Source organism: Gorilla gorilla, chromosome 4 (assembly GCF_029281585.2).
Source record: "Gorilla gorilla gorilla isolate KB3781 chromosome 4, NHGRI_mGorGor1-v2.1_pri, whole genome shotgun sequence".
In the NCBI taxonomy this organism is placed as follows: Eukaryota; Metazoa; Chordata; class Mammalia; order Primates; family Hominidae; genus Gorilla; species Gorilla gorilla.
In genome coordinates this window covers 13,710,252-13,832,147 of record NC_073228.2, presented here as the reverse complement: position 1 = coordinate 13,832,147, position 121,896 = coordinate 13,710,252, and the positions used below count along the sequence as shown (strand labels likewise).

The 121,896-nt window shown below is 54.2% G+C and overlaps 7 protein-coding genes across 23 annotated transcripts; 6 read left to right on the top strand and 1 right to left on the bottom strand.

Annotated features, from left to right (window-relative positions):
- The first annotated feature begins 1,375 nt into the window (after nucleotides 1–1,375).
- C4H17orf99 (chromosome 4 C17orf99 homolog) lies at nucleotides 1,376–20,162 on the top strand. The gene is made up of 6 exons (XM_063705729.1): nucleotides 1,376–1,424; nucleotides 1,547–1,729; nucleotides 2,165–2,197; nucleotides 14,825–15,124; nucleotides 17,973–18,242; nucleotides 19,761–20,162. The coding sequence occupies exons 1-6, from the start codon at nucleotides 1,376–1,378 to the stop codon at nucleotides 19,916–19,918; spliced, it is 993 nt and encodes a 330-aa protein (XP_063561799.1). The 3' UTR covers nucleotides 19,919–20,162.
- LOC109026716 (eukaryotic translation initiation factor 5A-1-like) lies at nucleotides 11,698–12,150 on the top strand (the record flags this gene model as incomplete). Its single annotated transcript, XM_063705718.1, has 1 exon — nucleotides 11,698–12,150. A coding segment is annotated over one exon (453 nt), but the record flags the coding sequence as incomplete, so codon positions are not given.
- A 2,516-nt stretch (nucleotides 20,163–22,678) lies between the features above and the next one.
- SYNGR2 (synaptogyrin 2) lies at nucleotides 22,679–26,857 on the top strand. Of its 4 annotated transcripts, none has more exons than XM_031011362.3 (4): nucleotides 22,679–22,850; nucleotides 24,955–25,192; nucleotides 25,648–25,787; nucleotides 25,877–26,857. In XM_031011362.3, exons 1-4 carry the CDS (start codon nucleotides 22,752–22,754, stop codon nucleotides 26,072–26,074), a joined length of 675 nt encoding a protein of 224 aa, XP_030867222.1. In that variant the 5' UTR covers nucleotides 22,679–22,751; the 3' UTR covers nucleotides 26,075–26,857. The 4 variants fall into 4 exon arrangements, with proteins under 4 accessions (XP_030867222.1, XP_030867224.1, XP_030867221.2 ...); XM_031011363.3 differs by lacking the exon at nucleotides 22,679–22,850 and adding an exon at nucleotides 22,906–23,361; XM_031011364.3 differs by lacking the exon at nucleotides 25,648–25,787 and having other exon boundaries at nucleotides 22,682–22,850.
- Nucleotides 26,858–28,240: 1,383 nt separating this feature from the next.
- On the bottom strand, nucleotides 28,241–41,345 carry TK1 (thymidine kinase 1). Of its 2 annotated transcripts, XM_031011360.3 has the most exons (7): nucleotides 41,032–41,345; nucleotides 40,890–40,921; nucleotides 39,201–39,311; nucleotides 36,741–36,834; nucleotides 29,688–29,777; nucleotides 29,209–29,328; nucleotides 28,241–29,100 (listed from the first exon to the last, which is right to left on the bottom strand). In XM_031011360.3, the coding sequence occupies exons 1-7, from the start codon at nucleotides 41,221–41,223 to the stop codon at nucleotides 28,909–28,911; spliced, it is 831 nt and encodes a 276-aa protein (XP_030867220.1). In that variant the 5' UTR covers nucleotides 41,224–41,345; the 3' UTR covers nucleotides 28,241–28,908. The 2 variants fall into 2 exon arrangements, with proteins under 2 accessions (XP_030867220.1, XP_030867219.1); XM_031011359.3 differs by having other exon boundaries at nucleotides 28,241–29,328; nucleotides 41,032–41,307.
- Nucleotides 41,346–41,453: 108 nt separating this feature from the next.
- AFMID (arylformamidase) lies at nucleotides 41,454–59,572 on the top strand. 10 transcript variants are annotated; one of them, XM_019028398.4, is made up of 11 exons: nucleotides 41,454–41,536; nucleotides 45,074–45,164; nucleotides 54,387–54,494; nucleotides 54,591–54,639; nucleotides 56,518–56,603; nucleotides 56,690–56,762; nucleotides 56,955–57,052; nucleotides 57,302–57,380; nucleotides 57,465–57,600; nucleotides 57,808–57,912; nucleotides 58,769–59,140. In XM_019028398.4, the coding sequence occupies exons 1-11, from the start codon at nucleotides 41,474–41,476 to the stop codon at nucleotides 58,793–58,795; spliced, it is 915 nt and encodes a 304-aa protein (XP_018883943.4). In that variant the 5' UTR covers nucleotides 41,454–41,473; the 3' UTR covers nucleotides 58,796–59,140. The 10 variants fall into 10 exon arrangements, with proteins under 10 accessions (XP_018883943.4, XP_018883942.4, XP_018883944.4 ...); XM_019028397.4 differs by having other exon boundaries at nucleotides 57,465–57,615; XM_019028399.4 differs by lacking the exon at nucleotides 54,387–54,494 and having other exon boundaries at nucleotides 57,465–57,615.
- A 6,462-nt stretch (nucleotides 59,573–66,034) lies between these two features.
- Nucleotides 66,035–77,284, top strand: BIRC5 (baculoviral IAP repeat containing 5). 2 transcript variants are annotated; one of them, XM_019028170.4, is made up of 4 exons: nucleotides 66,035–66,326; nucleotides 66,579–66,688; nucleotides 68,561–68,678; nucleotides 75,392–76,634. In XM_019028170.4, the coding sequence occupies exons 1-4, from the start codon at nucleotides 66,216–66,218 to the stop codon at nucleotides 75,479–75,481; spliced, it is 429 nt and encodes a 142-aa protein (XP_018883715.1). In that variant the 5' UTR covers nucleotides 66,035–66,215; the 3' UTR covers nucleotides 75,482–76,634. The 2 variants fall into 2 exon arrangements, with proteins under 2 accessions (XP_018883715.1, XP_018883717.1); XM_019028172.4 differs by lacking the exon at nucleotides 68,561–68,678 and having other exon boundaries at nucleotides 66,135–66,326; nucleotides 75,392–77,284.
- Nucleotides 77,285–83,330: 6,046 nt separating this feature from the next.
- On the top strand, nucleotides 83,331–91,940 carry TMEM235 (transmembrane protein 235). 3 transcript variants are annotated; one of them, XM_063706053.1, is made up of 7 exons: nucleotides 83,331–84,179; nucleotides 85,862–85,942; nucleotides 86,029–86,112; nucleotides 86,562–86,699; nucleotides 88,358–88,483; nucleotides 88,825–88,911; nucleotides 90,989–91,940. In XM_063706053.1, the coding sequence occupies exons 1-7, from the start codon at nucleotides 83,990–83,992 to the stop codon at nucleotides 91,240–91,242; spliced, it is 960 nt and encodes a 319-aa protein (XP_063562123.1). In that variant the 5' UTR covers nucleotides 83,331–83,989; the 3' UTR covers nucleotides 91,243–91,940. The 3 variants fall into 3 exon arrangements, with proteins under 3 accessions (XP_063562123.1, XP_063562124.1, XP_063562122.1); XM_063706054.1 differs by lacking the exon at nucleotides 88,825–88,911 and having other exon boundaries at nucleotides 88,409–88,483; XM_063706052.1 differs by lacking the exons at nucleotides 86,029–86,112; nucleotides 88,358–88,483; nucleotides 88,825–88,911.
- The last annotated feature ends 29,956 nt before the right edge of the window (nucleotides 91,941–121,896 follow it).

Below are 121,896 nucleotides of genomic sequence, written 5' to 3'. Positions count from 1 at the left end.
ATGCCAGCTGGGAGAGGGGACCACCGAGGGGTCAACAGAGCCAGTCTGCAATGACCTCCAGGACACCTGCACCTGCCTCCCCACCATCCTTTTGGCCACTCCCTGGTCAGCAGGGCCACTCCCTCAGACCAGCTTCCCAACACACCCAGGCCTCCGGTGCAGCAAGTGCCTGGGAAAGGCTGAGAGGAGAGCTGGGCAGGGGCTGTGAGTGGCCTCCCTTGGTCAGGTGTTCACTCCTGGACGGTGCCCAGGGGCAGAGAGTGTGATTGACCAGTCAGGAGCCACAGGTGGCAGCAGCTCCCACAGGAGGCAATGGTCACCTGGTGGCAGGGGACACATTCCTGAAGGAGGCAGCCAGAAAAGGCATTCCCCACACAAAGTGTGGGAAACTGAGCTGGGCCAGAAAGTGACAGGCTGGTCCAGCAGCCCCAGGCTGAGCTTGGGCACAAAGCCGGGTGCAGTGGCCCACAGCGGAGCTGGCAGGGTCCCAGCCTCAATCCCTTGTGCCCTTACATCTCTCTGTGTTCCGGGGAATGCCTGGCCCCGGCCCTGGCCTCAGGGCTCTGGGAGGCCCTGCTCACCCCCACCCTCCTTGCATGTGCAGGAGGCTCTGTGGCTGAACTCTGCACACACACTGGCTGCGATGCAGCTGGGTCTGCTGCTGGCCAAGGCCAGCACTGGGGCCAGTTCCCTGGGGAATGACCATCCATGTGACCTCCCACCACCCTCAGTGGGGCCTGAGGAACTTCTGAAGGGCGGTGCTTGGGCACACCACGCTCCAGGACCCAGGACTCCAGGACCCATCACACTCCAGGACCAGGGGCCTCATCGGTCTGGGGTTTCATTCTGGGGCTGGGTGCAGCCTTGGCCTCCCGGCTGTGAACCATCATGGGTGGGGCTGCCTCTTCTCAGCTCAGCAGGTCCCCAGCTGCTTGGAAAGGCCCCAGTGATTACATGAGGGTCACCTGGGTCATGTAGGACAGGCTCCTCCTCTCAAAATGAGAAGATTCACAGCCTTCATTCCCCTTGCCGCGTAACATGGCGCTCACGGGCTCCAGAAGTTACAGTGTGGACATCTTTTTTTTTTTTGAGATGGAGTCTCACTCTGTTGCCCAGGCTGGAGTGCAGTAGCGTGATCTCGGCTCACTGCAACCTCCGCCTCCTGGGTTCAAGCAATTCTCCTGCCTCAGTCTCCCAAGTAGCTGGGATTACAGGCGCACGCCACCACGCCCGGCTAATTTTTGTATTTTTAGTAGAGATGGAGTTTCGCCATGTTGGCCAGGCTGGTCTCGAACTCCTGACCTCAGGTGATCCGCCCATCCAGGCCTCCCAAAGTGCTGGGATTACAGGCGTGAGCCACTGTGCCCCGCGGAGCATGGACACCTTCTGCCCACCACGTGAGCCCAGGATCCTGCGGCTCAGAGGTGACTGCCGAGTCTAAGCCCTGGTCTGGCTTCAAGGTCCAAACTCCTTCCACTTCTCTGGGGATTGAGGGGGAGTTTGCTGTACTGGGCCTGCCGGGGCTCTCTGGGCCCCACCCTGGTAGCTGAGGCCCTGGGGTGCTGCGGCCTCCAGGTTATCTCCCCACTGCAGGCACCCACCCAAGGAGCATCCCAGGGGCCTCAGGGTGGGAGAGGCCAGGAACTAGGAGGTTCTCACTGCCCGAGCAGAGGCCCCACACCCACCGAGGCATGGGGCTTCCCTGGGCTGTTCTGCTTGGCCGTGCTGGGTGAGTCCACCGGGGACGTGATGGTGGGGCTGCTGCTGGGGCCTTGAGGTCTTGGGCTCAGGTGGGGGTACTCGGAGCACAGGAGAGATGAGGCCTGAAGGCAAGGGCACCTCTGGAAACATGGACAGAGAGGGAAAGATCTGGGCTTGAGTCTCGGACCAGCCCCTAAACTTGCTGTATATGTGGTCCAGGGATTTCTTCACCATTCTGGGCTCACTACTTACCCATCTGCGAAATGGGCTGATGATAGGAGCTGTTGTGGGGGGAGGGGTGCAAAAGAGCTTTTGTGAGTGATGGTGCCAGCTGAGTCCTGGGGCCTCACTACCAGGAATCAGCCTGCTCCTCCCTCCTGGCTTCAGCAGGTGGGTCTCGAGGCTGTCTCTGGTCTCCCCTCCACACCAGGCCCTCTCCTCATCGCCCTTACCTCTCTTACAGCCGCCAGCAGCTTCTCCAAGGCGCGGGAGGAAGGTAAGTGGCATAGCCTGCTGCTGGGAGAAGTCCCCCAGCTGGGACCCTGGTGTCAGAACCCCCATGGTGGAGGGCGCCTCGGCTGGGAAGGAAGTTACTAGTGGGGAGGTGTGTGCTGGAGGATGGCTGGACAGTTCTGGTACACTCTCTCCACGCTGCAGGGCCCTAGGAGTGATGGAGATGGGCAGGCCAAGCAGGCCAGTGTGGGGACCTCCGGGTCACACAGGCAGGAAAGTTGCTCAGCTTCCAGCCTTTGGCTGGGCTGTTTGGAGGGAAGATTCCCTGGGCAGGTGCATCCTCATCACTTTGCCCCAGGTCCCTGATCGGGAGCAGAAGCCCCCCGAGACCCTCACAGCTCTGCCCGGTGGGCGAGGCCCCGTGGAGGGCTGGGGAATTCTGGTGGGGCCTGGGAGGTTGGGATTCTCTGACCAGGAGGAGGGCCGTGAGAGGATGGTGAAGTTAAGGCTCCCCCAGGGGCCTGACATACACGAGGCTGCCTTCCTTATAGAGGCAGGTGGGGAGTGGAGAGTGTCTGGGACCCAGCTGGGTACAGGACCAGGGAGGAGGGGACGCTGGGGAAGGTCCCTGACAGCCCCTAGCCTGGCCTGCTTCCTCATCTTTGCCTGCTCCATCCTTCTGCCTGCACTTTCTTGCCCCATCCTTCCCTCCCCTCCCCTCATGTCCATTAAGGTGAGGATGGACAGTCACCTCCCTGTATTGTCCCAGCCAACCCTTGTCCCTTGTTGCTAGGCCATCAGGTTACAGAGCAGGGCCTTCCCCCTCTATTTTGCTAAAGGGCAGGTACAGGGTAATGATGACGCCATTCTCACTTGAATGAGGCCCAGGTTGAACCATTATTTCCTCATTTGCTTTAAAAACGGATGCATTGTTGGTGTGGCTGCTAAAAAGAGAGCAGGCAGCTGGGGCTCCGGGAAGTACCTGTGCAGGGCAGTTCCGCCTCCCCCTCTTGGCTGGCTCCCGACTTCTCCGATTCTTGCCAACCAAGTCCTGCTAACTAAACTCCTAAGAGACTGACTGATAAATAATTTATTCATTCAACAAATACTTGAGCACCTGTTTGGTTGCAGGCACCATTCCAGGCCCTGAGAATGTGGCAAGGCACTGAAACAAACCCCTCCCGTATCTTACATTCTAGTGGGGGTTGGGGGGACAGATGATAATAAAAATAAGAACATTCAGTGGCTTATGCCTGTTATCCCGCACTTTGGGAGGCTGTAGCCAAAGGATCAGTTGAGCCCAGGAGTTCAAGACCAGCCTGGGCGACACAGTGAGACCCCCATCTCTAAAAAAAAAAAAAAAAAATTTTTTTTTTTTTTTGAGATGGGGGGTCTCACTCTGTCGCCCAGGCTGGAGTGCAATGGCTCGATCTCAGCTTACTGCAACCTCTGCCTCCTGGGGTCAAGGGATTCTTCCACCCAGCCTCCTGAGTAGCTGAGATTACAAATATGCACCACCATGCCCAGCTGATTTTTTTGTATAAAGAAAATATTTTTTTAAATTAGCTGGGCATGGTGGGCGGTGCACCTGTTGTCCCAGCTACTCGGGAGGCTGAGGTGGGAGGATTGCTTGTCCGGGAAGTGAGGCTGCAGTGAACCGTAATCATTAACAGTGCACTTCAGCCTGGGTGGCAGAGCAAAAAAAGCACATTCTAAGGTATGTTAGAATGTTCTAGAGAAAAGCAAGCAGGGTAGAAGGAAAGGGAACACAGGGTAGGTAGGGGAAGGAGGGCAGCATTTGCAGGGGAGGGTGGAGTTTGGGAAGGGGCAGTGCAGCAAGGACCCAAAGGAGCCGACCGAGCAGGAAGTACCTGGGCAGGGACCCTGTGTGGCCAGAACACAGGAAGCAAGGGGCAAAGGGTATTGAATGAGGTCAGAGGCATGGTGTGGGGTTGGCCGGGGAGGGCCCTGTGGGGCGCAGCCACAGGAGGTTTGGAGGGGAAAACGCAATCTGATTTACCCTTGATGAGGTCATTTGGACACTGTGTGGGATGGAGATCAAAGGCAAAATCCAGGAGAGCCATTAGGCTACTCTGGGGATCCAGAGGAGAGACTGGGCAATGCGGGAGAGGCAGGGAGATGGGGTGGACATACATTCTGGAGGCCAATAGCAGCTGCTGGCAGATGGCATGGGATGGGATGGGATGAGGACAGCCATGAAAGATGGTGCCAAGCCGGACGCAGCTGCTCACGCCTGGAATCCCAGCACTTTGGGAGGCCGAGGCAGGCAGATCACCTGAGGTCAGGAGTTTGAGACCAGCCTGACCAATATGGTGAAACCCAGTCTCTAATGAAAATACAAAAATTAGCCGGGCGTGGTGGCGCACGTCTGTAATCCCAGCTACTCGGGAGGCTGAGGTGGGAGAATCCCTTGAACCCGGCAGGCGGAGGTTGCAGTGAACCAAGATCGCACCACTGCACTCCAGCCTGGGCAACAGAGAGAGACTCTGCCTCAAAAAAAAAAAACAAAAAACAAACAAACAAAAAAAGGCGCCAGTCCTTGGCCCATCTGGAAGGACTGGCTAAATAAAGTGCAGCCTGGAGATGACATATTATGCAGCTGAAACAGCTTCAGTGGAAGTGGAAAGCTGGGTACACGTGAAGGACCTGAGGGATCAGGATATTCGAAAGATGATCTCTGCGTAGGTTGGCTTTTTGTTTTGTTCCATTTTGCTTTTAGACACAGGGCCTCGTTCTGTCACCAAGGCTAAAGTGCAGTGGCACAATCACCGCTCACTGCAGCCTTAACCGCCAGGGCTTAATCAATCCTCCTGCCCCAGCCTCCCAAGTACCTGGGACTACAGGCACACGCCATCACACCCAGCTAATATTTAATTTAATTTTTTTTTTTTTTTTGAGACGGGGTCTCGCTTTGTCGCCCAGGCTGGAGTGCACTGGTGCAATCTCGGCTCACTGCAACCTCCACCTCCCAGGTTCAAGGGATTCTCCTGCCTCAGCCTCTTCAGTAGCTGGGACTACAGGCACATGCCACCATGCCCAGCTAATTTTTTGTACTTTTACTAGAGATGGGGTTTCACCATGTTAGCCAGGATGGTGTTGATCTCCTGACCTCGTGATCTGCCCACCTTGGCCTCCCAAAGTGCTGGGATTACAGGCGTGAACCACCACACCCGGAAGCTAATTTTTTTTTTTGAGACAGGGTCTTGCTATGTTGCCCAGGTTGGAATGCAGTGGCACAAACTCAGCTCACTGCAACCTCCATCTCCCCGGCTCAAGCCATCATCCTGCCTCAGCCTCCAGAGTAACTGGGACTATAGGCATGCACCACCATGCCCAGCTAATTTTTGCATTTTTTGTAGACACAGGGTTTTGCTGTGTTGGCCAGACTCGTCTCAGACTCAAGCTCAAGTGATCTGCCCGCCTCAGCCTCCCAAAGTGCTGGGATTACAGGCATGAGCCACCCTGCCTGACCTAATATTTCAAATTTTTTTGTAGCAATTGGGTCTTCCTATTTTGCCCAGCTGGTCTTGAACTCCTGGCCTCAAGCAATCCTCCCTCTTTAGCCTCCCAAAGTGCGGGGGTTACAGGTATGAGCCACTGTGCCTGTGTGTTTTGAAATCCCCAAGAATTCTGGCAAGTATAGCATTAAGCATGGTAGGAACCACGGACAGGCATCTTCAAGGAGGGATAGGTGTTGGTAGATAATTGTAACCCAGAAGACAGTATGGAATGTATCTGAAGACATAACTGCTGTTTAGCAAGGAGAGGGGAGAAAAGTTTAGGGAAGGGGAAATGTCAAGAAGGTGTTGTCCCCCTTTGTCCTAGCCCCATGACATGAAGGCTGCCGGGATCCACATCGCTTGGGACACCTGAAGGGGTAGACAGGGCTCTGGGAAGGAGGGATCTGGTTTCCATTAGATGTAGAGGATGGAGGGTGTTGGTTGGAAGGTTGAGGATACAGGGGATTTTGATTCTGGCTGAGCCTACACTCCAAACGGCACAGAGGAGGCCGGACACAGTGGCTCATGTCTGTAATCCCAGCACTTTGGGAGGCCTAGGCAGGCGGATCACTTGAGGTCAGGAGTTCAAGACCAGCCTGGCCAACATGGTGAAACCCCATTTCTATTAAAAATACAAACATTAGCCAGGCTTGGTGGCAGTCGCCTGTAATCCCAGCTACTCAGGAGGCTGAGGCAGGAGAATCGCTTGAACCCAGGAGGCAGAGGTTGCAGTGAGCCTGGATAGCGCCATTGCACTGCAGCCTGGGCGACGGAGCGAGACTCTGTCTCACAAAAACAAAAACAAACAAGGCCAGGCACAATGGCTCAGGCCCATAATCCCAGCACTTTGTGAGGCCGAGGTGGGTGGATCACCTAAGGTCAGGCGTTCCAGACCAGCCTGGCCAACATGCGGAAACCCTGTCTCTACTAAAAATGCAAAAATCAGCCAGGTATGGTGGCGCGTGCCTGTAATCCCAGCTACTTAGGAGGCTGAAGCACAAGAATGGCTTGAACCCAGAGGCGGAGGTTGCAGTGAGCCGAGATCGTGCCACTGCACTCCAGCCTGAGTGACAGAGCAAGACTCTGTCTCAAAAAAAAAAAAAAAGCAAAAGACAAAAGACAACCAAAAAACAACAGCAACAAGGAAGGAAACACATTCTCTGACAGTGCTGGAAGCTGCATTCCAAGACTCAGAGTCTGCAGGGCTGGGTCCTCCCAAGGCCCCGCGGGAGCACCTGCTCCTGGCTCCTGTCCTGGTTTCTGGGGGTTGCCTCCCTCATGCCATTCTCCCTGTGTGTGTCTGAGTCTCCTTTCCTCTTCTCATCAGGCCCCACCCTAATCCAGCATGAATTACTGGAGTTAATATTTAACTTGAGAGAGGGGGAGCCATCTGTAAAAACCTGATTTCCAAATATGTTCCCATGGGCAGGTCCTGGGAGTCACCATTGGAACCTATCTTTTTGGAGGGCATAATTCAACCCTTAACGGACGGCGGCTTATTCAAAGTCAGATCTCAGAGCCCCTCCCTAGGTCCAATGAGTTGCAACCTCCAGGGTTGGGACTGGAATTTCTAAGCTTCCTGTTGTCACAGAGACCAGTCTGGAGAGGGGTAGCACAATCTGGAAGGGCCTTGGAGTCACTCAGGGCACCAGCACCATGTCCGGGCCTGGACATGAGCCCTCCACAGTTTCCCTGCAGTGACCCCGTGCCCAGCCTGGGCTTGGCTTAGCTTCCTGTCCCGAGGGCAGCCCTGTCGTCACTTTATCAGATTTTGAGTGTGCCATCCCATTATTTAAATGCTCTTGCAGAGCAGATGAATTTTATTTATTTATTTACTTACTTACTTATTTTGAGACAGGGTCTTGCTCTGTCACCTAGGCTGGAGTGCAGTGGCGCGATTACAGCTCACTAAAGCCTCAACCTCCTGGGCTCAAACATCCTCCCATGTCAGCCTCCTGAGTAGCTGGTGCATACCACCATGCCCGCTTAATTTTTTTTTTGAGACAGGGTCTCACTTTGTCACCCAGGCTGGAGTGCAGTGGTGCAATCTTGGCTCGCTGCAGCCTCCACCTTCCAGGTTGAAGAGATCCTCCCACCTCAACCTGCTGAGTAGCTGGGACTACAGGCACATGCCACCATGCCCAGCTAATTTTTGTATTTTTAGTAGAGATGGGGTTTTGCCATGTTGGCCAGGCTGGTCTCGAACTTCTGAGTTCAAGTGATTCACCCACCTCGGCCTCCCAAAGTGTTAGGATTATAGGCATGAGCCACTGCACCCAGCCAATTCTTTTTTTTTTTTCTTAGAGACAGGATCTTGCTTTTTTGCCCAGGCTGGTCTCAAACTCCTGGGCTCAAGGGATCCCCCTGCCTAGGCCTCCAAAAGCTCTGGGATTATAGGTGTGAGCCACCACGCCCAGACAAGCAGAAGAATTTTTAATTAAATGATAGGCCAGGCGGGTGGCTCACGCCTATAATCCCAGCACTTTGGAAGGCTGAGGTGGGTGGATCACTTGAGGTCAGGAGTTGTAGACCAGCCTGGCCAACATGGTGAAACCCCATCTCTATTAAAAATACAAAAATTAGCCAAGCATGGTGGCATGCACCTGTAATACCAGCTACTCAGGAGGGTGAGGCGGAGAATCACTTGAAACAGGGAGGCAGAGGCTGCAGTGAATTGAGATCGCGCCGCTGCACTCAGGCCTGGGAGACAAAGCAAGACCCTGTCTCAAAGAAAAAAAATAAATTAAAAAAAAATGATAGACCATCCTTTATTGGCAGGCTGATCCATAAACTAAATAATCAAAAGGAAAAAACCACACAAGTCTTGTGAGGATATAAAGTGAGTGTGCGGCCGGAGACGGTGGCTCACCCTGTAATCTGGGCACTCTGAGAGGCCAATGGGGGTAGATCTCCTGAGCTCAGGTGTTCAAGACCAGCCTGGCCAACATGGAGAAACCCCAGCTCTACTAAAAACACAAAAAATTAGCCGGGCGTGGTGGTGCATGCCTGTAATCCCAGCTACTTGGGAGGCTGAGGCAGGAGAATCGCTTGAACCCAGGAGGCGGAGGTTGCAGTGAACCAAGATCGTGTCACTGCAGTCCAGCCTGGGCGACAGAGCAAGACTCCGTCTCAAAAAAAGAAAAAAAAAAAAGTGAATGTCCCTGGTACAGTGTACTTTAAAAATGGTTCCTGTCTGTGAATTTATGCAAATCAAGCTTCTATTAATGAAGACTGAAATGGAAATGAAGAGAGAGAAGTTTTTCTTTCCATTTTTGTAAGTCAAGATCGTTTTCCTTCGCAAAGAGAACAAAAAGAAAGGGTGATCGCGTGTCAGCCCTGGACTCCCACTTCCCCACGTGAGGCAGGCTTCTGGCCCCTGCGATAGTTTCTGGACCATGAAGAGAAGGCCTCTTGGCCATGAGGGTCAAATTGACTAAAGAATCAGCAGAGGCATCTGCAAGAGGATGCCCCAGAGGGTGCCTTCACCTCCAGATACACCTTCACTTTCTTCAAATCGAAGATTTTTCCATGAAAGCCTGTTTGGGGGAAAAAAAAAGTATTCCTTCTTTTTTTTTTTTTGAGACACAGTCTCACTCTGTCACCCAGGCTGGAGTGCAGCAGCACAATCTCGGCTCACTGCAGCCTCCACCTCTCAGGTTCAAGTGATTCTCATGCCTCAGCCTCCCAAGTAGCTGGGACTACAGGCTCGAGCCACCACACTGGGCTAATTTGTGTATTTTTAATAGAGACAGGGTTTCACCATGTTGCCCAGGCTGGCTTTGAACTCCTGGCCTCAAACGATTCACCCTCCTCAGCCTCCCAAAGTGCTGGAATTACAGGCGTGAGCCACTGTGCCAGGCCTGAAAAAAAAAAGTATTCTTCCCCATCTAAAAAGGAGAGTCTGGCTGGGTGCAGTGGCTCATGCCTGTAATCCCAGCACTTTGGGAGGCCGAGGTGGGTGGATCACCTGAGGTCAGGAGTTCGAGACCAGTCTGGCCAACATGGTAAAACCCCATCTCTACCAAAAATACAAAATTAGACAGGCGTGGTGGCATGTGTCTGTAATCCCAGCTTCTCGGGCAGCTGAGGCAGGAGAACTGCTTGAACCCGGGAGGCAGAGGTTGCAGCGAGCCAAGATTACACCACTGCCCTGAGGCCTGGGCGACAGGGTAAGACTTCGTCTCAAAAAAATAAATAGGCGGGGCGCAGTGGCTCACACCTGTAATCCCAGCACTTTGGGGGTCTGAGGCAGGTGGATCACCTGAGGTTGGGCGTTTGAGACCAGCCTAACCAACATGGAGAAACCCTGTCTCTACTAAAAATACAAAATTAGCCAGGCATGGTGACGCATGCCTGTAATCCCAGCTACTCGGGAGGCTAAGGCAGAAGAATTTCTTGAACCTGGGAAGCGGAGGTTGTGGTGAGACGAGATCACGACATTGCACTCCAGCCTGGGTAACAGAGTGAGACTCCATCTCAAAAATAAATAAATAAATAAATAAATAAATAAATAAATAAATAATAAATATAAAAAGGAGAGTTATCATGAAATTTTCAAAGGCGCACAGATGAGAAAATAATTGTTGGTGTCTGTGCAGCCCTGGGCAGGGGAAGACATCCTGATTCTAGAAGGCTGCTGCCGGTTGTCTAGACCAGAGTTGTCAACCTCAGCACTCCTGACATTTGAGGCCAGACCATTCTTCGCGGTGGGGGCTGACTGTGCACTGTAGGATGCTTTGCGACATCCTTGGCCTCTACCCACTAAATGTCAGCAGCAACCCCTATTTTTTTTTTTTTTTTTTTTTTTTTGGTGGAGATAGGGTCTTGCTGTGTTGCCCAAGCTAGTCCACCTCCCAATATTGACAACCAAAAATGTCCCCAGACCCAAAGTTCCCCTGGAGGCAAAATTGCTCCTGGTTGAGAGTTACTGGCCTAGAGTGAAGCATGCTTAGTGGTCACACACTCTGGTTTGTTCCAGTTGCTCAATCAGCAGTTTCCTCATTGCAGGGTGGTTTCCAGAGCAGACATGCCCAGCCGAGCAAAGGCGATTCATGACGTCGATGATATTCAGATTTCATAGACCCTTCTTTCTACCCCTCCCCCAAGCACTGCCCCACCACACAGTATTCTTTTTTTCTTTTTAAATTTTTCTTTTGATTAAATAGAAGTGGGGTCTCACTATGTTGCCTAGGCTGGTCTGGAACCCCTGGGCTTAAGCAATCCTCCCGCCTTGGCCTCCCAAAGTGCTGGTATTATGGGCCTGAGCTACTGTGCCCACCTGATACACACTATTCTTTTTCTTTTTCTTTTTTTTTTTTTGAGACGGAGTCTTGCTCTGTCACCCATGCTAGAGTACAATGGCAGGATATTGGCTCACTGTAACCTCTGTCTCCTGGGTTCAAGTGATTCTCTGGCCTCAGTCTTCTGAGTAGCTGGGATTACAGCATGTACCACCATGCCCAGATAATTTTTGTATTTTTAGTAGAGACGGGATTTCTCCATGTTGTCCAGACTGGTCTTGAACTCCTGACCTCAGGTGATCCACCCGCCTCGGCCTCACAGTGCTGGGAATACAGATGTGAGCCACTATGCCCGGCCTACACACTATTCTTGAAATGCAAACAGGTCCCCGCCATTGGTATAATACAACCCTCTCCCTCAAACCCCTATTCCAGAAACATTTTTGTTTAATCCCAATTGCTGTCTTAAAGAATCAGTAATGGCCAGGCACAGTGGCTCACACTCGTAATCCCAGCACTTTGGGAGGCCGAGGCAGGCGGATCACAAGGTCAGGAGATCGAAACCATCCTGGCTAAAATGATGAAACCCTGTCTCTACTAAAAATACAAAAATTAGCCGGGCGTGGTGGCGGGCGCCTGTAGTCCCAGCTACTCTGGAGGCTGAGGCAGGAGAATGGCGTGAACCCGGGAGGCAGAGCTTGCGGTGAGCCGAGATTGTGCCACTGCACTCCAGCCTGGGCGACAGAGCATGACTCCGTCTCGGAAAAATAAAAAAAAAAAAGAATGGCTTTGTGGTACTCAAAGGCCAGCCACGTAAGATCGTCGAGATGTCTACTTCGATGACTGGCAAGCATGGCCATGCCAAGGTCCACCTGGTTGGTACTGACATCTTTACTGGGAAGAAATATGGAGATATCTGCCTGTCAACTCGTAACATGGATGTCCCCAGCATCAAAAGGAATGACTTCCAGCTGATTGGCATCCAGGATGGGCACCTATCACTGCTCCAGGACAGCATGGAGGTGCGAGAGGACCTTCATCTGCATGAGGGAGACCTTGTCAAAGAGACTGAGCAGAAGTACAGCTGTGGAGAAGAGATCCTGATCATGGTGCTGTCTGCCATGACTGAGGAGGCAGCTGCTGCTATCAAGGCTCCCAGGGTGGCAGTGGTGGCAGCAGTGATCCTCCCAAGAGGCCCCCTCCCCCAGCCTGGCTTGGCTCTGGCCTGGTCCTAGGCTGCTGGACTCCTCCTACACAATTTTTTTTTTTTGAGACGGATTCTCGCCCTGTCGCCCAGGCTGGAGTGCAGTGGCACGATCTCGGCTCACTACAAGCTCCACCTCCCGGGCTCATGCCATTCTCCTGCCTCGGCCTCCCGAGTAGCTGGGACTACAGGCACCCGCCGCCACGCCCGGCTAATTTTTTGTATTTTTTAGTACACATGGGGTTTCACCGTGTTAGCCAGGATGGTCTCGATCTCCTGACCTCGTGATCCACCCGCCTCGGCCTCCCAAAGTGCTAGGATTACAGGCGTGAGCCACCGCACCCGGCCTCCTCCTACACAATTTATTTGATGTTTTATTTTGGTTTTTCGCATCCCCTCAATCTGCTGGGGAGCCCCTGCCCTTCACCTAGCTCCCTTGGCCAGGAGCAAGCGAAGCCGTGGCTTTGGGGAAGCTGCCCTCCTCTTCCCCCTCACACTACAGCCCTGCTCGGGGAGAAGGGGGTGGGTTGCTGCTTGTGGTTTAGTTTTTGTTTGTTTGTTTTTGTTTTTTAATTCAATCTGGAATCAGAAAGCAGTGGATTCTGGCAAATGGTCCTTGTGCCCTCCCCACTCATCCCTGGTTTGGTCCCCTGTTACCCATAGCCCTGAGCACCACCCCAAAAGACTGGGGACCAGCCCCCTCCCCTGCCTGTGTCTCTCCCCAAACCCCTTCAGATGGGGAGGGAAGAGGAGGAGAGGGGAGGGGACCTGCCCCCTCCTCAGGCATCTGGGAGAGCCCTGCCCCCACGGGCTTTACCCTTCCCTGGAGGCTCTCTCCCCGACACATTTGTTAAAATCAAACCTGAATAAAACTACAAGTTTAATATGATTAAAAAAAAAGGAAAAGAAAAAACCCCGTCTCTACTAAAAACACAAAAATTAGCTGGGCATGGTGGTGCATGCCTGGAGTCCCCACTACATGGTAGGCTGAGACAGGAGAATCGCTTGAACCCAGGAGGTGGAGGTTGCAGTGAGCTGAGATCGTGCTACTGCACTCCAGTCTGGACGACAGAGCAAGACTCTGTCTTTAAATAAATAAATAAAAGTGGGCCGGGCGCAGTGGCTCACACCTGTAATCCCAGCACTTTGGGAGGCTGAGGCGGTCAGACCACCTGAGGTCTCGACTTCAAGACCAGTCTGGCCAACATGATGAAACCCCATGTCTACTAAAAATACAAAAATTAGCCAGGCGTAGTGGTGGGTGCCTGTAATCCCAGCTACTCTGGAGGCTGAGGCACGAGAATCTCTTGAACACGGGAGGCGACTGTGCAAGACTCTGTCTCAAAAAAAAAAAAAGTGATAATTCAGCAGCATTTAGTGCATCCACGGTGCTCAACCACCACCGCTATCTAGTTCCGAGAGATTTTCATCACCCCAAAAGGAAACCCGGTATCTATTAGGCAGTTACTCCCCATTTCCCCCTCCCCTGGGCCCCAGTAACCACCAATCTGCTTTCTGTCTCTGTGGGTTCTCCTGTTCTGAACTTTGCACACACATGGAATCATGCAACGGTTGCCCTTTGCGTCTGCCTTTTTGTTTAGTGGAATGTTGTTACGGCTCATCCCTGTTGCAGCCTGCATCTGTGCTCATTTCTTTTTAGGCTGAGTAATATTCCTTATATAGATCAACCACATTCTATTTACCCATTTGTCCGTTGATAGATATTTGGGCCATTTCCACCTTTTGGCTGTGGTGAATCACGCTGCCATGAGCGTGTGTGTACAGGTATCTGTTTGAGTCCCTGTTTTCTATTATTTGGTATATGTCTAGGCGTGGAATTGTTGAGTCATATGGTAAGTCTGTTTAACTTTTTGAGGAACCACTAAATCAGTATTTTCTTTCTTTCTTTTTTCTTTACTCTGAGGTCTACTGGTTTCACTTATTTATTTGTAATTTTTAGGTTCAGGGGTACATGTGCAGGTTTGTTATAGAAGTAAATTGCAGCCGGGCGCGGTGGCTCAATCCTGTAATCCCAGCACTTTGGGAGGCCAAGGCGGGTGGATCACGAGGTCAGGAGTTTGAGACCAGCCTGACCAACATGGTGAAACCCTGTCTCTACTAAAAATACAAAAATTAGCGAGGCATGGTGGCATGCACCTGTAGTCCCAGCTACTCGGGAGGCTGAGGCAGGAGAATCACTTGAACTCAGGAGGCGGAGGTTGTGGTGAGCAGAGATTGTGCCACTGCACTCCAGCCTGGGTGACGGAGCAAGACTCCATCTGAAAAAAAAAAAAGAGAGAGAGAGAGAACATGCTAAACCCAGCATCCTTTTTTTTTTTTTTTTTTTTTCCTGAGTCTCCCTCTGTCGCCCAGGCTGGAGTGCAGTGGTGTGATCTCGGCTCACTGCCACCTGCCACCTCCGCCTTCCTGGTTCAAGAGATTCTCCTGCCTTAGCTTCCCAAGTAGCAGGGATTACAGGTGGGCACCACCACGCTTGGCTAATTTTTGTATTTGTAGTAGAGAGACTTTCACCATGTTGGCTACACTGGTTTTGAACTCCTGACCTCAAGTGATCCGTCCACCTGGACCTCCCAAACGCTGGGATTACAGGTGTTTGCCACCGAGCCTGGCCAAACCAGTACCTTCTTAAGGTGCTTGATCAATGTCGGTTTCTTTCTTCCTCCTTGGACCTTTTCATCTCCCAGAAATTACCCCTGTGGTCTCCATTGCCTACAAAGTCCTGGAAGTTTTCCCCAAAGGCCGCTGGGTGCTCATAACCTGCCATGCACCCCAGCCACCACTGCCCACCACCTATTCCCTCTGTGGAACCAAGAACATCAAGGTGGCCAAGAAGGTGGTGAAGACCCACAAACTGGCCTCCTTCAACCTCAACGTCACACTCAAGTCCAGTCCAGACCTGCTCACCTACTTCTGCCGGGCGGCCTCCACCTCAGGTGCCCATGTGGACAGTGCCAGGCTGCAGATGTACTGGGAGCTGTGGTCCAGTGAGTGCGGTGGGGGGCACAGGGCTGAGGAAGCAGGTGGGGTGCAGATCAATGGGGAGCTCTGGGAGTGGGGATTGTGAACCTTGCTGGGGTTAGAGAGAGCCAGGGTGTGAGGGTGCGGACAAGGACAGGCTGCCACCTCCAAGGCCATTCTCAGTCCCTTGGGGCCTTTAATCAGGACTTGCTGTCCCTGGCTGGGGCCCTGAGGGCACAGTCTCCTAGCAGGGGCCTGAGGGCACAGAGGGAAAGAGCCCGATGGTGGCAGAAATGACTGGGCCCCAGTTGTCAGCTCGGACCTCAAGGTGATAAACTAGGCACGTTTGGCTGGGCGCAAATCCCAGCACTGTGGGAGGCCGAGACAGGCTGATCGCTTGAGCCCAGGAGTTCGATACCAGCCTGGGCAACATGGCGAAACCCTGTTTCTACTAAAATTACAAAGATTAGCTGGGCGTGGCGGGGTGCACCTGTAGTTCCAGCTACTCAGGAGGCTGAGGCAGGAGAATCGCTTGAACCCGGGAGGCAAAGGTTGCAGTGAGCCAAGATTGCGCCACTGTACTCCAGCCTGGGTAACAGAGCGTCTCCAAAAAAAAAAAAAAAAAAAGAAACGAAAAAAAGTTAGGCACATTTTGTGCATTACTTCGCTTGATCTTCACAGCAGCGTCAGGGGTGGGGTCTGAGCCTCTGGGTCTGTAGCTATGTAAGCTAAAACTCTGGGGAGTTAAGAAAGTTGCCCCAGGGGCTGGGTGTGGTGGCTCACGCCTATAATCCCAGCATTTTGGGAGGCCCAGGCGGGAGGATCACTTGAGCTCAGGAGTTTGAGACCAGTCTGGCCAATGTAGTGAAACCCCATCTCTACTAAAAATACAAAAATTAGCTGGGTGTGGTGGTGGGCACCTATAATCCCAGCTACTGGGGAGGCTGAGGCAAGAGAGTCACTTGAACCCAGGAGATGAAGGTTGCAGTGAGCCAAGGTTGTGCTGCTGCATGCCAGCCTGGGTGACAGTGTAAGACTATCTCAAAAAAAAAAAAAAAAAAAAAAAAAGAAAGTCGCCCCAGGCCACATGGCTGGCAAGTGGCCAAGGCTGCTTTCAAACCCCACTCTGTCCAGCTCCAAACCCTGCCTTCTTCCTGTTTCCATCCTGATAGTAACTCAGGTAACCTTCTTGGTGGGAGCTATGGGGTATGGGAATCAGGAAGTATTGCCTGACTTAGGGTGGGACAAGGAATCTCCCCATTCATCCTTTGGCCCACACCCTAAGAACACCAGGAAAAGACAGCCTAGGGGAGATAAGCCCAGGATCTGCAGCCCAACGAGTCTAAGGTTCAAATCCCTACACTTACTGGCTGGGGTCTTGAACAAGTCATTGGACCGCTGAGCTTCAACTGCTTTATCTGCAAAAGGAAAATAATAACAGAGGCCAGCGAGGTGGCTCACATCTGTATTCCCAGCATTTTGGGAGGCCAAGGTGGGAGAATCCTTTGAAGCCAAGAGTTTGAGACCAGCCTGGACCACAGAGTGATACTCTGTGTCTGCAAAAAAATTATTTTCTTTTTTTGAGATGGAGTCTTGCTCTGTCGCCCAGGCTGAACTGCAGTGGCACGATCTCGGCTCACTGCAACCTCCGCCTCCCAGATTCAAGCGATTCTCCTGCCTCAGCCTCCCGAGTAGCTGGGACTACAGGCCCTTGCCCCCATGCCGGCTAATTTTTGTATTTTTAGTAGACACGGGGTTTCACCATGTTGGCCAGGCTGGTCTCAAACTCCTGACCTCAAGTAATCCACCCACCTAGGCCTCCTAAAGTGCTGGGATTATAGGCGTGAGCCACTGCACCCAGCCAATAGCAATTTTTTAAAAAATTAATCAGGTGTGGTGGTGCATGCCTGTCGTCCCAGCTACTTGGGTGGCTGAGGTGGGAGGATCATTTGAGCCCAGGAGTTGGAGGCTGCAGTGAGCTGTGATCACACCATTGCACTCTAGCCTGGGCAACAGAGACCCTGTCTCTAAAATAATAATAGGTCCTACTTCAGGGGACCTATTAAATGAAAGCCTTTTAGTAGGTGGCAAGAGTGGTGGTTATTACTAATCAGTAAGAATGTCTAGAGCATTAGGCTCAAGGCCTGGGGGATTCTAGAATCTTCTACATGACAGTTCTTGTCCTGAAGTAGCTTGCCTTTCAGTAAAAAAGACGAGACTGAATGATAGAGTTGCCAGATAAATTTTACATAGGACATACGTATAGTAAAAAATTATTCATTGTTTATCTGAAATTAAAATTTAACTGCATTTTTATTTGCTAAGTCTGGCAATCTGAAATACACTACACAAGAATAAAACCAGGCCGGGCATGGTGGCTCACGCCTAAAATCCCAGCACTTTGGGAGGCTGAGGCAGAAGATTGCTTGAGCCCAGGAGTTTGAGACCAGCCTGGCCAACATGGTGAAACCCCATCTCTACAAAAAATACAAAAATTAGCTGGATGTGGTGGTGCACACCTGTAGTCCTAGCTACTCGGGAGGCTGAGATGGGAGAATTGCTTGAGCTGGGGAGGCGGAGGTTGCAGTGAGCCTAGATCGCGCCATTGCACTCCAGCCTGGGCGACAGAGCAAGACCCTGTCTCAAAATAAAGTTAAGAATAAGATAAAAACCAAATTTGAAATTGTGTGGTACACACGGCAGGTAGGGCAGCAGCCCAGACACAAGGTGGAGGGCAAACTCTAGAAGGCAGCCTGGAGGAGGCGGCAGCCACAGCTAAGCTCATTAGGCATTTTGTAATGAGGAGAACTTACTGAGGAGGAGGGGTTTAAAACCGCTCAGCCATGCCTGTGCTACCTTCTCCCACTCTGCCAGAGCCAGTGTCTGAGCTGCGGGCCAACTTCACTCTGCAGGACAGAGGGGCAGGCCCCAGGGTGGAGATGATCTGCCAGGCGTCCTCGGGCAGCCCACCTATCACCTACAGCCTGATCGGGAAGGATGGGCAGGTCCACCTGCAGCAGAGACCACGCCACAGGCAGCCTGCCAACTTCTTCTTCCTGCCGAGCCAGACATCGGACTGGTTCCGGTGCCAGGCTGCAAACAACGTCAATGTCCAGCACAGCGCCCTCACAGTGGTGCCCCCAGGTGAGAGGGCCCTTGGATTTCCAGAGGGGCAGCTGGCGTTTCTGTGCCGGGAGGGTGCTAGTGTCCAAGACACAGGTCGATGGGAAGTGGGACAGCTCTACCCAGCCACTGCGGAGAGCAGAGAGGGCACAGGAGGCAACCATGCCCACCCTGGCCCCTGCCTAAAGGAAGCCCAACCCAGCTGCCTCCGCCCCCTCCCAGGAGGGTTGCCCAGGGCACCCACCATCGTGCTGGTTGGCAGCCTTGCCTCCACTGCGGCCATCACCTCCAGGATGCTGGGCTGGACCACGTGGGCCAGGTAGGAAATGGGTGCTCGATGCAGGGAGGAGGGAGAGCTGCTGATGGCCTGAGAGGTCCAACCGGGCTCTGGCTGCAGAGCTCAGGTAGTGGGGCTTGCAGGGCAGGGCTGTGGCCAGGGCAAAGAAGGGCCATCACCACTTACGCATGACTCGAAGGTGTTTATGAGGACCTACTGTGTGCCATGTGCCTACTGAGGCTTACACATTCAAGGCGTTATCGGACCCTGGCCAATGCTCCCAGTTGCCCTGTAACACAGTCTGCTGGCCTCTGGGAGGGCACTCTCCTAAGTTCTTTATGGGGTCTGAGCAGGGATGCAGGGATGATGCCTCCAGGAGACCAAGGTGGACCAGGAGCTCCTGCCTTCTGTGAGAACCACATTGGGCAGTCTTTCCGAGGTGGTGGCAAGAGCCTGGGGCCCAGCCTCCCAGGGTGCCCTCTCCAAGGCCATGGCTTTACTAACATGTAAGGTGACCAAGGCCTTTGTAGTGTCTGAGCGCAGGCACCACAGGCCTGTGTGCTCTGCCTGTCTGGCTTTGGTGGTCCCAGCCCTGCCTCTGTGAACTCATCTCTCTTTGTTTGGGAGACACTGCCGTGTCCTGGTTCTCATCCTCTGCCCGTGGCCCAGGCCCTTACGTGGCTCTGCCAGGAGTCTGTCCTTGGCACTTTCCCATCTCACTTCTACCAAGTCTGGTCTTTCCAGAGGCCAGACTCGTGGGTGAGCCATGTCACCTCGCCGAGCCTCAGTTTTTCCTTCTGTAAAATGGGGTACAGCCTTCATTTAGTGGGGTAAGCCTCATGTCTCTCCTGCTGGGGCACTGATGTGCTTGGCACCATAAAACTCCCAGAGGCAGGCCGGGCACAGTGGCTCATGCCTGTAATCTCAGCACTTTGGGAGGCTGAGGCAGGCGAATCACCTGAGGTCAGGAGTTCGAGACCAGCCTGGCCAACATGAAGAAACCCCGTCTCTACTAAAAATACAAAATTAGCCGGGTGTGGTGGTGCGCACCTGTAATCCCAGCTACTCGGGAGACTGAGGCAGGAGAATCACTTGAACCCAGGAGGTGGAGGTTGCAGTGAGCTGAGATCGTGCCATTGCACTCCAGCCTGGACAAAAAGAGCAAAACTCCATCTCAAAACAAACGAACGCTCTCAGACGCCTCAGGAGGGGATGGCTGGGAGGTGAGCCTGCCTGACTTGAGTCTCCACTGCTTTGTCAAGGTGGTGACCAGAAGATGGAGGACTGGCAGGGTCCCCTGGAGAGCCCCATCCTTGCCTTGCCGCTCTACAGGAGCACCCACCGTCTGAGTGAAGAGGAGTTTGGGGGGTTCAGGATAGGGAATGGGGAGGTCAGAGGACGCAAAGCAGCAGCCATGTAGAATGAACCGTCCAGAGAGCCAAGCACGGCAGAGGACTGCAGGCCATCAGCGTGCACTGTTCGTATTTGGAGTTCATGCAAAATGAGTGTGTTTTAGCTGCTCTTGCCACCAAAAAAAAAAAAAAAAGGGGAACTATGAGATGGTGGATATGTTAACTTGCTTTGCTATAGGAACCTTTGTGCTATCTATATGAATCCCATCATATCAGATTGTCTACCTTAAATATACACAAAAACATTTATTTAAAAAAAAGAAAAAAGCCTGCCAGCTGGGATTCTTGGAGTCCTGGTGGCCTTCAGCAAACACAGACACTGTTGGTGTGAGGGCTTCAGGAGGGTCACAGAAAGAAGGGGGTCTGTGTGGCCCTGTCCTCGCCTCTCAGGTGCTGTCACATCTCTCTGGGTGTAGGGAGAGGGAGGGGGGCACACTGGGAAAAGGCCCAGCCCCTCCCCCCCACCTGCTCCCCTCTTCCCTGGAGGGGCACCCCACCTCCTGGTGGCCCAGTCCTATGGTTCAACTCTCACGTGGTCCAGCTCACTTGGGTGAACTCTGAGCCCCACCTGGCACACCTGCTGTTGTTAATCTGCACCTGCAACTAGCAAAGGGGGGTCTGGAATTCTTCCGGGCTCGGTCAGCCTGTGATCCCACACCTCTGTCTGTACAACCTCCGCTCCTCACTCCAACACACACAGAGCCTGCCCCAGCCTACCCTGCACCAGACCCTCTGTACCGGTTTTTCTTGGGATGGAGGTAGAGAGGGACGGAGGCGAGAGGGGGCTGAACTGGAACTGGATTAAACTTTGCCATCTGCCTGTCGCCCTGAAAACTTCATTTCTGTTTGCATGCCATATATATTTTTATATATATATATATGTGGTCTTTTCTTTTTTTTTCTTTTTCTTTTTCTTTTTTTTTTTTTTGAGATGGAGTCTCGCTCTGTCACAATGGTGCAATCTCGGCTCACTGCAACCTCCGCCTCCCGGGTTCAAGCGATTCTCCTGCCTCAGCCTGCCAAGTAGCTGGGACTACAGGCACGCGCCACCATGCCCAGCTAATTTTTGTATTTTTAGTGGAGACGGGGTTTCACCATGTTGGCCAGGGTGGTGTCGATCTCCTGACCTTGTGATCCGCCCGCTTCGGCCTCTCAAAGTGCTGGAATTACAGGCGTGAGCCACCAGGCCCGGCCGATATGTGGTCTTACTCTGTCACCCAGGCTGGGGTGCAAAGGCATGATCTTGGTTCACTGCAAACTCCGCCTCCTGGGCTCAGGCAATTCTCCCACCTCAGCCTCTGGAATAGCTGGGACTGCTAGTAGCTGCCACCACGCCTTGCTAACTTTCGTTTTTGGTTTTTTTGTTTGTTTGTTTGTTTGTTTGTTTTTTTGAGATGGACTCTTGCTCTGTTGCCCAGGCTGGGGTGTAGTGGCTCGATCTCAGCTCACGGCCACCTCCGCCTCCCGGTTTCAAGCAATTCTCCTGCCTCAGCCTCCCAAGTAGCTGGGATTACAGGCGCTCACCACAACGCCCAGCTAATTTTGTTGTTGTTGTTGTATTTTTAGTAGAGACAGGGTTTCACCATGTTGGCCAGGCTGGTCTCAAACTCCTGACCTCAGGTGATCCACCTGCCTTGGCCTCACAAAGTGCTGGGATTACAGATGTGAGCCACCGCGTCTGGCCTGTTTTTGGTTTTTGAGACAAAGTCTCACTCTGTCGCGCAGGCTGGAGTACAGTGGTGTGATCTCTGCTCACTGCAACCTCCGCCTCCCAGGTCCAAGTGATTCTCCTGCCTCAGCCTCCCAAGTAGCTGGGATTACACACATGCGCCACCATGCCCTGCTAATTTTTTGTATTTTTAGTAGAGACCTCAGGAGATCCACCCGCCTCAGCCTCCCAAAGTGCTGGGATTACAGGCGTGAGCCACTGCGCCCGGCCTTGCACACCATCTTTTTTTTTTTTTTTTTTTTTTTTTTTTTTTTTTGACACGGAGTTTTGCTCTTGTTGCCCAGGCTGGAGTGCAATGGCACAATCTCGGCTCACCGCAACCTCCACCTCCCAGGTTCAAGCGATTCTCCTGCCTCAGCCTCCCGAGTAGCTGGGATTACAGGCATGCACCACCACACCAGGCTAATTTTTGTATTTTTAGTAGAGACGGGGTTTCTCCATGTTGGTCAGGCTGGTCTCGAACTCCTGACCTCAGGTGATCCAACCGCCTCGGCCTCCCAAAGTGCTGGGATTACAGGTGTGAGCCACTGCTCCCGGCCTTGCACACCATCTTAAGTGTGACGCCACACTGCCCTTCACAGACTTGGGGCTCTGCCCAGACCAGGAGGAATGGGGAGGGGGTCTTTGACTCTACCCCAGGCTTAGCCCCAGAGAGGAGGAAAGAGTGGCAGGCCAGGCAGGGAGGGGCTCCAGGGTGTGGCCTGGGTTTTTCAGTGGGATGGGGGAGGGGTTGCTTATGAGCCTGGGTGGGTTCTTGGTAGGTGGTGGGCTTCCTAGAGGAGGCGGTGGGAGGGCAGGGGCAAAGAGGGTGAGCAGTCCTCCGTTCGTCCGTCTTCCTGGGGGACTCTCTGACCCTTTCTGGTCCGTGCTGCGGCCGGCGTGGCTCGGGGACTAGCCCCTCAACCCCAAGGTGGGGTGGACCCCGGTCCTCCACGGCCACAGCCCCTCCCCGCCGCTAGAAGCGCAGTCCCGCGGCTCGCCCGCCGCTCGCGAGGGCCGCACTTTGCCCTCGGTCCCTAGCGGCGCCTGGCCACGCCCCCGGCGGGTGGAGTCGGGCGGGGCGCCGGGCAGGTTCCTCAGCGTTCCGCGGCGGCGGCAGCGGCGACGGCGACATGGAGAGCGGGGCCTACGGCGCGGCCAAGGCGGGCGGCTCCTTCGACCTGCGGCGCTTCCTGACGCAGCCGCAGGTGGTGGCGCGCGCCGTGTGCTTGGTGAGCCCGGGGAGGGCGGGCCGAGGGCACCCTGGGGACCCCCCCCCCTCGTCGCCAGGCCCGGCGGGGCCCCTAGCCCACGAGCGCGACAGGTGGCGGCGGCCGCGTCCGGGGCCTGGCGGGGAGCGGGGCCGGCGTCCAGCGTCCCGGGCCCCGCCTTCCCGCCCTCCACTGTCTGTCCCGCTGTCCCCTCCCGGTCCCGGGTCCCGCCACCCACCCCACCCCCAGCCTCGCGCCCCGACGCGGGGTGTCCCGATCTCCGCAGGGAGCGGGCCCCTGCCTCGCTGGCAGTGGGAGGAGTTTGGGGGCAGCTCCCGGACAGGTGGCCCGCACGCCGCGACTCCCAGATTGGGGAGTTCACCGGGACGGGGTTTTCCGAAGCCACGTGGGGTAAGGGAGGGGGCGGGGGGCGACCCAACGCCCGGAAACAGGGTGTCCTTCCCACTCGGGGCAGGCCACGGGTCCGCTTTCCCACCCGAAGTTGAGGGACCCCAAGATGTACCCCCTCCCTGTAAGCTGGGCAATACCTCCAAAACCAGGTTTTGTGTGTGTGTGTGTGGGGGGGAGGGGGCCTGTTCTTGGACAGCCAGCCCTGAAAGCTGGAGGGGGTGGCATGAGGGGGCAGGCAGAGGTGGGCCTGCTGTGCCCAGACCATGCCTGGGCCTGGAGCTTCTGAGGTCCTCCAGGGCGCCCACACCAGCTCCCAGCCAGGCTGTGGGATCTGACCGCCTCTGTCCTGGGCTGTGTCCAAGAATCAGGTGCCCAGTGGGTCGGGATGGCAGTGCCAGGAGTCCTGGATGGGCACCCTGCTCCCATCATCCCGGAGATCCGGCTTCATCTCCATCTGGGGGCGGGGCCTGTGACTGCCAGCTCCAGAGCCCTATGGAGAGCTCCCTGGGACAACAGGGCAGGACTGGCAGGGGAGAGTCCCGGGGCCATCCCAGAGGGATCCTGATGCCCACAGACCTGTCCCACACCTGCTGAGGTGGAGTAGGCGTGGTGGTGGCCTTCAAGTTTAGGGAGGTGGTATGGGGCTCTTCCCAAGGGGCTGGAGCTCCCCTACATCCACCCTGGGTCCTCCAGGTGTCTGAGTTCAGAGCTGTATCCACAGGCCTGAGTTAGTCCCCTTGTAGTGCCCTGTGCATGCAGGGCCCTCTGTGGGGTGGGAGACAGACTGGGAGGGACCAGGATGCCACAGAGGCTGCAAGTCCTTGTGTGGAGAAAACTGGCCAGGCTGAACCAGGGAGGGTTACAGGGGTTCCAGGAGGTGAAGACACAGGGGCGCCGGCATGGCCTTCCCAAGAGGGCCTGTCCACCTTCACCAAGGTGTTCAGGCAGAGACTGGGCGCTGTAGAAGTGACTTGGGCTGAAGGTGACGGGGGATGGGTAGTCTTTGTGACTTGGCCTGTCTTGTTTAAACCTCTTTCAAGGTGAGGTTGGGCTGGGGATGGAAGGACTGCCCTTCATCCATCAGGTACCTAAGCAGAATGATTCCTGCAGGCAGGCCGATGGGGCAGGAGCAGCCCCTGCCTAGGAGGTCCCTGCCCATTCCCCACCCCTCCCTGGTCCAGGATTCCCAGGGGCAGGCCCCCTGGTGCCTGCAGATTCTCATCCTGGGGTGCATCAGGAAGCACTTTGCTCATCAGCTCACCTCCACAAGTTTGGAGGGGCTAAGATGTCAGCCTCCAAAAGGGGACAGCAGGCTGGGCGAGGTGGCTCATGCCTGTAATCCCAGCACTTTGGGAGGCCGAGGAGGGTGGATCACCTGAGGTCAGGAGTTCCAGACCAGCCTGGCCAACATGGTGAAACCCTATCTCTACTAAAAATACGGGTGTGGTGGAGGGCACCTGTAATCCCAGCTACTAGGGAGGCTGAAGCAGAATTGCTTGAACCCAGGAGGCAGAGCATGCAGTGAGCCGAGATCGCACTATTGCACTCCAGCCTGGGCAACAAGAGCAAGACTCCATCTCAAACAACAACAACAAAAACCCAAAAGGGGACAGCAGTGGTGGGAGAGGCCAGCATCTGTACACCCCATCAGGGTCCCCGCTGTGTGTGCCCCTCAGGCGGCCACCAGCCCTACCAGGTCCTCCCCTCCCGGCAGGTCTTCGCCTTGATCGTGTTCTCCTGCATCTATGGTGAGGGCTACAGCAATGCCCACGAGTCTAAGCAGATGTACTGCGTGTTCAACCGCAACGAGGATGCCTGCCGCTATGGCAGTGCCATCGGGGTGCTGGCCTTCCTGGCCTCGGCCTTCTTCTTGGTGGTCGACGCGTATTTCCCCCAGATCAGCAACGCCACTGACCGCAAGTACCTGGTCATTGGTGACCTGCTCTTCTCAGGTATCTGCCTGTAGCACCTCCATTTGATCTTGGGGGAGGCATTAACTCTAGGGTTCCGCAGCTGGGAGGGTCTCGGCCTCTCTGGGAGGGGCAGGGAGCAGCTCACTCCTCCAGGGCATTTTTAGGAAAGGGTTTTCAGCTCGTGTTTCTCCTTGCTTGAATGGCACCAGCCCTGCCTGGGGTAGCTAGAAGCTGAGTGGACCTGCAGCACACCCGAACAGACGGGCTTTGCCTCTGCCCCTTTTGTCCCATAGGCTGTCTGCTGTGACCCACCCTGCCAAGGCCCAAGTGTGGGGGACTTTGGAGGTGGATCCCGGCCCGGCTTCCAAGTCCTCCCCTCCATAGTGTGGAGACTCCCCCGGGAAGTCCCTGCCCTACCTGCCCGCGTCCCCTCCCAGAGTCCTGGAAAGCCCCTCCCTTTCCATGGAACTGACGCTTCACCCGTCCTCCCCCAGCTCTCTGGACCTTCCTGTGGTTTGTTGGTTTCTGCTTCCTCACCAACCAGTGGGCGGTCACCAACCCGAAGGACGTGCTGGTGGGGGCCGACTCTGCGAGGGCAGCCATCACCTTCAGCTTCTTTTCCATCTTCTCCTGGGTAGGATGGCCAGGGGCCGGTTCTTTGGTAAAGGGTGGTGGAGGGTGGGGTCCCCCACCCACCTGTACCCTGCTGTGCTCCCCCTGCAGGGTGTGCTGGCCTCCCTGGCCTACCAGCGCTACAAGGCTGGCGTGGACGACTTCATCCAGAACTACGTTGACCCCACTCCGGACCCCAACACTGGCTATGCCTCCTACCCAGGTGCATCTGTGGACAACTACCAACAGCCACCCTTCACCCAGAATGCGGAGACCACCGAGGGCTACCAGCCGCCCCCTGTGTACTGAGTGGCGGTTAGGGTGGGAAGGGGGACAGAGAGGGCCCTCCCCGCTGTCCTGGACTTTCCCATGAGCCTCCTGGAACTGCCAGCCCCTCTTTCACCTGTTCCATCCTGTGCAGCTGACACACAGCTAAGGAGCCTCACAGCCCAGCGGGGGCTGGCAGAGCCAGACTTCAAGTGCCTGTGCCCAGAGGGCTTCAGTCAGCCGCTCACTCCTCCAGGGCACTTTTAGGAAAGGGTTTTTAGCTAGTGTTTTTCCTTGCTTTTAATGACCCCAGCCCTGCCTGGAGTGGCTAGAAGCCAGCAGGCACCCATGTGCTACTGACAAGTGCCTCAGCTTCCCCCCGGCCCGGGTCAGGCCGTGGGAGCCGCTATTATCTGCGTTCTCTGCCAAAGACTCGTGGGGGCCCTCACACCTGCCCTGTGCAGCGGAGCCGGACCAGGCTCTTGTGTCCTCACTCAGGTTTGCTTCCCCTGTGCCCACTGCTGTATGATCTGGGGGCCACCACCCTGTGCTGGTGGCCTCTGGGCTGCTTCCCATGGTGTGAGGGCGGGGCTGGTGCTCATGGCACTTCCTCCTTGCTCCCACCCCTGGCAGCAGGGAAGGGCTTTGCCTGACAACACCCAGCTTTATGTAAATATTCTGCAGTTGTTACTTAGGAAGCCTGGGGAGGGCAGGGGTGCCCCATGGCTCCCAGACTCTGTCTGTGCCCAGTGTATTATAAAATCGTGGGGGAGATGCCCGGCCCTGGGATGCTGTTTGGAGACGGAATAAATGTTTTCTCATTCAGTCTCCAGTCATTGGTTGAGCCACAGCCTAGGGGTTGGAGGAAGACTCCACTCTGGGTACACCCTTAGGGGCTGGCTTTATGGAACTTGTATTTTGAACAAGGCAGTGGCAGTCCGCCCCCTCCAGCCTGCCTGGCTGGCCCCCTTCCCTTTATCTGGGGTCGCATTCCACACAAGCCTTTCATCAACATCTTAAAATAGTAACTGTGCTCAGCTTGTAAACAAGATGATTTTTCTGGCCTGCAGTGCCAGGGTCCTGCTGCTCCCTTCCTAGAGTTGGGGTGGGGGTACCTGGGAGTTGTCGGTGAATGCCCCTTTCCCTCTTGGCCCTTTCTTAGCACTGAATAGGGGTACCATAGGTAAGACCAGGTTTCTACCTTCCTCCAGGGTCAGCACCTCTGGAGCCTTCCTGGGACACGGCCTTGGCCGTCCAGCCCGCCCCTCGGAGATTAGGCCCATCTCTAGAAGAGCTCAGGGCCCTAAAGCAACTTCTGGCTTCTTCTTTTGAGCAATGGCAGAGGGAGCTGTCATCGGCAAGTCCCGATTGTTTAAAAATCCCCAGTACGAACTAACAGGGCACTGCTCCCAGCCTCACCTGATGGCTTTGGCTTGGGACACATCACCAGCGAAGGGGAGAGGGAGGCTGGGGAGGCCCTGGGAGCGGTGACCCTGCCTGCGCAGGACACACCTTACCCCAGCGATGCTTGCCCCCAAGTGAGCTGCCAACAGCCCATCTCTGAGGCACAGCTGAGAGATGTCTTGCCTCCTGTATTACCAAGAGTTTGTTTCACAAACAAAACCTGACCTCACAGGCCCAGCAGGCAGGACAGTGCCTCGTCCTTCCAACTGGGCCCCGGGCTCCTCTGTACACCCATTTTTGTCCTGATACTGGCCCAGACAGGAAGGCAGATGATGTTCCGCTTAGGACACACCCCATGATCATTTCTCAGTTCAAGGGTTGTGGTTAAGAGATCAGTATTACTACAGAAAGATCTGGGGGCCAGGTGCAGTGCCTCACGCCTGTAATCCCAGCACTTTGGGAGGCCGAGGCAGGTGGATCACTTGAGGCCAGGAGTTCAAGACCAGCCTGGCCAACATGGTGAAAATTCGTCTCTACTAAAAATACAAAAATTAGCCAGGTGTGGTGGTACACGCCTGTAATACCGGCTACTTGGGAGGCTGACGGGAGAATCACTTCAACTGGGGAAGCAGAGGCTGCAGTGAGCAGGGATTGTGTCACTGCACTCCAGCCTGGGCGACAGAGACCCTGTCTCAAAACAAAAGAAAAAAGATCTAGAAGAAAATCCCCACCCAAATCAAGTCGGAGCTGTCCACGAGACCCAGGGAAACCCAGGTGAAAGAGAAATGTGCGTCCACCAACCGGTGAATTTTCAATTAGTTAATTTCATACGCTACAGCAGAGGCGTGGACCCTGCCCTCTTCACACTTGAAGAGATAAGCCCCTGGGATCCAAGTCCCAGCAAGGTTGGTGCCACCCATCTTGGTGAAAGATGCTGTTGTTCCTGTGGAAACCATCACCAGAGGTAGGAAGGGCTTTGAGCCCAAAAGGAAACAAGAGGGCGTGAATCCAGGCCATCCTCAGGGGAGGGCGGGAGCCCATCCCAGGCAGAGAGGCCTAAGCCTCAGTGTGGCCCAAGGCTCAAAGGTGCTGGCACAGGCTTCCCAGGGAGAACAGAAACTCAGCAGTGAAAGCCACAGAGGGGAAGAAGCAGGCTGATGTCAACAGCGTGGGGCTCTGTCCCTCACCCCAAGGAGAGGGAGTGTGCCAGATCCCAGACCACCAAGCGGGGCCAGCTCCAGCCTGGGCGATCGTCCCAGCAGCTGAGAGGGAAGCTTTAAGCAGGCCAGTGGGTAGGAGAGGAGGGAGCATGCGGCAGGTGGGGCAGCCACGCAAAGGAGACTTCCCAGAAGGCCAAGGTGTGGTCACCCTCCACACCTCCCGACTTCCTCCTGGAGTGGATGGGCAGCATGCAGGGCAGCGTCCAGTAGGCGGCAGTGGCAGGAAGGGAGCGGGCGGCCCTCGCAGGCCCCTCAGTTGGCGGGGCTGCATTGCAGAATCTGCTGTGGGGCAAAGAGCTTCCTGGCAGCCATGGCTTCCCCTGGCTTTCCTGGCACTGGGCAGTTCTCTTTGTTGTCCGGCCCGGCAGGCTGGCCCGAGGCCTTCTTGAAGTAGCAGAGCCGACACACGGAGTGGTACTTGTCTGCTCCCCCAATCACCTCGACCTGGCCGCAGGGACAGGGGATGGGTGAAGGGCCAGGACAGGAAGGAGGCAGAGCCATACCCCCACCCCGCCGGCCCGCAGGGAAGGCAGGGAAGGCAGGTGGAGCTACCTCCTTCTCTGTGCCGAGCCTCTTGGTGTAGGCGGCTTCCCGGAAGCACTCCATGCACACCGCCGTCAGCTTCACCACGCTCTCGGCCAGCGGCACCAGGTTCAGGATGGCCCCAAATGGCTGCGCTCCCATGGAAAGACAGAGGGCGCTCAGCTACCTTACCAGGTGGGTTTTTCTTTTAAACCCTCTGATTCACAAGCACTGAAGCCAGGAGAGTTTGCTCTGACCTTAGTCCTTCCCCCCACCCCCAGAGCACCATGCCCAGCTCTGTCCCTTTGCCAATTCAAAGCACCTGCCACAACAGATGGCACGCAGTCTGCACAGACCATGGAGTCCCTCGGCTCAGCCAAGGCCTGAGCAGCTCGGCCATACCCCTGTGGTGGCTGAGCCCTGGTCACCCAGAGCTGGTGTCTCTGTGCCCACCCAGAAGCCTCTTGCCCTCCTCGATCCCAGCTCCAGACCTGGATCAAACGCCTTACCTTCCTCTGGAAGGTCCCATCCAGTGCAGCCACAATTACAGTCTTCCCGGCATTGGCCATGGCCTCGCAGAACTCCACGATGTCAGGGAACTGGAAAGGGCACGTGGAGAAAGAGCGTGATAGCTTCCACCCCAGCAGCAGCTCCCTGGAGCCCCAGCGAAGACGCTGCCAGATCTGACAACTCCGGCCATTTGGCCCGGAGCAACTCTTAATTCTCCCACGAGGCTCCCCAGGCCAGGGGACTGTGTCCATCTGCACGCCCCCCAGCAGACGACAGGCACATACACAACTGCGCAGCCCCTTCCCCCTGCAGCCAGCTTCCGCTCCAAGTCCAGGTACCCAGGACTCAGCACCGGACTTCCACACCAGCTGTGCTGTTTAACACTGCAGTGGCCAAAGGCCTGCTGCCTTGGGCTCGGACACCGCTGTTCGTTGGACCCATTATCTGTGTGACCTTGGCAATGAATTAACGTCTCTGAACCTGTTTCCTTTTCCTTAAGAGCAAGGAAGGTCCTGTTGTTTAAGGATGGAAGGCCCAAAGTTATATACATGCTCTTCAGTGAATAGGTGGGCGCTTTGTGCTCTTGCCTCCCCCGTTTTAAACAGGTAATGTGCCTTGAGAAGGGGCGGGGGTCCTACTGGCCATTTACAGAGCAGGATGACACAGCACAGCCTTCTAAATTCAGGGCCTGCACAGAGCACATTTACTGTGTAAATCAAACTTCACTTTGGCCCAGGGAGAAGCTGAAACTCTGGCAAGTGCTCTGGTGATTCTCATCAATCAATCATATCACTCTTAGCTGGTTGAGTTCATATGTCCAGACTGGCCTTTGGGTTGGGTGAAGCAGGGATGTCCTTGTCCTTGGGTGCAGGGTCTCTCTCCCAGGGCCACTCAGGCTTTCTCAGCCCAGGTACTGAGGTTTGAGGTTATTGAGACGTGAGGGCTTAGCAAGGTGAGGACTAAGGGGTGGCTCGAAAAATTCCAGTGAGATCCAAGCAAAGCCCAACGTGACTGATGGCGCTCAGCTGACTGCAGGGGTCTCTAGAGAAGGAAACCCAGAGACTCCAGCACGCCAGGGCCCCTCCCCACCATGTACTCGTTCCCTCTTTTTCTCTGAGGACTCATGACATGTCACGAAAACGCAGCTCCCAGCCGGCAAGGAGCTGTGGGCCAGCACACCTCCTGCGCCAGGGGCGCGCCCCCTGGAGGGCTGACGCTGCCATCGCTGCCATTTGAGGCTGGATCTCGCTGTGTCCTGTGCACGGTAGGGTGTTGGGCTGCGTCCCTCGCCCCCACCCATTAGATAGATGCCAGGAACATGCCTCCCACCCCCCAGCTGCGACAAAATTGTTTCTAGTTGTTGTGAGATGTCCCCTGGGTGGGAATGGAGAGGGGAAGAACCCTCCTGAGTTGAGAACCTTGCTCCTTCACCCTCCACATGAGGGTAGAAGGCAGACCCCAGACTCTCCTGCATCAGGGTTTCAGGACGAAGGTCCTCAGCCCCCACTCACTCCACCTCTTGACCAACCTCAGGCTGAGGTCCATAGTCAAAGAGCTTGGTTCTTCCACCCGGCACTTCCTCACCCGTCCAGCACTTCCAGCGATCTGCCTGCCTCAGCCTCCCAAAGTGCTGGGATCACAGACATGAGCCTCTGTGCCGGACCCTAACTTTTCCTTATTATAGATTGCATGTCTCTAACCTGAAAGGCTCCAAAATCTGAAACTTTTTGAGCGCCCACAAGTGGAAAATTCCACACCTGACCTCATGGGACAGGTCACAGTCAAAAACTGTGGCTCATGCCCAAATTACTAAATATATAAAATTACCCTCAGGCTGTGTGCCTAAGATGTCTATAAAACATAAACGGATTTTGTGTTTACACTTGGGGCTCATTCCCAAGGTCTCATTATATTATGAACATGCAAATATTCGAAAACCTGAAATCCGAAACACTTCTGGTCCCAGGCATTTAGGTTAAGGAATACTCAGCCTGTATTACTTGTGTAGTAGAACAGAAAACACAAAAAGGTCTATTTTTTTTTTTTTTTTGAGACGGAGTCTCGCTCTGTCGCCCAGGCTGGAGTGCAGTGGCGTGATCTTGGCTCACTGCAAGCTCCGCCTCCCGGGTTCACGCCACTCTCCTGCCTCAGCCTCCCGAGTAGCTGAGACTACAGGTGCCCGCCACCACGCCTGGCTAATTTTTTTGTATTTTCAGCAGAGACGGGGTTTCACCGTGTTAGCCAGGATGGTCTCGATCTCCTGACCTCGTGATTCACCCACCTCAGCCTCCCAAAGTGTTGGGATTACAGGTGTGAGCCACTGCGCCTGGCCTTGTCTATTTTTTTTGAGACAGAGTCTTGCTCTGTCATCCAGGCTGGAGTGCAGTGGCATAATCTTGGCTCACTGCAACCTCTGCCTCCCAGGTTCAAGCAATTCTTGTGCCTCTGCCTCCCAAGTAGCTGGAATTACAGGTGTGTGCCACCACGCTTGGCTAATTTTTGTATTTTTAGTAGAGATGGGGTTTCACAATGTTGGCCTGGCTGATCTCAAACTCCTGACCTCAAGTGATCCGCCCGCCTAGGCCTTCCAAAGTGCTGGGATTACAGGTGTGAGCCACCGTGCCCAGCCAGAAAAAAAGTTTAAAAAAATAAATCAGAGCTCCTACTATTGCCAAGCGACCCTGCAAGCCCACCACACACTGTGCAGCTGTTGATGCAAGGGTGCCCACCCACCACCAGCATCTGAAGCACAGCACCCCCAGCTAGGAGCTTCAGGTTTTCCAGAGATTTCCAGGTGAATCTCTCCTGGATGCCAACAGTTTCTACAGAGCAGTGTGAGCACCTGTGTGTCTCGCCCGGGGTACAAAGTAGCACAGAAGCTTCTGACCCAGGGCCTTCCTCAGGATGGCATGGTGGCTACTCTGTGAAAGGCTTTCCCTGCTGACCCAGAAAACGGGAACAAGGCAGGTTAGGCTGGGCTTCATCCACTGTCCACGTAGACAATGAAGGAGCGAAGGACAGTCCTTCTGCTGGGTCCCATGCTAGGAACCCCTCTCCTCGATCTAGAACTGCTTGCAATGGGAAGACCCTGAACTTCTTTTGTTTTGTTTTGGTTTGTTTTGAGACTGAGTTTTGCTCTTGTTGTCGCCCAGGCTTGGAGTGCAATGGGGCGATCTTGGCTCACCTCAACCTTCGCCTACCGGGTTCAAGCGATTCTCCTGCCTCAGCCTCCCAAGTAGCTGGGATTACAGGTATGCACCACCACGCCTGGCTAATTTTTGTATTTTTAGTAGAGATGGAGTGTCTCCATGTTGGTCAGGCTGGTGACCCAGAACCTCTTGAAGAGAACAAGGGCACACAGAGGCCAGGGCAGAATGCTGATGTCTGGGTAGGGTGTAATAAATACTCACTGAATGAACTCAAGTTTTACTTGCTGGCCAGGGAGGAAGTAGACCGAGAAATCCCTCCTATAGGCTGAACAGGGGACAGGACTTAATACGCTGGCTCCTGACTCAGGGCATTTGGATGTCGAGGAAGGAGAAGGGAAAGGTTTCTGCCTCGGGGGTCTGGGTCAGCCTCTGTCAACAAGGTTTACGCAGAGCCAGGAGAACAGAGCTATTGAACAACTCACAGCGGCAGGTCTGAAGGAGGGAGAGCCTTGCCAAAGCTGAAGCTTCCTTGTTCTGAGAGGGCCATGTCCCCAGAGCTAATGCAAAATCCCTGGATGCATTCTGAGGCCACAGTTTGGGAGCAAAAGAGAGCTGCAGCCCTATTCCCAGCCTGGGCTCAGTTTCTCCCCGGGAGTCCCTCAACCACGGGGCAGCAACAACGACGTCTCCACGTACGCAGAGGCATGGGGGTGCTCAGGGGCACACCTCTGAAGGTCAGAAACGGAATGGCCATACCCAAGCGGGGAGGAGATGCCAGCTGCCGGGTGGTCGGGAACCCAGAGTGGACACTGGCAGCCTCAACTCCACAGGGCAGATGCCCCGCACAGGGGAAGGGACCCGTCAGCCTCCCCATGGGAATGGAATTTGCAGCTGTGACTCATACAGAATGTTGGGCAAGAACAGAACCAGGAAGGCAGGACTGGCCTTTTAGGGGGACAGGCCCTGTGACGTCCGGGCAGGGTATTCAGGCCAGAGCGGCCTGGCTCTGTGCTGGGAGGCAGGGCGGGTAGAGAACTCGAAGCACTCACCAAACAAACGCATTTATTCTTCCTCCAGGGTATAGAACTAGACTAAGTGTGGCCAGGCGTGGTGGCTCACGCCCGTAATCCCAGTACTTTGGGAGGCTGAGGCAGGCGGATCACCTGAGGTTAGGAGTTCCAGACCAGCCTGGTCAACATGATGAAACTCCGTCTCTACTAAAAATACAAAAGATTAGCTGGGCATGGTGGCAGGAGCCTGTAATCCCAGCTACTCGGGAGGCTGAGGCGGGAGAATCACTTGAACCTGGGAGATGGAGGTTATAGTGAGCCGAGACTGCGCCACTGCACTCCAGCCTGGGCCACAGAGCAAGACTGTTTTTAAAAACAAACAAAAAAAGAACTGGACTAAGTATACTAAACGTATAGGTGGCCCTGTGCCCAGGTTCTAGTCTTTGAAAGATCAGCAGAAGTGACGTTTGCAGCTTCTGGTCAGGCCCATGAAAACCTCACACTCAGGGGCTCCGCCACGTCTCTCCCCTTCCCTGTCTGTATACAGCCAGCCAGGGCGACCTAAGCCGCCTCGTGGGCGGCCTCCCCATCAACCGGACTAGAACCACGTAGGGGTCTGTGAGCGAGAAATAAATTCCTGTCATGTTTATATCAAACCACCACATTGTGTACTTTGAGGCAACCCTAAAAGTACCTAAGAGGTCAAGTCTGCTAAACCCCTTGGAGAGAGTTTCAGTTTTGTTCTTTGTGATAAACTAACAAAAATAAAATCTCCAAAGCAGAGGAAAGAAAACTAAGATAACAGAAAATAACCCAGAAACTCAACCACAGAATGTGTTCCTGAGGAAATAGAAAAATCTGGAAAAGTCTAAGAAAAGATTTTCAGAAACATAATGGAAGGAACAGCATAAATTTAAAAATAACCCAACAGTAACTTGTCAAACAAAACGGAGCATGATGAATTAGAGCAGCAGATGTAAAAATAGTCACTGAAACAAAACACACTCTGGAAGATGGAACCCAGAACACCTCAGAGAGGGATGAGGAGAGAAATACCTGAAGTGATAATGGCTTCATTCCTTCCCAGAAATGAAAAGGCACACCAGCTATAAAGCAGGATAAATGAAACAAAGCTTCCCCTACACACATTGTGCTGAGAGAGAACAGATAGAATACCGGACCAGAGGTAACATTAGAGAGATGGCGGCCTTCCTCTGAGCAAAAACACAATGACCAGCGCTGCTACTTTTCAAAGCAACAAGATCAAGACCAGGCGTGGTGGCTCACGCCTGTAATCCCAGCACTTTGGGAGCTGAGGCATGCGGATCACCTGAGGTCAGGAGTTCCAGACCAGCTGGCCAACATGGTGAAACCCCATCTCTGTTAAAAATACATAAATGAGCTAGGCATGGTGGCACGCACCTGTGATCCCAGCTACCTGGAAGGATGAGGCAGAACTGCTTGAACCCAAAAGGCGGAGGTTGCTGTGAGCTAAGATCACATCACTCCACTCCAGCCAGGGCAACAGAGCAAGACTCCATCTCAAAAAAAATAAAAATAAAAAAGGCCGGGCATGGCGGCTCATGCCTGTAATTCCAACACTTTGGGAAGCCAAGGCGGGTGGATCACCTGAGGTCAGGAGTTCAAGACCAGCCTAGCCAACATGGTGAATCCTTGTCTCTACAAAAATTAGCCAGGCATGATGGTGGGTGCCTGTAATCCCACCTACTTGGGAGGCGAGGTGGGAGAATCGCTTGAATGCGGGTGGCAGAGGTTGCAGTGAGCCGAGATCACGCCATTGCACTCCAGCCTGGGCGACAGAGTAAGACTCCGTCTCAAAAAAAAAAAAAAAACCCAAACCCACACAAGATCAACCTACCTCTTGCTGCCCAGCTTAAACTAGATGACAAAAGAAAGATTTCCATACAAAGACTGGCAGCTTCCCATCTATACCTCCTGGCTGCAAAAACTACTAAAAAATGTACTTCAACAACAAGAAAATAAACGTATAAGAAACAAGCAAAAGGAACCATGAGGCAAACCAAATATTACTCCCCACCTCCCCCTTTTTTTTTTGAGACAGGGTCTGGCCTTGTCGCCCGGGCTGGAGTGCAGTGGTGCTATCACCACTCACTGCAGCCTCGACCTCCCAGGCTCCATCCTTCTGCCTCAGCCTCCTGAGTAGCAGGGACCACAGGTGTGCACTGCTATGACTGGCTAATTTTTTTTTTTTTTGGTAGAGATGGGGTTTTACTATGTTGCCCAGGTGAGTCTCCAACTCCTGGGCTCAAGTGATCTGTCCACCTTGGCCTCCCACAGGCTGAGATTACAGGTGTGAGTCACTGCATCTTGCCAGTAAATAGATATATGTATTTTTAAAAAGGTACAATGGCCAGGTGTGGTAGCTCACGCCTGTAATCCCAGCACTTTGGGAGTTCAAGGGGGGCGGATCACCTGAGGTTGGGAGTTTGAGACCAGCTTGACCAACATGGAGAAACCCCATCTCTACTAAAAATATAAAATTAGCTGGGCGTGGTGGCGCATGCCTGTAATCCCAGCTACTCGGGAGGCTGAGACAGGAGAGAATTGCTTGAACCCAGGAAGCAAAGTTTGCGGTGAGATTGTGCCATTGCACTCCCGCCTGGGCAACAAGAGCAAAACTCCGTCTCAAAAAAAAAAAAAAAAAAAAAAAAAGTAAAATGAATCCTACAAGACTATGACACTATGACAGGGAAACTAGAAAGGGGCCTTCAGAGGGTATTCCAACACTAGTTGTAGCTATTTAACCTTGTTATTTTACTAAAAGATCAGATAACTTCCAAGTCAGCGAGGGAAAACGGGAGGACAGAGCGGGAGCTGGCAGGAAGAGTGATGCCAAGACAAGCCAACTTACAAACTGCCCCTCGTCGATGCCTATGACAGCCACGCCCAGGGCCTCCTGGGCCACGTCTCGGAGCAGGCAGGCAGGCAGCGCCTCCATGGTGTTCCTGAGAAGAGAAAGCCAGAGCGTGAGCAGGGCCAGGGAGGCCAGAAGCCACAATGCAGGGGCCAGGGAATGGCACTGTCGTGACCACCCGCTACCTGCAAAGCAGGCTCAGTGTTCACCCAGCCGGGCTTTGAGAAGTTAGCACCTATGGGAAAGGCCCTCGTCCAGAAAACCAGTTATTTATTTTTTATGAAACAGAGTCTTGCTCTGTCACCCAGGCTGGAGTGCAGTGGCGCCATGTCGGCTCGCTGCAATCTCTACCTCCCAATTCTCAAGGGGCTCAAGCGATTCTCCCACCTCAGCCACAAGAGTAGCTGGGACTACTGGCACACACCATCACACCCAGCTAATTTTTGTATTTTTAGCAGACATGGGGTTTCACCATGTTGGCCAGGCTGGTCTCAGACTCCTAACTTTTAAGTGATCCACCCGCCTTAGCCTCCCAGAGGAAAACCAGTTATTTATACAAGCCACTTCACTTGATGCTTTGGATTAGAAATTAGTAATGTCCAGTATAAAGCTCAATGAGACTAAAAACTCTTCCACTGTTCAGGAGCTGGGGCAGACTAGGCCAACTTCATCAGGTACCAGGGCCCATGATACCATTAGGGGCCAGCCAAATGTTTCCTTTTAAAATTCAGAAGAATGAATAACTAGAACGGGGCCTGGGTTATATTTGTCTTTATATTAATTATGTTGCAAAACATAAATTTTTAAAATCCCGTATTCTGGCCAGACACAGCAGCTCATGCCCGTAATCTTAGGGGAGGCCAAGACGGGAGGATCACTTGAACTCAGGAGTTCGAGACCAGCCTGGGTAACACAGTGAGACACTGTGTGACAAAAAATGTAAAAATTAACTGGGTGTGGTGGTGTGCGCCTGTAGTCCCACCTGCTCAGGGGGCTGAGGTGGGACGATCACTTGAGCCCGAGGGTTTGGGGTCACGTAACAGTAAGCTATGATTGAGCCACTGCACTCCAGCCTGGGTGACAGAGAGAGACCCTGTCTCAAAAACAAACAACAAACAAACAAAAAAACATACTTTACAACTATTGTTTCGTTATTACCTTGCTATAATCCTACTTCGAGTTCTGGAAAGAATGTGTGAAACTGTATTTTGGGCATTTTAAATTCCCTCTTCCCTCCCTAAACAGAGAAAGACAAAGTGAGGGCAGGTGGGAGGCCAGGTGTGCCCCTGCAAGGGCAGCCTCTCGAGCCATCAATGCTGCTGGCCCAGCCTTGGCCTCTGTGGCCCGTGTTAGAGATGACTTGTGACACACGGGCAGAACTCATATTTAATCCCGGATCTGACTGACTCCAGAAGTTGTACTTCCAACAGCTGGAACGAAGTGACCTCCTCTGCTTTCCCTGTCCCCGCCAGGTGTAACACCACCCTGTGCCGTGGACATCGCATCTTAGGAATGAGAAAGCAAATTTGGAAAAGTAAATGACCTACATCAGACAGCATGGTCAGGAAGTGCGGTTAAATTCCCACACGCAACTCCAAGCCCCAAGCACCCTTCACTCCACCACCATCTGGCTTCAGGAGCCCCTCAGCTCCCACCAAAGGCCACACGCCGGGTGGATCTGTTCTCTGCACAGCCATAGCAACTCTCGGATACAGCTCCCAGCCAGGGCTCTGAGGCCGAAGCCCTATAATGTGTGGCACAGCATGGCTTTGCCACTGGGTGCCCAGGTGGACAAGTCCAGAGGACCAAGCAAAGCGTCTCAGGCTCAGAAACATCACGCCCACATCTGCTGCCAAGGAAGTGAATTTAACTCCCAAACTGAGGTTGCAGGCGGAAATGTCCAGCGAGCTCAAACAGCTACATATAAAACAGGGAAGCGTGAAGGCTGCCAGGTGACGGGGAGCCAGCCAACAACGGACAACTAAAAAATTAAACAAAAATCAACGTGCAGGCCAAACCAAACCAGTCTGCAGCCTGTGTGAAGCTGAAACCCTATGGCAGAGTTTCTGAACACTGGCAGGCTCCTGACATTTGGGGCCAGCTCGTTCTTGCATGGGGGCCGTCCTCTGCACCATAGGACCCTTAGCAGCAGTATCCCTGACCTCTACACGTTAAAGCCCAAAAGCATCCCCTCCCCCCTCCAGTTGCAACAACTAGAAATGTCTTCAAACATTGTCAAATGGACCCTGGCGGCAAAATCACCCTCAGTGGAGAACCACTGACTCCAGCCCAGGGAGTGGAGAGTGTGCGCTACCTTGCCAAGCGCCTTGGAAAGTGTGCTGACTTGAATCATTCAATGTCCAAATGATTAACCATCCCCATTAAAGAGAGTCCTAACAGTGTGTCCTGTGCCTTGTGATTTTCCACTGGACAGGACTGCACGGGGCAGGGACTGACCGGTCATGTGTGCAGAAGCTGCTGCTGTAGCGAGTGTCTTTGGCATACTTGATCACCAGGCACTTGTACTGAGCAATCTGGAAGCGACGGACGCGTCTCATCAACTCTGTGCTGCAAGAGGAGAGAGGGTCAGGTGAGGTCCACAGCGGGAGGAGTGGGAGAAGGAGACCCCTCCCCAACAAGCCTGGCTCCTCATTGTCCCTAGTGGTATGCAGACTGAGCCCACCACAGCCAGAAAAGAGCAGGGCAGAGCAGGCAGGGTATAATATCCCTACAAAGAGGGTTGGAAGTCAGAATTCTCTATGGGGAAGAGGTCCAGGAATGGTACTCAGGTGGTCCCAGGAAGTGTGGGAGGAGTAACCTTCTCCAGGATGTAGTGGGGAAGGCAGAAGCAAAGGCTACATGTAGAGGGGACCTGCGACTGCATTCCAAAGTAACCTCATCCCAGAGTTGTTCCCAGAGTTCAGAGTTTTTCTTTCTTTCTTTCTTTTTGGGGTGGAGTCTCGCTCTGTTGCCTAGGTTAGAGTGCAGTGGAGCGATCTCAGCTCACTGCAACCCCTGCCTTCCGGGTTCAAGAGATTCTCCTGCCTCAACCTCCCGAGTAGCTGGGATTACAGGAGCCTGCCACCATGCCCAGATAATTTTTGTTTTTTTTTTCAGTAGAGATGGGGTTTCACCATGTTGACCAGGGTGGTCTCAAACTCCTAACCTCAAGTGATCAACACACCTCAGCCTTCCAAAGTGCTGGGATTAAAGGCGTGGGCCACCGCACCTGGCATACAGCTTTTCTAAATTAATTTCAGAAAGTCTTTGTGTGCAGCGTCAAAAGCACTTGCTTCTGGGTCCAAGAAGTCCAACTCTGAGCCGCATCTTCCTGAGCAAGGGGTTTGAGCTGAAGTGATCCCCAGGGCCATAAAAGACTGTTGGGGCAGGGCATGGTGGCTAACATCTGTAATCCCAGCACTTTGGGATGCTGAAGTAGGAGGATTGCTTGAGACCAGGAGCTCAAGACCAGCTTGGGCAACATAGCAAGACCCCAGCTCTACAAAAATAAAATAAAATTAGCTGGGTGGGGGTTGGGGGGGTGCACGCCTGTAGTCCCAGCTACTTGGGAGGCTGAGGTGAGAGAATTGCTTGAGCCCAGGAGTTTGAGACCAGCCTGGGCAACATAGCAAGATCCTACCTCTACAAGAACAAAAACAAAACAAAAAGAATGGTGCGTGGGTAGTTTACTCAAGAAACTCACTAGCCCCACCCGGGTCAGGGAATGGTCCTATCACCTCAGGAGAGCAGAGGCTCCACGGCTTCAGACTCCTTGGTTTAGAAAGCGACTGCGTTTCCTTGGCCTTATAAGGAAACAGCCACATTGAATAGGGGTGTACAAAAAGGCCTGGCCTGCAGTGGACACAACTGGTTGCCACCTTCTCAGAGGACTTGGTGAGGAAGACAGCTAAGCTGTAAGCAGCTGTCACCAGCTCCAGGAGGGAGTGGCGTCCACACAGGACGAGGGGCTTGGCCTGGGCAGAAGAGGGCGGAGACTTCCTCCTGGACTGAATTCAAGGGAGGAGGAGCATCCCGGGCGGGAGCTGTAGGAGGCTGTGCTGGTCCTTCTAGGGGAAGGGAAGGGAAGGGACAAGGGGTCCCCGGAGAAGAGGAAGGAGCTCCACCCCAGCCCCGCGAAGCCATTACCTTTTTCCTGAGAACATCGGCCCGAGAATCACCTAGGAGAGAAGGTGAGGTCATTTGAGGGCCCGCCCTGCGCGGATGCCTGGACACAGGCTATCACCACGACCCCCTCATCCCCAGCCACGCGCAGGGCTGGCCCCCGCACCTGGATCTGCCCCCGGGTCTTGCTGGGGGAGCCGGGCAGCACAGTGGGCAGGTTAATGCAGCTCATTGCGCCTCCGGGAAGTTCACGAACCCGAGTACTCTCCACGGCCGTCCCGCAGTAAGCCCCTGGTTCCCGCGCCGACGGCTTTAAACCACGGCGTGCTGGCCAATCACGAGCCGGCCCCGCCGCCATGGGGCCAATCAGCGCCCGGCCGCTGACCTGGCGGGAGATTTGGCCGTAGCCCGCCCCCTCGTGGGAGGAATCCGGGACGTGCGCCCAGGGACTGGGAGGGCCTGGAAATCAGGGCGATGGACGTGGCTTATCGGGGTGGGGCCTGGTCTGAGCCCCGCCTCGGTCCGCCCACCAAGTTTAAAGGGGCGGAGCGAGGCGGGGCTCTGGCCATATAAACAGAGGGACGCACGCCCATCCGGCTGTAGACGCCATGATGGATGTGTCTGGTGTGGGTTTCCCAAGCAAGGTTCCTTGGAAGAAGATGTCTGCAGAGGTAGGCGGATTGCAGGGAGGGACTAAGGGGCTGGGGCGGAGTTAGCTCATTTATTAGATTGGAATTCCAAGAAGGAAGCTTAGAAGCCGTCTAGAGCACTCCTGTGGGCATGCAGAGCGCCTAGTGCGTGCCAGGTCCCCAGTGCTTGAGCACCATGGTGTATTTTACCTTCTCCTAAGGATTTTTGTTAACCTGGTTTTCAGGATAAAGAAAATTGAAGTCCTGACTATGCTAATAATATCCGTAGACCCTGCCAGGCGTGGTGGCTCACACCTGTAATCCTAGCACTTTTGGCGGATCACGAGGTCAGGAGTTCGAGACCAGCCTGGCCAACATGGTGAAACCCCGTTTCTACTAAAAATACAAAAATTAGCCGGGCGTGGTGATGTACCTCTGTAATCCCAGCTACTGGGGAGGCTGAGACAGGAGAATCGCTTGAACCCAGGAGGTGGAGGTTGCAGTGAGCCGAGATCATGCCATTGTACTCCAGCCTGGAAGCCTGGGTGATAGACCAAGACTTAGTCTCAAAAAAAAAAAAAAAAAAAAAAAAAAATCCATAGACCCGCAGGAGGTTAGGGGCCAAAGTTCTGGACCTTGATCTGAGGTTACACAATGTTTTTGGGTCTGTGCTTATGTGGCACAGGCTGAAGGATTCAGAACAGCTGGTATTTACATTGGGGTTGTTGTGAAGGTTAGAAACATACAGGCCGGGTGCGGTGGCTCAAAAAAAAAAAAGAAAGAAAAGAAACCCATTGTATAATCATGATCATAAATAATAGCAACAAAGATGGTGGTAGTGATCACAGAGTGTGCCAGGTGTGGCTGTAAGGATTCTACAGGTAATAACCTTTCCAGGTACAGATTGGACAGATCCAAGGACCTCTGACAAAGAGCTCCTTCACTGGGAGGAAGAAGCAACCCACACTGAGTGGCTTGCTTTATTTTACTCGCATGCTTTATCTCTTTTAACCTTGTGATTTGGATACATGCCTTCTTTTTTTGAGACACAGTCTTGCTCAGTCACCCAGGCTGGAGTGCAGCGGCATGATCTCAGCTCACTGCAACCTCTACCTCCCGGGTTCAAGTGATTCTCCTGCCTCAACCTCCCGAGTGGCTGGGATTATAGGCGCACTGTAGCTGGTACTACGTGCCTGGCTAATTTTTTTTTTTCTTTTTTTTGAGACGGAGTCTCGCTCTGTTGCCCAGGCTGGAGTGCAGTGGCGCGATCTGGGCTCACTACAACCTCTTCTTCCAGGGTTCATGCCATTCTCCGGCCTCAGCCTCCCGAGTAGCTGGGACTACAGGCACCCGCAACCATGCCCAGCTAATTTTTTTGTATTTTTAGTAGAGATGGGGTTTCACTGTGTTAGCCAGGATGGTCTCCATCTCCTGACCTCATGATCCGCCCGCCTTGGCCTCCCAAAGTGCTGGGATTACAGGCATGAGCCACTGCACCTGGCCAATTTTTGTATTTTTAATAGAGATGGGGTTTCGCCATGTTGGACAGACTGGTCTTGAACTCCTGGCCTCAAGTGATCCACCCGCCTCGGCCTCCCAAAGTGCTGAGATTACAGGTGTGAGCCACTGTGCTGGGCCTGGATAGATACCTTCTACCAGTCAGGAAACTGAATCCCAGAGACTAAGTAACTTGTTCAGGATAAAACAGTAAGTGAGGGAGGTCAGATGGCATTTGACCTCAGGCCTTTCCATGAGGCCGCCCTGACTTCCCATTTCTCATGATGGTTTTGAGCCCTTTCTTCAAAATCTGGTTCCTTGTTACTCTTTTTTTTTTTTTTTTTTGAGATGGAGTCTCGCTGTTGTCACCCAGGCTAGAGTGCAATGGTGGGATCTCAGCTCGCTGCAACCTCCACCTCCCGAGTTCCAGCAATTCTCCTGCCTCAGCCTCCCGAGTAGCTGAGATTACAGGCGCCCGCCACCATGCCCAGCTAATTTTTGTATTTTTAGTAGAGATGGGGTTTCACCATGTTGGCCAGGATGGTCTCGAACTCCTGACCTCAGGTGATTCACCCTCCTCGGCCTCCCAAAGTGCTGGGATTACAGGTGTGAGCCACCACGCCCGGTGTTTTTTTTTTTTTTGAAACAGGGTTTTGCTCTTTCTCTCAGGCTGGAGTGCAATGGCGCAATCTTGGCCCACTACAATCTCTGCTTCCTGGGCTCAAGCGATTCTCCTGCCTTAGCCTCCCGAATAGCTAGGACTACAGGTGTCCACCACCATGCCCGGTTGATTTTTCATATTTTTCGTAGAGATAGTGTTTCGCCATATTGCCCAGACTGGTCTGGAACTCCTGGAGTCAAGTGATCCGCCTATCTTGGCCTCCCAAAGTGCTGGGATTACAGGTGAGAGCCACCGTGTCCAGCATTTTCTGTTGGTTTTTTTTTTTTGTTTTTTTTTTGAGACAGGGTCTCACTCTGTCGCCCAGGCTGGAGTGCAGTAGCACGATCCTGGCTCACTGCAACCTCTGCCTCCCTGGTTCAAGCTATTCTCCTGCCTCAGCCTCCTGAGTAGCTGGGATTACAGGCGCGCATCACCACGCCTGGTTAATTTTTGTATTTTTAGTAGAGATGGGGTTTCATCACGTTGGTCAGGCTGATCTTGAACTCCTGACCTCGTGATCCCGCCTCGGCCTCCCAAAGTGCTGGGATTACAGGCGTGAGCCACCGCACCCGGCCTCTGTTTTTTTTTTTTCTTTTTTTAATTCTCCAAACTGCCTCAGAATAGTTCCTTGTTACTTTCTGCATAAAGTGTGAAGGTGGTAGCTCGACATTCACTGCCCCTCCTCCTCCAGCCCAGCCTCCCAGCCTCACCTCTGTGCGTCAGCCATAGGGCCTGCCAGCATTTGCAAACTGACCTTTCATTCCTTCCTCCTCACCTCTGTGCCTTTGACTGTGCAGTGACCTCCTGTGGTCAGAATCGCACCCTCTCAGCGCAGATCAGCTCCTCCTTTTTTAATTTTTTTGAGGTAGAGTCTTGCTGTGTCACTAGGCTGGAGTGCAGTAGTGCGATCTCGGCTCACTGCAATCTCCGCCTCCCAGGCTTAAGCAATTCTCCTGCCTCAGCCTCCCAAGTAGCTGGGATTACAGGTGCACACCACCACGCTCGGCTAATTTTTGTATTTTCAGTAGAGACGGGGTTTTGCCATGTTGGCCAGGCTGGTCTCAAACTTCTGACTTCAAGTGATCCACCTGCCTCAGGCTCCCAAAGTGCTGGGATTACAGGCGTGAGCCACCGGGCCACCTGGCCTCCCCTGGTCGTAACTGCTGTGGGAGTGGTGCCCATGATGGCATTAACTGAATTCGTTTGGGGGACCTCATCTCCCCTTAAGGCTGCCTGCTGGCTAAAGGCACAGCGGTCGCTTGTATACCTCTAGACCATGGATCCGAGGGCATCTTGGAGGCCCTGGGATACTGGGGAGAGGGCTTCTAAGGCAGAGAGGAGCAGCCGGGCATGGGTGAGGGGGAGGGGCACACTCTGTTGAGAAGGAAAGTCTTACGGAGCCTCATGTTTGTGCCCTGCAGGAGCTGGAGAATCAGTACTGTCCCAGCCGATGGGTTGTCCGACTGGGAGCAGAGGAAGCCTTGAGGACCTACTCACAGATAGGAATTGAAGGTACTAGTGTGACCTCTCCGTGGCCGCATTGGGTGGCCTTAAGCATGTGGCAGTGGTTCAGAATGCTGGGGGTTGGGGGGGCTGTGCTGCACCACCTGGGCCTCGAGGGGCATTTCCCAAACACCAGGCACTTTATAAACCTCCCTGCTCAGGGGCAGGTGCCCAGGACCCCTTGCTGTAGGGACTGCTGGAGGCAGGAGAGGTCTGGGGGAGGTCCATGGCTCAGTCGACCATGCCTGGCCTTTCTTGCTCAGCCATCCATACCCAGGCCCGTAAGGCTGCGGGCTGTGGTTGGTATAGGGAGGTGAAGTGAACAGAGGAACGTTCCCCATCCGCTGCTGAATGTGGAATGCGGTCACTATTCCTAAAAAGCAATACTTTGGGAGGCCGAGGCAGGTATATCACTTGAGGCCAGGAGTTCGAGACCAGCCTGGCCAACATGGCAAAACCCTATCTCTACAAAAAAATACAAAAATTAGCTGGACACCTGTAATTCCAGCTACTTGGGAACCTGAGGCATGAGAATTGCTTGAACCTGGGAGGCAGAGGTTGCAGTGAGCTGAGATTACATCATTGCACGCCAGCCTGGGTAACAGTGAGACCCTGTCTCAAAAAAAAAAAGCAATGAAGCCTCTTTTTTTTTTTTTTGAGACTGAGTCTTGCTCTGTTGCCCAGGCTGGAGTGCAGTGGCGCGATCTCAGCTCACTGCAACCTCTGCTTCCCGGGTTCAAGCGATTCTCCTGACTCAGCTTCCTGAGTAGCTGGGACTACAGGCGCACCTCTCCACACCCAGCTAATTTTGGTATTTTTAGTAGAGATGGGGTTTCACCATGTTGGCCAGGATGGTCTCCATCTCTTGACCTCGTGATCTGGCTGCCTCGGCCTCCCAAAGTGCTGGCATTACAGGCATGAGCCATCGTGCCTGGCCGCCTTTTCTTTCTTTCTTTTTTTTGTTTTTGAGACAGAGTTTCGCTCTTGTTGCCCAGGCTGGAGTGCAATGGCATGATCTCGACTCACTGCTAACTTCGCCTCCTGAGTTCAAGTGCTTCTCCTGCCTCAGCCTCCTGAGTAGCTAGGATTACAGGCATGCGCCACCACGCCCTGCTAAGTGTTTTGTATTTTTTTTTTTTTTTTTAGTAGAGATAGGGTTTCTCCGTGTTGGTCAGGCTGGTCTTGAACTCCTGACCTCAGGTGATTCGCCCTCCTCGGCCTCCCAAAGTGCTAGGATTACAGGTGTGAGCCACCATGGCTGGACTTTTTTTTTTTTTTTTTTTTTTTTTTTTTTTTGAGACGGAGTTTTGCTCTTGCTGCCCAGGCTGGAGTGCAAAGGTGCAATCTCGGCTCACTGCAACCTCCACCTCCCAGGTTCAAGCGATTCTTCTGCCTCAGCCTCCTGAGTAGCTGGGATTACAGGCCTGTGCCACCAAGCCCAGCTAATTTTGTATTTTTAGTAGAGATGGGGTTTCTCCATGTTGGTTAGGCTGGTCTCAAACTCCCGACCTCAGGTCATCCACCTGCCTCGGCCTCCCAAAGTGCTGGGATTACAGGTATGAGCCACCGTGCCTGGACTTTCACCTTTTCTTTCTTTAAAGAAATCTGGACTTGGGAACCTGTAAACTAGTGAAGTCTTAAGGTCCGTTTCCATCTCTACCCTGTATCTGCAAAGTGCTGTACCACGATCTGAACACCTGGTAATGCGTCTGTGCTGGGATGGGGAGCAGGCCCCGAGGAGGAAGTGTGGGTGAGGACGCAGCCAGCCATGCTTGGCAAATTAGCTCTGTTGCAGCAGGCTCAACACAGCCTTTCAGAGGCAGATGCCTGGGCTCCTGGGCTTGGTGATTTTCTAAACAGAGAGAACCCAGGAGGAGGAACAGACTTGTTAGAAGTGTATTCTAGCAATTCCACCATTCTCCTGTCTCAATAGATTGGCGGGGAGCTGTTTCCTGGGCTCTTCATGTTCCTTGCTGTGCTCAGCTCTGATCCAAATTCATCTCTATTTGCTCGATAAATACATGAGTGTGGTGAAACATACAAGAGCTGTAAGCAGCCGGGCACGGTGGCTCACGCCTGTAATCCCAGCACTTTGGGAGGCTGAGGTGGGCGGATCACGAGGTCAGGAGATCGAGACCATCCTGGCTAACATGGTGAAACCCCGTCTCTACTAAAAATATAAAAAATTAGCCAGGCATGGTGGCGGGCGCCTGTAGTCCCAGCTACTGGGGAGGCTGAGGCAGGAGAATGGTGTGAACCTGGGAGGTGGAGCTTGCAGTGAGTCGAGATCGTGCCACTGCGCTCCAGCCTGGGCGACAGAGCGAGACTCTGTCTCAAAAAAAAAAAAAAAAAAAAGCCGTAAGCAAACCTGTTTGCCTGTCTTAATTGTCTTGAGTGATAAAAAGAGCTGACCCTATTGAGAAAGGATGTCAGATGTAAAAAGCACGCACTATTGAAACTTCAAGTCATATGAATGAAAGAAAATTAAAAGGAAAAGATTAAAAAGAAAAAAAAAAAGAGGCCAGGAAGTGTCACACACGCCTGTAATCCCAGTACTGTGGGAGGTCATAGCACGAGGATCCTTTGAGGCCAGGAGTTTGAGACCAGCCTGGGCAACATAGCAATAACCTGCCTCTACAAAAAATTTAAAGGCCGGGCGTGGCAGCTCACGCCTGTAATCCCAGCACTTTGCGGGGCTAAGGTGGGCAGATCACGAGGTCAAGAGATCGAGACCATCCTGGCTAACACGGTGAAACCCTGTCTCTACTAAAAATACAAAAACTTAGCTGGGCGTGGTGTGGGCACCTGTAGTCCCATCTACTCTGGAGACTGAGGCAGGAGAATGGCTTGAACCCAGGAGGCGGAGCTTGCAGTGAGCTGAGATCACGCCACTGCACTCCAGCCTGGGCGACAGAGCGAGACTCCATCTCAAAAAAAAAATTTAAAAATTAGCAGGGTGCGGTAGTGTGCACCTGCAGTCCCACCTACTTGAGAGGCTGAAGTGGGAGGATGACTGCTGCCTTGGAGTTCAAGGCTGCATATTTCTTTATGTATTGGGTTTTTTTTTTTTCTTTGAGACAAGGCCTCGCTTTGTCACCCAGGCTGGAGTGCGGTGGCGTGACTTTGGCTCATTGCAACCTCTGCCTCCTGGGTTCAAGCCATTCTTGTGTCTCACATTCTTGTGTTTCAGCCTCCCGAGTAGCTGGAATTTACAGGTGCGCGCCACCACGCCACCTAATTTTGTATTTTTAGTAGAGGCGGGGTTTCACCATGTGCGCCAGGTTGGTCTGGGACTCCTGGCCTCAAGTGATCTGCTCGCCTCCCAAAGTGCTGGGATTATAGGCGTGAGCCACACTTTTCCTTCTTTGCACCAGGGAGAATTATATTTTTTCTCATTTTTGATTTGTATTCGTCCTTACAATGCCAGCCTGTTAACTTGCAATGAGGGATGTTCGCTTTTAATGAGTAGACAGCCTCATCCCCATCAAGGCCTGGCCGCCCTCGTCTGGGCTCAGGGAGAACAAAGTCTAACCGCTGTGTGAGTATGGTCAGGGCGCAGGAGGCTGGCAGAGAGGGGGTTTAAGAACCATTTCCTTTACCACTAGTTTTTAAATTAGTTTTACTGTGACCTTCAGTAAAAATACTTTTTTTTTTTTTTTTTTTAAGACAGAGTTTTGCTCTTGTTGTCCAGGCTTGGAGTGCAATGGCGCGATCTCGGCTCACCGCAACCTCCACCTCCCAGGTTCAAGCGATTCTCCTGCCTCAGCCTCCTGAGTAGCTGGGATTACAGGCATGCGCCACCACGCCTGGCTGATTTTTTATTTTTAGTAGAGACGGGGTTTCTCCATGTTGGTCAGGCTGGTCTCAAACTCCCGACCTCAGGTGATCCACCTGCCTCAGCCTACCAAAGTGCTGGGATTACAGGCGTGAGCCACCGCACCCGGCCCAAAAGAATACATTTTACAGTCAGCAAAATGCTGTATATATTTTTTATCCAGATACAAAAGTTCAAATTCTGTATGATTTCATTTAAATGAGGTCCCTAGAGAAGTCAAATTAATAAAGACAAGAAATGGAATGGTGGTTGCTAGGGGCAAGGGGAGGGAGGAATGGGGAGTGAGTGTTTAAAGGGGACAGTTTCTTTCTTTTTTTTTTTCTTTTGAGACAGGGAGAGTCTCACTCTGTTGCCCAGGCTGGAGGGCAGTGGTGCTATCTCATCTCACTGCAACCTCCACCTCCTGGGTTCAAGCAGTTCTTGTGCCTCAGCTTCCCGAATAGCTGGGATTGCAGATGTGCACCACCACGCCCGGCTAATTTTTGTGTTTTTAGTAGAGACTGGGTTTCGCCATGTTGGCCAGGCTGGTCTCGAACTCCTGGCCTCAGGTGATCCGCCTGCCTCGACCTCCCAAAGTGCTGGGACTACAGGCATGAGTTGCCGCGTGCAGCCCTGCAGTCCTGTTTTTTTTCTTTTTTTTGGCGGAGTTTCACTCTTGTTACCCAGGCTGGAGTGCAATGGCGCGATCTCAGCTCACCGCAACCTCTGCCTCCTGGGTTCAAGCAGTTCTCCTGCCTTGGCCTCCCAAGTAGCTGGGATTACAGGCATGCGCCACCACGTCCAGCTAATTTTGTATTTTTAGTAGAGATGGGGTTTCTCCATGTTGGTCAGGCTGGTCTGGAACTCCCGACCTCAGGTCATCTGCCCGCCTCCCAAAGTGCTGGAATTACAGGCAAGAGCCACCATGCCCGGCCTTGCAGTCCTGTGTTTAATACCATGCACAGCATTAGAAATTATTATTATTATTATTATTTTTGTTTTTGAGATGGAGTCTTGCTCTGTCGCCCAGGCTGGAGTGCAGTGGCAAGATCTCGGCTCACTGCAAGCTCCGCCTCCCGGGTTCACGCCATTCTCCTGCCTCAGCCACCCAAGTAGCTGGTACTACAGGCGCCCACAACCATGCCCAGCTAATTTTTTGAATAGAGACGGGGTTTCACCGTGTTAGCCAGGATGGTAGCATTAGAAATTATTTCTAACCCAGGCTGGGCTCGATGGCTCATCCCTGTAATCCCAGCACTTTGGGAGGCCAAGGCGGTGGGATCACTTGAGGTCAAGAGTAATATTCCCAAGGCGGGGATATCACTCAAGGTCAGGAGTTCGAGACCAACCTGGCCAGTATGGTGAAACCCCATCTCTACTACAAATACAAAAAAAAAAAAAATTAGCCATGCATGGTGGTGCGTGCCTGTAATCCCAGTTACTTGGGAGGCTGCGGCAGGAGAATCGCTTGAACCCAGGAAGCAGAGGTTGCAGATCACTTGAACCCAGGAAACAGAGGTTGGAGTGAGCAGAGATTGCGCCATTGCACTCCAGCCGGGGTGACAAGAGCAAAGCTCTGTTTCAAAAAAAAAAAAAAAAAATTAGACAGTTGTGGTGGCGCACACCTGTAATCCCAGCTGCTCAGAAGGAGGAGACAGGAGAATCACTTGAACCCCAGGGGTGGAGGTTGCAGTGAGCCAAGATTGCACCAGTGGACTCCAGCTTGGGCGACAGAGCGAGACTCTGTCTCAAAAAAAAAAAAAAAAAAAAAAAAAAAAACCCAAAACCACACAAGGCTTTTCAGTGAAATGCTCGCTCCTCTTCCCTTTCATCTGCCCAGTTCCCCTGGCCCCCATCAAGGTGGCCACTGTTCTTCATATGGATATAGACTCCCCCTCCCTTTCATCCAAATGGCCCCGTAGTACACACAGTTCCACCCTGCCAGTTTCACTTAGTATTTCTTGGAGATGTTTCCTCATCTGTACGTAGATAGCTTCTTGTCAGTACATAGGGAGCCCTGCAGGGGCAAGTGGCTGGTAACGTGGGTGCTGGCAAAACAGGTTTTGCAACCTCACTGGCGTTCTGCAAAGGCAGCTTCCTGCCTGGATTGGCACATGGGCAAGTTCCCTTTGATTTCCCTCAGCTTTAATCCATCCAGCTGAAGTGGAGACAGCCCGGTTTATGGTTCTGCATTCTGGCATAGACGCAATTTGTACAAGCTCTCAGCCCCATGCTTTTTCTTCCTCTGCCGTTTTTACCCTTCTGGAGTTGCAGAATGAATCACCCACCCAAGGGAAGCACAGTTGTTTTTTTTTCTTTTCTTTTTCTTTTTTTTTTTTTTTGAGACAGTCTTGCTCTATTGCCCAGGCTGGAGTGCAGTGGTGCAATCTCGGCTCGCTGCAACCTCTGCTTCCCGGTTCAAGCGATTCTCCTTCCTCAGCCTCCTGAGTAGCTGAGAGTACAGGTGTGCGCCACCACGCCTGGCTAATTTTTGTATTTTTAGTAGAGATGGGGTTTCACCATATTGGCCAGGGTGGTCTCGAATGCCTGACCTTGTGGTCCACCCACCTCGGCCTCCCAAAGTGCTGGGATTACAGGTGTGAGCCACCGTGCCCGGCCAGGTTTTTTTTTCTCTAGGCCCACTGTGGCCACCAAGGTTGGGGACCAGGGGGCCTCCAGGGACAGGGATCCTAAGTTGCAGGTTAATACATGGAGCCCTTTCTGAGATGCAGGTTCTACAGGGAACTGGATTCCACCTCTTTTGGGGAGATCAACCCAGCAGCCCAAGGATCCCCTGATGGTGCCTGAGCACAGCTGTGAGAAGGGGGTGTCTGGATCCTTGGGGTGACAGGATGGGAGAGGTGGGGCATGGGCCTGCAGGCTGGCCCCCAGAGGCCTTAGGTCTCTGCTGACTAGCTAGAATTCTGAAAACTGTGTTATGTAAAACACTTAGCATCTGCAGTGCCAAATAAAGGTGACCCCCACCACGACATTAAAAAAAAAAAAAGATATGTCCAAATCCTAACCCTGGGAACCTATGAAGGTATTTCCTTATTTGGTGTGTTTTGTTTTGTTTTGTTTGATACAGAGTCTTGCTCTGTCACCCAGGCTGGAGTGCAGTGGTGTGATCTCAGCTCACTGCAATCTCTGCCTCCGGGTTCGAGCAATTGTCCTGCCTCAGCCTCCCAAGTAGCTGGGATTACAGGCACGCACCACCATGCCCAGATAATTTTTGTATTTTTAGTAGAGACAGGGTTTTACCATGTTGGCCAGGATGGTCTCAACTCCTGACCTCAAGTGATCTGCCCGCCTCAGCCTCCCTGTAATCAGCTGGGATTACAGGTTCCCGGCTGGTATTTCCTTATTTGGAAAGACCATCTTTGTAGGTGCTATTAGCTAAAGTCAAGTCATTCTGGGTTAGGGTGGGCCCTAAATGCCATTGACTGGTATCCTGCTAAGAGACAGAAGAGGGAGGGACACACAGGGAGGGGACCACGTGAAGACGGAGGCAGAGACAGGAAGAGGCAGAGGTGACTGGAGTGACGTAGCCCCAGGCCTTGGAACGCCTGGGGCCACCAGGAGCTGCAGGAGGCAAAAGAGGCATTGGCAGAGTGTGGCAGTGTCCATACCTTAATTTCAGACTTCTGGCCTCTAGAACTGTGAGAGAATCACGTTCTACTGCTGTGAGACACTCAATTTGCAGTACTTTGTTACAGCTGCCCTGGTAAACAAACGCAATATTTATTTTCAGCAAAACAGGGAGTTCCTGCAAAGATGACTAGACCAGGTTCCTTCTCCCAAGAGCGCAGTGTCCTAGCTGTGAATACTAGGAGTGCGTTGCTGCGGTGGGAGGGGAGGCAGGGTTTACTGACTGATCATTCCCAGTGGTCTGGATGCTCTCTTTCTTTCCTTTCTTTCGAGACAGAATCTCGCTCTGTCACCCAAGCTGGAGTGCAGTGGTGCAATCTCAGCTCACTGAAGCTTCTGCCTCCCAGGTTCAAGTAATCCTCCCACTTCAGCCTCCCGAGTAGCCGGAATTATAGGTGTCCACCGCCACGTCCAGATAACTTTTTTTTTAATTTTTAGAAAATATAGGCTAAGGCACGAGAATTGCTGGAACCCAGGAGGCAGAAGTTGCAGTGAGCCAAGATGGCACCACTGCATTCCAGCCTGGGTGACAGAGCAAGACTCCGTCGCAAAAAACAAACAAACAAACAAAAAAAAAAAACGATGAATGCTAGGATAAAAAATAAAGCAAGAGGCCAGGCACAGTGGCTCACGCCTGTAATCCCAGCACTTTGGGAGGCCGAGGTGGATGGATCATCTGAGGTTGAGCTCGAGACCAGCCTCGCCAATACAGTGAAACCCCGTCTCTACTAAAAATACAAAAATCAGCCAGGTGTGGTGGCACGTGCCCATAATCCCAGCTACTCGGGAGGTTGAGGCTGGAGGATTGCTTGGCGCCGGGAGTTTGAGGCTGTAGTATGCTTTGATTGCACCTGTGAATAGCCACTGTACTCCAGCCTGGGCAATATAGTGAGACCCTGTCCTTTAAAACAAAAAAGTATAGCACACATAATAAGTGTGTAGTAAAGTCGCGCTGAAAAGGGTCCTTGCAGAACCACAGTTCACTTGTTGACAGACGTCAGGACTGGCAGTCTTTTTTTTTTGAGTTGGCGTCTCGCTCTGTCCCCCAGGCTAGAGTGCAGTGGCGCGATCTCAGCTCACTGCAAGCTCCACCTCCCGGATTCACGCCATTCTCCTGCCTCAGCCTCCTGAGTAGCTGGGACTACAGGCACCTGCCACCACGCCCGGCTAATTTTTTGTATTTTTAGTAGAGACAGGGTTTCACCATGTTAGCCAGGATGGTCTCGATTTCCTGACCTCGTGATCCACCCGCCTCAGCCTCCCAAAGTGCTGGGATTATAGGCGTGAGCCGCAGCGCCCAGCCTGGCAGTCCTCTTTCAATGGGAGGTGCTCAGAGCTGAAGCTCAACATGCCAACTTAAGGGAGCTTTCAGCTGGAATGTTTCTACCTGAGCTGAAATAGAAATTGCCGCCACCTGGCTGGGCACAGTGGCTCACGCCTGTAATCCCAGCACTTTGGGAGGCCAAGGTGGGTGGATCACGAGGTCAGGAGTTCAAGACCAGCCTGGCCAACAACCCTGTCTCTACTAAAAAATATATATATATATACAAAAAAATTAGCTGGGCATAGTGGCGTGTGCCTGTAGTCCCAGCTACTTGGGAGGCTGAGGCAGGAGAATCGCTTGAACCGGGGAGGTGGAGATTGCAGTGAGCTGAGATCGCGCCACTGCACTCCAGCTTGGGCAACAGAGTGAGACTTCGTCTCAAAAAAAAGAAAAATTTCTACCACCTGAGCTTGTGCTGACAGCGACTTGTCCATTTCTGAGACAGCCACCACGAGGGCCCGGGCCACTAGGAAGAGCCTGCTGCATGTCCCCTATGGAGACGGCGAAGGGGAGAAAGTGGACATTTACTTCCCCGACGAGTCGGCTGAAGATTGTCGGTGAAGGGGCTGGGGGTCCCGGGGCTTGGGGGTCCAGTGGCAGAGCTCAGCAGGGCGGGCCTCGCTCACACGCCCTGTGCTTGGTTTTGCAGCCTTGCCTTTCTTCCTGTTCTTTCACGGAGGATACTGGCAGAGCGGAAGGTGAGTCGGGGGATGTGGATGGTGGACTGCAAGAGAGATTCCACTTTCCCTGGGGGACTCCTCCTCCAGGGCTGCCGCAACCAAACTGCCACAAGCTGGGCACTCCTTGCAGGGCTGTGTCTCACAGTGCTGGAGAGCGGAAGTCTCAAGTCAAATGTGGGCAGGGTTCCTAGGGAGGGTCCTTCCTGCCTCTCCAGCTTCTGGTGGCCTCAGACAGCCCTTAGCTTGTGTCTGCATAGCTCCAGCCTCTGCCTCCATTCACATGTGATCCTGGTGTTCCTGGGTCTCAAATCTTCCTCTCTTTTTTTTTGAGACAGAGTCTCGCTCTAACTCAGACTGGAACACAGTAGCGCGACCTCAGCTCACTGCAACTTCTGCCTCCCGGGCTCAAGCAATTCTTCTGCCTCAGCCTCCCAAGTAGCTGGGATTACAGGTGCACGCCACCACACCCAGCTAATTTTTGTATTTTTAGTAGACACAGTGTTTCACCATGTTGGCCAAGCTGGTGTTGAACTCCTGAGCTCAAGTGATCCTCCTGCCTTGACCTCTCAAAGTTCTGGGATTACAGGTGTGAGCCACCACACCAGCCTCCTTTTTTTTTTTTTTTTTATAAGGTCATAGTCACAGGTTCTGGGGTTAGGATTTGGACATATCTTTTGGGGGGACACAGTTCAACCCACTACACCCAGTGAGAAGCATGTTCAGCCTCCTCTTGAATCAAGGGAAAAGCCAGAGTGACCAACCACTGTCCCAGTTTGCTTAGGACTGAGGAGGGGTTTCCCAGGACATGGGGTTTTCAGTACTTAAGGAAAAAAAAATGAGAGTCCCAGGTAAAATGGGACAGTTGGTCACTGTAAGCTAAGCAGTGGGTATTTGGGAATTTGGGATCTTGGCAGACATTGCTGTTCCCTAGGGTCTTCCTACAGAGTTGCCTTCAAGCATGTTCATGTTAATAGCTTACATTTAATGGCCAGGTACGGTGGCTCACGCCTGTAATCCCAACACTTTGGAAGGGCAAGGCGGACGGATCACTTGAGGTCAGGAGTTCGAGACCAGCCTGGCCAATGTGGTGAAACCCTGTCTCTACTAAAAATACAAAAACTAGCTGGACGTGGTGGTGTGTGCCTGTAATCCCAGCTACTCGGGAGGCTAATGCAGGAGAATCACTTGAACCCAGGAGGCGGAGGTTGCAGTGAGCTAAGATCATGCCACTGCACTCCACCCAGAGTGACAGAGCGAGACTCTGTCTCAAAAAAGAAAAAAGCTTACATTTATTGCACACAAAACTCTCTACACTGCTAGTCTTTAATTCTCAAAAACAGTTCCCTAAGAGAGGGAACATAATTGCCTCTATTTTACAAATGAGGAAACCAGGCTTAGAAGTTACACAAATTGCCTTGCACAGTGGCTCACACCTATAATCCCACACATTGGGAGGCTGAGGCAGGAGGATTGAGTTAGAAACCAGCCTGGTCAACATAGCAAGACCCCCATCTCTACAAAAGAAAAAATAAATTTGCTGGGCATAGTGGTGCACACCTATACTCCTGCTTGGGAGGCTGAGGCAGGAGGATCGCTTGAGCCCAGGAGGTCGAGGCTACAGTGAACCATGATCGCACCATTGCACTCCAGCCTGGGCGACAGAGCGAGGCCCTATCGCTTAGAAAACAAAAAGTTACATGAAGTTCCCCCAAAGTCCCGTAGCTAGCATGTGATGTGGCAGGGAGAGAGCCTGTCCGCTTCACTCTCTCACATGGGACCAGAAAGGGGTGATGCTGTGCGTGGACAGGACATCTGGCAAGTGGTGTGTCCAGGACACAGGAAGCAGCGTAGTGGCCAGGCTGCCTCCAGCTGTCACATCTGTGTGTCTCTCTGCAGTAAGGATGAGTCTGCCTTCATGGTCGACCCGCTGACGGCACAGGGAGTGGCCGTGGTAATAGTGGCTTACGACATCGCCCCCAAAGGTAATAGGAGTGGTTGCTGCAGGTCCAAGGGCCGGTGGGCTTTAGGAGGAAGCGCGTCCCTGACCCAGCTCATGCTCTCTGTGCAGGCACCCTGGACCACATGGTAGACCAGGTGACCCGCAGCGTTGCGTTTGTCCAGAAGCGGTATCCAAGCAACAAGTGGGTGTTGCCGGTACATTTTCTTCCTGTTGGACCTCACTGGGTGGGAGGACAGTGCAATCAGTACCTAGGACACAGCCAAGCTGCCCCTCTGGCCTGTGGAGCAGAAAGCAAATTGGGACTCTTCGAAGGGGGCCTGATGTTGTGAGGAAACTGCGTGCAAATCCAGCTCTCTGCTCTGACCCCTCCCAGGGGAATTTACCTGTGTGGACACTCAGCCGGGGCCCACCTGGCCGCCATGATGCTCCTGGCCGACTGGACCAAGCATGGGGTCACGCCCAACCTCAGAGGTTTCCATGGGAGCTACAACCTGGCTGGGCAACCTTCATCTCCCCATGAGCCTTGGGGTTTGGGCCAACTGCTTGAAATCCTCATGGCCGTGAGTGGCTTGACCGCAGGGCTTCGAGCCCTCTGAGCAAGGCCTTCTCTGCTTCCTCTGTGCCCCTTCCCCTGGTCCTGCCCCTCTGGCAGTGGGGGTGGGCTGGCCCTGCCTTGCTCCGCCTGGAACCTGGCCCTGTGACAATTCTGTACCTTCACAGGCTTTTTCCTGGTGAGTGGGGTCTTTGACCTGGAGCCCATCGTGTATACTTCACAGAACGTTGCTCTCCAGCTGACCCTGTGAGTTACTTGGCCACCACCTCCCCTGGCTCACCAGGAGCCTGGCTCCTCTCTGTCCTGACCCCTGTCCACTCCCCACCCCAGGGAGGACGCTCAGAGGAATAGCCCCCAGCTGAAGGTGGCCCAGGCACAGCCGGTGGACCCCACCTGCTGTGTGCTGGTGGTCGTGGGCCAGTTCGACTCCCCCGAATTCCACCGACAGTCCTGGGAGTTTTACCAGGTACTCCCAGTGCAGGTTTGTGGCCAGAGGTCGAGGGTCATGTGGGCTCATTATTTTCCTCTTTCTTTTACCCAAGTGGACAAGACCCTCCATCATTTATTTAACACGTACTGAGTGAACCCTGATCTGTGCCAGGCATGGCCCCATGTCCTGCCCCGCCTCTCTTCCCACTGCTCAGGCCCCTCTTCCCATGTCTCCCCTGCCCAGAACCTGTGTCAAGGAGAGTGGAAAGCCTCATTTGAAGAGCTCCACGATGTGGACCACTTTGAAATCGTTGAGAATCTGACCCAGAAGGACAACGTGCTCACCCAGGTGGGGCCTCATCCCTGGCAGCCCTTTCATGGTAGACAGCACAGGTCCTGTCGCAGCCCCATAGATGCGCAAACCAGGAGTTCGAGACCAGCCTGGCCAACATGGAGAAACTCCGTCTCTACTAAAAATACAAAAAAAATTAGCCAGATGTGATGGTACGTGCCTGTAATCCCAGCTACTCAGGAGGCTGAGGCATGAGAATTGCTTGAACCCAGGAGGCAGAGATTGCAGTGAGCCAAGATTGCACCACTGCACTCCGGCCTGAGCGACAGAGTAAGACTCCGTCTCAAAAAAAAAAAAAAAAGAGACCTGAGAACCTAGGAAAGAAAGAACCTAAGAAAGACCATCTCGTTTCTTTCTTTTTTTTTTTTCTTTAGAGACAGGGTCTCCTCTCTTGCACCCAGGCTGGAGTACAGTGGCAAAATCTTAGCTCTCTGCTGCCTCCTGGGCTCAAGTGGTTATCCTGCCCCAGCCTCTTGAGTAGCTGGGACTACAAAGGCGTGCCACTGTGCCCTGCTAATTATTCAATGTTTTTGTAGAGATGGGGTCTCTCTATGTTCCCCAGGCTGGTCGTCGTCGTCTTCCTTCTTCTTCTTCCTCCTTCCTCCTTCATCTTCTTTCTTCTCCTCCTCCCCCTCCTCCCCCCTTCTTCTTCTTCCTTCATCTCAGCATATTATACTTCTAACCAGACTGTCTTCAACTTCTGAGTTCAAGTGATCTTCCCACCTCAGCCTCCCGAAGGGTTGGGGTTGCAGACGTGAGCCACTGCATCCAGCCCTGTCTCATTTCCTTAATCAAATTCCTGCAAAGAGCTGCTCTGATTCTGGGGCTTTTGTGCCTTCTCTTCCTGTTCCAGATTATCTTGAAAACAATCTTCCAGTAGTTCTGACGATACTTGGAGCCTGGTCCACATGCATCCCACCTTGGGAAGCCTCTCCAAAGAGCTTTCGGAGCTGACACTGACAGCTTCAGTTTCCCCCAGCACCCAGGAGAGCCTTGCTGTGTCTGCCTGCCCGGCAAGAGTCCATTCTCACTGCTGGGACACTCATGAAAATCTCCAGGTCCTCCCTCTTCCCAGCCTGGATGGAGCTCCAGGGCTGGGGAACGTCCGCAAGTCAATGCTCGGAGATGCCCGGAGCTGCCTCTTAGACTTGTCTGGCCCCTCTACCTGCTGACAGAGCATGACAAAGATGACGCTCAAAAGTAATGCCATTACTTTTAGAGGTAATGGCATTACTTTTTTTTTTTTTTTTTTTTTTGAGATGGAGTCTTACTCTGTCACCCAGGCTGGAGTGCAGTGGCGTGATCTTGGCTCACTGCAACCTCCACCTCCCGGGTTCAAGCAATTCTCCTGCCTCAGCCTCCCGAGCAGCTGGGACTACAGGCGCCTACCATCATGCCTGGCTAATTTTTGTATTTTTAGTAGAGACGGGGTTTCAACATATTGGCCAGGCTGGTCTCAAACTCCTAACCTTGTGATTCGCCCGCCTTGGCCTCCCAAAGTGCTGGGATTCCAGGCGTGAGCCACTGCGCCCAGCCAGAATGGCATTATATTTAAATGGTTCATAAAGAAGCACAAAAGAATATTATTTCATAACATGTAAAAATTATATAAAACATAAATTTCCATGTTGATAAATAAAGTTGTATTGGAACACGGCCCTGCTCGTTCATTTACATATTGTCTAGGGCAGCTTTCAAGCTGCAGAGTGGAGCTGAGTGGTGGTGACAGTGACCTCCTGACCCGTAGTGCCTGAAGCATTTCCTATCTGGCCCTTTTCAGGAAAAGTTTGCGGACCCCTGGGTAAGGGCTTCCCCAAGCCAGCTACCCTCTGCCTTCTGCTTCAGTCTCCTGTCTGCTCTGTCCTCCATCTCCCTGACATTTGGGTCTGTCCCTGAATGCCCCGGGGTCTCAGCGTTGGGGCCAACACCTTGACCTTGACAGGACAATGCTACCCACATGTAGGACAAGCTTCCTCTGCACCCGAGAGTGGTGTGCATGTCCCAAGAAGCCAGCTATATCCATCCACCACCCACCCCACCACACCGCGCCTCTTTCTCTCACACTGAATAGCATTCAAGAATTTCCACTGTGGGCTGGGCGCAGGGGCTAGTGCCTGTAATCCCAGCACTTTAGGAGGCCGAGGTGGGCGAATCACCTGAGGTCAGGAGTTCAAGACCAGCCTGGCCAACATGGCAAAACCCTGTCTCTACTAAAAATACAAAAATTAGCCAGGCGTGGTGGCTGGCACCTGTAATCCTAGATACGTGGGCGGCTGAGTTAGGAGAATCTCTTGAATCCGGGAGGCAGAGGTTGCAGTGAGCTGAGATTGTGCCCCTGCACTCCAGCCTGGGTGACAAAGCCAGGCTCCATCTCAAAGAAAAAAAAAAAATTCCACTGTATGTGTGCAGCAAACCATCATGACACACATTTACCTGTGTAACAAACCTGCACATCCTACACATATACCCTGGAACTTAAAGTAAAAGTTGGGGGGGAAAAAAAAGAATTTCCACCGTGACATTATTGAGTATAGCAAAAAAAAAAAAAAAAAAAACAAGAAACAGCCTAGTGTTCATTAGGGAATAAACACATTCAAGCAGCATCAAACCCTGCAGCCATTACAAAGAGATCTATGTTGACCGTGTGGAATATCTCCAAGAGCCACAATAGCCTCCCTTATCTGTAGGATTCACTCCAAGACTCTCTGAAACCATGGATAATACTGAACCCTATATACACTATGTTTTTTCTTGTATATACATACCTATGATAAAGTTTAATTTATAAATTGGCAAAGGGTATATAAATATTCCTTCTAAGAGATTAACAATAACTAATAAAGTAGAACGATTAAAACAATATACTGTGATCAAAGTTATGTGAAGCCAGGTGCTGTGGCTCACGCCTGTAATCCCAGCACTTTGGGAGGCTGAGGCAGGTGGATCACCTGAGGTCAGGAGTTGGAGACCAGCCTGGCCAACATGACAAAACCCCGTCTCTACTAAAGATAAAAAAAATTAGCCGGGCATGGTGACACATGCCTGTAATCCCAGCTACTGGGGAGGCTGAGGCAGGAGAATCGCTTGAACCTGGGAGGCGGAGGTTGCAGTGAGCTAAGATCACATCATTGCACTCCAGCCTGGGCAACAAGAGTGAAACTCTGTCTCAAAACAAAACAAAACAAAACAAAACTTATGGGGTTGCTCTCTTTCTCTCAAAATATCCTTTTTTTGGCAGGGCACGGTGGCTCATGCCTGTAATCCCAGCACTTTGAGAGGCTGAGGTGGGTGGATCACCTGAGGTCAGGAGTTCAAGACCAGCCTGGCCAACATGGTGAAACCCCGTCTCTATTAAAAATACAAAAAATTAGCTGGGCATGGTGGTGCAGGCCTGTAATCCCAGCTACTTGGGAGGCTGAGGCAGGAGAATCACTCGAACCCAGGAGCCGGAGTTTGCAGTGAGCCGAGATCATGCCATTGCACTCCAGCCTGGGCCACAGAGCAAGACTCCATCTCAAAAAAAAGAAAAAAAGAAAGTCTTTTTTTTTTTTTTTGAGACTGTATCTCACTCTTTCTCCCAGGCTGGAGTGCAGTGGCCCAATCATGGCTCACTGCAGCCTCGACCTCCCAGGATCAAGTGATCCTTCCACCTCAGCCTCCCGAGTAGCTGGAAGTACAGGTGCACGCCCGACTGATTTTTTTTTTTTTTTAAGACGGAGTCTCACTCTTGTTGCTCTGGCTGGAGTGCAATGGCAGGATCTCGGCTCACTGCAACCTCTGCCTCTTAGATTCAAGCGATTCTCGTGCCTCAGCCTCCCGAGTAGCTGGGATTACAGGTGCCCACCACCATGTCCGGATAATTTTTTGTATTTTTAATAGAGACAGGGTTTCACCACATTGGTCAGGCTGGTCTCAAACTCCTGACCTCAGGTGATCCACCTGCCTCAGCCTCCCAAAGTGCTGGGATTACAGGCGTGAGCCACCGGGCATGGCCTTTCCTGGCTAATTTTTTAAATTTTTTATAGAGATGGGGTCTCAGTGTTGCCCAGGCTGATCTTGAACTCCTAGATTCAAGTGATCCTCCCTCCTTGGCCTCCCAAAGTGCTGAGATTACAGGCGTGAGCCACTGCCCCGGGCTGAGAAATACTTTTTTAAACGAGGGCAATGTGAATCTGAAATGCCATTTGAGGAAAGATCTGTTCGCCTGACATCCTGTTTGAGCCTGGGTGGACAGGACAGCACCTGCCAGCATCGGGAAGCACTGCAGATGGGAAGAGGCTTGATCACTCTCCAAAGGTGGCAGGAGTTGGAGGGGGTGAGCTGAAGGTAAGGAGAAAGGAGGTGGGGAACCAGGAGACAGGGGCTGCGCAGCGGGCTCGGGGCTGACACCCCCACGGATACAGTTCACTGGGGCTCAAACATAAAAGGAACCCAACTATTGTGGGAGGAAAAGACCCTTCTGCCTTTCTGCCTTTTCTTTTTTTCTTTTTCTTTCTTTCTTTTTTTTTTTTTTTTTTTTGAGACAGAGTCTTGCTCTATCACCCAGGCTGGAGTGCAGTGGCGTGATCTCGGCTCACTGCAAGCTCTGCCTCCCGGGTTCACGCCATTCTCCTGCCTCGACCTCCCGAGTAGCTGGGACTACAGGCGCCTGCCACCACACCCGGCTAATTGTTTGTATTTTTTAGTAGAGACGGGGTTTCACCATGTTAGCCAGGACGGTCTCGATCTCCTGACCTTGTGATCCGCCCGCCTCGGCCTCCCAAAGTACTGGGATTACAGGCGTGAGCCACCGCACCTGGCTCTTTTTTCTTTCTTTTTTTTTTCCGAGACAGAGTTTCACTCTTGTTGCCCAGGCTGGAGTGCAGTGGCGTGATCTTGGCTCACTGCAACCTCCACCTCCGGGGTTCAAGCGATTCTCCTGCCTCAGCCTCCTGAGTAGCTGGGACTACAGGCGCGCACCACCACGCCTGGCTAATTTTTGTATTTTTAGTAGAGACAGGGTTTCACCATATTGGCCAGGCTGGTCTCGAACTCCTGACCTTGTGATCTGCCCACCTCAGCCTCCCAAAGTCCTGGGATTACAGGCATGAGCCACCGTGCCCAGCCCGACCCCTCTGCCCTTTCAAAAACTATGTTCGTTCTCTCACAGCCTTCTCTTATCATATTAAGTCCACACCGCAGGCCTAATTTGTCCAGTGAATGCTATGCAAATATTTCATGCACCTGCTGATCACAGGAATGATATGTACTTGGTACGCACTGATCATACCTGGGTGTGGGAGAAGAGAGGGGAAGGAAGCAAAGAACAGCTCCCTCCTTTCCTGGTGCACCTTCAGATGTGCCGATGGGGCCCAGACTTGCCGCAGATGGCCCCCTTCCCAGAGACAGGGGAGGATCCTCCACCCACTCCCCAGCCTCCAGGACCATCCTGACTCCTGCCTTAAGGCACTCAAGTTATTATGCATCTAGACATGTGGATATATTCAAGCTGGGCACAGCACAGCAGCCCCACCCCAGGCAGCTTGAAATCAGAGCTGGGGTCCAAAGGGACCACACCCCGAGGGACTGTGTGGGGGTCGGGGCACACAGGCCACTGCTTCCCCCCGTCTTTCTCAGCCATTCCTGAAGTCAGCCTCACTCTGCTTCTCAGGGATTTCAAATGTGCAGAGACTCTGGCACTTTTGTAGAAGCCCCTTCTGGTCCTAACTTGCACCTGGATGCTGTGGAGCTGCAGCTGCTGCTCGGACTCAGGAGGATGCTGGGGGCCCGGTGCCCGTGAGCTTTTGAAGCTCCTGGAACTTGGTTTTGAGGGTGTTCAGGTCCAGGTGGACACCTGGGCTGTCCTTGTCCATGCATTTGATGACATTGTGTGCAGAAGTGAAAAGGAGTTAGGCCAGGCATGGTGGCTTATGCCTGTAATCCCAGCACTTTGGGAGGCTGAGGCAGGTGGATCACGAGGTCAGGAGTTCAATACCAGCCTGGCCAAGATGGTGAAACCCCGTCTCTACTAAAAATACAAAAAAATTAGCCGGGCATGGTGGCGGGCGCATGTAATCCCAGCTACTGGGGGACTGAGGCAGAGAATTGCTGGAACCCAGGAGACGGAGGTTGCAGTGAGCCAACATTGTGCCACTGCACTGCACTCCAGCCTGGCGACAGAGCGAGACTCTGTCTCAAAAAAAAACAAGTGAAAAGGAGTTGTTCCCTTCCTCCCTCCTGAGGGCAGGCAACTGCTGCGGTTGCCAGTGGATGTGATGCATCCTTGGTCTGTGCCTGGGGGCCACCCCAGCAGAGGCCATGGTGGTGCCAGGGCCTGGTTAGCGAGCCAATCAGCGGGACCCAGGGGCAACCTGCCAAAGTCAACTGGATTTGATAACTGCAGCGAAGTTAAGTTTCCTGATTTTGATAATCGTGTTGTGGTTGTGTGAGAGAATGAAGTATTTCGGGGTGGTATGGTAATGCCTTCAACTTACAAACGGTTCAGGTAAACCACCCATATACGTACATATACATGCATGTGATATATACACATACAGGGATGTGTGTGTGTTCACATATATGAGGGGAGAGAGACTGAGGGAGAGAAAGTAGGTTGGGGAGAGGGAGAGAGAAAGGAAAAGAGGAGACAGAGAAGGAGACAGCGAGAGAGCGGGGAGTAGAGAGAGGGAAGGGGTAAGAGAGAGGGAGAGGAGGAGAGAAAGGGAGGAAGAAGCAGAGAGTGAATGTTAAAGGAAATAGGCAAAACATAAACAGAAAATCTGGGTGAAGGGTATATGAGTATTCTTTGTACTATTCTTGCAATTATCTTTTATTTAAATGGACATCGGGCTGGGCGCAGTGGCTCACATCTGTAATCCCAGCACTTTGGGAGGCCGAGGCAGGCAGATCACTTGAGGTCAGGAGTTTGAGACCAGCCTGGCAAACATGGTGAAACCCCGTCTCTACTAAAAATACAAAAATTAGCCTGGTGTGGTGGTGCGTGCCTGTAGTCTCAGCTACTCGGGAGGCTGAGGCAGGAGAATCGCTTGAACCCGTGGCGGGGAGGAGGTTGCAGTGAGCTGAGATCATGCCACTGCACTCCAGCCTGGGCGATAGAACAAGACTCAGTTTCAAATAAATAAATAAACATCAAAATAAAAAGTTACTGTATTAAAGAATGGGGGCGGGGTGGGAGGGGTGGGGAGAGGTTGCAAAAATAAATAAATAAATAAATAAACCCCAAAATGAAAAAGAGAGTGGAGGCACCAGGCCTGCGTGGGGCTGGAGGGCTAATAAGGCCAGGCCTCTTATCTCTGGCCATAGAACCAGAGAAGCGAGTGGATGTGAGAGGTGCCAACCTCTAATGCCCAGCTCCAGAAGTGACTCCAGAACGCCCTGTTCCAAAGCAGAGGACACACTGATTTTTTTTTTAATAGGCTGCAGGACTTACTGTTGGTGGGACGCCCTGCTTTGCGAAGGGAAAGGAGGAGTTTGCCCTGAGCACAGGCCCCCACCCTCCACTGGGCTTTCCCCAGCTCCCTTGTCTTCTTATCACGGTAGTGGCCCAGTCCCTGGCCCCTGACTCCAGAAGGTGGCCCTCCTGGAAACCCAGGTCGTGCAGTCAACGATGTACTCGCCGGGACAGCGATGTCTGCTGCACTCCATCCCTCCCCTGTCCATTTGTCCTTCATGCCCGTCTGGAGTAGATGCTTTTTGCAGAGGTGGCACCCTGTAAAGCTCTCCTGTCTGACTTTCTTTTTTTTTTTTAGACTGAGTTTTGCTCTTGTTGCCTAGGCTGGAGTGCAATGGCACAATCTCAGCTCACTGCACCCTCTGCCTCCCGGGTTCAAGCGATTCTCCTGCCTCAGCCTCCCGAGTAGTTGGGATTACAGGCATGCACCACCACGCCCGGCTAATTTTTGTATTTTTAGTAGAGACAAGGTTTCACCGTGATGGCCAGGCTGGTCTTGAACTCCAGGACTCAAGTGATGCTCCTGCCTAGGCCTCTCAAAGTGTTGGGATTACGGGCGTGAGCCACTGCACCCGGCCTGCACGCGTTCTTTGAAAGCAGTCGAGCGGGCGCTAGGTGTGGGCAGGGACGAGCTGGCGCGGCGTCGCTGGGTGCACAGCGACCACGGGCAGAGCCACGCGGCGGGAGGACTACAACTCCCGGCACACCCCGCGCCGCCCCGCCTCTACTCCCAGAAGGCCGCGGGGGGTGGACCGCCTAAGAGGGCGTGCGCTCCCGACATGCCCCGCGGCGCGCCATTAACCGCCAGATTTGAATCGCGGGACCCGTTGGCAGAGGTGGCGGCGGCGGCATGGGTGCCCCGACGTTGCCCCCTGCCTGGCAGCCCTTTCTCAAGGACCACCGCATCTCTACATTCAAGAACTGGCCCTTCTTGGAGGGCTGCGCCTGCACCCCGGAGCGGGTGAGACTGCCCGGCCTCCTGGGGTCCCCCACGCCCGCCTTGCCCTGTCCCTAGCGAGGCCACTGTGACTGGGCCTCGGGGGTACAAGCCGCCCTCCCCTCCCCGTCCTGTCCCCAGCGAGGCCACTGTGGCTGGGCCCCTTGGGTCCAGGCCGGCCTCCCCTCCCTGCTTTGTCCCCATCGAGGCCTTTGTGGCTGGGCCTCGGGGTTCCGGGCTGCCACGTCCACTCACGAGCTGTGCTGTCCCTTGCAGATGGCCGAGGCTGGCTTCATCCACTGCCCCACTGAGAACGAGCCAGACTTGGCCCAGTGTTTCTTCTGCTTCAAGGAGCTGGAAGGCTGGGAGCCAGATGACGACCCCATGTAAGTCTTCTCTGGCCAGCCTCGATGGGCTTTGTTTTGAACTGAGTTGTCAAAAGATTTGAGTTGCAAAGACAGTATGGGAGGGTTGCTTTCCAGCCTCATTGCTTCTTAAACAGCTGTTGTGAACGGATACCTCTCTATATGCTGGTGCCTTGGTGATGCTTACAACCTAATTAAATCTCATTTGACCAAAATGCCTTGGGGTGGACGTAAGATGCCTGATGCCTTTCATGTTCAACAGAATACATCAGCAGACCCTGTTGTTGTGAACTCCCAGGAATGTCCAAGTGCTTTTTTTGAGATTTTTTTTAAAAACAGTTTAATTGAAATATAACCCACACAGCACAAAAATTACCCTTTGAAAGTGTGCACTTCACACTTTCGGAGGCTGAGGCGGGCGGATCACCTGAGGTCAGGAGTTCAAGACCAGCCTGGCCAACTTGGCGAAACCCCGTCTCTACTAAAAATACAAAAATTAGCCGGGCATGGTAGCGCACGCCCGTAATCCCAGCTACTCGGGAGGCTGAGGCAGGAGAATCGCTTGAACCTGGGAGGCGGAGGTTGCAGTGAGCCGAGATTGTGCCAATGCACTCCAGCCTCGGCGACAGAGCGAGACTCCGTCATAAAAATAAAAAATTGAAAAAAAAAAAAAAGAAAGCATATACTTCAGTGTTGTTCTGGATTTTTTTCTTCAAGATGCCTAGTTAATGACAATGAAATTCTGTACTCGGATGGTATCTGTCTTTCCACACTGTAATGCCATATTCTTTTCTCACCTTTTTTTCTGTCGGATTCCGTTGCTTCCACAGCTTTAATTTTTTTCGCCTTGAGAATCACCCCAGTTGTTTTTCTTGTTGGCCAGAAGAGAGTAGCTGTTTTTTTTCTTAGTATGTTTGCTATGGTGGTTATACTGCATCCCCATAATCACTGGGAAAAGATCAGTGGTATTCTTCTTGAAAATGAATAAGTGTTATGATATTTTCAGATTAGAGTTACAACTGGCTGTCTTTTTGGACTTTGTGTGGCCATGTTTTCATTGTAATGCAGTTCTGGTAACGGTGATAGTCAGTTATGCAGGGAGACTCCCCTAGCAGAAAATGAGAGTGTGAGCTAGGGGGTCCCTTGGGGAACCTGGGGCAATAATGCCCTTCTCTGCCCTTAATCCTTACAGTGGGCCGGGCGCGGTGGCTCACGCCGGTAATACCAGCACTTTGGGAGGCCGAGGCGGGCGGATCATGAGGTCAGGAGATCGAGACCATCCTGGCTAATACGGTGAAACCCCGTCTCCACTAAAAATACAAAAAATTAGCCGGGCGTGGTGGCGGGCGCCTGTAGTCCCAGCTACTCGGGAGGCTGAGGCAGGAGAATGGCGTGAACCCAGGAGGCGGAGCTTGCAGTGAGCCGAGATTGCGCCACTGCACTCCAGCCTGGGCGACAGAATGAGACTCCGTCTCAAAAAAAAAAAAAAAAGAAAGAAAAAATCTTTACAGTGGATTACATAACAATTCCAGTGAAATGAAATTACTTCAAACAGTTCCTTGAGAATGTTGGAGGGATTTGACATGTAATTCCTTTGGACGTATACCATGTAACACTTTTCCAACTAATTGCTAAGGAAGTCCAGATAAAATAGATACATTAGCCGCACAGATGTGGGGGGAGATGTCCACAGGGAGAGAGAAGGTGCTAAGAGGTGCCATATGGGAATGTGGCTTGGGCAAAGCACTGATGCCATCAACTTCAGACTTGACGTCTTACTCCTGAGGCAGAGCAGGGTGTGCCTGTGGAGGGCGTGGGGAGGTGGCCCGTGGGGAGTGGACTGCCGCTTTAATCCCTTCAGCTGCCTTTCCGCTGTTGTTTTGATTTTTCTAGAGAGGAACATAAAAAGCATTCGTCCGGTTGCGCTTTCCTTTCTGTCAAGAAGCAGTTTGAAGAATTAACCCTTGGTGAATTTTTGAAACTGGACAGAGAAAGAGCCAAGAACAAAATTGTATGTATTGGGAATAAGAACTGCTCAAACCCTGTTCAATGTCTTTAGCACTAAACTACCTAGTCCCTCAAAGGGACTCTGTGTTTTCCTCAGGAAGCATTTTTTTTTTTTTTTTTTCTGAGATAGAGTTTCACTCTTGTTGCCCAGGCTGGAGTGCAATGGTGCAATCTTGGCTCACTGCAACCTCTGCCTCTCGGGTTCAAGTGATTCTCCTGCCTCAGCCTCCCAAGTAACTGGGATTACAGGCACATGCCACCACACCCAGCTAATTTTTGTATTTTTAGTAGAGATGGGGTTTCACCACATTGCCCAGGCTGGTCTTGAACTCCTGACCTCGTGATTCGCCCACCTTGGCCTCCCAAAGTGCTGGGATTACAGGCGTGAACCACCACGCCTGGCTTTTTTTTTTTGTTCTGAGACACAGTTTCACTCTGTTACCCAGGCTGGAGTGGAGTGGCCCGATCTCGGCTCACTGCAACCTCCGCCTCCTGGGCTCAAGTGATTTGCCTGCTTCAGCCTCCCAAGTAGCCGAGATTACAGGCATGTGCCACCACACCCAGGTAATTTTTGTATTTTTGGTAGAGACGAGGTTTCACCATGTTGGCCAGGCTGGTCTTGAACTCCTGACCTCAGGTGATCCACCCGCCTCAGCCTCCCAAACTGCTGAGATTACAGGTGTGAGCCACCACACCTGGCCTCAGGAAGTATTTTTATTTTTAAATTTATTTATTTATTTATTTGAGATGGAGTCTTGCTCTGTCGCCCAGGCTAGAGTGCAGCGACGGGATCTCGGCTCACTGCAAGCTCCGCCCCCCAGGTTCAAGCCATTCTCCTGCCTCAGCCTCCCGAGTAGCTGGGACTACAGGCGCCCGCCACCATGCCTGGCTAATTTTTTTGTATTTTTAGTAGAGACGGGGTTTCACCGTGTTAGCCAGGAGGGTCTCGATCTCCTGACCTCGTGATCTGCCTGCCTCGGCCTCCCAAAGTGCTGGGATTACAGGTGTGAGCCACCACGCCCGGCTATTTTTATTTTTTTGAGACAGGGACTCACTCTGTCACCTGGGCTGCAGTGCAGTGGTACACCATAGCTCACTGCAGCCTCGAACTCCTGAGCTCAAGTGATCCTCCCACCTCATCCTCCCAAGTAATTGGGACTACAGGCGCACCCCACCATGCCCACCTAATTTATTTATTTATTTATTTATTTATTTTCGTAGAGATGAGGGTTCCCTGTGTTGTCCAGGCTGGTCTTGAACTCCTGAGCTCAAGGGATCCTTTTGCCTGGGCCTCCCAAAGTGCTGAGATTACAGGCATGAGCCACCGTGCCCAGCTAGGAATCATTTTTAAAGCCCCTAGGATGTCTGTGTGATTTTAAAGCTCCTGGAGTGTGGCCGGTATAAGTATATACCGGTATAAGTAAATCCCACATTTTGTGTCAGTATTTACTAGAAACTTAGTCATTTATCTGAAGTTGAAATGTAACTGGGCTTTTATTTTTATTTTTATTTTTTATTTTTTTTTTGAGACGAGTCTCACTTTGTCACCCAGGCTGGAGTGCAGTGGCGCGATCTCGGCTCACTGCAACCTCTGCCTCCCGGGGTCAAGCGATTCTCCTGCCTCAGCCTCCCGAGTAGCTGGGACTACAGGCATGCACCACCATGCCTGGCTAATTTTTGTATTTTTAGTAGACGGGGTTTCACCATGCTGGCCAAGCTGGTCTCAAACTCCTGACCTCGTGATCTGCCCGCTTTAGCCTCCCAGAGTGCTGGGATTACAGGCATGAGCCACCATGCCTGGCCTTTTTTAAATTTTTTGATTTTGTTTTTTTTTTTTGAGACAGAGCCTTGCTCTGTCGCCCAGGCTGGAGTGCAGTGGCACGATCTCAGCTCACTACAAGCTCCGCCTCCCGGGTTCACGCCATTCTTCTGCCTCAGCCTCCTGAGTAGCTGGGACTACAGGTGCCCACCACCACGCCTGGCTAATTTTTTTTTGGTATTTTTATTAGAGACAGGGTTTCATCATGTTGGCCAGGCTGGTCTCAAACTCCTGACCTCAAGTGATCTGCCTGCCTCGGCCTCCCAAAGCGCTGAGATTACAGGTGTGATCTACTGCGCCCGGCTTGGGCGTCATACATTCTTATTTGCTAAGTCTGGCAGCCCCACACAAAATAAGTACTGGGGGATTCCATATCCTTGTAGCAAAGCCCTGGGTGGAGAGTCAGGAGATGTTGTAGTTCTGTCTCTGCCACTTGCAGACTTTGAGTTTAAGCGAGTTGTGCTCATGCTTTCCTTGCTAAATAGAGGTTAGACCCCCATCCCATGGTTTCTCAGGTTGCTTTTCAGCTTGAAAATTGTATTCCTTTGTAGAGATCAGCGTAAAATAATTCTGTCCTTATATGTGGCTTTATTTTAATTTGAGACAGAGTGTCACTCAGTCGCCCAGGCTGGAGTGTGGTGGTGCGATCTTGGCTCACTGCGACCTCCACCTCCCAGGTTCAAGCGATTCTCGTGCCTCAGGCTCCCAAGTAGCTGAGATTATAGGTGTGTGCCACCAGGCCCAGCTAACTTTTGTATTTTTAGTAGAGACAGGGTTTTGCCATGTTGGCTAAGCTGGTCTCGAACTCCTGGCCTCAAGTGACCTGCCCGCCTTGGCATCCCAAAGTGCTGGGATTACAGGCGTGAACCACCACGCCTGGCCTCAATATAGTGGCTTTTAAGTGGTAAGGACTAAGATTGTGTTTTGTCAGGAAGAGGCCAGTTGTGGGTGAAGCATGCTGTGAGAGAGCTTGTCACCTGGTTGAGGTTGTGGGAGCTGCAGCATGGGAACTGGAAAGTGGGCTGGGGATCATCTTTTTCCAGGTCAGGGGTCAGCCAGCTTTTCTGCAGCGTGCCATAGACCATCTGTTAGCCCCCGTGGGTCAGAGTCTCTGTTGCATATTGTCTTTTGTTGTTTTTCACAACCTTTTAGAAACATAAAAAGCATTCTTAGCCCGTGGGCTGGACAAAAAAAGGCCATGACGGGCTGTATGGATTTGGCCCAGCAGGCCCTTGCTTGCCAAGCCCTGTTTTAGACAAGGAGCAGCTTGTGTGCCTGGAACCATCATGGGCACAGGGGAGGAGCAGAGTGGATGTGGAGGCATGAGCTGGAAACCAGGTCCCAGAGCGCTGAGAAAGACAGAGGGTTGTTGCCCTTGCAAACAGAGCAACTGAAATCTGACACCATCCAGTTCCAGAAAGCCCTGAAGTGCTGGTGGATGCTGCGGGGTGCTCTGCTCTAGGGTTACAGGGATGAAGATGCAGTCTGGTAGGGGGAGTCCACTCACCTGTTGGAAGATGTGATTAAGAAAAGTAGACTTTCAGGGCCGGGCGTGGTGGCTCACGCTTGTAATCCCAGCACTTTGGGAGGCCGAGGCGGGTGGATCACGAGGTCAGGAGATCGAGACCATCCTGGCTAACATGGTGAAACCCCGTCTTTACTAAAAATACAAAAAATTAGCTGGGTGTGGTGGCGGGCGCCTGTAGTCCCCGCTACTCGGGAGGCTGAGGCAGGAGAATGGCGTGAACCTGGGAGGTGGAGCTTACAGTGAGCTGAGATTGCACCACTGCACTCCAGCCTGGGCGACAGAGCGAGACTCCATCTCAAAAAAAAAAAAGAAAAGTAGGCTTTCATGATGTGTGAGCTGAAGGAGCAGGAGGCAGAAGTAGAGGCCTCAGTCCCTGCAGGAGACCCCTCGGTCTCTATCTCCTGATAGTCAGACCCAGCCAGACTGGAAAGAGGGGAGACATTACAGCCTGCGAGAAAAGTAGGGAGATTTAAAAACTGCTTGGCTTTTATTTTGAACTGTTTTTTTTGTTTGTTTGTTTTCCCCAATTCAGAATACAGAATACTTTTATGGATTTGTTTTTATTACTTTAATTTTGAAACAATATAATCTTTTTTTTTGTTGTTTTTTTGAGACAGGGTCTTACTCTGTCACCCAGGCTGAGTGCAGTGGTGTGATCTTGGCTCACCTCAGCCTCGACCCCCTGGGCTCAAATGATTCTCCCACCTCAGCCTCCCAAGTAGCTGGGACCACAGGTGCGTGTGTTGCGCTATACAAATCCTGAAGACAAGGATGCTGTTGCTGGTGATGCTGGGGATTCCCAAGATCCCAGATTTGATGGCAGGATGCCCCTGTCTGCTGCCTTGCCAGGGTGCCAGGAGGGCGCTGCTGTGGAAGCTGAGGCCTGGCCATCCAGGGCGATGCACTGGGCGCTGATTCTTGTTCCTGCCGCTGCCTCGGTGCTTAGCTTTTGAAACAATGAAATAAATTAGAACCAGTATGAAAATCGATCAGGGAATAAATTTAATGTGGAAATAAGCAGAACAACTTAGTTCTTCATAAGAGTTTACTTGGTAAATACTTGAGGACAAAACGAAGCACTAGAAGGAGAGGCGAGTTGTAGACCTGGGCGGCAGGAGTGTTTTGTTTGTTTTCATTGGCAGGGTCTTGCTCTGTTGCTCAGGCTGGAGTACAGTGGCGCAATCACAGCTCACTATAGCCTCGACCTCCTGGACTCAAGCAGTCCTCATGCCTCAGCCTCCCAGTAGCTGGGACTACAGGCGCATGCCACCATGCCTGGCTAATTTTAAATTTTTTTTTCTTTTTTTTGAGACGGAATCTCACTCTGTCGCCCAGGCTGGAGTGCAGTGGCGTGATCTCGGCTGACGGCAAGCTCCGCCTCCCAGGTTCACTCCATTCTCCTGCCTCAGCCTCCCGAGTAGCTGGGACTACAGGCACTGGGATTACAAACCCAAACCCAAACTGCTGGGATTACAGGCGTGAGCCACCGCACCCGGCCTGTTTTGTCTTTCAATAGCAAGAGTTGTGTTTGCTTCACCCCTACCTTTAGTGGAAAAATGTATAAAATGGAGATATTGACCTCCACATTGGGGTGGTTAAATTATAGCATGTATGCAAAGGAGCTTCGTTAATTTAAGGCTTTTTTGAAAGAGAAGAAGCTGAATAATCCATGTGTGTATATATATTTTAAAAGCCATGGTCATCTTTCCATATCAGTAAAGCTGAGTCTCCCTGGGACTGCAGAGTTGTCCATCACAGTCCATTACAAGTGCGCTGTTGGGCCAGGTGCAGTGGCTTGTGCCTGAATCCCAGCACTTTGGGAGGCCAAGGCAGGAGGATTCATTGAGCCCAGGAGTTTTGAGGCGAGCCTGGGCAATGTGGCCAGACCTCATCTCTTCAAAAAATACACAAAAAATTAGCCAGGCATGGTGGCACGTGCCTGTAGTCTCAGCTACTCAGGAGGCTGAGGTGGGAGGATCACTTTGAGCCTTGCAGGTCAAAGCTGCAGTAAGCCATGATCTTGCCACTGCATTCCAGCCTGGGTGACAGAGCGAGACCCTGTCTCTAAAAAAAAAAAAAAAAACCAAACGGTGCACTGTTTTCTTTTTTCTTATCAATTTATATTTTTAAATTAAATTTTCTTTTAATTAATAATTTATAAATTATAAATTTATATAAAAATAAATGACAAATTTTTATTACTTATACATGAGGTAGAACTTAGGACATATTAGGATATATAAAGTACATATTGAAAAGTAATTTTTTGGCTGGGCACAGTGGCTCACACCTGTAATCCCAGCACTTTGGGAGGCCATGGTGGGCAGATCACATGAGATCATGAGTTCGAGACCAACCTGACCAACATGGAGAGACCCCATCTCTACTAAAAATACAAAATTAGCCGGGGTGGTGGCGCATGCCTGTAATCCCAGCTACTCGGGAGGCTGGGGCAGGAGAATCTCTTGAACCCGGGAGGCAGAGGTTGCGGTGAGCCAAGATCGTGCCTTTGCACTCCAGCCTAGGCAACAAGAGCGAAAGTCCGTCTCAAAAAAAAAGTAATTTTTTTTAAGTTAACCTCTGTCAGCAAACAAATTTAACCCAATAAAGGTCTTTGTTTTTTAATGTAGTAGAGGAGTTAGGGTTTATAAAAAATATGATAGGGAAGGGGGTCCCTGGATTTGCTAATGTGATTGTCATTTGCCCCTCAGGAGAGAGCTCTGTTAGCAGAATGAAAAAATTGGAAGCCAGATTCAGGGAGGGACTGGAAGCAAAAGAATTTCTGTTCGAGGAAGAGCCTGATGTTTGCCAGGGTCTGTTTAACTGGACATGAAGAGGAAGGCTCTGGACTTTCCTCCAGGAGTTTCAGGAGAGAGGTAGGGCAGTGGTTAAGAGCAGAGCTCTGCCTAGACTAGCTGGGGCGCCTAGACTAGCTGGGGCGCCTAGACTAGCTGGGGCGCCTAGACTAGCTGGGGCGCCTAGACTAGACTAGCTGGGTACTTTGAGTGCCTCCTTCAGCCTGGACCTCAGTTTCCTCACCTGTATAGTAGAGATATGGGAGCACCCAGCGCAGGATCACTGTGAACATAAATCAGTTAATGGAGGAAGCAGGTAGAGTGGTGCTGGGTGCATATCAAGCACTCCGTCAGTGTTTCCTGTTATTCGATGATAGGAGGCAGCTTAAACTAGAGGGAGTTGAGCTGAATCAGGATGTTTGTCCCAGGTAGCTGGGAATCTGCCTAGCCCAGTGCCCAGTTTATTTAGGTGCTCTCTCAGTGTTCCCTGATCGTTTTTTCCTTTGTCATCTTATCTGCAGGATGTGACTGGGAAGCTCTGGTTTCAGTGTCATGTGTCTATTCTTTATTTCCAGGCAAAGGAAACCAACAATAAGAAGAAAGAATTTGAGGAAACTGCGAAGAAAGTGCGCTGTGCCATCGAGCAGCTGGCTGCCATGGATTGAGGCCTCTGGCCGGAGCTGCCTGGTCCCAGAGTGGCTGCACCACTTCCAGGGTTTATTCCCTGGTGCCACCAGCCTTCCTGTGGGCCCCTTAGCAGTGTCTTAGGAAAGGAGATCAACATTTTCAAATTAGATGTTTCAACTGAACTCTTGTTTTGTCTTGAAAGTGGCACCAGAGGTGCTTCTGCCTGTGCAGCGGGTGCTGCTGGTAACAGTGGCGGCTTCTCTCTCTCTCTCTCTTTTGGGGGCTCATTTTTGCTGTCTTGATTCCTGGGCTTACCAGGTGAGAAGTGAGGGAGGAAGAAGGCAGTGTCCCTTTTGCTAGAGCTGACAGCTTTGTTCGCGTGGGCAGAGCCTTCCACAGTGAATGTGTCTGGACCTCATGTTGTTGAGGCTGTCACAGTCCTGAGTGTGGACTTGGCAGGTGCCTGTTGGATCTGAGCTGCAGGTTCCTTAATCTGTCACACCTGTGCCTCCTCAGAGGACAGTTTTTTTTGTTGTTGTTGTGTTTTTTTTTTTTTTTTTTTTGGTAGATGCATGACTTGTGTGTGATGAGGAGGGAATGGAGACAGAGTCCCCTGCTCCTCTACTGTTTAACAACATGGCTTTCTTATTTTGTTTGAATTGTTAATTCACAGAATAGCACAAACTACTATTAAAACTAAGCACAAAGCCATTCTAAGTCATTGGGGAAAGGGGGTGAACTTCAGGTGGATGAGGAGACAGAATAGAGTGATAGGAAGCATCTGGCAGATACTCCTTTTGCCACTGCTGTGTGATTAGACAGGCCCAGTGAGCCGCGGGGCACATGCTGGCCGCTCCTCCCTCAGAAAAAGGCAGTGGCCTGAATCCTTTTTAAATGACTTGGCTCGATGCTGTGGGGGACTGGCTGGGCTGCTGCAGGCCGTGTGTCTGTCAGCCCAACCTTCACATCTGTCACGTTCTCCACACGGGGGAGAGACGCAGTCCGCCCAGGTCCCCGCTTTCTTTGGAGGCAGCAGCTCCCGCAGGGCTGAAGTCTGGCGTAAGATGATGGATTTGATTCGCCCTCCTCCCTGTCATAGAGCTGCAGGGTGGATTGTTAACAGCTTCGCTGGAAACCTCTGGAGGTCATCTCGGCTGTTCCTGAGAAATAAAAAGCCTGTCATTTCAAACACTGCTGTGGACCCTACTGGGTTTTTAAAATATTGTCAGTTTTTCATCGTCGTCCCTAGCCTGCCAACAGCCATCTGCCCAGACAGCCGCAGTGAGGATGAGCGTCCTGGCAGAGACGCAGTTGTCTCTGGGTGCTTGCCAGAGCCACGAACCCCAGACCTGTTTGTATCATCCGGGCTTCTTCCGGGCAGAAACAACTGAAAATGCACTTCAGACCCACTTATTTCTGCCACATCTGAGTCGGCCTGAGATAGACTTTTCCCTCTAAACTGGGAGAATATCACAGTGGTTTTTGTTAGCAGAAAATGCACTCCAGCCTCTGTACTCATCTAAGCTGCTTATTTTTGATATTTGTGTCAGTCTGTAAGTGGATACTTCACTTTAATAACTGTTGCTTAGTAATTGGCTTTGTAGAGAAGCTGGAAAAAAATGGTTTTGTCTTCAACTCCTTTGCATGCCAGGCGGTGATGTGGATCTTGGCTTCTGTGAGCCTGTGCTGTAGGCAGGGCTGAGCTGGAGCCGCCCCTCTCAGCCCGCCTGCCACGGCCTTTCCTTAAAGGCCGTCCTTAAAACCAGACCCTCATGGCTGCCAGCACCTGAAAGCTTCCTCGACATCTGTTAATAAAGCCGTAGGCCCTTGTCTAAGCACAACCGCCTAGACTTTCTTTCAGATACATGTCCACATGTCCACTTTTCAGGTTCTCTAAGTCGGAGTGGAGTCTGGGAAGGGTTGTGAATGGAGGCTTCTGGGCTATGGGTGAGGTTCCAATGGCAGGTTAGAGCCCCTCGGGCCAACTGCCATCCTGGAAAGTAGAGACAGCAGTGCCTGCCGCCCAGAAGAGACCAGCAAGCCAAACTGGAGCCCCCATTGCAGGCTGTCGCCATGTGGAAAGAGTAACTCACAATTGCCAATAAAGTCTCATGTGGTTTTATCTACTTTTTTTTTCTTTTTTTTTTGAGACAAGGCCTTGCCCTCCCAGGCTGGAGTGCAGTGGAATGACCACAGCTCACCGCAACCTCAAATTCTTGCGTTCAAGTGAACCTCCCACCTTAGCCTCCCAAGTAGCTGGGACTACAGGCGCACGCCATCACACCCGGCTAATTGAAACATTTTTTTTTTGTTTAGATGGGATATCACTTTGTTGCCCAGGCTGGTCTCAAACTCCTGGGCTCAAGTGATCATCCTGCTTCAGCGTCCGACTTGTTGGTATTATAGGCGTGAGCCACTGGGCCTGACCTAGCTACCATTTTTTAATGCAGAAATGAAGACTTGTAGAAATGAAATAACTTGTCCAAGATAGTCGAATAAGTAACTTTTAGGGCTGGGATTTGAACCCAGGCAGTCTGGCTCCAGAGCTGGGCCCTCACTGCTGAAGGACACTGTCAGCTTGGGAGGGTGGCTATGGTCGGCTGCCTGATTCTAGGGAGTGAGGGCTGTCTTTAAAGCACCCCATTCCATTTTCAGACAGCTTTGTCAGAAAGGCTGTCATATGGAACGGACACCTGCCTCCCCAAGGCTTCCATAGATCCTCTCTGTACATTGTAACCTTTTATTTTGAAATGAAAATTCACAGGAAGTTGTAAGGCTAGTACAGGGGGTCCCGCATACCGTTCCCCTCCTTTTCCCCATTGTGAGGACAGTGCACTGTATTCACTTTCAACATCCAAGGTCTGTGTTGAGAGGGTGAGTTGTGCGGCCAGCTTGCCCCAGGCCCGTCTTGCCATCACGAAGGATTTCCTGACTCAGCTGAATCTAGCTCAACAAAGCAAAGGACCAACTAAGCTGCAGATTTTCTCTCCACTGGGCTTAGCCTACATTATTTACACCTGTTTTCAGCTGGATGGGACCAAACTGGGGCCTTGACTTCCGGGGTTTCCACATGATCCCCAAAGGAGTGACATCCATTCATTCACTCAGGTATTTGCTTGTGCACCTACTGTGTGCCAGGTGCCAGATCCAGGAATTGAAGCCCAGGAACAACTCTTGCAGTGAGCTCCCCGGGTTTTTGTTTTCTGAACGGTGGGAAGACAGGTCAGCAAATAGCCATGCACGTCTGCACATGTGTGGCTGGTGTCTGCAGGAGTACCGAGAAGACGGTGAGCTCTGCCCTGGATGGCAACAGGAAAGGACATCCCTGTGCAGCTGTTTGTCCTGGCACAGGTGGCAGGCTGCCAGCGGGACCAGGAAGGGAAGGGGAGGATGCACAGGTAGGAGGGAACGGAACGGGCACTGCAGGTGCGCTCTGCGATGTGGGGAAGGAAGCAAAGGCTGGTTCCGGGATGATGTCGGAGAAGCCCTGCAGCCTAGGGCACTGCCCATTCCACGTTACCCAGTGAGTCAAAGCCTCCCAGAAAGACATTTAGTCACTCAAAGCCAGTGCAGGTCTCAGCTTTGTCCGGGGAGGAACTTTCACACTAGAAAACACGAACTCATTTCCCTTTGAGGAAGTTGTTTCTCCAGGATATCATTTCCAGCCACCATCCAGGATGCTGGGCAGGTGCTGCAGTGCCCAAGGCACGGCTGCCCAAGAAGCTTGTCCCTTAGAAACCCCGTGTGGCTTCGGAGGTGCCTGCCTGCCTCCCCGAGAATGGAACCCTGTTGGGCCGCCAGGCTCGCTGGGCAGGTGCTGGGGAAGGCTGGGTCACCGTGCTGAGCCCCTCACAGGCCTGGGAGTTGTGCTTGGGGAGGAGAGCTCCCAGCTCTTCGGCTGCCTCCCAATCATGGCCACATCTCACAAACGATACCACTGTCCACAAAAAATGAAAAGGTGCCTGGTTCTAACCCATGGCCCCAACCATGCAAGAGCCCTTAGAATGTGGGGGTTTGACTCAAACAGTGGCTTTGAGTCTACCAGGGGGGATTAGTGTCCTAATGCCCTGAGTTAATGAATTGACCTGTTGGACAGGGAAACTCAGTGAGGTTCATTTTCTGTGGGGGGACGTTTGTCAAATGCTGTGAAATCAGTTGTAGCACAGGCGACGCTCAGCTGCTCCGACAGTGACTCAGCCACGGCTCCAGCTGCTTCCCCAGCCCTGTAGTGGAGGTGGCAGATGGTGTCATCAGCCTGGCGCAGAGGGCTCTGCCCTCTGGCATCACAAGGGCCAGGGCTGCTGGTCCTCCAGCCACTGGGTCCAGGTAGTTACATATGGGTTTAAAAGAAGAGAGGCAGGGCCAGGTGCGGTGGCTCATGCCTGTAATCCCAGCACTTTGGGAAGCCAAGGTGGGTGATCATTTGAGGTTAGGAGTTCAAGATCAGCCTGACCAACATGGCGAAACCCAGCCTCCACTAAAAATACAAAAAAAATAGCTGGGCATAGTACTGGGTGCCTGTAGTCCCAGCTACTCAGGAGGCTGAGGCAGGAGAATTGCTTGAACCCGGAAGGCAGAGGTTGCAATGAGTCAGGATCATGCCACTGCACTCCAGCCTGGGCAACAGAACGAGACTCTAAAAAAAAAAAAGATCAATAAATAAAATAAAAATAAGAGAGGCAGGGTGGGCGTATTACTTGAGGCCAGGAGTTTGAGACCAGCCTGGGTAACAAAGCAAGACCCTGTCTCTACCAAAATAATAATTTAAAAAATTACCCGGGAATGGTGTGACATGCCTGTGGTCCCAACTACTCTGGAGGCTGAGGTGGGAGGAACACTCGCACCTAGGAAGTTGAGGCTGCAGTGAGCCGTGATCACACCACTGCACCACTCTAGCCCGGTGACAGAGCAAGACCTCATCTCTGGGAAAAAAAAAAAAAAAGAAGAGGCTTGGAAGCCACATTGTTTTTTGTCACTTATAACTGGAGTTTCGTCCATCAAAAGCCCATTCTGCACTGATTTCAGTGATAGGGGTCTGATGCTGGCTTGGAAGAGGGCCTGACAGCTTAGAGACAGGCTTGGGGTTCCAAGTTGATGAAAGAACGATGAATAATGAAAAATAAAGCATTGTTCTAAAGTAGTGCCTTTTCATACTGAGCTAGGGTATAATTTGGGTCAATTTCAAGGGAAATATACTAGCAGAATTCATCAAAGTAGCCCCTCGAAGACTGGTGCCTGCTGCCTACGGGACAATTTAATCAGTGGTTCCAGCTGCACATCTAGAGTTAGGAACACTGAACCCAGGCTTTCTCATGCAGATGGGGTGTGGATTGCTAACGTGGCTGTCTCCTAGCGCTGCAGCATGAGTGAAACACGTGTCCATTCTACAGAGACGCGGCTCTGTGATGCTGAAACCTCCTTCTTTGTTTTTTTTTTTTTGAGACGGAGTCTCGCTCTGTCGCCCAGGCTGGAGTGCAGTGGCGCTATCTTGGCTCACTGCAACCTCCGCCTCCTGGGTTCATGCAATTCTCCTCCCTCAGCCTCCTGAGTAGCTGGGACTACAGGCGCGTGCCACCACGCCTGGCTAATTTTTGTATTTTTAGTAGAGACAGGGTTTCACTGTGTTAGCCAGGATGGTCTCGATCTCCTGACCTCGTGATGCCTGCCTCGGCCTCCCAAAGTGCTGGGATTACAGGCGTGAGCCACTGCACCCGGCTGAAACCTCCTTCTAGATAACAGCGGCGTTAAGCTTTTTTTTTTTTTTTTTTTTTGAGATGGAGTGTTGCTCTGTCGCCCAGGCTGGAGTGCAGTGGTGCGATCTCGGCTCACTGCAACCTCCACCTCCCAGGTTCAAGCAATTCTTCTGCCTCAGCCTCCCGAGTAGCTGGGACTACAGGCACACGCCACCAGGCCCAGCTAATTTTTGTATTTTTAGTAGAGACGTGGTTTCAGTATATTGGCCAGGCTGGTCTCAAACTCCTGACCTCGTGATCCACCCGTCTCAGCCTCCCAAAGTGCTGGGATTACAGGCATGAGCCACTGCGCCTGGCCAAAACCTCCTCCTAGATAACAGTGGCGTTAAGCATTTTTTTTTTTTTTTGAGATGGAGTCTTGCTCTGTTGCCCAGGCTGGAGTGCAGTGGTGTGATCTCAGCTCACTGCAACCTCTGCCTCCCGGGTTCAAGTGATTCTTCTGCCTCAGGCTCCTGAGTAGCTGGGATAACAGGCATGAGCCACCACTCCCAGCTAATTTTTGTATTTTTAGTAGAGACAGGGTTTCACCATGTTGGCCAGGCTGGTCTGGAACTCCTGACCTCAAGTGATCCTCCTACCTCGGCCTCCCAAAGTGCTGAGATTACAGGCGTGAGCCACTGCACCTGGCCTTTTTTTGTTTTTTAAGACAGGGTCTCACTCTGTTGATCACAGCCACAGCTCACTGCAGCCTCAACCTCCTGCCTGGGTTCAAGCAATCCTCCCACCTTGGCCTCCCAGGTAGCTGAGACCACAGGCACAAGCCACCACATCTGGCCCTACGTAAGCTTTATGTGGGTGCAATAACAAATCTCAAACCAGCTCTCAGCTCAAGAGAAGGGGAAGCTGGGCACAGTGGCTCACGCCTATAATCCCAGCACTTTGGGAAGCCGAGGCAGGAGGATCACTTGAACCCAGGAGTTCGAGACCAGCCTGGGCAACATAGGGAGACCCCTGCCCTCCCTGTCTCTGAAAAAAAAAAAAAAAGAAAGAAAGAAAGAAAGAAAAAAAAAGGAAAGGAGAGGCTGGGCTTGGTGGCTCACGCCTGTAATCCCAGCACTTTGGGAAGCCCAGGCAGGAGGATCACTTGAACCCTGGAGTTTGAGTCCAGCCTGGGCAACATAAGGAGACCTTGTCTCTAAAAAAATAGAGTGAGAAAGAGAGAAGGGGAAGTCATCGGGAGGACACACATGGAGCACGCAGCCCAAATGGGGCTCCTCTGTTCTCCCTGCAGAGTCAGTTCGTACCTTTCACATGCACGAAGGTGTTGATCCAACCGAAGCAATATTGATTCTTGTTATATTGCTTCATTGTGGGGTCAGTGTCAGAGTACCACGAGTTTTCATCATGCTCCGTTCTTTCCCCAGCTGCAGTGTGTTTAGGGAGGGAACGAGGCCCCACCCCCTATCCCTATCGCCTCTGCCTTTATAGCGGCTGCTACTCTCTAAGCACCTGTTGAGTTCTTTCACCTTCCAGATCTAACGTGCTATCCCCACTCCTAGAGAACAGGGCTGCTGGATGCCACATGGCTCCCAGAGCGGGGCTGTGGTCAGGGAAGCCCCAGCTCCAAGGGGGCTGGAAAACCCCAGAGCTGCCCACGTGCGGCAACACAGTCTGGTGCTGCAGGTGAGGACGGCTACAAAATACCTGAGCCATTCTGTCACTCTGTCTGAACTCCATTTGAAATACTGTTTCAATAACTGCTAGGCTGGTTTTTCCTTCCTGACTATATTCCTCAAACCAACAAGAGCCTAGCAGAGGAAAGCACGGCCAAAACGCCCCAGGAAGAGAGCCTTGGCTTCACCTCCAAGGGCCACCATCCGGGAGGATGTCCTCAGACCTCTGACTCCCTCTCTGCAGGCTCTGCCCAGCCCTGTGTGGCAACCCAGAGGAAGCCTCCCCTTCGTTTGAGATTTAACCCCAGACCTTAGGCGATGGCTGCCCAGCCTGTCCCTTCCGCCTGTGTGGCTGCCCACGCGGGCGTTGCTCATGGGGCTAGTCCTGGGTGGATGGGTGGGGGCCTCTCGCCGGCTCCTCTGCCTCCCACCCCCACTGGCACCCCACGCCTGTCCTAGAAGGTTCTTTCTGCCTGTTTTCTCCGTGAATGACTGGACAGGCAGAGGCCCGCCTTGCTGGAGGGGGCATTTGTAATTATGAGTGAATCCAAAACAAGGTTTTTTCCTTCCGCAGCCCCCCCGCCCGGCTGTGGGGCCCAGCCACTGCACTTCACCGGATGCCGTCTGGTTGGTCCTCAGGACTGATACAGACCAGGACCCCAGGGCCAGCCCTTGCCAGGCTCCTATGCTTCCAGGAGCGCGGGTGGGTGGTCCTGCTGCCTGGCCGGCCATCCTCCTGGGGTCGGTCTCTGGCCGATCCTCCCTCCTCTCAAGCCCTGCACAGCCCGGCCAGGCAGGTGCATCTCGTTTGGCTGCTGAGGAGCCGGGGGTTCAGGGAAATTAAGGAACGTGCCCAGGGACCCGGGGCCAGCCCGTGGGGACGCTGGGATTGGAGCCCAAGTCCCAGGTTCGCCGCGCGGCTCTCGACTTCCTCTCCTTTCCCCCAGGGGCGAGCTCTGCGACCGCAGAGAGGTGGGGTCGATCTCCCTGCGACCCCAGGGGGCCCGCGAGGCCAGTGCGCGGGCAGGAGCGGGGACGTGCTCAGAAGAGCCGGGCGCCGCCGCGCCCGCCCGCCCCCCGGCTCCAGCGCCCCCCGTCCCCCGGCTCCCGGCTCCGCGCGCCCCCCGCCGCCCCCGGGGCCCTGCTACCCCCGACCCGTCCCCACCCGCCGGCCGCCCCCATGGCCCGGCTGGGCGCGCTGCTCCTGGCCGCCGCCCTGGGTGCGCTGCTCAGCTTCGCGCTCCTGGCCGCCGCGGTCGCCAGCGACTACTGGTACATCCTGGAGGTGGCGGACGCCGGCAATGGCAGCGCCTGGCCCGGGCGCGCAGAGCTGCTCTCCTCGCACTCGGGGCTCTGGCGCATCTGCGAAGGTAACCGGCCACCCCGCCGGCCCTCCTCCCTCCGCGACCTCGTCCCTCCGACACCCCCTTAACCCCGCCCTGCTCGTGTTGCCCCGCCAGACCCCCTCCCAGGACCCCTCTCTTGCATCCCGCTCTGCCCCAGGGTGTCTCTCAGCTTCCTTCCCATCACCCTCCGTCTCCCCCCAAAACTGACAGCCCAAGGGCTACAGGAGGGAGGGAGCCCTGTTCGGGGCCCCTCACAGCCGGAGGAGGGGGCTGTGGGGCGAGAGTGGGGGAGGGAAGCCTCGAGGTGTGTAGCTGGGGGGCCTCATCCAAGTCACCAGGGGTTGTTTTTGATCACGCTCCCCGGGGTTTGGGCCTGGCAGCCCCTTGTCCCCCTCCCTGTCAGGCACTGTCAGAGCTGTTCACCCCACACCTCCTGATGCCGCGGGGGCAGGGGTTCCAAATGTGTACAGAGGCTTCAGAGTCCGGGGAGAGAGAAGGGGATCCCAGCAGGCTGGAGGGTCCACAGGGCCCCCTCCATTCCCCCCACCTCCCTCCTCCGGAGCTGGGGCCAGCCTGGGGAGCTTCCCCTGCACAGCGCGAGGGCTGGCACGGCAGGGGTGTGTGTGTGAGTGAGCCTGTGTGTGCATCTGAATATGTGTGCATGTGCTGAACATGAACATGTGTGAGCACCTGGCTGTGTATGTAAATATGAATGTGTGAGTGTATGTAGTTGTGTGTGCATGCGAATATGAGCGTGCGTGAGCATGTCAGTGTGCATGTGTGTGCATGTGAGTGTGTGGGCATGTATATGAGTGAGTGCATGTGTGGGTGGTGCGCATGTGCTGGTGGCTTCCTCAGTGCCACTGGGGAGGAGTTAGGAGCCTGGTGTTCATCCAACAGACTGCCTAACTGTGCTCCAAAGACCTCCTGACATGCACCTGTGTGCACGTGTGCACACTCATGTGCCTACGCAGGTGGCTCTGCACGCGTGTGAGAACCAGAGAGTATGTATGCCCACATGACACGAGTCAGGAAGATTCCAGAGCCAGGCTTCCTAGGAGCCCGTTTTGTACACCCTTTTTCCTTTCAGGCAAAGCCTGAGTTCCACACACAAATGCATTACAAGGACCCCTGCCTGAGGGACTCTGAGGGGCCTCCATGGAGCGTTTGAAAGTTTAAACATTGCATCTGTGCAGGCATAACTTGCACGTGAAAATAAACAAGGTGAAGGCTGGGCCCGGTGGCTCACGCCTGTAATCCCAGCACTTTGGGAGGCCGAGGCGGGCGGATCACGAGGTCAGGAGATCGAGACCACAGTGAAACCCCGTCTCTACTAAAAATACAAAAAATTAGCCGGGCACAGTGGCGGGTGCCTGTAGTCCCAGCTACTCGGGAGGCTGAGGCCGGAGAATGGTGCGAAACCGGGAGGCGGAGCTTGCAGTGAACCGAGATCACGCCACTGCACTCCAGCCTGGGGTGACAGAGCGAGACTCCATCTCAAAAAAAAAAAAAAAAGAAAGAAAGAAAATAAACAAGGCTAAATAAAGGTCTTGGGCCTTTTCATCCCACTTGGAGTCCCAGCCCTGAGTTTCAGCAGAAGAGAAGCTGGCAGGGCCCTGTGGTGCCAGGGGGTCCCCTGGGCTCGGGTAGGCTGCTGGGTGCGCCACAGCGTCCAGGCCCCAGGCTTCGAGGCCTATGTTTCCCAGGGCAGAACGGCTGCATCCCGCTGGTCGACCCTTTCGCCAGTGAGAGCCTGGACGTCTCCACCTCGGTGCAGCACCTCATCTGTGAGTCCTGGGTTGGGGCCACCTCCCCATCCTTTCCAAATATTCAGGCAAGGCAGATCCCAGCCATCCCCATCCCCATCCCGCAGCACTGCTTCCACTGCCCCTGCGTTTCCCAGAGGACGTTTCCATGCAGACCTGTCCCAGTGCTGTGCTGCTGTCCCTAACCACAGGTGCCCGGCTCCCAGCCTGTCCTGTTTTCCCCTGTCTCAGTTTCCCTCTCAGTGGCGACGGCTCATCCCTTTGTTATTGGGGAAGCCAGGCAGCTCCCAGCTTGGCTGGATCCTGCGGGCCTTGCAGACTCCTGGCTCCCCATTTAGGACTCGATTCTTCCAGGTGGCCTGCTGTCTACCTGGCTGGCACCTTCCACCTGGCGGGTTGGGGGACATGTGAGGTCTGGGGATGGGGGCTGGGAGTGTTCTGGGGACGCCTCCCTCCCCTGGCCTTAGGAAGCCCCTGCCAGAGTCAGAGGGGGCCACTGGGAGGGTCCAGTGGTGTCCACAGAGATGGGCGTCAGCCGCTTTTCCTGAGAAGATGAAGCACCACGTCACTGTCCTCCGGCAGACAAGTGCTGAAGGGCCCACCTGGACCAGAATTCTCACCTGAGCCCCCTTTCCTGCAGTGCTGCACCGTGCAGTCATGGTGGTCCTGCCCCTGAGCCTGGTCCTTCTCGTGTGCGGCTGGATCTGCGGCCTGCTCAGCTCCCTGGCCCAGAGCGTGTCTCTGCTGCTTTTCACCGGCTGCTACTTCCTGCTGGGGAGTGAGTCTGGGGCCCTGGGGGAATGGCTCCAAAGATGGGAGCTGGGCCACAGGTCCCGGGAGTGGGGTGCTGCCTCTCCTGTTGCCCTCGTCCCCTGCTCCCTTCTGGGCGGGTGCTGAGCCTGGCGATGGAGCCATGGCAGGCAGCTCCCTGTGGTTCCAGAAGGTACCCATGTGTATTTGTTCTCACGTTGCTATAAAGAAATGCCTGAGACTGCGTAATTTATAAAGAAAAGAGGTTTAGGCCGGGCGCAGTGGCTCAAGCCTGTGATCCCAGCACTTTGGGAGGCTGAGGTGGGTGGATCATCTGAGGTCAGGAGTTCAAGACCAGCCTGACCAACATGGTGAAACCCCATCTTTACTAAAAACACAAAAATTAGCTGGGCTTATAAAGAAAAGAGGTTTAATTGGCTCATGGTTCTGCATGCTGTAGAGGAAGCATGATGCTTGGCTTCTGGGGAGGCCTCAGGAAAATGACAATCACGGGCGGAAGGCCGAGGCAGGGATCCAGCATTTCACATGGCTGGGACAGGAGGAAGAGAGTAGGGAGGTGTTACACACTTTTTTTTTTTTTTTTTTTTGAGATGGAGTTTTGCTCTTGTTGCCCAGGCTGGAGTGCAATCTCATGATCTCGACTCACTGCAACCTCTGCATCCTGGGTTCAAGCAATTCTCCTGCCTCAGCCTCCTGAGTAGCTGGGATTACAGGCATGCGCCACCACACCCAGCTAATTTTGTATTTTTGGTAGAGACGGGGTCTCTCCGTGCTGGTGAGGCTGGTCTTGAACTCCTGACCTCAGGTAATCCACCTGCCTCAGCCTCCCTAAGTGCTGGGATTATAGGTGTGAGGCACCATGCCCAGCTGGGTGCTACATACTTTTTTTTTTTTTGAGACGGAGTCTCGCTCTGTCTCCTAGGCTGGAGTGCAGTGGCGCAATCTTCGCTCACTGCAAGCTCTGCCTCCCAGGTTCACGCCATTCTCCTGCCTCAGCCTCCGGAGTAGCTGGGACTACAGGCACCTGCCACCACGCCCGGCTAATTTTTTTGTATTTTTAGTAGAGACAGGGTTTCACCATGTTAGCCAGTATGGTCTCAATCTTCTGACCTTGTGATCCTCCTGCCTCGGCCTCCCAAAGTGCTGTGATTACAGGCATGAGCCACCATGCCCGGCCCTGGGTGCTACATACTTTGAAACAACCAGATCTCAGAACTCACTCACTATCCAGAGAACAGCACCAAGGGAAATGGTGCTAACCCATTCATGAGAAGCCACTGCCATGATCCAGTCATCTCCCACCAGGCGCCCCCTCCAACACTGGGGATTATCATTCCACATGCGATTCGGGCCGGGACACCAAACCCTAGCACCGTGATAGGAGCAGGGCTTCTGGTTGTGGGTCAGCGCCTGGGACAGGGAGGAGCACCAGGGTCCAAGCTTCTTGGTGTGGGGGGCATGAGGGCCTCCAGGGCAACCCCAGGACCTGCTCTACTGGGTCAGATCATGCGGTGGGGGCCTGGGGCCAGCCCCTCACCACACCCTTCTCCTTCCCATACTGTCCTGGTGGGAGGAGCAAGGGCTCCGGGGTTTGGCACAGATGAGGCAGGGCCAGGCATGAAGGCAGGTGAGACGGGGCACCAGAGGCCTCAGCTCTGACCCCAGCACAGGCTGAGACTGTAACCGGTAACCACCCATCCACTAATGCGGCTCCAGCTCCGACTACATGCCGAGTGCTGGCCAAGTGCTCCTCCGAAGGCTCCTCCGAGGGCCCCCCAGTCCCAGCTGCAGGTGAGAAATCTGAGGCCTGGAGAGGGCCGAGGGCCTGGGCTCCCCTTCACCCCCGCTGGTGCTGTCTCCTCAGTTTCCACCGACTGCCCAGCACTGGCTGTTGCGGAAGGTGGACTGGGGGCTCCTGACAGTCTGTCCTCAGCCACCCCTGTCAATCAAGGCTAGTCCCGAGCCAGGCCCTGATGTCTCAGGCCAGCTCCACTGTCAAGGCTGTGGCCACAAGGAGCAGACCATCCAGGGCTGGGGGCACCCTCCCTGTTTCTCTGGGAGGCCTCTGTCACTGAGGAGGCCCGACTGGGTGCAGAGATTGGGGAAACCAGCAGCCTTGGTATTGGTCACAGGCCACATGAGAACAGCAGTGAAGTCAAGGTCTCCTCTAGACAATGAAATCAGGAAGAATCCAAATTACCTGACCCTGCAGCCCATCTGTGAGTGTTCAAAATCCAATTAAGAGGACCTTCGGGAGCCAGCGACTGGAGTGTAATTGGGTTGGGATTGTAACCAGAAGAACTTACAGGGACACGGACCCTCTGCATTGTGCCTGGGAGCGAAGGCACCGGCTAGGGGGCGGAGGGGCCGGAGGTAGCTGGTGGATGGGTGGGGGTTCCACTGCGACTCCAGCCTCCCCAGGCAGAGGGGGCCTCCATCCTAGTATGAGGGTCAGCTGTGGGCCGAAGCACAGAGGGCTCTCAGGATGTCACACCAAAGGCACCTGCCCAGGGTCAGCTCAGCCCTCACCCCTCACTAGCACTGCAAGGAGGGGGAGGGAGATGGAGGGCCCCAGATCGATTGGGTGCCCTTCCCTGAGACAGGATCTTGGGGGGCCTGGGGGACCGACAGGGCCCACGGTGACAGAGTCCTTTAGAGTTTCCCAGCTTGAGGTTGCAGGTGCCAGCCGCAGAGACCTCCTTTAGGAGGTCTGCCAGGAGCTGAGCCTGGGCCCCATCACCAGGGAGTTGGGAGGTACTTCAGGTCCCAGTTTGGGAGCTTACTATTCACCTTCATTTTGGGAGAAAGGCCGTGTCCTCGGCCAGGCTACAGGAGGCAGCTGGTGTTTGGAGAGGGCTCAGCTGGTGGGGCGGCCTGCCAGGAAGTGGGGCCTTGGGCTGCAGCTGCAGCCAGTGCTACAGGCAGAGACAGGCATAGACAGGGACCTCCTGCCGCACAGTCAGCCCCTGCTGCTGGGGGCTGACCCCCACCCCTGCTTCTCCCAGGGCCCGCTTCATTCAATTTGGCTTCACATTCTTCCCCAAAATAAATCCATAATTTCTGTTGCTACGCTGCCCAGCCGGGCAGGCATCCATGTGTCCTCCCTTCCTCGGCCTCCCCATGCCTTCTTCTCCCCACTCTCTGTCCCACTCTTCTTCCCAAGTTTGGTTCCCAGGAGGAATCACAGAAGACCAGGCTGTGTTGTGCCCCTTCACTGGGCACCAGTGAGATCCAGACCTGGCCCTGAATGTCACCTTGGGTCAGTTGCCTTCTTTTGGCTGGGCAGTGCCCAGAGGGGACCCTGTGCACCCAAGAAGTGCCTGTGGGGAAATCAGGGCCACCTGCCCCCCTGGCTAACATTCCCTACAGTTGGCGCCAAGGACAGGCTTTCTCATCAGCCTGAAGCTGTGGGAAGGGGGTGGCACTCTGGGCTGGTTCCTCCAAGCTCAGTGGACAGGAAAATGCCCTGGAGGTATGAGCCGAGTCCCCTACCCAGCTCGTTGCTGGACCCTGAACTGCCGGATGAAGCCTGGTGCCCGCCACCCTGTGCAAAGCCCGGCTTCATTCCTTTGACAACAGCTTTGACCATGTGGAGAGTGGGAGGGAGGAGGGAGGAGAGAGGAGGGCCCAGGGCAGGCATCCTCCCCTGGGGAAGGGCCTGAAACTCAGAGCTGGGAGGACAGGGGGGCTCTGGAAGGGGAGTCAGAGGGAGGGGGACATTGGCCCCGGAGGTAGGGAGGGCAAAGGTGTGAAGAAGAGGAGGCGGCGGTGCAGGGCAGGGACTCACTCTGATCAGAGCACTGGGCAACCCTGCTGCCAGCAGAGGCCATGGCTTTGTGTGTGTGTGTGTGTGTGTGTGTGAGAGAATGTGTGCAAATGTGTTCATGTAGGTGTGCATGTGTGTGCTGGGGGCCATGGAGGGTACAGGGTGTGTGGGGGGCAGTTATGTGAGTGGGAACCATGTTGAGGGGCAGGTGGCACTGTTTGCAGGAGGCTTTATGGGATGAGGTCTCTGAGGTTTGAGGACTGAATTGGAGCCTCTTAAAGCTCCACTCCACCAAATGCAGTTGATTACCTTTAGCCCTGTCCGACCCCAGCCAGGAGGTGGTGTCTGGGAGAGGCAGCCAGGTTGACAGCCAGGCAGGGCTAACCAGGACAGGAAGGGCGGTGTGCTGCCTGCAGCTCTGCCTGAATGCCAGCGGGGTCGGGGATGCTGAGTCCATGTCTGCAGGACCACCTGGGCCTGGGCCCGCCAGAGCAGACACCAAGCAGCTGTCCTCCCCATCTCTCCCCCAGGTGTCCTGACACTGGCGGGGGTCAGCATCTACATCAGCTACTCGCACCTGGCCTTTGCGGAGACGGCGTGGCAGTATGGCCCGCAGCACATGCAGGGCGTCCGCGTCAGCTTCGGCTGGTCCATGGCCCTGGCCTGGGGCTCCTGTGCCTTGGAGGCATTCAGCGGAACCCTCCTGCTCTCAGCTGCCCAGACCCTCAGCCTGAGCCCCCCACTCTGTGGTCATCTGAGTCCCCAGCAGGTGGGAGGGAGGTAAGAGGGGGCTGGGTTTCCCTTTGCACCTCCCGGGATTGGGCGGTCAGGGCCAGGGCCCCTTGAGAGTCTGGGAATCCCTTCTCTGGGCCTGGCTGGGGTCCTGGCCAGGAAGGGGCTGGGGGTGACAAGGGGTGGAGGGCAGAGCCAAGAATCCAGCTCCTCATGTTTCTCCGTAGATATCTGGGGAGGCTCCCCTGCCCCGGCAGGCTTGTTAGGGACTAAGTGGTTCAACCGCCTCTTAGAGATGAGAACAGCCAGTCCAGAAAGAGGAAGTAAGTGGCCCAGGTGACACAGGCTGAGTGGCAGAGTTGGGTGGGGGCACCTCTCAAGGGTGTGGCCTGAACTCGCCCCTCCCCCAGCAGGCTAGTGAGCCACTGCTGCCCCCATTCCTAAGGACCTGGGAGAAAAGTAGGTGCCTGTTAAATGCCGCAGGGCTGGGCTCCATGCTCCTCTCCAGTCCCGCAATGGCCCTACTCAATGACTACCCTTTATCCATTTTACAGAGGGGGAGACTGAGGCCCAGAGCGGTAGAGGGACCCACCCAGATCGCCTGGCGCCAGAGAGGTGCCGTCTCAGGCCAAGGCCTCCCTGGCCTCTGTTCTGTCCACTCTCCCCGAAGGGCAGGCTTGGTGGAGAAGAGGCTGATGAGAGGGCCCGAGAGCCCCCTCCGATTTGCAGGGGTGAGAGGCGAGGAGCTGAGCGATCCAGATGTACCCCTCCGCCCCCTCCCTTGTTCTCAAGCCTGCTAGGTACTTTTCACTGAGAGCTTCCGGGAAGAGCAGGCGCCCAGATCTCTGTCCTTGTCCTGGCACAGGCTGCTGCTGCTTCCGGCCCCCGACCCTTCCTCTCTGCAGCAACCCGGGGGAGGTATGCCACTGTGAGTGCCCTAGTGGGCACACTGAGCTGGCAGAGATGGAAGTCCCAGAAGGGTGGGGTGGGGGTGTCATGCCATGGTGGAGGAGTTTGGGGCCACTCCTTGCCTGCCTCAAAGGGGGCCTGGCTGAGGGGGCTTCTTGACCACAGGGGCCAGGGCTGCCTAAGGTGGCGCAGGGCTGGGCCTGGAGTTTGGGATGCGGGCTTGTTAAACAAAGGGCAGAACCCCAGGTTGGGAGGGGCTCAGCTTGCAGGCCCAGGCCCGCAGGCCCACTGCTGGTCCCAGGGAGAGACAGGTGAGAAGAGGGATGGCCAGCACACACTTGAGTCCCCTTGGGCCACAAAGGCTGGGGCACGCCCACCGTTATGCAGATGGACAGTTGAGGCGGCTGCAGGAGAAGGGTTCCCAGGGCCTGTACAACACGTGGAAGCACTAAACGGCCCCGTTTGGGGTTTGGGGGCCCTTCCCGAGTCTTGAGAGGTCTTGAGAGGTGTGCTGGGGAAGGTGGCAGCCTCTCGTAGCTTGATCTTCCTCCACCCTGCCCCACCCCTAGGTCTCTTTATTGATTCAAAGGTTAAGGAGGCTCCTGGGGGCTTGAGGGGGTGGCACAGTTTTGGTGGGGCCCAGTGAGGACAAATCTGGGGGTGAGCAGGGCCTCCTCTTCCTCCTGGTGTTTGAACGTTTACCATTCCATGTGGGACCATTGTGCCAATTTATCCTTACGTAAATCACTTGTGCTGTGTGCAGTATAAGCCTTTTATTTTTCTTAGAACTTTTCAAAATAGGTAACACATGCCCGTCTATCATAAACAGTACAAAGGTGAGCAAACACTGTCACCAGCTGTGCGCGTGTCTGTCTGTCCATCCAGAGGTGTTCTGAGAGCGTGTGGGCACGTGTGTGTGTCCACTGTGAAGTCATCTGCAGACATACAAGCCTACTTCTTATTCCCAGATCAGCACAGGGAGTGGGGAGGGGGGCCTGTGTCTCCGTGTTGGAAACGGGGGCTGGCTTCGTGGGCATGTCCTCTCAGCTTGGGAGGAAAGGTGTGGCGGACTCTTCCTCTCCTCCTCCTGGCCCCCAACTTCTGCTGAGGAGGCTTCTCCTGGGGGTTTGCTGGGAAGCCAGGGGTGTGAGCCTAACTTCAGGCCTCTCAGGGCAGATGTGCTTGGGCTCTGGGAATAGGACACTGGGGAAGACACACCGGGGAGGGGCTGCTGGGACCACCAGAGTTCCCGGAGAGTGTGTGTGGTGAGGAGGGTGTGCTGCTTGACCCTTCACTTCCAGAACAGAGCTGCCCACCTTGCCTCCACGTGTTCTGGGGCGTGTGGAACTTAGCCAGGCCAGGTAACTTCTTCACTCTCTCATTGGCCAGCCACATCCCTCACCCTCTGATTGGCAGACCCTCACCCTCTGGTTGGTTAGTGGACTCCCTCACGCTCTGATTGGCTAGTCAACTCCTTCACTCTGGCCAGCCACATCCCTCACCCTCTGATTGGCTAGTTGACTCCACTCTGGCCAGTTGATGCCCCACACTCTCTGATTGGCCAGTGAGTGTTCCTCACCCTCTGAATGCCCAGTTAACTCCCTCACTCTCTGGCTAGTCTCCACAGTGATTGGCCCAAGGGTTCTGTCTGTGTTCATGGTTCTCTGAGTGTCAGGCTTTGCAGCTGTGATTAAGAGGCGGATGAGTGCCTCCCAGGGAAGAGAGAGTGCATGGTTCAAGGTCACCCAGAATAGACAACATGACATCAGGCTCAAATGGTGCTGCGTCGTTTACAGCAAGAGGAGAGAGCCTGTGCACCAAATCCGCTTGCAATGGTGGTTCCCACGGTGGGATCCACTGGCCCACGTGGGCCTCTTTCTTCAATTTTTTCTTAGACCTTTTCAAAATAGGTAACACATGCCCTTGTGTCACAAATACCACAAAGGCGAGTAAACACTGTCACCAGCTGTGCGCACGTCTGTCCATCCAGAGGTGTTCTGTGCGTGTGTGTGAGCAAGCGTGTGCGCATGCCAGAAACCAGCCCTGACTCAGAGGCCCTTCCCCCAGCATCGAAGGCACTTGCTTCTCTCGCCACAGCAAAGCCCTTTCTCCAGGGATGGCCCAGCTCCGCCAGGTCCTGGGCCCACTGGCATCCCACTCTGGCATGTTTATCTGCACCACCTGGTAGGTGCCCCTGCCAGGGGCCTGACCTCTGTGAGGACAGGGGCCTCTCATCAGCTCAGGCCCTATGCCCAACCGGCATTTATAAATGCAGTAGGCAGCCCGCAACAGAGCCCCCATCTGTCCTCATCTCCTGGTGCTCACCCCTCTGTAGGCCTTACCACACTGAGTCAGCGCTGACTTGGCTGTCAAGTAGGAAGGACCAGCTTGTGAGGGGGTCATAAAAAGGCAGCTTCTGCCTCAGTCTCAGACTGCTCACCCTAGGGGAAGCAAGTCATCAGACTGTGAAGACACTCAGGAAGCCCTGAGGAGATGCTCACATGGACAGGACTGAGGCCTCCGCCAACAGCAGCAGCAGCGTGTCAGCTGTGTGAGCACACCACCTGCGAGAGGATTATTCAGATAATGCAGTTCTCACTGATGTCTTGACTGCAACCTCGTGAGAAACTCCAAACCAGAACTTTCCAGCTGTAAGCCACTCCCAAATTCCACCTCTCCTCCCCTTTTTTTTTTTTTGAGACAGGGTCTCACTCTGTCACCTAGGCTGGAGAGCAGTGGCTCAGTCTCGGCTCACTGAGGCATGGCCCTTCTGGGCTCAAGTGATCCTCCCACCTCAGCCTCTCAAGTAGCTGGGACCACAGGTGTGAGTCACCAGGCTTGGTTACTTTTTTTGTTTGTTTGGTTTTGGTTTTTTTTTGAGACAGAGTTTTTGCTCTGTCGCCCAGTCTGGAGTGCAGTGGTGCCATCTTGGCTCACTGCAAACTCTGCCTCCCGAGTTCAAGCGATTCTCCTGCCTCAGCCTCCCAAGTAGCTGGGATTACAGGTGTGTGCTACCGTGCCTGGCTGATTTTTGTATTTTCAGTAGAGATGGGGTTTTACCATGTTGGCCAGGCTGATCTCCAACTCCTGACCTCAGGCGATACCCCAAGCCTCGGCCTCCTAAAGTGCTAGGATTACAGACGTGAGCCACCACACCTGGCCACCTGGCTACTTTTTGTGTTTGTAGAGACGGAGTTTCACCATGTTGGCCAGGCTGGTCTCAAACTTATGGGCTCAAGCAGTCCACCTGCCCCGGCGTTCCAAAGTGCTGGGATTGACTACAGGTGTGCGTGAGCCACCACACCCGGCTCACTCTCCAATTCCTAACCCACAGTGCTATGGGAAATAATGATTGTTGCTTTAAGGCACTATGTTTTGGGGTCATTTGTTATGCAGCAATGGATAACCAATATAATGCACTTTTGCTGGTGCTTGCCCCAGACAGGGCAGTAAGGGAGACACGGAATTACAGGCGCTTAGAGTTACTGGCTTCCTTCTTTTTTTTTTTTTTTTTTTCCTTTGAGACGGAGTCTTGCTCTTGTCGCCCAGGCTGGAGTGCAATGGCGTGATCTCGGCTCACCGCAACCTCCGCCTCCCGGGTTCAAGCGATTCTCCTGCCTCAGCCTCCTGAGTAGCTGGGATTACAGGCACCTGCCACCATGCCCTGCTGATTTTTGTGCTTTTAGTACAGACGGGGGTTTCTCCATGTTGGCCAGGCTGGTCTCGAACTCCTGACCTCAGGTGATCCACCTGCCTCGGCCTCCCAAAATGCTGGGATTACAGGCATGCGAGTTGCTGGCTTTCTTTGATTCTCTGAGTTACCACCTTCTCAAGCACAGGAGAGCAGTTCTGGGGCCCTGGGAACTCCTGTATACTGGATCTTCCACAGTATGGATCTGGATTCTTCTAAGAGATGGAGGGACAGAGGGAAACTCCCCTTTGCCTGCCACGTGGACTCTTCTCCCCTTACACTCACTGCAGTCCAAGATTTCCACCGTCCCCTCCCTCCCTCCATCCCTCCCTTCCTTCCTTCCTTTTCTTTCTTTCATTTCTTTCTTGAGACAGAGTTTCGCTCTGTTCTCTGGTGCCCAGGCTGGAGTGCAATGGCATGATCTCAGCTCACCGCAACCTCTGCCTCCCAGGTTCAAGTGATTCTCCTGCCTCAGCCTCCCAAGTAGCTGGGATTACAGGCACACGCCATCATGCCTGGCTAATTTTGCATTTTTAGTAGAGACAGGGTTTCTCTATGTTGGTCAGGCTGTTCTTGAACTCCTGACCTCAGGTGATCTGCCCTCCTCGGCCTCCCAAAGTGCTGGGATTACAGGCATGAGCCACCGTGCCCAGCCATTATCACAAGTTATTTATACTTCCTTTCTCTTGTTCTTGATCAGTCTCATTAGAGGTTTATCAATTTTATTACTCTTTTCAAAGAACCATCTTTTGTTTATCTGGATATTTTCTCTTGATTTATCTCCCTCTTCACTAATTCTCTCTCCAGCTGTGTCTCATCTACTATTCAACCTATCTACTGAGTTCTTAAATTATCGTATTTTTCAGTTCTAGAATTTCCATGTGGCCTTCTTATAGTTTCAAGATCCCTGCCAAATTTTTTTTATCTTGCCTTATAATTCCTTGAATATTTTATTTTTTATTTTTTTGAGATGGGGTCTCTCTGTGTCACCCAGGCTGGAATGCAGTGGCACAATCTTAGCTCACTGCAACCTCCACCTCCTGGGAGGCTCAAGCAATCCTCCCACCTCAGTCTCCCATGTAGCTGAGTCTACAGGTGCCACATCTGGCTAATTTTTGTACTTTTAAGTAGAAACAGGGTTTTGCCATGTTGCCCAGGCTGGTTTTAAACTCCTGGGTTCAAGCAATCTGCCTGCCTCGGACTCCCAAAATGCTGGGATTACAAGCATGAGCCACCACACCCAGCCTAGAATATTTAATTTAATTAATTAATTAATTTATTTATTTTGAGACGGAGTCTCACCGTCACCCAGGCTGGAGTGCAGTGGCGCAATCTTGGCTAACTGCAACCTCTGCCTCCCGGGTTCAAGCGATTCTCCTGCCTCAGCCTCCAGAGTAGCTGGGATTACAGGTGTGTGCCACCATGCCCAGCTAATTTTTGTATTTTTAGTAGAGATGGAGTTTCACCATGTTCGCTAGGCTGGTCTCGAACTCCTGATCTCAAGTGATCCACCCACCTCGGCCTCCCAAAGTGCTGGGATTGTAGGCATGAGCCACCACACTCAAGCTATTTATTTATTTTTTTAGAGATGGGTCTCGCTCTGTCACCCAGGTTAGAGTGCAGTGGCATGATCATGGTTCACTGCAGCCTTGAACTCCTGGGCTCAAGTGATCCTCCCACCTCAGCCTCCTGGGTAGCTGGGACTACAGGCACAAGCCACTTTGTTATCTGGGTCACCTAAGGGTCTTTTTTTTTTTTTTTTTTTTTTTTGGAGACAGAGTCTTGCTGTGTCACACAGGCTGGAGTGCAACGGTGTGATCTTGGCTCACTGCAACCTCCACCTCCTGGGTTCAAATGATTCGCTTGCCTCAGCCTCCCGAATAGCTGGGATTACAGGCCCGCACCACCATGCCCAGCTAAATTTTTTTTGGATTTTTAGTAGAGATGGGGTTTCACCATGTTGGCCAGGCTGGTCTCGAACTCCTGACCTCAAGTGATCTGCCCGCCTCTGCCTCCCAAAGTGCTGGGATTAGAGGTGTGAGCCACCGCGCCTGGCCTCTTTTGTCCATTTTTTTCTCATTTTCAATCACATCTTGTCCCATTCTATGCCTGGTTATTTCTGATTGAGTGGGGGCATCCCATATGAATAACTGTAGAGGAAATTGGAGGCTCTGGGAGACGTCACCTTCCTCCAGAGAAGACGGATCTTTACTTCCGGCAGGCAGCTAGGCCAGAGGCACCCACCACCCCAGATTGCCGTAATCAGGGATCACAGTGTTTCACAGCACTTCACAGCTGGCTTCACTTCTCACGATGGTCGGTCTACTTCCAATTGCCCTTACTCCTAGTGGGTGGCCCCTCAGGGACTCAACCCAAAGCTTGAGGGTTTTTTTGTTTGTTTGTTTGTTTTTTGAGACACAGTCTTGCTTGAGGGACTCTTACCAGGGTCTTTCAGCAGGCCTTGAACTTCAGCTTCTGCCCTCAGCCCTGTGTGCCTGTGAAAAGTTCTGCTCAGTTCCTCAGCTCCCGAGCAGATGCATCGAGGAAAAGTGTCCCAAATGCCAGGCTCACCTCTCTAGGTTCCCTCTTCTCCCAGATCTTGACCTCATAATTCATGACTGCTTTGCAGGCTCTTCAGTACTATCAGATTGTTTGTTTGTTTATTTGTTGAGACAGGGTCTCCCTCTGTCGCCCAGGCTGGAATGCAGTGGTGTGATCTCGGCTCACTGCAAACTCCACCTCCTGGACTTAAATGATCCTCCTACCCCAGGCTCCCACGTAGCTGGGACCACAGATGCACACCCCACCACGCCTGGCTTCATTTTTTTTTTTTTTTGACTGAGTCTGCCTGAACTACCCTAAGAGTTGCTAAAAGTAAGATTTACTCCCACATCATCTACAATACAGATATATTATTTTGTTAAGCAGAGTAATTTCTTTTCCTTTTTTTTTTTTGAGACAGAGTCTGGCTCTGTCACCCAGGCCGGAGTGCAGTGGCGCAATCTCGGCTCACTGCAACCTCCACCTCCCCAGTTCAAGCGATTCTCTCACCTCTGCCTCCTGAGTAGCTGAGACTACGGGTACGCACCACCACACCTGGCTAATTTTTGTATTTTTAGTAGAGATGGGGTTTCACCATGTTGGCCAGGCTGGTCTCGAACTCCTGACCTCAAGTGATCCTCCCACCTCGGCCTCCCAAAGTGCTGGGATTACAGGCGTGAGCCACCATGCCCGGCCCTGAGTAATTTATTTTCTAAAAAGGAAAATACGTATTAGAGGACCACAAGATAAAGTGGAAATCCCTCACCATGGCAGTTAAAGCCCTGACCATCAAGTTCCCATGTCCCTTTCTGCTTCCTTCTGACGTTTCCCTTCCTGAACTCAGGAAGCTGTAACTGGCGTGGCCCTGAACAGAGGGCTCCTCTGTGACCTAGAGCGAAGGCCTGCCCTGCTGCCTCCCGAGCTCTGGTGACGGGGGCTGGAAGGGTGTCCTTCCTGTCCCTACATCCTGTCCCAGACACTGGAGGAATTCAGTGTGTGCTGACAAGCATGGGGGAGGTCCTAACCCTGAGTGTTGTGGGGGTGAAGGGGACCAAAGAGCCCCAGGAGCAGGTAACGCCTCCTCTGCTGCCTGCTTGCTGGGAACACCTCCACACCCTGCTTCCACCCCAGCCCGGGCACAGGGTCCCGGTCACTCCGTCCTCAGGACTCCAACGGCCTCAGCACAAACTCCCACTTCCTCAGCACCAGTTCAGTGTCCTGCACCGAGACGTCGCGGTGCCACATGGAAGCACGGACTGCTCTGTCCATAGGAACAGCGGCACGCACGCCACGTGGCCAGTGTGGGCCAGCTCGTCAGCACTCACGGCCCGCAACCCAGCCATGCTCACCACCACCATGTTCGTCTCCACGAAGGTGGGATCAACTGAGCAGACAGACGACACCAGCTCCTGGAGTCCTGGGCCAGGTCCTGAGGTGAGCGGAGGCGATCCCAGGCCCTGACCCTGACCCCATTGCCAGCAAGGTCATCCGGGAGGCAGGGGGCAGTTCAGTCGCAGTAGGAGAAGGAAGGGCCCTGTGTCCTGACTTGGCCTTTGCAGTCACACAGACTGGGCTCTGCAGCGTTTAGCTATGTGATCTCAGACAAACCTATTGACCTCTCTGGGCCTCTGTTTCCTCATTGTGAAGTAGGGACATCATGGGGTTGTTGGAGGACTCAGTGAGCAGATGAAAGACCCAGGTTAGAGGCTCTGCCAGACTCTGCAGAGCATCACAATCCCGGCCGTCCACCGAGGGCTTCCCCAGGCTGGACTCTGCGCTGAGTAGGGTCTGCTGAAGCAGCTGGTGCCCTGGGTCCCGCCCTAGTGACTCAATGGCCACCCTGAGTCCCAGGATCCAGAAGCCTGCAGGCCTGCTGGGGGACCCCCGACGGCACAGCTCAGGCCAAGTGAGAGGAAGCACAGGGAAGCGAGGGTGGGGCGTCCTGTCCAGGCACCTTTGGTGAATCTCTGGGCGTTCCCATGGTCTTGCCACAGTGCCTGCTTTGTGTCAACCAGTCCCACCAGGGCCACCGCAGCCAGCATCCCCACCTGGTGCACGCTTCCACCCAGGGCTTTTTGGAGGCGCCAGGCTTCTTCAATGAAGTCCTTGGGCCTCCCAGCCAGGGACCCCACTGGGGCGCCCAGGCCCTGGGAGGTGGAGAGGAGAGACTCCTGCCAGCTCACATCCCTCTCCTTGGGCCGGGGTGGGGACAGATGCGTAGCCCCATCTGCAGAGGTGTTAAAGGGGAACCTGGGGCCAGCTGCCAGGGATGGAGCTCAGGAATCCAACCCTGCCTCCTGCTGGGGCGCCCCACCCCACCTGTCTGTGGGAGGCCAGCCCAGGGCTTTCCCACCTTGGAGAGGCAGAAAGACACAGAGTCACAGTGCTCCACAATGTAGGTGGGCGGGACATGCAGGGCCAGCGCCACATTCATCAGCTGGGCCCCGTCCAGGTGGACCCAGGCCCCATAGGTCTGGGCCAGGACGTGCACCTGGGGGTGAGGTGCAGGCAGAGTCAGAGGGGCCAGGCCTGAGGGAGGCATAGAGGGAGGAGGGTCCTGGGCTTAGCTGCCTGAGGAATCAGGAAGGATCAGGAGACCTGGCTGGTGACTGGCTCTGATGATCTGGGACCCAAGCAGTCAGGCTGTGCTGCCTAAGCCTCCATGCTGGGCTCTGGGAGGGTCTGGGGGTGCACATTTAACCCAGCTTTGTCGCACACTGAGCATGGGCCAAACGACCGTGGGCCAAGAGTAAATGTGTGTCACCTCATTTAGGCTGCACGACAACTCGAGGGAGACGCCACTGCTCCCATTTCACAGGCAAGGAACGCAAGGCTTGGAGAGTTAGGCTGCTGCCTAACTAGTGTCTGGTAAACAGCAGAGCTCAGACACTGCAGCCTCCTCACCTCGCACGTGGGTGGCAAGGACCAGGTGGAGGGCACTCACACGAGCTTGTTCCTGCAGCCTCATGGGGCACACGTTTCCGCGCCAGGGCAGCAGGTCCTGGTGCTGCTCTGGGACTCAGCTCTGGGGACTTGGGGGTGGGGGCATCTCTGCTGTTGGGCTGGTGCAGGGGCTAGGGACCCTGACCTGGGGCAATAATTCCCTTTGTGTCTCAGCCTAGGACCACACGTGTCCTTCCTGTGACAGGTCTGGCCGCTGATGGGTGCCCATGGCATAAATCAGAGGGGACTGAACCCCAGGATGGGCCAGGGGCACAGGAAGCCAGGATCAGGCTCGTGGGGGGCACACAGCGGTGGGGCTGGGCCTACCTGGCGTAGATAGTTGATGGGGAGGATCTGGACCCCCGAGATGCTGTGTGAGTTCTCCAGGCAAATGAGCTCGCAGACCTGGTGGTAGGGGCTCTGGAGGTCCCGCGTGATCATCCTCTCCAGCTCAGCCAGTCCAGGGTGCAGTGGGGCAGCTCTGGGAGGGAGTGGGAGTGCACTCCAGCCCTCTGTGGGTCAGGAAGGGGATGACGGCTGAGGGGTCCAGGGGCACCTCTTGGCGGAGTGGGGGGTTCCTCTGGAGTAAGGAGCCAGACCCTGAGTCCTGTGTCTGCTCCCCCGAGGCCTGGGCCTTGGAGCCTTTCCTCTGTTCTGTGCATCTAGACAGACGTCCCAGCTAGGGGGCACTGGGCTCCTCCCCTATTAACTCTTCCGATGCTGCTGTCTGGCTCCCGTCGGGAGCGCGGGAGTGCTCCGAGTGTCCACTAGAGGGCACCAGGCACCAAGCACCGCCCAGGTGTCTGCCCGGCAAGCCTGGGGCCAGCCACAGCCGCTGCCGCCCCCACGTGGCAAATCTGGGGCTCTGCTCTCCTTCCTTCCTCCCCTGGAGAGGCCGCCATCCCAGCCAGCTTCTCCATGGCTGTCCCTTTCTCCCCTCCGCAGGTCCCAGCCTGGTGCCTGGGAAGGGGGTTTGCCCCTGAGCAGCCTGCGCTGGCTGGAGGATGCCCAGGGCCCCAGGTGAGCAATGCCTGCTCCTTACCTGAGCCACCCCACCCTGCTTATAGACGTGGAGGTGGCACTCCTGCCCAAGGAGGAGCTGGGAGCCCCGGCGCCAGCAGTGACACATCACTGAGACAGAAGGAGGGCAGGTCTCGGCATTGAGTCTGGAGGCATGTGGCCCTGCTCAGCGTGGCTAGGCTGAGCCCTAAGGCTACAGTCAACTCACAAATGCCTGAGGCCGGCAAGGAAACAGCACCTTCAAGACACCTCAGTGCTACGTGCCAGAAAACCATCCCATTAAACACACACAAGTCTAGGATAGCTGTGCTGCGCTGGGAATCGCTGGGCCACACCCAGCCTGCACACCTGCACCTGGAGGCCCCTCCGCAGAGCATCGCCTGCTGGAGAAGCTGCTGCAATGCTGCTTCTTGGTGGACAAGCAGCCGAGGCACCTGCAGTCGTCAGACCCCGGCAGGAAACAGATGGCACACACACACTGGGAAACTGGCAGTGTTTAATCATGGGACGGTTTATAGAGGGGAGGCAGGAGCAGGGAAGCCCAGAGAACAGGCCTGAGGGGTGAGAGGAAGGTGTGGCTGCAGGAACCCGGAGCCAGGGCTATGTGGAGAGGTCCCTGACGCTGGCCCAGAGGCCCTGGGGACCCTCGGAAGAGGAGCTGGGGAGGAGCAGACCTGCAGCCCCCACTCTCCTCCTCCCCCATCTCCTTCCAGGGCTCCCCACCAACCCAACAGAAATGGAGAAATGTGGTCCACGAGTGTCACAGCCCCCCATATGCACTGAGGACCTGCTAGGCAGACAGAAGTCGCCCTGTGCTCACCAGAGATGAGGTTGGCCATAGTGTTGGAGGGCACAAAGAGGGTGCGCCCCAGCCCTAGCAGCTCCACAGCCATTTCTTGCAGCTCTGCGGAGGGACAGGGAAGCCGCTGTGCTTGCACACTCGGGTGTCAGCACCGTCCACGCTGCTTTCCCTGTGTCACTTGGGCCAGAGCACGCCCTGAGCCCAGGTGAGGCCCCTAGCCTGAGGCTCCGGTGAGCGGCCGAGTGGGTTTGGAGCCCCATCCACCAGCTGCACACTCTGTGGGCTTAGCAACCACACATCCAGCCCCACAGGGCCCTCAGTCAACTCTGCACCCTACCTACCCTGGGCCATGGCCTCTCCCCGCTCCCCCCAAGAACCTCTCTTGTGGTTTGAACCTGTCCCCGGCAGACCTCACACCTGTCTCACTTCCTTTCCCCTCAGCCCTTTGCAGGTGGGGCCTGTGGTTTCTCTGCTGACTTCCTTTCCTCGTCAGGAGGGGTGAGTGGGGGGCTGGACGGGGTATGAGGGTGCAGCTGGAGGGTGAGGAAGGCTCCCGCTCTTGCTGTAAAGCCCACTGTGGTCCCCCCAACTGTGGCATCAAGTCCTTAGCATGACACTCAGGGCTGGAGTGACCTGGCCTCTGCCCCCCCCCCCCCCCCAGAGCCTCCTGCACTCTCCACACCTGCCACATCCCCACCTGTGCCCTGAAGACCTTTCTCACCAGTCTGCTTCTGCTCCTGAAGCCCCCTGCCCTGTGAGCCGGCGCTCCCTTCCCTGCCTGGGATGCTTCCACTCAGCCTGCAGGAGGGCTCCTCTGTGAAGCCCCCTTTCCCGTGAGCCACAGCCTCGCGCCATCCTCTGCTTCCCAGGGCACCCTCTCTAGACTCCCATCAACTCAAGCGCCTCCCCAGCCTCTCCTTGAGCGGCAGTGACTTGTTGACATGTGAGGCTGCCTGGGAGCATGGAGATCAGCATCTCCAGCAACGCTGGGCAGCAGCTGGATACATGCTTAGCCCCAGCCATCCCTTAACCCCTTAGCAGATGGGCCCTCGGGATTCAACTGGCGACCCCATGGCTTGTCCTGGCCTAGCTGAGGGGTGTGCACACCCCAACAGTCAAAGTGGTTCATTATGGCAATTCACAACCCAGGGTTGGGGCTGGGGCTGGGGGTCACTGTACCCTGGAGACACTCCCTAGGTTATTAGAACCCACTTCTTGCGAGGTGCAGCCTGTAGAATCTGCCCCTTTTTTACATCTATTTTCCATTTGCCTTCTGTGGGGGAAGGCAGTGCGGGAGAACAGTTGTGGGTTTCAGAGTCAGAAGACCCGGGTTCACACCTTGGTTCTGCCATTTACTAAGTATGGGGCCTGGAGCGCCTCCCTCCACATCTCAGAACCCTCCTCTGCAAGACTGGACATCACCCATCTCAGGGGGCAGCTGGGTGACAATGCAGGACACACACAACCACCTGGTGAGCCTGTAGAAATGCAGGTTCTCCTCGGCAGGCCATGTGAATCTGCATTTATTAATTTTTATTTTTTATTTTTTTGAGATGGAGTCTCGCTCTTGTTGCGCAGGCTGGAATGCAGTGGGACGATCTCAGCTCACTGCAACCTCTGCCTCCCGGGTTCAAGTGATTCTCCTGCCTCAGCCTCCTGAGAAGCTGGGATTACGGGTGCCCACCACCACGCCCGTATAATTTTTGTATTTTTAGTAGAGATGGGGTTTCATCATGTTGGCCAGGCTGGTCTCGAACTCCTGACCTCGTGATCCGCCTGCCTCGGCCTCTCAAAATGCTAGGATTACAGGCATGAGCCACTGCGCCCGTCCGGAATCTGCATTTCTAACTTTCAGGTAACAGCGGCACGCACGCAGACGGCAAGCCTATCCTGTGACAGGTGTTCATTAAACCCATTTATGTCGGAGGTTGCAACTTTTTGAATTTTTGCCATCAGACCTTGGCGATGACCTTGAGCAGTAGGACATAAATACCCACCAGATGCTTAGCGTTCCAATAATGGAACACTAGGCATAAATGGGTTTTAAGCGCCAGGGGAGCCACTTCCCCTGCGCCCCAGACCATCACGGACAGCGCTCCGCTGCCGCCTCCACGACCCCCGGCCTGCACGCCGGTCTTCGCCGTAGTCGTCGTCCCCCACGACCGCCTCGGCCATGACGCGCCTCATGGCCGGCCCGAGCCTGGTCACCTTGTCGCTGCGCAGGCCCACCACGTGGGCTGCGACCCCCGCGCTCCCAGACCCCGCCCGGAGCGCCCCATGCACCGGGGCCGCCGCTCGGGCCAGTCTGCGGAGCATGGCGCGGGCAGCGCCCGACTCCCCACCCCGGCGGGAGCTGCTGACTCCTCTACTCCCCAGCGAAGGCGGCGAGAGCGACGTGGTCGGTGCGGCCAGAATTCCTAGAGCTGGGAAGCAGCCGCCCTGGGCCGGAGGTCCAGGGAGCGAGTCCCGTGGCACGCTGGGAGTTGTAGTTCGCGCTCCCTCGCGGCGGGCGTGCGCGAGCCTCTGCGAACGGGCCCCGTGGCACGCTGGGAGTTGTAGTACGGGCTGCGTCGCGGCGGAGAACCAGCGAGCCCGTGATGCTGAAGCAGAAGGTTCTGCTCATTGAAGGAGAAACCGAGGCCGAGCGAGTGTGTGTGTGTGTGTGTGTGTGTGTGTGTGTGTGTGTGAGACAGAGTCTCGCTTTGTCGCCCAGGCTGGAGTGCAGTGACGCGATCTTGACTCACTGCAACCTCCGCCTCACAGGTACAAGCAATTCTCCTGTCTCAGCCTCCCGAGTAGCTGGAATTACAGGCGCGCGCCACCACGCCCAGCTAATTTTTTTTTTTTTTTTTTGTATTTTTAGTAGAGAGGAGTTTTCACCATGTTGGCCAGGCTGGTCTCGAACTCTGGACCTCAGGTGATCCACCCGACTTGGCCTCCCAAATTGCTGGGATTACAGGCGTGAGCCGCTGCACCCAGCCCTGGGCGAGCTTTTATAACACAGACGCTCATGTGGCACTTGCCATGTGGCAGGCTCTGCCCCAGGCCCTTTGCAAATGTTAGCTCAGTTAAACCTCCCAACGACTCTAGGAGACGAGCACTATTGCTATCCCTGTCTTGCAGATGGGGAACAGGAGACGCGGAGCTAACGGACAGCCGGAGGCCACTTGGGTAGGAATTGGTCCGGGCGGGGTGCTGCTGTCTCCAGAGGGCAGCCCTAAATCACCGTTTCATGCTGCCCCTAAAACGCAGCTTCCCTCGTTTACCGTCTTCAGTATTGATTTGTTGAGCAAGTTCGGTGCGCCAGGCAGTGTCCAGGTGTCCAGGTGCCAGGCAGGGGGACAGGGCTATGTCTCCAGCCGGGTTCCAGTCTAAGGGGAGACTGCTAAAAGAATGCGTGGGGAGCCCCTCCTCCATAGGCCCCTGCCCCTGGGTGGACTGCCTCCATGGGGGCAGGGTGGTGCTGAAGTTCAAGCCAGCTGTGTGGCCTTGGACAAGCCATGTAGCTTCTTTGTGCCTCAGTTTCCTCAACTGCAGATTGGGCTGTTGTGAGCATTCAGTGACTGGATATGTGTTTGGTGCTGACCCCAATGCCTGGCTTGCTGTAAGCTCAGGGTGGTCACCCCACTGTGGCTATTTTTTTAATTTTTTAAGACAGGGTCTCACTCTGTCCCCCAAGCTGGAGTGCAGAGGTGTGATTACAGCTCAGTGCATTCTTGACTTCCTGGGCTTGGGTGAGCCTCCCACCTCAGCCTCCCAAGTAGTTGGGACTACAGGCAAGTGCTACTATGCCTGGCTAATTTTTCTGTATTTTTCGTAGAGACGAGGTCTTGCTGTGTTGCTCAGGCTGGTCTCAAGCTCCTGAGCCCAAGTGATTCTCCCTCAGCCCCACAAAGCGCTGGCATTACAGGCATGAGCCATCACGACCTGCCCAGCTGTGGCTGTTATTATCATTGTCATTACTGATCCCAGCTTGGAACTCTGAGGGCCCGGGGGCTTTGGGGTGAACTCTGACACAGTCTAGACTGTGGGGTGCCCTTCCCCCACACAGGGAGCACAGGCACCCATTGCCACTCAGTGGCTCCGCTTCCTCTTTCTGTCCCCAATAGGAGAAAGTAGATCCAGGAGGGGCCACAGCTGCTGGGCCAAGCATCTGGTGAGGGTGGCCCTTGGTGAGGAGGACACCCATCTTAGATCGGTCATGGCCAGGCCTCTACCACAGGCCAGCTCCAGGTCAGGCCTGGGGACTTAGGGCTAGCAGAGGTGGCCTGCCCTCCAGAGCTCAGGTCCTAGGGGTGGGGGACAAGATGCTGGCCGTAAGAGAATGGCAGCGAGGGAGCAGCTCTAACAGTCCCAGTCCAGGCAGCAGGGCAGGCTTTTTGGAGGAAGCAGTGATTAGGCTGAGCTTCGAAGATGGAGCCGACTTTGGACAGAGGGATAGCAGGGGTGAAGCCTCCGGGTAGAGAGGAGCTGCTGCATTTGTGGCCCTGAGGGCCAGCGTGGCTGGGGAAGTGAGCAGGGGTGGGGATGGAGCCCAAAAGCTACATCCGGGGCCTGATGACCTCTCAGGGGCTCTCCATCTCTCTTCCTTCAGCTTGGTGGGAATTGTAAGTACCCGCAGGGCCAGTGGTCCCAAGGACACCCATCTGATGGACAGGCTTGCTGCCTTCCCCTCCCCAGAACCCTTCTGGGCCTGACCCACAATCTGCACCAAATTCCTGCCCTTAGAAAACAAGCCCCTTATCTCATTGTCTGGCTCCAGACCTTCTGCTGGGAAGTAGGGGGCGGGGAATGGAGGCCTCTGTGGGAAGGAAGGGAGGTGGATGGTCTGGCGGGGCAGGGACTGGGGGCAGGGATAGCAGCGCTCAGGGGAGAAGGGGGACAAACAGATGGACCCCCAGCCCCTCGAGCTATGGCAGAATCACAGAATGGCCTCCTGTTGCCAAGCTTCGCAGTCTGCAAAGCCTGCCCTCTGCAGCTTCCCTGCCAGTGGTCCCAGCAGCCTTGCAGTGGAAGGATGGGCAGGGAGGCTGGGGTCACAGAGGCCCGAGGACCCTGCCCGAGAGGCACAGCTGGTCACCCAACAGGGCCTTTCTCCCTTTCTCCCAAATCAGAGCTGTCTCCCCAGATAGGTGGCCTCTCCCTGGGGGAACCTGGGGCAGAACAGTTTCCTTCTTCTGGGTCCTCCTATCTAGTCCCCAGGTCACCTGGGCCAGCCCTGCCTTGTCCCAGTGGGGTCTGACAGTGTGGAGGAGCAAGAAGGGTGGGCTCTCACAGGGAAAGGTGCAGTGAGGCCTGTGGCAGGTGGACCCCATGACCGCAGCTTGGCCTCTGGGGGGTTGTCTGGGCTCCTATGTGTGTGTGTGCATGTGTGTGTATATGGGTGTGTCTCTGTGTGTGTGTGTGCACATGCATGTGTGTGCGTGTGTGACCCTGGCTGCAACTGAGATCTGAGTTGTCTTGCTGGTAAGCTGGGGACAGGCCACAGTTCCCAGGCTGGGATGAGAAGCCCAAAGCCCTCTGTGGAGCCAACTCTACTTGCCCCCACCCCTGTCCCAGCACTGACCCTCTTCCCTCCCCTCTCTGCAGTTCTTCTTGACATTCTCACTAGAAGGGTCACCATCACTGGAGGTCCTGGGGTCATCTCCTGCCCCAACACAGGCTGGCCCCACCCCCACATGCCAGCTGCTCCCTTCTCTCCTGAGCCCCTGCCCCCCCAGGACTGACCCCTGCAGCTCAGCCCTTCCCAAACTTCTGAGCTCCTCTGTCCGTGGGTGCAGTGGGGCCCCTCGGTGGGGCTTCCTCCCTGGCCTCTGTGGGATCCAGCCCTTCTGCCTCCCAGACGCCTCCCCGCCCCACACTCTGGCTTGCAACACTTCTGTTCCCGAATGCGCTGGCCTCTCTTTCACCCCGAGACCTCTGCACCTGCATTCTGTCTGGAAAACCCCCAACCATCGGCACGCATCCCTGGTCACCACCTTCTAAGTCTTCAGATCTTAGCTGAGACACCTCATTCTCCATGAAGCCCTCCTGGCCCAGCCCAGTGGGGGATGGAGGTAGCCCTCCTGCTGTGGTGCCTATAGCACCTTTTCTTCCCACTGCTCACGGGTCACAGCTGCCTGTTTACTCCTCTGACTTCTCCGTGTGGCTGATGCCCTGTGCCTGCAGGGCCCAGACGCCCTCATCCTTTGGTGTGTCCTGCATGCCTAGCCCAGTGCCAGGGCCACAGGACTCAGTAAACACCAGCCAGGTGACTGACAATGGAGGGACATGTGGTTCGCCATCCCCTGCCCCTGGGACCCCCCAGGAAGAAGTGTGCACACCCCCCAGGGTGTGAGACCCCTGTGCAGAAGGACATGGCGAGGATTCCAGAGGAACAGGGGCTGGCCTGGCCTCAGCCTCTCAGAGTCAGGTCTGGGGGTCCTGAAGACAGCCCCCTCCCTGGCCTTCTTGAGAGATTTGCGGCTCCCCTGAGCAGTGGGAGGCCACTGGGCTGGCTGGAGGGGGGCTTGCGACATAAGCCCCAGGTGGGCTGCCTTTCACGGCACCCCCGGGTTCCCTGGCACCCGCCCAGGCGCAGGCGCTGGGGTGTGGGCACACACTCACATGCTGAGTTCAGTGTGCGGATTCCTGTAACGCTGGGCTGCTGGCAGGAAGTGCGCGCCGGGGAGGCTGCTGCTGGGAACCCGGGGCTGGCCCCGCTGAGATAAAGGGAGGCAGCAGATCGCAGCTGGAGATAGCGGCCCTGGGTCCTGGTAAACAGGTGGGGGGGTGGGGGGGGGGGAAATGTCCTTTCCATCCCATCCTCTTGGCCCTGAGCCTGCAGGATCTATAGCGCCCTAGCCTAAGCCCAGCCCCGATAGCTTGGGATCCAGAGGGGAGCTGTCCGCACTGCCATCATCATTCCCAGCCTGGGGGACTGGGTGGCAAAGGACAGGGCGCTGGGCCTGGGGGCCTGGCTGGGCCCATGGTGGGCATGCACTTGGCCCACGTGGGGGCCACTGGGTGTCAAGGTCATGTGTGCTGTTGGGAGGGTGGGAAGGGGAAGGGAGGGAGCTCCTCCAAGCCCCTGCACTTCCCCAACTGGGACCCCCTAGTGGGAAAGATGTCCCTCTCCAGGTTCGCCTTCAGCACCATCTCCGGAAATCCAGAGTGAGGTGCCATGAGGGTGCGAGACCGGGAGAGAATGGGGGGTGGAGTGAGGGGGGCGTGAGGGCTGTTCCCCAGCCAGGTGCAGAGCAGGGGGGCTACAGAGCTGGGGAGACCCTGTGCATGACCTCAACGGGAAGCCACAGGATGTTCACCTGTACTCCATCAGCTCACTGTGGGCTAGCGGGAGCTCGGCATGGCCCATCCCCAGTGCCCAACACAATGGGCGCTCAAACACACTTGCTTGTTTAAAAAATTAAGAAATTTACCCCTCATACAGAAATGCTCATGAAGCATATTTGTACAGTGTTATGAATAAATACGTATAAAATAAACTCCTGTGCCATAGCCACTCAGATCAAGAAATAGTCCATGGTGGGGCGTGGTGGCTCACTCCTGTAACCCCAGGGCTTTGGGAGGCCAAGGCGGGTGGATCACCTGGAGTCAGGAGTTCGAGACCAGCCTGGCCAACATGGAGAAACCCCGTCTCTACCAAAAATACAAAAAATTACCCAGGCATGGTGGTGGGCACTTGGAATCCCAGCTACTCGGGAGGCTGAGGCAGGAGAATCACTTGAACTCGGGAGGCAGAGGTTGCAGTGAGCCGAGATCGTGCCATTGCACTCCAGCCTGGGCGACAGAGCAAGACTGTGTCTCACACACACACACACACAAAAGAAATAGACCATGGCCAGGATTCCAGAAGCTTCCTTCCTATTTACAACCCCTCCCTCTGCAGAAGTTACTGCTGCCCTGACATTCTTCTTTCTATATATATATACACACACATATATGTATACATATATATATACATATATACATATACACACACACATATAGATAGATAGATAGATAAATAAATAGATAGATAGATTTGAGACGGAGTCTAACTATGTTACCCAGGCTGGTTTCGAACTCCTGGACTCAAACGGTCCTCCCACCTCTGCCTCCCAAATCTCTGGGATCACAGATGTGAGCCACCAGGCCTGGCCTGGCCTGACTTTTATGATCAGGACTTGCTTTTCTTTATGATTTTGCCACCGTGGATGTATCCCTTAATAGCAGTTGAGTGTTGAGTGTGGCCTGTGTGTGAACTTTACAGAAGTCGAATCAGGGTGTCTCCTTTTATGTCTGGCTTCATTAGGCTGTTTGCAAGAGTCACCCGTGCTGTGGCTGTCGTTTATTCTCTGCTGCCAGGTACTTTTCCACTGGGTCCCTAGAGCATAGTTTATTTCTCCATTCTACCTGTTTAGGGACATTTGGGGTTTTGTTTCCAGACTGGCCATGTACGGTGGTGCTGGTGGGCATTCTTATTCCTGTCTGCTGGGGCACAGGTGCCTGCTTCGGGAGGGCGGACGCCTGGCGGTGGGGCTGCTGATTCTGGGGTCTCTCATCTGCAGCTTTACTAGGTGTGCCAAATCCTTTCCCAAAGTACTGGAAATGCCCTCCTCCCCCACTTTCCCACACTTCTCCATCTCAGTAACACTAGTGTTATCAGACTTCTTCATCTTAGCCGTCCTTGTGATATGTGGTGATATCTCCTGGCAATTTTAATCTGATCTTTTTTTTTTTTCTTTGATGGAATCTCACTCTGTCACCCAGGCTGGAGTGCAGTGACGCGATCTCGGCTCACCGCAACCTCTGTCTCCCGGGTTCAAGCGATTCTCCTGCCTCAGCCTCCCAAGTACCTGGGATTACAGGCGCCCACCACCACACCTGGTTAATTTTTGTATTTTTAGTAGATGGGGGTTTCACCATTTTAGCCAGGCTGGTCTCGAACTCTTGACCACAGATGATCTGCCTGCCTCAGTCTTCCAAAGTGGTGGGGATTACAGGCATGAGCCACCGTGCCTGGCCTCTTTTTTTTTTTTTTTTTTTTTGAAGAAACTGAGTCTTGCTCTGTCACCCAGGCTGCAGTGCAGCGGTGCAATCATAGCTCATTGCAGCCTGAACTCCTGGGCTTAAGCAATCCACCCCCCTCAGCCTCCCAAGGTGCTGGGATTATAGGCATGAGCCACCACACCGGGCCCTGCTCTTTCTGTTAACTGCTAAAGGAGAGTACCTTTTCTTATTTATTTATTTATTTATTTATTTATTTATTTTTTGAGATGGAGTCTTGCTCTGTCGCCCAGGCTGGAGTGCAGTGGCGCGATCTCAGCTCACTGCAAGCTCCGCCTCCCAAGTTCACGCCATTCTCCTGCCTCAGCCTCCCGAGTAGCTGGGACTACAGGCGCCCGCCACTATGCCCGGCTAATTTTTCTTGTATTTTTAGTACAGACGGGGTTTCACCGTGTTAGCCAGGATGGTCTCGATCTCCTGACCTCGTGATACACCTGTCTTGGCCTCCCAAAGTGCTGGGATTACAGGTGTGAGCCACCGCGCCCAGCCCCTTTTCTTATGTTTTAGCCGTTTGAATTCCTCTTTGTGAAGAGCCTGTTCTGGTCTTTTCTCATTGACTGGTCAGGCTGGTTGGTATGTGCAAGCATACTGATCCTTGCGGGTTCTGTGCGTTGCAAAGATTTCACCCCAGGGCCGGGTGCGGTGGCTCATGGCTTCAATCCCAGCACTTTGAGAGTCCAAGGCGGGCAGATCACAAGGTCAGCAGTTCGAGACCAGTCTGGTCAACATAGTGAAACCCCATATCTACCAAAAATACAAAAGATTATCTGGGTATGGTGGTATGTGCCTGTAATCCCAGCTACTTGGGAGACTGAGGCAGGAGAATCACATGAACCCAAGAGTCAGAGGTTGCAGTGAGCAGAGATCGAGCCATTGCGCTCCAGCCCGGGCAACAGTGCGAGACTCCATATCAAAAAAAAAAAAAAAAAAAATTTCCCCACAGTACAGCTGCGGTGGCTCTCGCCTGTAATCCCAGCACTTTGGGAGGCCAAGGCAGGGGGATCACTTGAGGTCAGGAGTTCGATACCAGCCTGGCCAATGTGGCGAAACCCTGTCTCTACTCAAAATACAGAAATTAGCCAGGCGTGGTGGCACATGCCTGTAATCCCAGCTACTGGGGAGGCTGAGGCAGGAGAATTGCTTGAACCCAGGAGGTGGAGGCTGCAGTGAGCTGAGATTGAGCTACTGCACTCCAGCCTGGGTTACAGAGCGAGACTCTGTCTAAAAAAAAAAAAAAAAAAAAAAAATGTCCCCCGTGCTGTGGTTTGTCTTTTTTTGTTGTTATTGTTTGAGACAAGGTCTGACTCTTTTGCTCAGGTTGGAGTGCAGTGGTATGATCATAGCTCACTGTAGCCTCAACCTCCTGGGCTCAAGCAGTCCTCCGGCCTCAGCCTCCAGAGTAGCAGGGACATACCACCATGCCTGGCTATTTTATTTTATTTGCAGACATGAGGTCTTGCTATGTTGTCCAGGCTGGTCTCAAACTCTTGTCCTCAAGCAGTCCTCCCAACTTGGCCTCCCAAAGTGCTGGGATTACAGGCATGAGCCACTGCAGCTGGCTGGCTTTTCTTTTTCTTTTCTTTCTTTTTCTTCTTCTTCTTCTTTTTTTTTTTTTTTGAGATGGAGTCATGCTCTGTTGCCCAGGCTGGAGTAAAGTGGTGCGATCTCAGCTCCCTGCAACCTCCACCTCCCAGGTTCAAGCGATTCTCTGCCTCAGCCTCCCCAGTAGCTGAGATTACAGGCACCGACCACCATACACAGCTAATCTTTGTGTTTAATAGAGAGGGGATTTCACCATGTTGGCCAGGCTGGTCTTGAACTCCTGATCTCAAGTAATCCACCCGCCTTGGCCTTTCAAAGTGCTGGGATGACAGGTGTGAGCCACTGCACCCGGCCCCGCTTCTGTCTTTAGATACGGTTGCAAGCTGTGGTGTGTGTGGACAGGGGAATGGGGACTTAGGGATTGGGCTGGGGGGACCCTCGGGAACCCCTCTACTGCCTTCCAGGTGTCCCCAGCTTGGGCTGAGACCAGGGCACCCCCTTGTGCCTTCTGCCCCCACCTGCTCCCTCTTGGGCCTACCAGCCTGCGGCCGCACTGGCTGCTGACAGCTGGGACGCTGGGGTCTGGCGTTATTTACTGCGGCAGCTTCCTCCTCCTTCCAGGAACTTGTCCTCTAACTTGGGGCGGCAGCGAGGCCTCTAATCTTTCGGATCTCGTTTACCGGCATTGGCCTCTCACTTCCTGTTGCTAGGCCTGGACCGAGGCACGGGGTCAGCTCCGTGCACTGCGCCTTGCCTGTTCCCGGGGCCTCTGTTCTGGCCCCTCGGCAGGGAGGACAGAGGGTCAGATGCCGGGCCTCAGGCACAGTGGCCATCTGGGGTAGGGCCAGCTCCACAGAGGCAGGGGACCCAAGGCTGAACTGGCTGTAGGCTCTGCTCCCTGGAGTCCAGGGTCCAGCACGGGGACCAGGTTATTCCTTCGCCCCTCCTGGCTTGGCAGAGCGTCATGGAAGGTGGCCTTCCCCAGACTCCCCCACATCCCCTCCTCCCACTTCTGCAGCCACCAGAGCCAGGGCCCTTGTGGGAAAGGACAGAGAAGGCTCAGGAGTTTGGGCACAGACAAGATCCCTGGAGACCGTGGGGTCTGCTGCCCTGGAGATGTGGAATCCCAGGCCTTGCCCACCTCCTCCACCCTGGGTGGGTTCCCCAACCACCCAGAGGAGTGCTGGCATCTCGGGGCCACCAGGGCATGGGCAAGAGTGGCTGCCCAGCCCCCGCCAAGGGCCTGAAGCCAGGGCCAGGCAGATCCTGCCTTGTTGAGCAGTATCTTCAGTAAGGGCTCTCTGTGCCGAACACCTGCTGTGCGCCCTGCACACTTATCCCAGAGTGGGATTCAAACCCAGGTTGCCCAGCGCAGAGAAACAGCATTCTCCTTCTGCATCCGTGAAGGAAGCTTTGTCTTCTAAAAGCCCTAGCCCTTCTGTTACCTTGTCCTCAGCCGGCCTGCTTCTGTCCCTGTGCCATAGGCCAGATGAATTTCTCTCCCAGGCTGGCCCTGCAGAGGATGAGAGATGGCCCTTGTTAGAGTCACCCTGGGCACCCCAGGCATGGCTCCCCAGCTGATGATAGAACAGCTGAGACAGACCCGGCATGGTGGCTCACACCTGTAATTCCAGCACTTTGGGAGGCCGAGGCAGGCGGATCACTTGAGGTCAGGAGTTCGAGACCAGCCTGGCCAACATGGTGAAACCCTGTCTCTACTAAAAATACAAAAATTAGCCAGGCATGGTGGCAAATACCTGTAATCTCAGCTACTCAGATGGCTGTCGCAGGAGAATCGCTTGAACCCGGAAGGTGGAGGTTGCAGCAGTGAGCTGAGATCGTGCCACTGCATTCCAGCCTGGATGACAGAGTGAGAATCCATCTCAAAAAAAAAAAAAAAAAAAGAACATCTGGGGGCCGGGCGTGGTGGCTCACGCCTGTAATCCCAGCACTTTGGGAGGCCGAGGCGGGCGGATCACGAGATCAGGAGATCGAGACCACCCTGGCTAACATGGTGAAACCCTGTCTCTACTAAAAATACAAAAAATTAGCCGGGCGTGGTGGCGGGCGCCTGTAGTCCCAGCTACTCAGAAGGCTGAGGCAGGAGAATGGCGTGAACCCAGGAGGCAGAGCTTGCAGTGAACCGAGATCGCGCCACTGCACTCCAGCCTGGGTGACAGAGTGAGACTCTGTCTCAAAAAAAAAAAAGAACATCTGGGATCAGGAAACGAGGAAAAGTATGGTCTTCATAGTGGCAGAGTTTGCAGGAGTCTTTGGGAAGAAGGAAGGTTGGAACTTGAGGCTGGGGGATGGATCATAGGGGAGGGGCTCCATCCTAGCTGGGGAAGGGAGGGCTGTCCTGCTGACATTGGCCTCTAGAATGGGATATACAGGATGACCCCCCTGGGGCAGGGAGGAGAATGTTATACTTAGCATTTAAATCTCGCTCTTTTTAAATGCCTATCTTTCGTGAATGTTTTATAATGCAAGTAATGTATTCATGCGGTCATGGAAACTTGTAATCTAAAAATAACTATGCATATATCATTTTTATTGGTAAGGGTGCACGATCAAAATAGTGTGAAGGTTTGAAGGTCACTTTCTCCTAGGTCTTATTATTTCTTTAATTACTTTTTATTTATTTATTTATTTTTTAGAGATGGAGTCTTGCTTTGTAACCCAAGCTAAAGCTCACTGCATCCTCGAACTCCTGGGCTCAAGAGATCCTCCTGCCTCAGCCTCTAGGGTAGCTGGGACTGTAGGCGTCTGCCACCGCATCTGGCTCTAGGTCTTATAATTTCTGTCCTTGGCCACCCACCTGCTGATTCCAAGGTCTAGGATGGCAGGATGAAGGAAGGTCCCACATTTGGGGACCTGCAGGACAGGCTGCAACAGAAAGGCCTAGTTTAATGAGTAGCATGGGCAGGCCTGAAGACCGAGAGGTGGTGCAGGCATGCATGGGGTTCAGGCCTCTCTGCGGTGAGCGCTTGCCCCCGCTGGAAGCAGAGACAAGACCCTGGCTGGGTCTTCTGTTTTGTTTTGTTTTGTTTTGTTTTCTGAGACAGAGTTTTGCTCTTGTTGCCCAGGCTGGAGTGCGATAGCGCAATGTTGGCTCACTGCAGCCTCTGCCTCCTGGGTGGAAGTGATTCTCCTGCCTCAGCCTCTCGAGTAGCTGGAATTACAGCCACACAACACCACGCCTGGCTAATTTTGTATTTTCAGTAGAGATGGGGTTTCTCTATGTTGGACAGGTTCCTCTCGAACTCCTGACCTCAGGTGATCCGCCCGCCTCGGCCTCCCAAAGTGCTGGGATTACAGGCGTGAGCCACTGCTCCCGGCCATGTGCCGTCTGATTAGGAACCCAAGAGCCCCTTCCTGGGAACAGAAGGACAACTGGCACCTGCTGAGGCACGCCCACTTGCCGAGCTGCCCTGGGATCCCTGGGCAGAGCGTCATCGCTGGAGAACCTAATTCCACAACAAATATTTGTCACGCTCCTGCCAGTGCCCTGGCAGGAGCAGAGGCGGTGTGTGCTGCCATGCATTCCTGGTCTGGTGGGTGATTGACACATACAAGACGCCAGCAGTCCTGAGAGTCAGGTGCCTTCCTGGACCCCTTGGTGAGCGGAGGTGAGTTGCCATCAAGGAGGGAAGATTCAGGAAGATAACTCCAAGGTCCTCAATCCGTCCACCAGTCAGTGGATGGCAAACATAATCCATGGGTACTGATTAGGTTTGCCAGCCCATGCTGAGTGCTGGGGTCAGTGTCCTTCGTCTCCTGCCAAGGGGAGAGGACCTCGAATGGACGGCTGGGACCATGATCCCATTTTGCTGGGGAGGAAACAGATTAGGGAGGAAGGGAACCTTGCTGGTGAGCAGTAAAGCCAGGATTGGAACCCGCGCCGCTAAGGTCTCTGCCTCCCTGTAGGACCCATCCTGGCTGTGGGGAGGCACTAGCTTGGGGAGGAGCCTCTGGCTGGTCCTCCCAGGTGTGTGTGCAGTTAGCCAGGGGCAGTGCTGGCAGGGCCTCCAGGCACTGTCCAGCCTCCTCCTCTTCTGCACTTGGAAGAATTCCAGCTGTTTTTCAGCCTCTCTCTTCCTCCAGGAAGCCTTGCATGATAGCCCTACCCCTCTGCCAAGACACACACCCTCTTCTCCCTTTTTCCTTGGCACTTGGCTTATCTCACAGTTGCCTTTGTCGTCGGCCAGCGTCCCTCACCCAGTTTCAGGCTCATGGAGGGCAAGACCTGAGTCTTTCATTCTCAGGATCCCTAGCAGGGGGCTTAGGGCATAATGAGCATTCAGGAAATAACTGGAGAAACGTGGATGAGGAAACGGATAGCAGAGGGTGGAGAGGGGCTTGCTTCTGAAGGCGAGACGTGAACCTAGTGGGATGACCAGGCAGGGTGGGGGTGGTGGGGAGTTGTGGGGAGGCCAGTACAGAACAGCTCCAGGGAGGGCATGGAGCATGGTGTGAGCAGGAGGCCTGTCTGACCTCCGGGGATGGCCCCGTGGGACAGAGGACCTTGAAAGCCAGGCAGAGGGATGGGATCAGATACTAACGTCCATAGGGAGCCCTGGCAGGTCCTTGAGCAGGGGCATGGCAGGGCAAGCCTTCCTTTAGCCCAGGGTGAGCCTGCGCCAACCTGTGCTGCAGAGAAGGGCATGGAGGATAGCTACTCCCTCTGGGCATTCTTCCGGCCCGGCTGCCCTCAGCCAGAGCTCAGGAATCACACTCCCCTGGAACCTGGAGTTTTGGATTCAATCTTTATTCAATAAATGGCTTATTGGGAACCGACAGGGTGGCTAGAGCCTGCCTGGTGTTGGGGTTGGGGGACCCTGCCTAGGGGTTTGGGCTCTGTGGGTGTGTGAGGGCCACTCCACAGTGGTGCTGGTGTTCCCCATCCCACTCTGGGCTCAGCGCCCCTGATACACTCCCCCTGCCCACTCTGGAGGCCAGGCCCCCTGGTGCTGGGGGAGGCACTGGCTTGGGGAGGAGCCCCTGGCTGGTCCTCCTAGAAGAGAGAGTCTGTGGGGTGGGCCTCCACAGCCCTGCCGGGCCCCACACGGGCAGCTGTTCCCGGAATGGGGGTTTGAAACTTTTCTTTTGTTGGCGAATATGCATGTGGTCTTAATTATTTATATGCAGCACTTATCTCCCCCAAATGTTTTATCGGGATTCGGCAGATCCGAGTGTGCAGGCAGAGGGTGCGGGGGCAGGGCAGGGATATTACGGGAGCACAGGGAGGCCCCAGAAGTTGGAGTGTCCTCCAGATCAGCTGGACGACCCAGAGGAAGGAAAGACCCCGGTTAACGATGGTCAAGTTAACTCTTTCAGGCCCTGCCCAGTGCTGCAAAATCGCACCTGGGTGTTTGGCCTGGGCAGGCCTAACACGCCTTTCTGGGTTCTGGCCTGTGCTGATGTCTCCCCTGCCCCGCAGGACCCTGGTGGACTGGAGGGAAGGTAGGGAGCCGCATCTCTCAGCAGCAACCCAGGACTTAAGGAGGGCCACTGCCCTTTTCTGGTGGGGGTGAAGGAGGAGGAAGCAGCGTGACCTTGGAATCCGTCACCTATTAACTTCCCGCGTATCACCTGATCTCATTCGGCGTCCACCACCCCCTGGAAGTGGGCTTATCGGGCCCATTTTTAGACGAGGAAACCAGAGTGAGACGAGTCACAGATCTGAGGACCTCCAGCAGAGCAGGGAGGTGCCCAGGTGGGGGGCGGGCGGGTGGTCTTTCTTTTGGGGCAGCATCCCAAAAGAAAGGAACAACAGCAGGGGGCGTGGCTCCCCTCACCCCCGCCCCCCGGCCGCCGTCCCCCCTCACTCCCCCGCAACCATCCCTGCTTGGCCAGGGCCTTTTGGGCAGTGCCACTGGAGATTCCTGGAAGTGCCTTCGGGCCACACACACACACATCCTCCGGGGCCCTCCCAGCCCCCCACTCTGCGCTTCCCGGGTTTGCAGGAGGGCTCCAAGGCCAGCCCAGAGCCCTGCAGGACCTGGGAGGAACCTGAGCCTGGAGGGTCTAGGAGCCTGCCGTGTCTGCTCTCAAGTGCCCCGCGTTCCCTTGGCCTGATCCCCGATCCCGTGCACCCTGCACCCAGTAGGCCCTCCGGGGCTGGGGCTGAATCAGCTTGGGAGGCTTCAGCAAGGCATTGCAGAGGGTCCCTACGGGAGGTTTAGTCCAGGGCACTCGCAGTGTTGTGGGACGCTGGGCAGGGCTGATCCCAGCCACTGGGTCTTCCCGGGCAGAGGGCAGACAGGGGGGCATTGGGATTTGGAGGGGCACCCGGGAAACTCCTGTCCCTTCCGGGCCGCCTCCCCTTACCCTGATTTCCCTTGCAGGGAGGGCTGTGCAGGTTTGTGGTGGGGTGGGGAGGACTTCCTAGAATTTGTCGCTTTGATTGGAATCTTCCCTATTGGGGCAGGGTTGGGGTGAGCTCTTGCCCACCCCGCCCACCCGCTGCCGCCAGAATCCTGGGCTCCCTCCGTTGGGTTGTGTTGGGGTCGGGGAGCTTCATTTATGGCATCCCTGAATTCACCCCAGGCTTTGAAGTCAGGCTCGCTCCACAGGAAAAGCTCTTCCAAGAGGGAGATTCCCTGGAGCTCCTGGGCCTCCGCCTGGTAATTGGCGCTTCGATTAACAGCTCGGGTGCAAGGGGCACTTCAGTGGGGGGCAGGGCGGCTGAGTCGGGGGCCCAGCCCAGGGGAGATGCTACAGGAGGGAGGACGGGAAGGGAGGCGGGGAGGTTGGTAATTCCAGATTGAGGAGGGTCTCCGTAGCTCTCCGAGTGGGTGAGGACCCCTGGGAGGCAAGTATGGGGTCCCCCAGGGCCTGCTGGGCCCCCTTGGGCCCCTGGAACAATGGGTTCCCACTAGCCAACCTGTTCCCACAGCCAGAAGTTGCCATGGTGACCCCCTCCCACCTTCAGCTACAGCTTTTCCAGTAAAACCACTGCAGAAATCCATACTTCCCGACAGGCACGCCCGGCCCCCCACCCCCCACTCTGCGCGGTCTTGGAGCCTCCGGGAGTTAACCCTGCGCATGCCGGTGTCTGTTGTTTGGGGGAGACGGGAGTGAGAGCCGGCAATGCGGGCCCCGGGCTGGAGAGGAGAGGGTGGACGGGGGCAAGACCAGCTGCCCTGTCCTTGAAGGCCCCACGAGTGACTTGAGCAACTCCAGGAAGTTGGAGCGGAGCAGTGAAGCTAGCTCTGACCTAGGGGCCCCCTTGGCACAGAGGAGGCCTAGCTGGGGCCCACAGCACAGCTCACCCCTTCTAGAGTGACCCCTGCCGCAGCCGCTGGGACACGAGACCCTTCCCGGCCTGGCTGCAGCTGCTACCCTGTTAGCCGATCCCCTCTTCCTCCTCTCCCCTCCCGGCACAAACCATTTTCCTGGAGGCAGAGAGGGCTCGGCCCCAGGTCCCCGTGGCCCTGCTGCCAGCACCTGGCGGCCCCCAAGGGCACTGCGTACCTGGAGCCTGGCTTTGCATCCACAGGTCTGCCCTAGGGGGCTGTTGAACTCCGGAAGTCGCTGCCTGCTCGGGGTCTCCGTGTCCTCCCCCTGAGAAGTGGGGATAATGATCTGGGCTGCTTCCAAGCTTGGGGAAGAGGATCCCCCTAGAAGGTTCTGTCCTGCTGCCTCTGCCAGGGAGAGGGGCCCCTGGGGACACCCCAGGCTGCAGGGGCTCAGGGGGCTCCGTGGCCCAGGCCCAGGCCCAGCCTCACTTCTGCAGCCAGAGTGAGCAAGGAGATGCTGTAATTGTTCTCTCTGTAGCCCGGGATGAATAATTGAGAGGTCTTTGAAGAGAATTAATTAGCCAGCTTATTGACTGGAAACGCTTTGCTGCAGATGATAAAGGGAGGATGGAAGCCTGCGTGGGGCCCGCTTGCCAGCTGGGGCCGCACCAGACATTCAATTCACACCCATGGCTGCTCAGCGGGACCAGGGGCTCGGCCTTTGCCTAGTACCTGCTCTCTCCTGCTCAGGAGGAAGTGGGAGAGCTGAGCCCCAAATTGGCACCCTGCTGTGGAACTGTCCTGATTTCTGGTATGGGGAGGGGGGGCAGCACCCCTTAGACTCAACTCTGCTCCCTCTATCTTCTAAGAGGCAAGATGGGGACCTCTCCAGGAGGGGGGGTGGGTGTGGCTCAGTCTTGGGAGCAGTTCCCTTGCAGGATAGACTCTGGTCCTGGGCTCCTTCAGTCC

What these genes read in the sequence shown, in the direction of transcription:
- C4H17orf99 (XM_063705729.1), top strand. Translation starts at nt 1,376, where the DNA reads ATGGACACCTTCTGCCCACCACGTGAGCCCAGGATCCTGCGGCTCAGA. An exon ending in CAGGATCCTGCGGCTCAGAG is followed by an intron (nt 1,425 to 1,546) that starts GTGACTGCCGAG and finishes CCACCCTGGTAG; the next exon opens with CTGAGGCCCTGGGGTGCTGC. An exon ending in CCTCACAGTGGTGCCCCCAG is followed by an intron (nt 18,243 to 19,760) that starts GTGAGAGGGCCC and finishes TGCTTTGTCAAG; the next exon opens with GTGGTGACCAGAAGATGGAG.
- SYNGR2 (XM_031011361.3), top strand. Translation starts at nt 22,752, where the DNA reads ATGGAGAGCGGGGCCTACGGCGCGGCCAAGGCGGGCGGCTCCTTCGAC. An exon ending in TGGCGCGCGCCGTGTGCTTG is followed by an intron (nt 22,851 to 24,954) that starts GTGAGCCCGGGG and finishes CCCTCCCGGCAG; the next exon opens with GTCTTCGCCTTGATCGTGTT. An exon ending in TGGTGACCTGCTCTTCTCAG is followed by an intron (nt 25,193 to 25,647) that starts GTATCTGCCTGT and finishes GTCCTCCCCCAG; the next exon opens with CTCTCTGGACCTTCCTGTGG.
- TK1 (XM_031011359.3), bottom strand. Translation starts at nt 41,223, where the DNA reads ATGGCGGCGGGGCCGGCTCGTGATTGGCCAGCACGCCGTGGTTTAAAG. An exon ending in AGCTTCTGCACACATGACCG is followed by an intron (nt 36,835 to 39,200) that starts GTCAGTCCCTGC and finishes TTCTCTTCTCAG; the next exon opens with GAACACCATGGAGGCGCTGC. An exon ending in GCATCGACGAGGGGCAGTTT is followed by an intron (nt 29,778 to 36,740) that starts GTAAGTTGGCTT and finishes TGCCCTTTCCAG; the next exon opens with TTCCCTGACATCGTGGAGTT.
- AFMID (XM_019028397.4), top strand. Translation starts at nt 41,474, where the DNA reads ATGATGGATGTGTCTGGTGTGGGTTTCCCAAGCAAGGTTCCTTGGAAG. An exon ending in CTCACAGATAGGAATTGAAG is followed by an intron (nt 45,165 to 54,386) that starts GTACTAGTGTGA and finishes TTTCTGAGACAG; the next exon opens with CCACCACGAGGGCCCGGGCC. An exon ending in CGACGAGTCGGCTGAAGATT is followed by an intron (nt 54,495 to 54,590) that starts GTCGGTGAAGGG and finishes TTGGTTTTGCAG; the next exon opens with CCTTGCCTTTCTTCCTGTTC.
- BIRC5 (XM_019028170.4), top strand. Translation starts at nt 66,216, where the DNA reads ATGGGTGCCCCGACGTTGCCCCCTGCCTGGCAGCCCTTTCTCAAGGAC. An exon ending in GCGCCTGCACCCCGGAGCGG is followed by an intron (nt 66,327 to 66,578) that starts GTGAGACTGCCC and finishes TGTCCCTTGCAG; the next exon opens with ATGGCCGAGGCTGGCTTCAT. An exon ending in AAAGAGCCAAGAACAAAATT is followed by an intron (nt 68,679 to 75,391) that starts GTATGTATTGGG and finishes CTTTATTTCCAG; the next exon opens with GCAAAGGAAACCAACAATAA.
- TMEM235 (XM_063706053.1), top strand. Translation starts at nt 83,990, where the DNA reads ATGGCCCGGCTGGGCGCGCTGCTCCTGGCCGCCGCCCTGGGTGCGCTG. An exon ending in GCTGCTGTCCCTAACCACAG is followed by an intron (nt 86,113 to 86,561) that starts GTGCCCGGCTCC and finishes CCTTTCCTGCAG; the next exon opens with TGCTGCACCGTGCAGTCATG. An exon ending in CCTGACCCTGCAGCCCATCT is followed by an intron (nt 88,912 to 90,988) that starts GTGAGTGTTCAA and finishes TCTCTCCCCCAG; the next exon opens with GTGTCCTGACACTGGCGGGG.